Here is a 144,179-nt window from a genome sequence, read left to right as displayed (position 1 = left end):
GAATATATAGGTGCATGCATAGGGTAATATATGTAATGATAGTAGCATGTATTATAGGGACGAATATATAAATGGTATGAATATATAGGTACATGCATAGGGTAATATATGTAATGATAGTGGCATGTATTATAGGGACGAATATATAAATGGTGTGAATATATAGGTGCATGCATAGGGTAATATATGTAATGATAGTAGCATGTATTATAGGGACGAATATATAAATGGTATGAATATATAGGTACATGCATAGGGTAATATATGTAATGATAGTAGCATGTATTATAGGGACGAATATATAAATGGTATGAATATATAGGTACATGCATAGGGTAATATATGTAATGATAGTAGCATGTATTATAGGGACGAATATATAAATGGTATGAATATATAGGTGCATGCATAGGGTAATATATGTAATGATAGTAGCATGTATTATAGGGACGAATATATAAATGGTATGAATATATAGGTACATGCATAGGGTAATATATGTAATGATAGTAGCATGTATTATAGGGACGAATATATAAATGGTATGAATATATAGGTGCATGCATAGGGTAATATATGTAATGATAGTAGCATGTATTATAGGGACGAATATATAAATGGTATGAATATATAGGTACATGCATAGGGTAATATATGTAATGATAGTAGCATGTATTATAGGGACGAATATATAAATGGTATGAATATATAGGTACATGCATAGGGTAATATATGTAATGATAGTAGCATGTATTATAGGGACGAATATATAAATGGTATGAATATATAGGTACATGCATAGGGATATATGTAATGATAGTAGCATGTATTATAGGGACGAATATATAAATGGTATGAATATATAGGTGCATGCATTGGGTAATATATGTAATGATAGTAGCATGCATTATAGGGACGAATATATAAATGGTGTGAATATATAGGTGCATGCATTGGGTAATATATGTAAAGATAGTAGCATGTATTATAGGGACGAATATATAAATGGTATGAATATATAGGTACATGCATAGGGTAATATATGTAATGATAGTAGCATGTATTATAGGGACGAATATATAAATGGTATGAATATATAGGTACATGCATAGGGCAATATATGTAATGATAGTAGCATGTATTATAGGGACGAATATATAAATGGTATGAATACATAGGTGCATGCATAGGGTAATATATGTAATGATAGTAGCATGTATTATAGGGATGAATATATAAATGGTGTGAATATATAGGTACATGCATAGGGTAATATATGTAATGATAGTAGCATGTATTATAGGGACGAATATATAAATGGTATGAATATATAGGTGCATGCATAGGGTAATATATGTAATGATAGTAGCATGTATTATAGGGACGAATATATAAATGGTATGAATATATAGGTACATGCATAGGGTAATATATGTAATGATAGTAGCATGTATTATAGGGACGAATATATAAATGGTATGAATATATAGGTACATGCATAGGGTAATATATGTAATGATAGTAGCATGTATTATAGGGACGAATATATAAATGGTATGAATATATAGGTACATGCATAGGGTAATATATGTAATGATAGTAGCATGTATTATAGGGACGAATATATAAATGGTATGAATATATAGGTACATGCATAGGGTAATATATGTAATGATAGTAGCATGTATTATAGGGACGAATATATAAATGGTATGAATATATAGGTGCATGCATAGGGTAATATATGTAATGATAGTAGCATGTATTATAGGGACGAATGTATAAATGGTGTGAATATATAGGTGCATGCATAGGGTAATATATGTAATGATAGTAGCATGTATTATAGGGACGAATATATAAATGGTATGAATATATAGGTACATGCATAGGGTAATATATGTAATGATAGTAGCATGTATTATAGGGACGAATACATCAATGGTGTGAATATATAGGTGCATGCATAGGGTAATATATGTAATGATAGTAGCATGTATTATAGGGACGAATATATAAATGGTATGAATATATAGGTGCATGCATAGGGTAATATATGTAATGATAGTAGCATGTATTATAGGGACGAATATATAAATGGTATGAATATATAGGTGCATGCATAGGGTAATATATGTAATGATAGTAGCATGTATTATAGGGACGAATATATAAATGGTATGAATATATAGGTGCATGCATAGGGTAATATATGTAATGATAGTAGCATGTATTATAGGGACGAATGTATAAATGGTGTGAATATATTGGTGCATGCATAGGGTAATATATGTAATGATAGTAGCATGTATTATAGGGACGAATATATAAATGGTATGAATATATAGGTGCATGCATAGGGTAATATATGTAATGATAGTAGCATGTATTATAGGGACGAATATATAAATGGTATGAATATATAGGTGCATGCATAGGGTAATATATGTAATGATAGTAGCATGTATTATAGGGACGAATATATAAATGGTATGAATATATAGGTACATGCATAGGGTAATATATGTAATGATAGAAGCATGTATAGAGACAAATGTATAAATGTTGTAAATATATAGGTGGTTAATAATCCATCATTTTTTTTAACGTCATCCTCCTGTTTGCACATGCGCTCGTCCACAAAAAAGCCGCCATCTTTGTAGAAAACGATTGTCATTCTCTTGATTAATAGTATTTTTTGGTGTTGTTTTGATACTAAAATAAAAAATTTGCAAACAAAAGCATTGTTTGCAATATTTAATTGCAGAAGCTTCGTGTTTTTAATGATAATAGTTGTCCATAAAGATGGCAGACAACGGTAAAATGACGTCACAAAAAACGAAGGATAATACACAAGCCGTAAATCCAAGAATAAATGAGGGAATGAGTAAAATAATAATTGATAAATTTTTTATAGTTAATCTAAAGCTTCTGAGCTTTCCAATCATATCAATGGAATGAATTTACAAAATATGATTTTTGCCCCAGCAACCTTTTAGCAAATGATATGTAACGACTTGACAAATTCTTTGGCCAAAATTGAATTTTCAAATGCTTTTCTAATAGAAGAATGGAATTTTTCAGACGATCTGGCTTATAGCTGTATTTATTGGATACCAGATGTTGCTGTTATTACTGAGGTCTCTGAAGCCTGATTCAGACCAACATTTTTTGATTATTGGTGCGAGGTCACAGGACAATGCTTCAAGAGAGCATTGTTCTGCGGCGTTGCACGCTAAATTTAGTTGTGTCATGTTGCGATTTCATAACTATTTAGTTCACATCAATCGCGCCCCTGTCAATGTTTTACAAAAGAACTTAGTTTTTAGCTGTCAGTCAATATGACTTTTCATACTCTGTGTTTCCATGAATCGAATGAGTTCGGAGTTGTCTAGTGTCAAGGATTTTGCACCCTTCTATGTCAACGATTTGAAGCTGCACTATATAAATCTTCCCATGATTTGCGACGTATCTCTGAAAACAAAGTTTGTTAAAAAAGACTTTTTTTCGGGTCACGATCACTTTTTGTTCTATTAGTCAACTTGCACTAACTCAGGAAATCTGATTGCAATTTTAGTTTTTGTGCCAAGGTTTGCTGAAATTTTCTTCCTATATTGGGAAGAGCTTAGCAGAGTATTATAGATGATGACGGTTATTGAAGTACCGGCACAGAAAATGTCTACGCACAAATTTAACGAAGTGAAATGGCCTCTAATGAAATTAGATTATACAGTTTCCATGGTTTGGAGTGGAAGCAACTCCAAACTCTTCAAAGTATAGAAACACAGTGATAGTAGGCTGCATTCTGACTCGCCAAAATACTGTTGCAGTTAACTTAGTTTTTAGTTAGCAGTCTGTATTCTGACTTGCCAAAATACTGTTGCAGTTAATTTAGTTTGTAGTTTGCAGGCTGTATTCTGACTTGCCAAAATATTGTTGCAGTTAATTTAATTTGTAGTTAGCAGTCTGTATTCTGACTTGCCAAAATACTTTTGCAGTTAATTTGACCTTGTAATCGGTCAGTCTTAGGTTACAGCTTTCTTCTGCACTGAAGCAGCTGCAATTGTTTCTGTCATGTCGCAGTTGCAGATAGACATCATGCTGTAGCTATTACAACTGGACATGATACTGTTGTCATTGCAGCTGGACGGAGTACTGCTGATGTTGCAGTCTTGTGAAAATACTTGCTAAAAAGTGGTGTTTATAGTTGTGTGTCTACACTTACCAAGCACTAACTCGGTTGGCTGTATACCCAAAACTGTTAAAATGGTGTATTCTGAAAACATGAAGAAACTTCATTCGGTTGTCAATATGCATGAGCGAAAAATAACTGATGCGCTGAACAATCTGATTGTGAGTGGGCGTGGCTTCTGATCGCTTAAGTCAATAGGGCGTATTATCTGTTTGATGCGTGACGCACTTCAGTAACCGCGTAGTAGTTAGTGGGCAGCTGAGATACTATCGTCGATTAAGACTAAGCCTTGCCGTAAGTGTTACTTTCTATATTTAACTATCAGAGAGTGCAGTCGAGTGGAATCAAGAGGCATTCCACACTATATTGACAATATAACTATGATTAAATGCTTACTGTGGTCTGTAGAACCTTTGCAAAGTTACAGACTGTTCATGTTGTTTTGTCTCACCTATGATATACAGTCCCCCTGAGGGGCTGTATATCATTAGTCTCACTCTCCACTCCTGCACTCCATCCATCATAATATACGTATGTATTAGTAGCAGCTGAACGACTCTGATGTTTGTGAGTATCATATATGAACTACGAGTGATCTTTCTGGAGCTTTTAAAAAGTATCTTAAACTGTGAATTCAAATGTTGAATATCCCAAAGACCAAAGCTAAGTTATAATTTACAGTTTTTGCATAGTTGACAATGGGTTGATTAAACCCCTGTCATAAGAAGTAGATAAAAAAATTCTTTGTAATGCACTCAACACGCCCTTGGCGTCAAAAAGGAATTTCAGCTAGGTGCTGCAGTTACTATTTTAAACAGATATACTTAACAGCTTTTTTCTTTAGGTTTCCAAAAGCTATGGTCAGGCCAATCGATGATCTCGATTATCAGCATACTCAAAGCTAAGTTACTTAGCAAGGAATGGGTTGTGATTGTTTGAATGTAATCTTTCTTTAGATGACAGACAACGTGAAGTGCAACCTTCCTCCGCATCCCTTATCTGGTTCAATCACCGGCGAGTATTGGCAGAATGATGATGGGTCAGTTCGAGTTCCTGCTATTCTCAAGCACCCAGACCGCTACAGCATTGTCAAAAGAGACATCCTTAACTATAAATGGAACCCAGAAGATTTTCTTTTACTTTCCTATCCTAAGACTGGTAAGTTTCACTTTCTCGTTTAGTTTCCTATCCTAAGACAGGTAAGTTTCACTTTCACTTTTCTATCCTAAGACAGGCAGGTTTTACTTTCGCTTTAATTTCTTATTCTAAGACAGGCAAGTTTCACTTTATCTTTTAATTTCCTGTCGTAAGACAGGCAAGTTTCACTTTATCTTTTAATTTCCTGTCGTAAGACAGGCAAGTTTCACTTTATCTTTTATTTTCCTATTCTAAGACAAGCAAGTTCCACTTTCTCTTTTAATTTCCTGTCGTAAGACAGGCAAGTTTCACTTTATCTTTTACTTTCCTATCCTAAGACAAGCAAGTTCCACTTTCTCTTTTAATTTCCTATCGTAAGACAGGGAAGGTTTGCTTTCCCTTAGCTCTGTATTTTAATACGGAACCATTGAGATGATATCACCAGCCAAAACTTCTACAGCTGGACCGGAAGGTTTTTTATATGTAATTACGCTCAAGTCATGACATATGAAGTTAATTGAAGTTTGCATTTGCTTCATAGATCAAACCATTGTGTGCTGCAGCAAATATCCTTATACGAATGTGTCGAATTCATAAAAGCACATTCATGTTCTTCATATTCATATATTTATATAAATACTCATTGGGTAGCCGCAGCAGGTTTATCATTATTTGTCTGGCACCAGAATTATGTGAAGATGGACTTATACAGAGTTTTAGTAGATTTTATCTGATAGTATCAGCGTTTTTCTATCATTTGTGATTATTTTTTAGGTTTGAGATGATCTGACTACCAGGATGTTTCAAGATTAAAATCGACAAACTTGACCGTAGTTAAAATGCTCAGAAGAAAAAGATGTACAAAATGACATCACTAGTTGCTATCATCGCTATAGTTGATATCAGCTATTGTGTTCAAGTTGCAGCGTTATGCATCTCTATTCTGTCAGTCTCTTTGCAACTATAGACGTCATAATCGCACTTTCGTGTTAACCGAGTGTTTAACCGCGATAAAATTTTGTTGATTTTAATCTTGAAACATCCTGGCAGTCAGATTACCTCAAACATCAAAAACAATCACAAATGATAAAAAAATACCGATACTTTCTGATAAAATCTACTAGCAGTTTCTGTAAGATCATCTTCAAGGTTGGATTCCCTTCCAGTTATTGCCTATAGTCTATCTATCAGATGGTCGAACATTTGTTTTATCAGTTGCTCCAGACCACTTGGCTATGGCTGCCTCGTTATACAAAACCTTGTACAAACTTAGATACAAAACATGGAGTATATATATAAAAGACCAGATTAATAAAATAATAATCATTAAAAGGAGGTTTTATATTTTCTTTTTTTTAGAGACACTCAAACTAAAATGGACGATTAACACTGCGCAGGCTCGGTGGTAGAGTGAGTGCAATGATGTGGTAAAACTTACTTTAGCTTGCACTATATATACCATAAAATCTTCACTTGAGCGCCACCTCTAATAGAACACTACTAAAGGGAAAGGTTTGAAAATACAACGCTGCCTTTACATTGAACACCATTAAAACTGACATCCATTATGTTTGATTTCTATGAACCCACATTAGAAAGTGATCAGTAGAAAATTCTCCACCTAATGGTACTAGTTATGACTCGATTACTTCTATAACAATTAATTCATTTGTTGTTGCTGTAGTGGTTACCATGATTTTAGTGAAAGTGTACCTGAGAAAATCGATCGTCACAATCATCCGAACTGCACTCTGCTTCCAAGTCCCTAAGGCCTAAATCCGACCTACTGTCTTCAGATTCAGCTATAAGGTGGTTTAAAACTTGATTTGAAAACTTGTAAACGTTTTGACGAACGGTGAGAATAGTTTTTAGGAACAATGTACAACGTAATAGCAGGCATTAGAGAGGTGTATCAAAATCGGTTTTTCTAACCCAAAAATGTTCGATCTGTTTCTCTACAACTTTGAAAGTATCACCATCGAAATAAGTAATAATTCTATCTGTCGAATACTTTTTACTCGAAGTAGTCCCTTGTTTAACTCGGTTTGATAATTCGACATATAAGAAAAATTGCTTAGCAAATATGCTGATGTCAATGACCTTGATGTTGCAATGCTAATAAAGCGACATTAGCATCGCTTGTAAAAATGGCCAAAGTTGCTTTCCCAAAATCCTAACCAGGTAGTCAAAAAATGATGTACCATCCTTTATTTGAACGTCACCTTTAATAGAACACCTCTACAAGGGAAAGGTTGAAAAATAGAACGCGATGGCGCTCAGATAGTAGCTTTACGTTAGTTTAAAGATTTTTATTGTTTTATGGTTTTATTTTTCATTTTGATTAGCTTTTTCTTAGCTACAAAACTGTAATATTTAGAAAGGTTTTGGATGCCGCAAGATGGATATTACTTTGCATGTCAAGACAAACATTCGATCAAGATGTGGCTTGTATGTCAAAAAGACTTGCATGTAGAATTTCATTGTCCGACTGTATTTTCCGGTTGTACTGTCCAGTTGTACTCTCCGGCTGTGCTGTCCGGCTTTATTGTTCGTCTGTACCGTTCGGCTGTTCACTTCCAGTTAACGACATTGATTCACAAAAATATGAAAGCGACATGGCTGTTTCCAATCATAACAATGGGCTCATCGCTAAGAACAACTTTTCAAACACGAAAAGAGTAATGGTCTCTAAAGCCTGGTTCCCATATACACCGCTAGCAGTGGCGACAGCACTGCAGGGCTATCAGCAGTGGAATGTGAACCTACGCACCGAGTATCAGCCGGTAGCTGCCAGTGGTCAACACAAGTGTTCAGCATTGTTCAACTTCCGCAAAGAGCCACGGGCAAAACCTTCCTGAAATGCACTGTGCAGGTGAAGGTCAGAATTTTTGAAACGGCATGGCGAGAGAACATTTTTATGCGATTATTAACGATGCAGCTTTATGTGAACAGAAGCTGCCGAGCCTAGAGCCGCAAGTGTTTTGCTGCGCAAGATTACCGCGTGGGTCTCGCAGCCAACATGGGAACCAGGCTTAAGAGAACTAATCAATCAGATGGGAGCGATACAAAGACAGCCTCAAACAAGCAGTGAAGTGCTGAAGATAGTCGTGATAATATTGAAAGAATGCCTCACACACATGACCCATTGACCTTTCGCAAAAATGCCTAACATCAGCTTACTTAGCCACTCTTAGTGCGTCTAGCCGTTTCACACCTGTTAGTGTCAGTCATTATGAACTAACGAAGAACTACATGTAGATATCTACGACCTGATTAGTTCAAACAATAAAATACTCTAAATACTAATTGCTATTAGTCAAGGTAAAACTCTTAGCCAGTGTACCATACAGTAGTCAAATTCAATAGAAAGTTATATAGTGTTTATAAAGTACAGTGGAACCTCGGTCCTCGAACGTATTCCATTTCAGAAGGTTGTTCCAAAACCGAGTTGTTGGAGATCCAAAACAATTTTTCCATTAGAATTAATATATGTAAATTTTAATGCGTTCCAAGTCGGGAAAACAACTTCGGTAAAGTATTTTTAAACATTTTACACCATAAAACTACTGTATACTATAAATAAAAACGGGTAGATATATATTGTGTATAACTTTAATAAAATATTTTCTATCTATGACTATGAAAAAAGAAAACAAAAAGTAAACATTTTGTATGTTTTGCTCTTAAAACACCGAAAACATGAAAGGTTAAGATACTATACTAAAAATTGCAGAAATTGATAATGAAACAGCAAAAAGTGCAACAGATCAGCTACGTCAATAATCATGTGAAAAAAATATAAACAGCAATGGCACATTTGCTTCACATCTTGGAAGGAGAATCCTCCTCCAAAACAATTTAGGGTAACTCGACTGAAGGAGTTTTTTTCCTCAAAAATCTCTTCGGTAGAGGAGACGTCGTTCCAGATAGTTTCTTCCTTTTTGTAAAGAATTTATGAAGCGTAACTTGCTTAGAACTCCCTCCGTTAACAAATGTTTCCATGCTGTGTTTGGAGCTGTTACGAGCGTTAAATTCTAATGTGCATGCTCCGGTTTGGTTGAGAACTGAATTTATGTTCGAGATCCGAGATGAAGAAATCCCAAATGTTTTGGTCGAAAATTGAGTTGGTTGAGAACCGAAGCGTTTGAGAACCGACGTTTTACTGTAGTTCAAATCACAGGCAATAAATCTATTGATATATAAATTTTTTCAAATCAATTAAAAACGATTTTTGACATTCTAGCAAACTGTGATAACATTACTTGATAAATTTAAATCTCTTACTTTATATTATATTGTGCTCTATGAAATTATAGCACAATTATAAATATAGAATCAGAAATTATATTAAGTTATATTATTCTATTGTGTTAAAATATATTGTACTATTTTATATTATTTATATTTCATAGTATTTATATTATAATATAGTTTAGTTTGATATAAATATCAAAATAGATAATGTTATATTATATTGTATTATAATAAATGTTTTATGTCTGTATCATATTGCAAAACTTTAAATGCCCAAAGTTACAGAGTAATGTTTCAATGAGAAATCTCAATAATAATAGTCTTTTTACCTCATCCAGAGTCAAACCAATCAAATGCAAAGCTGAAGCATCTTCTAGCATTCTCTAAGAACTTGGTTTTTGATGCTTTGGTTCTGTTAGAAGAGCTTAGATTGTATTTTGTTTCAGTTCATCAATTGATTTATAGATGGCAGCTGAGTGATTGTAGTATATTGTTGCGATTACAATATTGTACTAATATTGTATTGTTAGCAATATTGTACTATGAAGTGCATATCGTTTAGAGTTTTGAAGGAGATTTCCTCCATTACAATTGCTTTTCTATTATTTGTAATATCTACATCCTCTAATTTAAATCAAAAACTTGAAGAAGTCAGGATTATTTGGGAAAGTTGTGGTTATACCAGATTGTAACAGAGATATAAAATTATGTTTGTAAAGTTTACCGAATTATCAGTATAAAAAGATGGTTGTGTAAACTCAAGCGCACTGATTTGATGATGCAGTCCTGACTGTTATTGTTAAATACATGTATTCATCTACAGAGATTTACAGGTGTAATAAATAACTGCACAATTATTTTGACAAGCAGCAAGGCGGTCGATTGACACAGGTGGTAGCGCATAGTCATACTAAGGCAAAAGTTGAGAAATCAAATCCAGTAGGTGGCAGTCCTTTTTCTAACCTCTAGGTGTGGCTTCAGACAGGGATACCGCTCTTATTATTACGGTAGATTCCATGAACCAGCCAAAAAGTTCTTAAACAGCAAATCATAACATTTTCGTCTGAATGAGCATCAAAAAAATGGTATTGAATGCTTAGCCAGTGGTGTATTTTTCTCTGATTGAGAATCGTCCTGCATGCATCTTCAAAAGCTGCATCTTCATCAACAATGTAAGATATTTGGGCAAATTAAAAACCAGCCACTTCATATATTACTTTAAAGGTACCCACTTTACATGGGAGGTGATGAACATGCTGCTGAAAGGGACAGCAGAATACAGCAAACAACCTAAGGAAGCATTAATGATGGACTTGTTTGCTCTTAGCGAAAGCAGCAAATATTTCCCTTCACCACGAACCATCAACACTCACTACAGACCTGATGTTCTGCCAGAAGAATTCAGAAAAGCCAAAACTGTAATAGGTAGGCTTTTCTTGAGTAGCTAGTACATACTGATGGACTAGGTTCTCCCCAGCTGGGGCGGTGGGCAGACTGCCCTAACCATTTTTCCATACCAGCCTCGAACATTTCTCCCTAGATCACAATTCTTGGGGAGAACCCTGCTCCTGAATAGCATTTAATGTCCTTCTAACATTGTAAGGTAACCTCTCTATGAGAGAGTTTGACGATGATCTGAGAGAAATGTATTATTAAAAGATGAATTTATGGTGCATGTTTAAGGCTGGTTTATACCAAGGTCATCATACATGTATGTCACTGTTGTCCTCTCGGCTATTATTCGTTAATTATGCGCGCTGTAAACCGATGGCATCCTAACGACTCAGATACTTCCGGAATGTTTATAGCTGTTTCATTCATGACAGTTGCTGTGGGTCTAGTATTTCATCGTTTTGATGACAGCATCGTATAATAAGGGTGCTATGCAGTGGGCTATCCACTGAAGTAAACTCGCAGGGGTTTGTGATAGTGAATGTTAAAGGTCATCTAATCTAAACCAGACCGTTGAATGCTGTTAAATGCCGAGATACAGTGATAAAGTGTAAACCAGCCTTTAGGAGTTGCCTTTTCAACAGGCCTATCACATCTCATCTAATAAAACTTTGAGATCCCTGCTCTTTGTACAACTCTGCTCTTTGTCAGGGCTGATCTTTGTGTTGAGGGCTCTTTGAGGGCTGCTCTACTCTTTGCTCTTTGTGTACTGCTCTTTGTCAGGGCACAGCAAATGCATTTACAGTGTACTTACTGAGGCTGCTACTACCACTGGCCATTGCATGCTTCACACCACTAGCTCACCCAATATAATTTCTGACATTTGACAGTGTAGTTTCTAAAATTCTAGGTCAAAAGCCTGTATAACCCATTAATATTTGACATCATGCCAAGAATTTTAGAAAGAGACTGGATTTGCAATGCATATTTTAATTAAGACAACACCAGTGGGTGCTGATACTGCCCAAACATACTGTACTAGATGTGCTCTAGTGATAAGTGAAGCTGTTATCAGATAAGCCAGGGGTCTAGTGTAGATTAGATGGCGTTTAACGCCGAAGGTTTCATATGAGGTGCACAATATACTCGCTGTTAGCGCAAATGTGGTAGAATAGAAAGTACCTGATTGGACCACTCAGCTGTCATTTGTTATCACATTTTCAGTTTTTAAAACCGTAAAGGCTGGTTCAGACTATATCGCCGTTTGTCGTCGTTCATCATCGATTATGTGAAATGTCAACTGATGGCATCGGCGGAGCAGCGTGGATACGTTGAGGAAGTTTGCATCTGTCAAACTTTCCTAATATTTCGCCGAACATCAATGAAGGCCTTTTCAATGCGGACCATTTTGGCAATAGTAATTCGCGGACGCGGATAGCCGGTTGCGGATAGCGGATGTATTTATTTCAGTTTATGATAGTTGCTGCGAGACTAGTATTTGATTAAAGTGCGCGAAAAAAAGAGGTTTCTTCGAGAAAAATTAAAAAGAAAATGAGAACACTACGTCGCGGAGTATTTGTTGATGCAAACGTGGATGGGTCTGTGAACATCGTTATAGTGGATAGTGTGATGTGTAACGTGGATAATGTGAACATTGTTATCATCGACAATCACCAGTGTATTGGGACACGAATGCTGAGTGAACCAGCCTTTAGGTAGGACTGGAAATAAAGAACTGTGACCAGTTGTGATAAGCTGTGACAAGTTGCAATTCATTATGGCACATTGCGACCAGTTAATGACACATTGCGACAGGTTGTGACAATCTGTGACATGTGCTTGTGAAGAGAATTTATTTATTTTTTTCCACATGCTTTTGTGGCGCTCAGAAGTACCACTTTTTTAGCTTTTTTTAATATTTAAAGTTTTTATCTTCCTAATAGTCTTTAAAATTGACTTAATTTTCACTATTTAGTTGCCTTAAGTTTAAAATTGTTTGAAGGTCATCGTTTGCTCAGCAACTAAAAAGGCATCAATGTTGTTTGTCTTTGCCTGATGCTGGTCTTTGTAGCTAACAGCTGATGAGCCTGGTTAGCATTATTTTTGTTACAAAACTATTTTATTATTACATAAAATAATAACTATTGAGAAAATTCTGGGCCTGTTTTAAGCAATATTATAGATGAATATTCGTACTCATTGTAAACGCCTTTTCAAACACCCAACCATTTGATGACAATGCTCAATTCTTCAATGCATTTATAGTAAAAACTATTGTGTTGAAAAACTTCAATATACAGTAGACGCCCCTACAACATAAACCTCCCTTTACGTTAATTCTACTGAACGTAAAAGATTTATTTACAGTTTTGGTTTCGTATTCCATAAGAAGTTCCATACAATGTGGAGCGTCAAGCGGTGCCACTTCTCAAAATCTATTTGAATAACGAGAGTACAGTTACAGTAGTTGGCCTTGAAAATATCACTTTCTCTTTTGCCGCATTTGGGATAGCAAATGACAGATAAGGCATTTATTATATTTTTCACTTTATTTTTGGCATCTGTTCTATTTTCTCTTCTTTTCCTTTGCAGAATAGATCTTGCTGTGGGGAAAAAGTAGAAAGGATTGGTTTAAATTGACATTAAAGATGTGCACTCCCCTTAACGAAATGTGAAATTACTGTGATCCTTGACCCTAAGCTAATTTGAGCGATAAGAAAAACTGGGAAAAGATGTCAATACAAACCAATAATACCAAAGTTACTGTGCAGATGTTATAAATATATATATATATATATATTAGTTATATATATAAATATAAATTAAGATGTTAAGTTTAGTTTTTTTTCATTTTGCCGCACCAGACGGGTGGGTTTGAGAAGATATTGGAATGGATTAGGCAATTTACGTGTATTTTACTGTTTGTTTAATGTAAAAGCCCTATAATGTAGACAATCTCAGAACTATTCTCAGAACAATCTCAGATTATTTATGTTGTAGAAGTGTCTACTGTATGGGCATAGACGAGTGAGTAGTAGGGCGTCTACTGTATGGGCATAGGCGAGTGAGTAGTAGGGCGTCTACTGTATGGGCATAGGCGAGTGAGAATATGTACATTTACATATGGCACCTTCAAGTCTGCTATAGCGGGGACCAGACCTGCATACATATGGACAGTATATGTGGGGTACTCTCATTTTGGTTTTAGCAACAGGAATTTGGTAAACATAAACCGGTATTCCTTTTAAAACACTAAATAGGGAGGCTTATGTGGAACAAGAAACTCATACTTCATGTGCAGTCAGGTAGTTAGGGACTGCTAGTTGTGATCAGCTGATCAAGTGATTCTCATGTTTGCTTTTAGTTTTGAGGAATCCCAAGGATGCATGCGTCTCTTGGCATTACCATGAAGTGAACATTGTAAGTTTTTCTATATTACAGTGTTTCTGGTCTCAACCAGAATAGTATCTATTTCAAACTCAAAGTCTTTGTAGATATGGCGACATCTGCATATCACTTTCTCCTCACTTTTGCTATTACTAAACTAGTTTTTTGCTAGGACCTTGATTGTATGAGTGGGGATTCTGAATGCTGGTTGTGAGTTATGGGGAGAAAACTCTGTTGTTCATTACTATTGTGAAAGACTAGTGTAAAAGTAAACGATTTTTTGGCTGGATTTAGCCCAGGATACATCATTTGGGTTCCTCTTGATGCTCAAATCATACCAGTCTGCAACCAGCCAATCACATAACTAATGTAATTTCTCTGGTCATTATGTTGCCCTGGGTACTATCCAGTCTGCTCATGGTTTACCTGCATTTGAGCAGTTGCTTGTTTACTTGAGGAATCATAAGTGTTGCAGATACAGTAGAGCTTCTATAACGTATAATATAAAAGAGTCCAAAAATAATTTACTTTTTTTTTTCATTTTGTCGGGCCAAAGGGCTGAGTTTGGAAAGATGTTGAAACAGATTAAGCAATTCGCATGTAGTTTCCTGTTCTTATAACGTGAGTTCCCTAAAACGTAAACGTTCCTCAAATGAATTATTGACGTTGTAGAGGTGTCTACTGTATAAGTTATAGTATGGTTTCATGCAATACATAGATGCAGGGCAGAAAACAGTAACTCTTCAAAACATATTTTGAAGCCATTCAAAAGGTTCATGAGCGATGGCAGTTACGAACAAAAAGGCATCCTGTAAGGTCGCCTTGTTAGAACTCGAAAATTGCACTTTTCACGTGAAGGCAGTGAAACATGTCTATTAATTGATATGTTAGTTAAGGTTACAATATTTTTTATTTAATTGGTTATATAAAGTAATGTATATATTATCTGATTTATCTATATAAATCTCAGTACATCTGTCATTCGTTTGTTGATAAAGTTTTATCAACGAAAAATCACCTTTATACTAGATTTGAACTCAACAATCAAATCGCAAGTCTACTAACAAGCACACGTAGCCACAAGGCTTATCACACTAATAGCTTCTATCATATACTGCATATCCTTTTCCGGATTGCGCAAGCTAAATGTGTACTTTTTTATTAACTCATACAGTGTGCCCTTGGATTACGATGACCCTGTTATAAGATTTTTTGCCTTACTTCATGAAACAATATGCTTTTTCCTCGCCACACAAGGATGAAATTTTGACTTTTTCCCCGCCATACGATATCAACAAAAATTTCTCTCAAATTTAAAGTTTGTCGCTCGCTGTATTGATAACGTCAAAATAACGAAAATGTCGATATGATAGTTGCCAAAATCCCTCCCACAACACTTGAAAAAGATATACTAAGCTTGCTATCTCAGTTCAGCATTATTTCTTATATGTTATAGTGAAAACGAATGCAAAAACACAAGTAATAAAATTTTAGCCTATGACTAAGTTGAAGCTTAGTAAAATACATATTAAAACTTAGCTTTAAGTAAGCTAAGTTCATTTAAGTTAAACACAACATTTATGTTATACATCTGTCTACACGTAGCACATTGTAATGTTGCATTTTTCTTGCGTATCATAACCACTAAATATACTAAAGTTATTGTAGGTAACTCTATAGTTCCTAAGATTAAAGGTTGATTTGCAACAAAATTCACATTACAGTTATTTGATATCAAAAGTTTCACCATGTCTTACTCTGTTGTGTTGTAGGTGCAAAATATGTGGGAATGTGATTACAAGCTCTTAAAAGCTCAAAAGCGAACATTTAATCGCAGCCACACGAGACCGCCGTAGTTTGGATTCTCTTTCCAAAATGGCTCAAATGCGATGTAGCTGTGGTAGATGGTTTCTGTTTACACTTTCATGCAACCTTATTCGTCGAAATATTTTCACAAATATACTTCACGCATTCAATAAAACCATGTCTATTGTTCTTACGCATCTATTTTTATCGTCATTGTAATGCTGTTTGTTTTAGCAGCGATATCTTATAACTTACCGTAAAAATTTGTTAAACTTTTTAACCTTAGCTCGAAGGAGTGCATATCATTGTCTGATAGTCATGACAAGCCTGTTGGTCACCTGTGATAGTCGAAAAGTGCTGCGAAAATTATTTTCGAAGTATTGGGTCACATGATCAGAATACGACTTGACCATTAGTTCAAGCCGAAACAAAACTGTAAAGTAGCGAGCATCTATATTTGATATGGTGCCTTCGGTAAAACCCGAAGTGTTTGTCATAAACTAGTGTTACAATTAGTTTTATATTGAGCTTTTTATTGGCCTTTCAATTCACGTGAGAACATCACGTGACAAGACAATAACCAGACTATCATGACTACGTCAGAGAAATAAAGAGATTCCAATCTACTGCGGCTTTTCGTTTTTGAGCTTTTAAGAGCTTGTAATCACATTTCCACATATTTGGCACATACAACACAACAGAGTAAGACATGGTGAATCTTTTGATACCAAATAACTGTAATGAGAATTTTGTTGCAAGTCAACCTTTACCATATATATGTTTATTTACATGTATGAAATATATAAATTTCCTAAGATTATACAGATATCATTATTTTCATCTAGTTTCACTTCTTTCTTACAAGCATGTATTAGAATGTGAATATCTATAAATAAAGGAATATCACAGACAAACTGTTCATAAAATAAAAATTTCTAAAATGGCTGCTTGAAAGATTGTCATAGTGTTTTCTACTTTTAGTCTGCCAATATAGACCCAGCAAGACGTGGCTCTCTCAGCTCTCTGTCTTTATCTGACTCCATTCATAGATTTCTCTATGACAAAGATGTGCCTTATGGAAGCTACTTTGACTTGACAGAGTACATGTGGTCCTTAAGAGATCAACCTAACATACTTCTGATTTTCTATGAAGACTTGAAACTGGTAAGGAGAAAAGAGAGGATAACTCATAGGGTTTAAAAAATAGCGCTATGCTATAGTTTCTATTTTATTCCTGATGCTTCTATAGACAGTTTTAATTACCTGGACGAGATTATTTTGTAGCAACTTTGGACAAGCTAGCTTTTAAGCTTCACTTGTACCACAGTTATTTTCAGTCCAAGTTTACATATATCTTTTTGAACAAAAGTGTGTCCAAGGATTTCGAAATAAAGACCGGCATTGTATCCCCACACTACTTGGTGTGATCACTGGCCTGCTTGGGTAGTATGATAACTCTGATGCTCCGACCCTGGTAGTTTAAACCCGTGTTATAGTTGACTACTTCTGTGTATATTTCCTCTACTTGGTACAATCAGGCAGTGTAGTGTTCAAGGAGTTGCCCTCACAATGTTGAGGCAACTCCCTTTCTAGCCCTGTGTTTCACAATATGAGTTTAAATGTTGACTTGCAACAAAATTCACATTACAGTTATTTGGTATCAAGATATTCACCATGTCTTACTCTGTTGTGTTGTAGGTGCCAAATATGTGGAAATGTGATTACAAGCTCTTAAAAGCTCAAAAACTAAAAGCCGCCGTAGATTGGAATCAGTTTATTTCTCCGACGTAGTCATGAAATTTATTTATTGTCTTGTTCACGTGATGTTCTCGCGTGAATAGAAAAGCCAATAAAAAGCTTAATATAAAACTTATCGTAACACTAGTTTGTGACAAACACTTCGGGTTTTACCGAAGACCCCGTATCAAATATAGATGCTTGCTACTTTACAGTTTTGTTTCGGTTTGGTCTAATCGGCAAATCGTAATTTGATCATGTGATGCAATACTTTGCAAATAACTTTTGCAGCACTTTTCGATTATCACAGGTGACCAACATGCTCGTCATGATTATCAGACAATGATATGTACTGCTTCGAGGTAAGGCTAAAAGTTTAAACGAATTTTTACGGTAAGTTATAAGATATCACTGCTAAAAGTAGCAGCATTACAATGACGATAAAATAGACGCATAAGAACAATAGACATGGTTTTATTGAATGCGTAAAGTATATTTGTGAAAATATTTTGACGAATAAGGTTGCATGAAAGTGTAAACAGAAACCATCTTGTACACCTATGTCCCATTTGAGCCGTTTTGGAAAGAGAATCCAAACTACGGCGGTCTCGTGTGGCTGCGATTAACTGTTCGTTTTTTAGCTTTTAAGAGCTTGTAATCACATTCCCACATATTTGGCACTTACAACACAACAGAGTAAAACATTTTGAATCTTTTGATATCAAATAACTGTAATGTGAATTTTGTTGCAAGTCAACCTTTAAAGAAATAGCACTGTTCTGCGCTGATGTACTGTAAGTGAGTCACTAACTACATTTTCAATCTAAAGGTATTCTAAACTAACTACAATTATCTTTTTTCGGCCACCATTGCTATAGAGTTTGTTCACAGCTAACTGAAGCAATTTTTAAAAATTATAACTATGATAAACTTAATGCGTTACTTACCAAAAATCCCTGGTTTTCAGTTGTTGTACTAGCAAGCAACACAAGTCTGCATTTTGAGTGGCAAAATAATTGAAATGTGTTTTTAATAGCATAGGTGAATAGATGAGATTCTACGCTTCATTGTAATATGTAATAGGTGCAACTTCAACACATCGGCTAATATCTATGACAACCTATTTAGAGGGGTTAGTCTCAATCCTAGGGTGGTCCACTTATTTTTTACACTACTGTATATGTGCATACAGGATGCCTAGCTCTATAGTTAAGATACCTTTGGATCTAGACTTGCTCCTAAAGTGCAACAGATACAGTAATGAATATTTATACGACGTTGTCTATGCCCAGCTGCAATATTTTTACGAATTTGATCTGATTAGTTTACTCATTTTAACAGAGCCCAGTAGACACAATCCAAAAGTTGAATGAGTTTATGGGCACAGACCTGCCTCCCGAGATGATACAGCAGATTGCTGATGCTACAGAATTTAACAAAATGCGAAATGCCAAGCTGAACTTTGCACCGAGTGAAGATGCACTGAAGCTGGTAGGTGACTGTATGTTGACATGCTTGAGTAAATCATAATTTTAGTAAAACATTTGTTATATGGAAACCTTGTAATACATTAAAACTATTCAGGAAAACGGGCTGGTCTGGTATATTTGCTCTACTGTTAACCTTTATATTTATATTAATGATATGAAAATAATCCATTTAAAAATAGCAAGACAACTTCTACGTTATGTCGAGCTTAGAGATATATTGTCAAATTAAATTTTTTTTGGAGAAATTGTCTTTTTCACTCATATAGCCTACTTTTTCAGCCATAATATGTTCAAATGCTGGTGTGCCTACAAAATGGGCCCATATAACCACATACAGAGGAAAACTGCAAAGTTAGCCTGGCTTAACTGCACACTTTCGATGTCAATTTAAATCAGTTATTTTTTCTAGACAGCAAGGTCTATTCTGCCAAGGAAAAGTATTGCAAAACTAAAATACATCATGCTATGTGTATTAGGAGGTGTGTCTGTCAGTCGTTTCATTTTTCCAAAACCAGGGTTGAAGGTCAGGATAAATAGTTGATTCCAACAAATTTCTAGTCCATAACACTCGGCTTGGTTAACACTCTAACACCTGCAACAATCGACCACCTTTGGGTATTTCTGCATAATTGTGCACCTACTTATTCTCTTTGTTTTATTGGCACTCCTGACGATCTCTCACCGCACACTAGACCGCCAGGGTACTAGTATATATAATGAAAATATCCCTATATATCATTTTCTCTCCCAAGTATGACAAAAGGGAAAACGATATTCTTAGTCATAACTATTGAACTCTCGTTACTCAAATCGAAATTGAGAGGTTGCACCGACCTGTTGCTTTATGTTATATGGAAATTCTTATATAATACGAAGCAAAAATTGACGAAATTTTTCAAGTTAAGTGGAATTTACGCTGTAAGGTGTTAATTTTATAGGAATGGCTACTGCACTATAATGATCAATAATGGATATTGATCATTATAGATCAATAATCCATAATGATCAATATCAATAATGATCACTAATAATAAATCAAGCAAAGATCTAACAGCTTTTGCCCGACCAAGGTCAATTCTCATAGTCGATCTATTCTGTTCAGGCAGCGCATCATTGAATTATGTCAGCATGTCCAACTATAGCTTAAGCCTATGGCTATACACATTGCTAGTCTAGGTACTTCCACACAAGCTGAATGCTTCAGCCGCAATCACAAAATGTACAACATTATTTTGAAACACCAAAATATTCACGAAGCTCATAGAATTGTCAAACCTGTGAATGCACACTGAAATCGTCGATAAAACGCTCGCAATTGGCTGAGCAAATTATTAGTGAGTGTAATTTTAGCAACTTGTAACTTGTATAGTTTGAGACACATATAACGACGCACAAGGAAAATACCAACGCAATTCAACATAGTAAATATGATGCAGCTGATTAGAAAGAATTGCCATCTCTACCGCAATTCTTGTATGTTGTTATATGTGTCTCAGACTATACCAATCGCAAAAGTTGCTAAAATTGCGCTCGCTAATAATTTGCTCCGCCAATTGAAAGCATTTCGTCAACGATTTCGATGCGCATGCACAGCTCTGACAATTCTGTGAGCTTTGACCAAATATTATTGTGTTTCCGAATATTTTTGTATATTTTATGATTTTGGGTGAAATATTCGACATATGCGGCCGTATCAAAAGTCTTTACTAGGCGTTGGCCATATATTTTTATGCAGACTACCCTAGCACTAGTGACAAATTGTCTAGAGTTGCTTATATTTACCAATGTTGTACCAAAAGGATTAAACCAAGTAACAACGTGCTCCTTGAGGTACTAATGTTTCCTCTGTTCCAGTTAGCAATGTCGCAAAGTGTGCCCAGAGAATATTTTTACCGCCATAATAGTATGTACATTCATATCGTATTCATATTTGTCTCATTTTAAGGGTGACTTATTCCACTATGTTTCTTTTATTCAGATGAAAGCCCAACAAAGGGATCCACAACTCGCTAAAAAAATCACTGATAAGATGTACAGAAAAGGTAAACAGTTATTGAATGACTTTCAAATTAACTGGTGTAACACAGAACCGTCGTTCTGTTTAGCAGTTTTTTTACCCTAAGTTTTTATGGAACGCTATTACAACCCCTAACATAAGATATGTCCTGAGATTGTGTTAGTGTATTGGCAATTAGCATTTAGCCATTATTTAGTTATTCAATATTTATAAACAAGAAATTAACAACATTAACATTAGAAATTAGCAACATATAATATCTATTTATGCTACAGGAAAGATTGGAGATTGGAGGAACCATATCACTGTGGCCGACAATGAAATATTTGACAGATTTTTGGCTGAATGGAGTGGTGGCAAAGACATTCCTTTCAAATATTGAATTACAATATTTAAATGATTTTTGTCAAAAATTGGTGAGCTAACAGTACACCTTTTTTAACCAGTTGCCATTAGATACTAACTTTCGATCTTCAGGTTATTGTTCAAATTCATCGCAAGGTGATTACTCCAATATGGGTTTCTCTATTACGCAATAAACATTTACTAGCAAGATTAGGAATTATCTTCTTCTGTTCTTACTGTTGATTATAAACAAATATGTGATGTAAAACCTTGGTTTTTCATTGTTTTAATTAATAACGAATGCATGGATGAATGTCACATCGGTATTTCTATGCTTATCACTTCAATGTGCTAAAGTTATAATGTTACACAGTCCAGTAAAATACAGCATGTTATCTTATGCTCCTATTAGCCTGTTGTGAGACATCGTCAGGTGTGCTGATAATGCACAGAGAAACAACATTATTTCGAAATGCCCTGGGGCAAAGGCTAGTACCTTGGTAGTCCAGTTTACTGTGAGAGACCATCAGGTGGGCTGATAAAGCATCAAGTATAAATATGTGCAAAATTGTTTGCAAATGTTGGAATGTGATAGATTGTTTCAACTGTTGGAGTGTTTGTCTAAGTGAAAGTCTAGAGTTCGAATCCTGTGCTATACAATCTTTTTTCTAACCTCAGACAGTGGTTCGGAACAGATGGATCAAAACGACACTTATTGCATTAAATATTGTAACATAATATAACATAGCATAACATATAAGGTAAAATAGCATAATATAGAATACAATAATATAGAACAACAAAAAAGTAATATACTCTGCTGTGCTGTAACTAGGCTGATGTAACTTAACATACATAGTGTAATCTAAGGAGGAACTCGGTTGACTAACCACAAGATTTAAGTTGCTATTCGTTCATTTTATAGCAGACAATCTTCCATATTCTATGCTCATCCGTAAACAGCAATAGTCTTATAAAATATACTGGGCAACATGAAACATGAACAGATAAATGCGGCAATAAATGACGCAAAGCGACTCCAGCTTTTGGGTACACAGGTTAAGTCTTCCTTGATTAATAGTACCTTTGTGATACAGTATATTAAATAATTTATGATTTGCCGCCACGCTTCTTTATGACTATTCCTGTGCTTTTTATGATGCGCTAGTGAAGTAGCGAAATGATTCTGAGAGAGCTTGAGCTTTACACAACGACAACTTCTTTAAGTGTAACTTGGCTAAGATACATCGCTTGTAATACTAATATATTAATTACCAACAAATTTTAAACTTAAAAATTGGATAAAAATACAAAAATTAAATGATGTATAACGATTTGAAAACTTACATCAGCGCAATTTATTATCTAATGTAGTTGTACAGCACTACGTAAACTAGAATCAGTATTGTAATGGTATTCCTTTACCACCTTTCCAATCAGCTAAGAAGCCATCAAAGCGTTCATTTTGAGGAACAGTAAGATGGTTCTTCCAGTCTCCAATGCCACCTAAAGTATTTAAACTTGAAATTATCTCTTTTGAAATTAAAACATTAGATATGAACATTAAAAAAGGAGAGACTGGCAGGAAATAGTCTTTATCGAGGTGTACATTTTGTAAGGAGTAAAACATTGACAAGGCGTGCTCTCCATACTCATGACATAGCCTATGGATCTGTTAGAATTCACCCCGTCTTTCACAAAAGTTTTATAGTAATACTAAATTATTCAATCTACAACTATAGATAGCCCTAGTCACCTTGACTTACTGCAAGAAAGAACCATGTACAAAACTTGTTATATCATACAAAACTAGGGTTATTACCCTCACAGAAGCCTGTGTCACCACATACACTTTATTAAGGATGGCAGGTAGTAAAATAATCTAACGTATTGACATTAGTATTTCATGTCAGGCTACTACATCTAAACAACTTATGATGAAATATCATTGTAGGTATTTTGTGTTCATTTACAGATATCTAACTGAAACCTTGACTCACACATTAATGATTTGAAAATGGCTCCGCCAATTTGTTTTGTAAAGGCTAAGACTACAATTTAACTCAGTTACGCTGTTCTGCAACGCCTTATGAGGGTAATTTGGATTGACTAATGAAAATTGTCTTTCTGAAATTCACGCCTCACTTTTCAACTTACCTTCTCATTCATTCTTAGCTGGCCTTTTTAAACTTCAAACTGATTTGAGGAAAAATACAGAGCGATGCTTATTTTGTAAGCAGCCTCTCGCATGTTCAGCCACCTAGCTGCTGCATCAAGACGAGGCTTATATACCGGTATCTCAAATTAATCTCATATTTCAAAGCAAAATTTGCCCGGAGTTTTTCTTCTATCTCAAATTTATCATATTTTTTGATACCTGTATGTCAAGGTATTGCTGTATTCTAAAACCATAAAAAAATTTCATTCATTTGTCTGTCAATATGCATGAGCGAAAAATTACCCAATTTCAAATTGTCAGCTGAACTATCAGATATTGAGTAGGCGCAGTTTGTGACTGCTTGTCAGTACTGCTTATTATCGGTTTGATGCGTGACGCACTTCAGTAACCGCGTAGTAGTTAGTAGTTAGTGGGCAGCTGAGATACTATCGCTGGTTAAGACTAAGCCTTGCCGTAAGTGTTACGTTCTATATTTAACTATCAGAGAGTGCAGTCGAATGGAATCAAGAGGCATTCCACACTATATTGACAATATAACTATGATTAAATGCTTACTATGGTTTGTAGAACCTTTGCAAATTTAGGGATTGTTCATGTTGTTTTGTCTCACTCTCTACTCTTGCACTCCATCTATCATATACGTATGTATTAGTAGCAGCTGAACGACTCTGATGTTTGTGAGTACCATATACAAACTACGAGGGATCTTTCTGGAGCTTTTCAAAAGGTTGTGAATTCAAATATTGGAAATCCCAAAAAACCAAAGCTAAGTTAGGATTTACAGCGCTTGCGTCATTGAAGGTGGGTTGATCAACACCCCTATTATAAGAAGTGGATAGAGAAAAGTAAGTTTTTTAATGCGTTAAAACGCCTTTGCCACTAGCTGAAATGCCTTTTTTGTGTACTAACTACTACGCGATCAGGGGTTTCTGCAGTTATTTTTTTAAACAGATTTACTCGAACATCTCTTTCATCATTAGGCTTTCAAAAGCCATGGTCAGGCCAATCTATGATCTGTATTATCAGTGTACTCAAAGCTAAGTTACTTAGCAAGGAATGAGGTAGGATTGTTTGACTGTAATCTTTGTTTAGATGACAGACAGGCATCACCTTCCTCCGCATCCCTTATCTGGTTCAATCACAGGCGAGTATTGGCAGAGCGATGATGGGTCAGTCCGAGTTCCTGCCAATCTCACAATAGACCCAGACCGGTACAGTGATGTCAAAAGAGACATCCTCAACTATAAATGGAACCCATCAGATTTTCTTTTAGTTTCTTATCCTAAAACAGGCAAGTTTCACCTCTTTCAGTTTCTATTCTAAGACAGGCAAGTTTCACCTCTTTCAGTTTGTATTCTAAGACAGGCAAGTTTCACTTTCTCTTTCAGTTTGTATTCTAAGACAGGCAAGTTTCAGCTTCTCTTTTAGTTTCATATTCTAAGACAGGCAAGTTATAATTTATCTTTAGTTTCCTACTTTAAGACAGGCAAGTTTTGCTTTCTTTTGGTCTTGTATCCTAAGACAATGCCATTGAGATGATATCACCAGCCCAAAATTTCTACAGCTGGACCTGAAGTTTTTATATGTAATCACATTAAAGTCATGTCATATGAAGGTAACTAGCGGAACGCCTGGCGGCGTTTAACGTGTATTAAAAGGCGGCTTATTAGCTGTGGCAGGTGATGTACAGTAGTGGCTTGCCACTTAATATTATCCTGGCATATTGCCAATGGCTAATTTGAGCAAGCTAGTATCCGTATTGCTAAACTTACTAATAAGAGCCGAAAAACCAAGCATAAAATGACGTTGCGCCGTAACACAAAGCGGTATGCGTATTTTCACCCACATAGCATCATATATCACCCATAATGTACACCAATCTTGTGTAGCTCAATGGTTTAGCATATTGCCTGAGGAACGGGAGGTTCAGAGATCAAACCTTGTGTGATATAGATTCTTCATTCAAAAACTCTAATAGCTATAATTGGAAAAAAGTTAGAAATAGAAAGTTATATAGTGTTTTAAAAGTAGCTCAAATCACAGGCAATAAAACTAGTGACATTTTTTGTTCAAAACAATTAAAAATGATTTTTGACATTTTAGCAAACTGTGATAACATTACTTGATAAATTTAAATATCCTACTTTATATTGCATCGCGCTATATGAAATTATAGCACATTTACAAATAAAAATATAGATATTATATTAAATTATAGTATTATATTAAAATATACCTTGCTATTTTATATTATTTATATTTTACTGTAATTGTATTATATCGAAATAGCTTATGTTATATAATATTATGTTATATTATATTGCATTATATTATAATAACTATTTTATGTCTGCATGTTACCAAAATTTTGAATGCCCAAAGTTACAGAGTAATGTTTCAATAAGAAATCTCAATAATAATCATCTTTTAACCTCATTCAGAATTAACCAATCAAATGCAAAGCTGGAGCCTCTTGCAATGTCTAATCGCTTGATTTTTGGATATCTGGCTCTGTTAGTAGAGCTTAGACTATACTTTGTTGTAGTTAATCAATCTTCTATATATATGAATCTCAAAGTTTGTAGTTGTCTGTCATCATCCATTCCGCTGTCTCTCTGTCCAGTTATAGATATTAAATTCTTGGAATGAGAAGCTCGCTGAATGCTAGAGTTGAACTCACTGTGATTGCAACCACAAGTTTTAAACCACACATTTTAACCACTGAGCTATGCTGTCTCTGGTGTTCAACCACCCTTATCATATACTGTATATCAATGTATATCATATACTGTATATATACATGTGCATACGGTATACGATGCAAACGCGCATGACAAATGTGCACTAATGATTATTAACTAATATTACCTTTTGCATTTGCTATTTTTTGAAATTGCTCAAAACTAGCTTTTGCTACTATTGCCTATATTTTTAATTGGTAACTTTCAACTTTACCATTTCAATTTCAATTGTGCATTACACTTCTATTTCTGGTTTTTCGTAAGGCCCGATCGCTAAATCAGTGAAGACTAATACTTTTCACATAGACAATTGTATTTTCTCAATAGGAATAGCCTCCACATTCTCTCTTCGCCCGGTCAGACAAAGTACCAGATGAACACAGTATGATATCTCATTTTTACATTTGCACCAGTACTGAGAGATATCAGTATCGTCGTCTTCAATGTTTTGAAGGATAGCTTCCGCTGGAACAATAACCTTTTTATACACACACACACACACACACACACACACACACACACACACACACACAGTCTTGTAAACGCATGCAATTGGGGACGCGATATTTTTACCATCACTTTGAGGACAATTTTCATCTGTCATTAAGAGCTTTAAAAAATAACATGTTGCAATATTTTTTGTTGGGTTTACGAATGCACTGATTTTGGGAGCTGTCACTTTATTCGTTTTTCAGTTATAGCCCATGAGAATTTAACACTAACTTTGGGGACTTCACTTCACACACATGTATGAATTTTTTATCTAATAAACGGGGACTTTTGCATGGAGAAGATAACTCTGGCTAATTTTCGTTTTTTTCAACTATTTTGGAGTTGTCGGTATGTGATACTTTTCTCACACTTTCATAAATTTGCTTATAAAAGTTATCCATGACTTCGTTTTTCCTAAAATATCAACTTAGAAGTTTAATAGTTTTTATTAAATTTATGTAGAGTACTAAATCCACACATGTATGACGTGTAAAGGTTAAATTGACATTAGACTTTTGTGTTTGGTAATAATTTCAGTGTAACCAATTGCTTCACAGAAATTAAGGCAATCTGTTAAAGTTAAGGTTTTGAATTGCAAACAGCCAGCCCAAGGTTGTAGACTGATGTCTTATCTAGATTTACAACTTTTAAACACTTAACGCGATTATCTTCAAGGTAAACATTTTAACATAGTTTTCTTAGAACTCTTAAACCCTGAATAGGCAACAAATATAATTACTATAATCGATTAGGTATTTTTCAATATCTCATTTTTATCACTACCGAGGGCAGCCATCAGAAGATTTACATTGCGTAATCATGAGTTAACTTTTGCAAACAAAAGTAAAATGAACCAGGCCAGCAATTGCGAATAGATTTTTTAAAATCAGGCAGCAAAATAAATTTGAATATAGTTAATTTTAATTGTACCTTTCATTTTGGTTGCACACAATGATTACAGCATTTGATTTAAATCTTTGCGCAATTCCTTTGTTTGTGAGTCATGCATGAAAAGCCAAGCATAGGCGCAGACATATTAGAATCAAGCATTGGAAATGAAACATTTGTATCTCCAATATGCCTGATGTAAGCCCGAAAAACATTTACCTTATAGAAATATCATTATGTTTAATAAAATGTGCTAACCGTACCAAAAAATTGGCCTTCTATTACATTTTCTTAAAGAGCACATTGACCAATTATAACAAATGAACACAGTCAGTCATAGAATTTGTCAACACCATTGCAACAATATGTCCCCAATTTGATGGTAAAATTATTCTCACAGGTGTGTATAATATTTTAACCATTAATTTGGGGACATTGACTGATGTTTTTATTTAAAATAACAGTCAAGGTCATTCATAACACCATCGCTGCAAGATGTTCCAAATTTAATGTCAAAGTATCAACCCCCAATGAATATGCTTCTTAAAAAGTTTTCTGAGCACATTGACCAATTATAACAAAAGAACACAGTCAGTCATAGACAATGTCAACACCATTGCAACTATATGTCCCCAATTTGATGGTAAAATTATTCTCACAGGTGTGTATAATATTTTAACCATTAATTTGGGGACATTGACTGATTATTTTATTTGAAATAACAGTCAAGGTCATTCATAACACCATTGCTGCAAGATGTTCCAAATTTAATGCTAAAATATGAACCCCCCAATGAATATGCTTCTTAAGAAGTTTTCTGAGCAAATTGACCAATTATAACAAAAGAACACAGTCAGTCATAGAATATGTCAACACCATTGCAACAATATGTCCCCAATTTGATGGTAAAATTATTCTCACAGGTGTGTATAATATTTTAACCATTGATTTGGGGACATTGACTGATTGTTTTATTTGAAATCACAGTCATGATCATTCATAACACCATCGCTGCAAGATGTTCCAAATTTAATGCCAAAATATGAACCTCCAATGAATATGCTTCTTAGGAAGTTTTCTGAGCACATTGACCAATTATAACAAAATAACACAGTCAGTCATAGAATATGTCAACACCATTGCAACAATATGTCCCCAATTTGATGGTAAAATTATTCTCACAGGTGTTTATAATATTTTAACCATTGATTTGGGGACATTGACTGATTGTTTTATTTGAAATCGCAGTCATGATCATTCATAACACCATCGCTGCAAGATGTTCCAAATTTAATGCTAAAATATCAACCCCCCAATGAATATGCTTCTTAACAAGTTTTCTGAGCACATTGACCAATTATAACAAAAGAACACAGTCAGTCATAGAATATGTCAACACCATTGCAACAATATGTCCCCAATTTGATGGTAAAATTATTCTCACAGGTGTGTATAATATTTTAACCATTGATTTGGGGACATTGACTGATTGTTTTATTTGAAATCGCAGTCATGATCATTCATAACACCATCGCTGCAAGATGTTCCAAATTTACTGTCAAAATATGAACCCCCAATGAATATGCTTTTTAAGAAGTTTTCTGAGCACATTGACCAATTATAACAAAAGAACACAGTCAGTCATAGAATATGTCAACACCATTGCAACAATATGTCCCCAATTTGATGGTAAAATTATTCTCACAGGTGTGTATAATATTTTAACCATTGATTTGGGGACATTGACTGATTGTTTTATTTGAAATCACAGTCATGATCATTCATAACACCATCGCTGCAAGATGTTCCAAATTTAATGCCAAAATATGAACCTCCAATGAATATGCTTCTTAGGAAGTTTTCTGAGCACATTGACCAATTATAACAAAATAACACAGTCAGTCATAGAATATGTCAACACCATTGCAACAATATGTCCCCAATTTGATGGTAAAATTATTCTCACAGGTGTGTATAATATTTTAACCATTGATTTGGGGACATTGACTGATTGTTTTATTTGAAATCGCAGTCATGATCATTCATAACACCATCGCTGCAAGATGTTCCAAATTTAATGCTAAAATATCAACCCCCCAATGAATATGCTTCTTAACAAGTTTTCTGAGCACATTGACCAATTATAACAAAAGAACACAGTCAGTCATAGAATATGTCAACACCATTGCAACAATATGTCCCCAATTTGATGGTAAAATTATTCTCACAGGTGTGTATAATATTTTAACCATTAATTTGGGGACATTGACTGATTGTTTTATTTGAAATCGCAGTCATGATCATTCATAACACCATCGCTGCAAGATGTTCCAAATTTAATGTCAAAATATGAACCCCCAATGAATATGCTTTTTAAGAAGTTTTCTGAGCACATTGACCAATTATAACAAAAGAACACAGTCAGTCATAGAATATGTCAACACCATTGCAACAATATGTCCCCAATTTGATGGTAAAATTATTCTCACAGGTGTGTATAATATTTTAACCATTGATTTGGGGACATTGACTAATTCTTATAAGCGCTCAATTTGATGACAGAACTGTTATCACATGTGCATACCACATCACAAATTGTTTTAAGTTCACTCACAGTCACTAATAATTTTAAAGCATTTGGGCTGTCGTAAACTCTCTCTAGTTTGATGGCACAAATATCAAAGCAAGTGTGTGTTATATTTGAATGATGAGCTTAAAAATTGATCAACTGTTGTAAGTGCACACTTATTTGTCAACCATCTTAAAGCGGATGTGTGCCAATATTTCACCAATTTGATTGCAAAAATACTACTACAACTGTGAATGATAATGCATTCATTAGTTTGAATTTTCGATTCAAGATGCATGGCACAACCCTATGGCAACTGTGCAGTAATTTGATGCATTGTGAAAGCTGTTTAGATATCCAGATATGTACGTATTTCATTATCAAGATGGGCATAGTGGAAACCATGTGATCGAAAATGAATGTGAGCATAACTATCGTTAATGCAAAACAATTATAATATTTGCTGTTTGAGGCTAACCGGGTGATGTTGCAAATAAAGTTTAAAATCTTGTGCCACGGGAGATTTTTGACAAATTATTTGCAGTGTCTTTGATATTTACAAGCTACGATTTTATTAAGAGCATGCCTCACTCACTAAATCTGTTTGGTTTTTAGCTGACTACAAAGCCTTGCGCAGAAAAGAATCCTATAGAACGGAGTGGACAAAAAATAATAAATTTATGGAATATTTATAAATTTTATACGCTATTGAGCGCATATTTTAGGAGAGTAAGCATCTTAGTTGTCTTTGATTTGGTGTACAAGCTGAAAATTTTATAATCTTGTTTTTGCACATGACCAGTACTGAATTTTACCGATTGAAGTATTGAATAAGTTTTTTTGTTCTTTAAGTTTACTTGATGCTTCTTCAATATTACATAATCAGCAGAACACGACATGCTCAATGTATGACAGGCAAAGTGGCAACAATTATAAACAGGTTGGCTCAGAAATATCGCAGACAGCGCCGAAAGTTTACCAATGCTGCAAGACTTTTTCAAAGGAATTATTAATAAAAATGAGTGGCTATGAGTTACGCAAAGTAAAGTGAGATGAGTTTTCCAATCATTAAAACTTGAGGTCACTTTCCAACAAAATTAGTCAACGGCCAGCTATAGAGTAAATCTCCAAAAAAATTTTAAGTTCAAATTAGCAATAACAATAGAACAATAAGTAGGTTATTGCACTATTGCTATTGATATCTAAAATTATTTTGTTAGGAGGCAATTTCCAAAAAATGCTTGTGTAGTTTTTTAAACAAAATTAAAAATTGACAAAACAGAAATTTTGGCTTGCGACCTTCCTTGAGTAAAAGAGCAAAAGTAATAACTTTGTCAGCAGTAATAAAAAACAGTTAACAAGGATCTGCTGGAAATTTTGCAAGTGTGCTTTGGCGAATTTTCAAAAATTCACCTATCAGTTGGTCGTTATTGGTGCTCAACAGAAGTTTTTGTTTAATTTTGTGTCTAAATTATTAGAAATATTTTTGCAAATTGAGATCATTCTTTCAGACTTTTTATTATTGTGAATTTTATAAACAATTATCAGCCTCTCCTGCTTTATATAAAATTAGCATTGTAATTAAAATCACTAAATATCTTTCAATTTTGTATGTTATGGAGTGCACAAAATTCTTCTCTGTATGAGAGACTGTGTAAAAGTCGCAAACCATATAATCTTATTATTGCCTGCAAGTAACAGTATTGCATAATTTCCTTTGTTCTATTAATTGACCTTGTGGCTGTTTGATTTTGCATCATGATTACCTGTACCCTTGCTGCTGAACATTTAGCAGAAAATAAGTAGAAAGTAATAATATCTACTTGGTTCAGGAGATTCTCTAACAACACTGAAGGTATACCAAAACGACGAATATTAAAAATAATTATTAGAAAAACAACAGCACTAGAAAATAACTTTGCAATAATTACTCACTCACTATTAGAGTTCTTACTGTGCAAGCCGGTTCATCAACCAAACTATCTAATGTGATGCGAAAGAAAAAAAAAAACTTTGTGAGTGTGATAGTCAAACAATCAACTTTGAGAATCAGGCAATTTGGGTTTACAAGATTTTTCCAATTGCAATTTAAATTAAAAACTAGAGCAAATCAGTAAATACATGTCTTCAAACCTGCCATGGTTAGGGGTGATATAATTCTACTGTCTATCATAATATTCTTCAGGGTTAAGTTGTTCATGGTTGAATTACATATAAATGGTCAAAATACTAAATTTTTCTTGAGAAATTGAAAAAATTTCATAAGAAAGACCGGTAATATTTGTTTTAAAATATAACTGTTAAACTCTTTGTAAATTCGATAGTTTGATTAAAGAATTAATTTGTGTTCCATATTACCCGTGTTGTTTTCATAATATTTTCAAATAAAATATTTGACAATATTGCCCTATGTCAGTATAGCGTCTGATAATAGTAGTTTATGGGAACAACCTCAATTTAGATGAAATGTTTTAAAAATATGATTTGTCTTGATCATTAGCTTTTGTTTATTTAATTTTTTTTATTTAAGATACATGTGATAACTCTTTGGCAACTGTGCAGTGATTTGATGCATTTTGAAAGCTGTTTAGATAGGCAAATATGTACGCATTTCCTTAAAAATATGGGCATAGTGGATTAATCTGAAATGAACGTGAGCATGACTATCATTAATCCAAAACAAATGTAATATTTCCTGTTTGAGGCTAACTAGGTGATGTTGCAAATAAAGTTTAAAACTTGGTATCTGGGTAGATTCTTGAAAATTATTTGCAGTGTATGGGGCATTTTGAAGCCACCATAATGTTTACAACATGTCTCGCTTGGTAAATCTGCTTACATTTTAGCTAACCCTAAAGCTTTGCGCAGAATAGAATACTGGAGAGCGGAGTGGGCAGAAAATAATAAATTCATTGAATATTTGTAAATTGTATATGCTACCGAGCGCAAACTTTATTTGGAGTAAACATTGGGCTTTGGTTTGGTGTATAAAGCATCAAATGTTATAATCTTGTTTTTGTAGGTGACCAGCAGTACTGAATAATTTTCTTTGTTGTCTATATTTAACTCCTGCTTCTTCGATATGCAAAACAAATATAATATTTCCTGTTTGAGGCTAATTACGTGATGTTGCAAATAAAGTTTAAAACCTGGCACCTGGGTAGGTTCTTGACAAACTGTTTGCAGTGTCTGTGAGATTCAGTAACTACCATCATATTAACAAATTTTGTAAATTGTATATGCTACTGAGCTCAAACTTCATGGAAGTAAACATCTTATTTGTCTTTCATTTGGGGTATAAGCAGCAAATGTTATAATCTTGTTAATGCAGATGAGGAGCAGTATTGAACGAGTTTCTTTGTTCTCTAAATTTAACTTGGGGTTCTTCGATATTACATAATTGTAAGCAAGACACTACATGCTCAATGTATGTCAGGCAAATAGTGAGAAGTGATAACACGTTGGCTCAGACAAATATCAGCCGGCACTTACTATTTACCAATGTTGTGAGACTTTCTCAAAGTAATTATTAAGCAAAAAAGTGACTATGAGCAACAAAAAGTTAAATGAGATGGTTTTTTCGAACACTAAACTGTAGGTAATTGTTCCAACAAAAGTAGTCAATGGCCGGCTATAGAATTTTTCTCGAAAACTGTTCAGTTCAAATTAGCGATGACAATAACAATAGCACCATAGGTAAATTATTGCACTATTTGTATTGAAATCTAAAATTAGTTTGTTATAATGCAATCTATAAAAAATACTTGCGAAGTTTTTCAAACAAAGTTAAAAATAGACAAAAACAAAGACTTTGGCCTGAGAACTTTCTTTATAAAAAGGCTCATGTAATAACCTTGCAACTTTGTATATATATATATTTTTTTTAATTATATATTATATATATATTTAAGTTTTATGAATGAATTTGCAGTCATCAACAATCCTAATAGAAATGGTATGAGATGTTTCAAGTTTAATGACAAAATATCACCACAGGTGCAAATGATATTTCAAACAGTTGTTTAGGCACACTAATCAGTCATTTAAAGAGAGCACATAGTCATAAACTATGTGAAAGCCAGTTCGGGCAATATGTCAAACAGATGGTAGAAATCTCATCACAAGCTTGTGATATTTGAAACAATTGATTCGGGGAATTGGCCAATTATTGTAAGATAACGCACAGTCATATACCATATCAGAGCTGTTGTGATCAGATGCCTAAAATCTGAATGAAAAAAATAACCTCTCAACTGTGGGTGAACCCAAAGTGGGACCCATTAACCAAATAATAGAAATAGCATTGTGATAATATATCCTCATTTCGGTTTTGGAATTATTAGCATGGGTGTGTATGACATTTAACCTATTAGTTTGGGATTTTTACCAATTCTTGTACGAAAATTATTAGGTGTATTAAAATATATTTATTTTCTTTCAAATATTTGCATGATAGAAACTATTGAGCCTATAATTGGCACACATACACAAGACAACAACACTAATGCAATACAAATATAATATAATTTGTGTACAGCTAAAAGACAATATTGCAACTAAAGGTGATTTGCTGTCCGCTAAGTAGGTATTTGCCAGATTATCTTCAGAATATGTAAAACGGAATACAACCTTTCAAACACATTTCACTTGCTATGCCTGTTTGGCTTTTAATTCATATTGAAGTTTGTAAAAGTAAAAATAGACAGTAACAATCCAATTCTTTAAGTATTTAATAAAATTTTAAGTATAACATTTCAACGTGAAACCTTCGGCAATATTTTACTAAGACAGTATTGTTTATGATAATAATCATCTATGTGACCAACATCCAATAATATGAAATATTTTGAAAAGGTGATTCGTCTTTACCGTTAACTGTTGTTCACTTTACTTTTTCGATTCGAAACGCATTGCATAACTCTTTGGCAACTGTGCAGTAAGTTGATGGATTGTGAAAGCTGTTTAGATTGGCAAATATGTATGCATGTCTTTAAAAAAATGGGCATAGTGGAAACCATGTGATATAAAATAAAAGTGAGCATGACTATCTGATGTTGCAAATAAAGTTTTAAATCTTGTGCCTAGGTAGATTTTCGACAAATTATTTGCAGGGTCTGTGAGATTTACAAGCTACCATTTCATTAACAACATGTCTCACTCACTGAATCTGCTTGGTTTTTAGCTAACCATAAAGCCGCGCACAGAATAGAATATTATAGAACTGCGTAAACAGAAAATGATAAGTTCATTTAATATTTGTAAAGTGTATATGCTATTGAGCACAAACTTTATAAGAATTTAGGATCTTATTTGTCTTTGATTTAGTGTACAAGCAGAAACTGTTATAATCTTGTCATTGTGCATGAGCAGTGCTGAATTTTACTGATTGCAGTATTGAATAAGTTTCTTTGTTCCCAAAGTTTAATTGATCCTTCTTCAATATTACATAATCATAAGCAGAACAAGACATGTTCAATGTATGACAGGCAAAGTTTCAACAGTGATAAACATGTTGGCTCAGAAAACTCTCAAACAGCGCAGAAAGTTTATCAATGCTGTGAGACTTTTTCAAAGCATTTATTAATAAAAAAAGGGGTGGCTATATACATGTATGAGCTACGCAAAGTAAAGTGAGATGAGTTTTCCAATCTTTAAAACTATAGGTAAGCTTTCCAACAAAGGTAGTCAATGGCCAGCTATAGAATAATTCAAAAAAAGATGTTTAGTTCAAATTAGCGATCACAATAGAACAATAAGTAGGTTTTTGCACTATTGCTATTGATATCTAAAATTATTTTGTTACAATGCAATTTCTAAAAAGACTTGTGAAGTTTTTTAAACAAAATTACAAATTGACAAAACAGGAATTTTGGCTCGTGACCTTCCTTGAGTAAAAGACCAAAAGTAATAACTTCGTCAGCAGTAATAAAAAACAGTTGACAAGGATCTTCAGGCAATTTTGCAAGTGTGCTTTTGCGAATTTTCAACAAGGGATCTACCAGTTGGTAATTATTGGTGCTCAACACAAGTTTTTGTTTAACTTCGTGTCTAAATTATCAGAAATATTTTTGCAAATTGGTATCAATCCTGCAGACTTTTTATTATTGTGAATTTTATAAGCAATTATCAGCCTCTCTTGCTTCATATAAATTTAGCAATGTAATTAAAACCGTTAAATATTTTTCAGTGTAGTATGTTATGGAGAGCATATCTTAAGAGAAAAAATTTCTTCTTTGGATGAGAGACTGTGTAAAAGTCGCAAACCATATAATCTTATTATTGCCTGCAAGTAACCGTATTGCATAATTTCCTTTGTTCTATTAATAGATCTTGTTGCTGTTTGATGTTGCATAATGATTACCTGGACCCTTGCTGCTTAATGTTTAGCAGAAAATAAGTGGAAAGTAATAATATTTACTTGGTTCAGGAGATTCTTTACCAACACTGAAAGTATACCAAAACGACGGATATTAAACAAAAATTATTAGAAAAACAACGGCACTAGAAAACAACTTTGCAATAATCACTCACTATTAGAGTTCTTGCTGTGCAAGCCAGTACATCAATCAAACTATCTAATGTGGTGCAAAAGAAAAAAACTTTGTGAGTGTGATATTCCAACAATCAACTTTGAGAATCATGCATTTTGGCATTTTGGGATTTTTCCAATTGCAATTTAAATTAAAAACTAAAGCAAATAAGTAAATACATGACTTCAAACCTTCCATAGTTGGGGGTGATATAATTCTATTGTCTATCATAATTTTCTTCTGGTATAAGTTGCTCATGGTTAAATTGCATATAAATTGTCAAAATACTAAATTTCTCTTGAGAAATTGAAGGAGGTTTCATAAGAAATACCCTTCATATTTGTTTTAAAATATAACTGTTCAACTCTTTGTAAATTCGATAGTCCAATTAAAGAATTAATTTGTGTTCCATATTACGTTTTGTTTTTCATAATGTTATCAAATAAATCATTTGACAATATTGCCCTATGTCAGTATAGCGTATGATCATAGTAGTCTATGGGAACAACATCAATTTAGATGAAATTTTTTAAAAATATGATTTGCCTTGATCGTTAGCTTTTGTTCATTTTATTTTTTCTATTTAAGATGCATGTGATAACTCTTTGGAAACTATGCAGTGATTTGATGCACTGCGGAAGCTGTTTAGATAGGCAAATATGTACGCATTTCCTTAAAAAAATGGGCTTAGTGAAAATCATGTGATCTGAAATGAACGTGAGCATGACTATCATTAATCCAAAAAAAATGTAATATTTCCTGTTTGAGGCTAGCTAGGTGATGTTGCAAATAAAGTTTAAAACCTGGCACCTGGGTAGATTCTTAAAAACTATTTGCAGTGTCTGGGGATTTTGAAGCCACCATAGTATTTACAACATGTCTCACTTGCTGAGTCTGCTTGCATTTTAGCTAACCATAAAACTTTGCGCGGAATAGAATACTGTAGAGCAAAGTAGACAGAAAATACTAAATTCATCTAATATTTGTAAATTGTATATGTTACCAAGGGCAAACTTCATGAGAGTAAACATTTGATTTGTCTTTGATTGGTGTATAAAGCATCAAATGTTATAATCTTGTTATTGTATATGACCAGCAGTACTGAATAAGTTTCTTTGTTCTATTTATTTAACTTGTGGTTCTGCGATGTTACATAATCCTAAGCAAGACACTACAGGCTAAATGTATGACAGGCAAAGATTGAGAAGCGATAACATGTTGGGTCAGACAAATCGCAAACAGCATCAAAATTTCACTAATGCCGTGAGACTTTTTCAAAGTAATTATTGAAAAAAAGAGCAACTATCAGTAACACAGAATACAATTAGATGGGTTTTCCAAACATTGAAACTGTAGATAAAATTTACAATCGAAGTTGTCAATGACCAGTTATAAAATAATTCTCATAAAACTGATTAGCTCAAATTAGCAATCACAATAACAATAGAACAATAAGTAAATTATTGCACTATCGCTATTGATATCTAAAATTAGTTTGCTACAATGCAATCTATAAAAAATACTTGCGAATGTCAAATAGGATGTTTCCATGTGAAATATTTGACAACATGGATCTACATCTGTATAGTTTATGATAACAGTGATCTTGGTGTGCAACGTCAATACAGATGTAATATTTTGAAAATATTATCCGGCTTGATTATTACAGGTGGTTCACTTTATTTTCTCCATTTAAAACATATGACATTACTCTTTGGCGCCTGAGCAGTAAGTTGATGCATTTTGAAAGCTATTTAGACTGGCAAATAAGTACGCATTTTCTTAAAAAGATTGGCATAGTAAAAACAATGTGATTTAAAATGAACGTGAGCATGAGTATCATTAATACAAAACAAATACAATTTGTTCTGTTTGAGGCTAACTGGGTGATATTGCAAATGAAGTTCAAAATCTCGCGCCTAGGTAAATTATTGACAAATTATTTGCAGTGTCTGTGAAATTTACAAGCTACTAGTTTATTAAAAACATGTCTCACTCACTGCATCTGCTTGGTTTTTAGTTATTAATAAAGCCTTGTGCCAATAGACTATTATAGAATGGAGTAAATGGAAAATAATAAACTCATTGAATATTTGCAAATTGTATATGCTATTGAGCACAAATTTTATGGAAGTAAACATCTTATTTGTCTTTGATTTGGTGTGTAAAGCATCCAATGTTATAATCTTGTTATTACAGATGACCAGCAGTACTGAATAAGTTTCTTTGTTCTATTTATTTAACTTGTGGTTCTGCGATGTTACATAATCATAAGCAAGACACTACAGGCTAAATGTATGACAGGCAAAGGTTGAGAAGCGATAACACGTTGGCTCAAACAAATCTCAGATAGCACGAAAATTTTACCAATGCTGTGAGAGTTTTTAAAAGTAACTATTAAAAAAAACAAGCAACTATGACCAACAAAAAGTAAAATGAGTCGGTTTTCCAAACATTAAAACTGTAGTTAAGCTTTCCAACAGAAGTAGTCAATGGCCAGCTATAGAATAATTCTTATAAAACTGTTTACTTCAAATTAGGAATCACAATAACAATAGCACTATAATTAAATTATTGCCCTATCGCTATTGATATCTAAAATTAGTTTGTTACAATGCAATCTATAAAAAATAATTGCAAAGTTTTTTGAACAAAATTAAAAATAGCAAAAAAACAAACGTTTACCTGTGAACTTTTTTAATTAAAACAGCGCAAGTAATAACTTTGTCAAGAATAATTAAAAAAACAGTTAACAAGAAATTGCTAGCAGTTTTGCCTGTGTGATTTTGAAAATCTTTGACCAGGGATCTACTATTTGGTATTTTTTAGTGATCAACAGAAGTTTTGGTTTTATTTTGTGTTTTAATTATAAAAAATGTTTTTTTTATATTGGACTAACTTCTTTAGATTTTTTGTTGTTGCGAGTTTTTACAAATAGGTAGCAGCCTCTCTTGCTTTATATAAAACAAGCAGATTGCCCGACTTTGCACGGGTAATAAAAATGACGGTTTTAAATGAAGGTGTTTTTTATTTTTGCGTACTGCATTTATTTCTGTGTACTGTTTATATATTTGTGTAATTCATACGGTGCCTGTTTCAGTCCTACTACAGCTCTCTACTGATTGCAATATTCTTGCTTATCATATCAATCAAGCTAATGCGAGAGTCATGTAAGTTATGCATTGTTATGTTAAAACAATGCATACTTGTTATAAATGAACATACAATAGAAGACAAAAAGACACTGATATTTATATATAGATTTTCAGTATGCATTGCTTATTTGCTGAGACGTTAGCTAAGCGCATTTGGCTTTGTATCGTATAACAAACAAAGTTTCATGCATTCATTGAACCGTATTAGGCTCTTACATATATACACTACTGAAATCCAGCTAAAATTATATATGATGAATACTACAATAAAATTAAAAAAATTTTAATCTATTGCATTCCCATGAACCAAGTAGTAATAAACATTAAAAAAATCATTCATGTTGACGATTATTTGCGTTCAGTATTTCACACCCATTTAAAACCTCAAAAAATATTTTTATTGTTTGCGAGTATGCAAAAACACTTTGCTTTTTTGTATACCTAATTTTTTGCCGATTTCATGTGCTCGGTGGCCAATTTCATGTGCAATCTCATGTGCACACTTTCATAATTATGCTAGTAAAAGTTATGCATGACTTCATTTCTACTTCAAACTCAGTTCAAAAGTTCCATAGTTGTCTATGAAATCTTTGTTGAGTAATAAATATACATATTATGACACTTTTTTAATTTACTTTTAGGAACTATTAATTCTACACATGTATGATGTACAAAGGATAACTCAGCGTTAGGCTATTCTATTTGGATATAAATTCAATAGAACCAATTGCTTCTCAGGATCAATGCTGATCTTTGCGAGTTTAGTTTGTAAGTAGTAAACAGCAGGAGTAGCAAACTGATGTCTTATCTACATTTTTGATTTTACAATTATTAATGCTTTTATCAAGGCAAAAATTTCAACAGAGTTTTCTATTAACTCTCAAGTCCTTCCACTTTGCAGAACCGAGAAGACAGCAGAATGCAAGGATGTTTTACACTCATGCCAAGCGATTGGCATAAACAGACAACAAATTTAATTACGTTACTGAATTAATTTTGTTGCGGAATCTCGTTTTATACTGCTAGCAATGCCAGTCATCAACATATTTACAATGCGTCAGCATGAGTTAACTATTATCAACAAAAGTAAAAAAACAAGTGAGGTGATGACAAGCACTTTTTCAAAAATCCAAAAGCCAAAAAGAATTAAATATATTCATTAAGTGTTGACACTGCTGCTTAGTTTTACACATTGATAACCGCAATTGATTAAACTAGAAACTTGTATAATTCCATTGTTTTCAAGCCATACATGAAAAGCAAGCATAGGGACATAGGAGTTAAATTACGATCAAGCTTTAGATAAAAAGATTGGTATTGTCAACATACTCAATATAAACTTGATGAAATATATATATTTTCTAAAACAACTATAAGTATTTTCAATGAGGAGCGATAAATGTATGGCAGAATTTTCCATCTAGCTATTTCATTCTCTAAAGATATACTACCTTGTCAATCTTTGTAATTGACTCTGATCTTTTAGTAGTAACGAATGTTTTTAGTGGAGCTGATAAAAGAATACTACATAGTAAAAAAGTTCAATGATGGACCATTGGTCTGAGAAAGAAAAAACAGAAGATTTGATTGAATTCTAACAATACACAGATCTCAGATTAGAAATTTGCAGAGACACTTGAAATTGGTTTAATAATGTTTGTTTTACAGTAAATGTTTTGAACCAAAATTATCAGACATTTAAGTTAACTTTTAAAACATATTTTAAATCAGAATTTTGACCATTATTATTCATAGATATAGGAAAAATGTAAACGAGTTAGAGAAAGCATTGGAGGCTACATGTTTTATTTTAATATTTTATTCAGTCTAAAAATATCAAGGAAGGATGATGTAGTAAAGTTCTTGCAAAGACATACAATGGATCAATATTTGAAGTCAATAAAGTACATGTACAGAGATCTTATGCTTAAGACTATGTGAAATTAAAATGAGATTTTATGCAGCTATAACTTATGTAAGAAATGTACGTAATGAATTCAAACAACTCTTTTGAATAATAAAGCGCAAATTTTTTTAATTGCGTATAAACTACAACCATACTAAAAATAATAGCTAGTAAGTAAAGAAGGATGCATATGTGAGAATATTTGAAAAAGTACAAGAGCTCTCAAAGATTATTAAAGGCCTGAACTATTGAAGGAAGCAAACGAGACACACTTTCAAATTTCTGCTGAGCGTGTATAACTGCTGACCAAATACATTATATTGTAAAAAAAACTTTGCGATGCTAAACTACAAAATACATTTGTAATGCAGAAGAGCAAATATAGCCTTTAGCTAAACATAAGTTTAAAAATAGTGTAAACTCTCAATTTGCTTCCAAAGCTACATTTTAGATAAAAACTCACAAATATTGTGACTTTTCACTCACAAATATTGTGAGTTTTCATCTCTTGTAATTTCATTCTTGTAGAAACTCGCAAATATTGTGAGTTTTTACAAGATAGAAATTAGCTCCCCAATAAAATATATGTCCCCAATTGTTAGGTAAAAAGATTCTATGAGAAGAAAACTCCGCAAATATTTGCTTACTAACAAATAAAAACAGGTCAAATGTGTGTGAGAATTTAGCAAACTTTATGGGGACTTACATATTTTTTCACACACCCACACTCACAGATGTTCTCGTACAAATGCAGGCAATTGGGGACAGTGCTCAGATTTTGTCGGGAGTTGGATTAAACTATATATTTTTTAGTTTTTTATAAGAAAAAAGGGTTTAAAAGATTGGGGACGTCCCCAATTTCCGAACGTCCCCAATTTGTCTGTTAAATTCTGGTGTGAGTCCCCAATTGCATGCATTTACAAGTTCACACACACACACACACACACACACACACACACACACACACACACACACACTTCTATGCAAGAATTGTTGTTATCAATTCAACATATTCAAGAATTTTATTTTGTTTTCTCAATTCGTATTAATTGTATCATTGTAATCAAACCATTTTTTATTGTAATCGTAGCAAAATCGACTTAATTTAGCTGTAATTTGCTAATTATTTCACATTTACATTGAAAACCTTTAATTGTTTTATTTTGTTTCTTAAGTTATTTAAACTGCACAAAACATTTTCCTCATGATATGAAGTTTGAAAGTTAAAATGGTAACTGCTGTTATATGTTAAATAAAAATAAATTTTATGTGCAAAGACTTTTGTTACCCAGGCAACTCCAAGCATTCAGGTAGTTGATTCATAGATGGCAGCTGAGTGATTGTAGTATATTGTTGCGATTACAATATTGTACTAGTATTGTATTGTTAGCAATATCGTATTATGAAGTGCATATCGTTTAGAGTTTTGAAGGAGATTTCCTCCCTTATAATTGCTTTTCATTTATTTATAATATCTACATCATCTAATTGAAATCAAAAACCTGAAGATGTCAGGATTATTTGGGAAAGTTGTGGTTGCACCAGATTGTAACAGAGTTATAAAATTATGTTTGTAAAGTTTACCGAATTATCAGTATAAAAAGGTGGCTGTATAAACCGAAGCACACTGATTTAGTGTTGCAGCCTTTTTAATGAAATATTTTCTACCAAGAATTAATGATAAAATTAACATGACTAGTACCCCAGCAGCCCAGTGCGCCATGAGAGGTTGTGAGGTGTAATAAACATGTGCACAATTATTCTAAAATGCAGCAAGGCAGTCGATTGATGCTGGCTGCAGTATGTTACTCTATCAAACTGACAGCCGGAGACTGAATCTAGCTGACGACAATTTGTTTTCTTAACTTCTGAGAGTGGCTTCAGACAGGGGGACATGGCTTTTAGTGTAGTAGTGACTAGTGATGTATTGGCAGAGCATCATGTGTAATCATTGTCTGCTCAATCATTGTTGAATGTGTAAGAGGGATTGTGTGGTGCAAATAGTAGTGTGCTTGGCTGTGGAGCCAAACATGTGAGTTTGATTCCCATGTGGTGCTTTCTTTCTTCTCAATGCGCTTAGCATGACTTCGGGCTGATAGTCATGAATCTTATTACGGTGAAGAATCCAACCAGCCAAAAATTTGGTAAACAGAAAATAACAACATTTTCTTCTGAATGAGCAGCAAAAAATAAAACCTTATTGAATGTTTAGCCAGTAGTATATATTTTTTGAATAATTATAGGCTATATTTATTATTAATAACTCTCGAATAGCCTGCCGATATACATACTCAAAAGCTCGATCAAGCACTTCATCAACACAGTAATTCAAAACCAGCCACTTGATATATTACTTTCAAGGTACCAATTTCACATGGGAGGTGATGAACATGCTGCTTAAAGGGTCGGCAGAGTACAGTAAGCATCCTAAGGTATCGATAATGATGGACATGTTTGCTCTCAGCGAAAGCAGCAAATATTTCCCTTCACCGCGAACTATCAACACTCACTACAGACCTGACGTTTTGCCAGAGGAATTCAGAAAAGCCAAAACTGTAGTAGGTAAGCTTTCTTTGAGTAGCTAGTACATACTGATCCATGCATTGAATATCCTTCCAGCATTTGTAAGGTAAATCTATCTCTGAGAGATTTTGATGATGATCTGAGAGAAATGTATTATTAAGAGATGAATTTATGGTGCACGTTAAAGGCTGGTTCACACTAAGGTCACCATATGTCAGTGTTGTCCTCTCGGCTATTATTCGTTGATTATATGCACTGTCAACCGATAGCATCATTGAGGCAACGCAGATACTTCTGGAAAGTTTGAAGCTGTCAAACTTCCAATAGTTCATAGAGCATCCTCGACAGCAATGTGCACCACGTTGATGATGGCGATTGGCAATCGCAAGTTTTTGATCCAGTTTTTGTGACAGTTTCTGAGAGACTAGTATTTCGTCCTTTCCGTGACTGCATCGCATAAGGCGAATAGTATGCCACTGACATTTTTCTGATGCAGTTAGGAATGGGTTGTTGATAGTGTGAACATTGTTATTACAGACGATTGCCGAAGTATTGTGGGATTAACCCCGATGCATGTCGATATAGTGTGGACCAGCCTTTAGGTAGGAAAACCTTAATATTTCATTGAGCTATGAGAATGTTAATCAATGCTTTGAGGGATCATTTTAAATGTTTCTAGTTTAACTCATAGTATTCCATGATGCTTTATAATAAATAAATTGAAATTACCATCACGCACTAGCAAAGAGAACAAAAAAGCTAATTTCACTCTCACGACAAGTTTATCAAGGCTTTTCTACCATATAACTTCTTCTTACCTGTATTATCCTAACCGAATGCATTTAAAACTATCTTTAAGTTATTCATAAACAATTTAAACACAATTGTATTATTGTTGCAGATATTATGATTAAGTGATAGGGCCAGAAACCAAATTTATAAATTTCTAATAAATTTTTTAAAACGGAAACGCTTTTGCTTTGCAACGCAGCTGTTTAAAAAGCAAGAAACAGATTTCAATATTATCTATAGAATAATGTATATACTACTGCATAGCAGAAAATCTTACATTAAATGAATGAGTGATGTACTTGAAAGGAACAAAGGGGATTGGCTGTTTCAACTTTCTTGATCTATATTCGCTGTCATGATAGTTACTGCAGGCCTAGTATTTCATCATCTCTGCGACCGCTTTGTGTCATGAGAACACCAACTTATGCTTGCGGTCTATTTGCTGATGTAAACACAAATAAGATTGTGATAATGTGAACACTGTTATCGCCGACGATCACCAAAGTACTGTGGGGTTAAAAACCCGCTTACAGCAATTATGTTACAAACTAGCCTTTAGGAGTTGCTTTTAACACAAACTTATCACATCTCATTATCTAATAAAACTTTGAGGTGCCTGCTCTTTGCTCAACTAAGTTAAAGTGTCTGGGCACAGCAAATGCATCTACTTCCTGAGGCTGCTACTGCCACTGGCCATTGCATGCTTCACACCAAGTTCACCCAATATAATTTCTGACATTTGACAGTGTAATTTCTAGCATTCTGGCTCAAAAGCTGGTACAACCCATTAATATTTGACATCATGCCAAGAATTTTAGAAAGAAACTATGGACTTGCAATGAATATTTTATGATAACATCAGTGGGTGCTGATAATGTTAAGACATACTGGATGTGCTCTAGTGATAAGTGAAGCTGATATCAGATGAGCCAGGGGTCTAGTGTAGATTAGATGCCGGCTTCATGTGAGGTGTGCAATATACTCGCTGTTAGCTCAAATGTGTTAGAATAGAAAGTACCTGATTGGGCCACTCAGCTCTCCTTTATTGACACACTTTCAGTTTTTAAAAGCTTTAGGTGAGTGAAAATTGAGAATTGTGACGCATTGTGACAGGCGGTGGTAAACTGTGACAAGTTGTGACAGGTCGTGACATACTGTGACAAGTTGTGACATGTGCTATTGAAGAAGATTTATTTGCGGTTTCCACATGCTTTTGTGGCTGCTCAGTGTAGCCATTTTTTAGCTTTTCTGTTATTCAAAATTTTTATCTTCTGAAATGTCTTTTTATAGTTGACTTAATTTTTACTAATGAGTTGCCTTAAGTTTATAATTGGTTGAAGTTCATTGTTTACTCATCAACGGAAAAGGCAGCAATGTTGTTTGTTTTTGGCATTTGCTGGTCTTTGTAGCTAAAAGCAGAAAAACTTGGTTAGCATTAAGTTTGTTACAAAACTATTTTACTATTACATGAAATAAAAAATGTTAAAAAAGCTCTGAGACTGTATTTTAAGCAACATTATAGATGAATATTTGTGTTCATTATAAAAAAATTTCAAATAATTTTTAAATACTCAAGGTTTGGTTTCAATGCTCCATCTTTATTAAACTTCTTTTATTGAAAACTATTGAATATTGTTTCAATACACAGTGGACTTCCCTACAATTTAAACCTCAATTTTTAAATTTTACTGAACAAAGAATTTATGCAATTCTTGTAAATTTTATATAACATGAAGTGTCAAGTCAATGCAAGTCCCAAAACTCGTATTAAAAAGTCCTATATAGTTAGCCTTAAAGGAAATGGTTTTTTTCTTGCCGCAGTTGGCTGAGAAAAAACTAATAGGGAGATTTATCGGATTTTTGACATTATTTTTGGCACATACTATATTTTTGTTAGCAGCATAGACCTTGCCATGGATAAAAAAGTAATAAGGATTGGTTTAAATTAATACTAGAGTTGTGCGCTCTCCTTAACTTTACGTAAAATCATTGTAATCACGGACCTTAAACTGAGTGTAAGTGATAAGAAAAAGGATAAAGATGTCAATACAAATCAATAATACCAAAGTTACTGTACAATCATTACATTAAAAAGTTAAGTTTAGTTTTGTTTTTATTTTGACAGGCCAAAGGGGTGGGTTTGAGAAGATATTGGAATGGATTAGGCAATTTACGTGTATTTTATTGTTTGTTTAATGTAAAAGCTCTATAACGTAGCCAATCTCGGAACAGATTATTTACGTAGTAGGGCGTCTACTGTATGGGCATAGGCGAGTGAGAATATGTACATTTACATATGGTACCTTTAAGTCTGCTATAGGGGGGACCAGACCAGCATATATATGGACAGTATATGTGGGGTACTCTCATTTTGGTTTTAGTAACAGGAATTTGGTAAACATAAACCGGTATTCCTTTTAACATGCCTTTTAGAACACTAAATAGGAAGGCTTATGTGGGACAAGAAACTCGTACTCCATGTGCAGTCAGGTAGTTAAGGACTGCTAGTTGTGATCAGCTGCTCAAGTGATTCTCATGTTTGTTTTTAGTTTTGAGGAATCCTAAAGATGCGTGCGTCTCTTGGCATCACCATGAAGTGAACATTGTAAGTTTTTCTATATTACAATGTTTCTTGTCTCAGAACAGTATCTAATTTAAACTCAAAGTTTCTGTAGATATGGTGACATCTGTACTTTCTCATCATTTTGCTTAATAAATTTTCTGCATTGGCTTTAGTTGTAAGAGTGGGTATTCTGAATGTTGGTTGTGAGTTATGAGGAGATAACTCCATTGTTTATAACTATATTAATATTACATGGAATATATATAAAAATTCCCAAGATTATACAGATATCATTATTTTCATCTAGTTTCACTTCTTTCTTACAAGCATGTATTAGAATGTAAAATAACTATAAATAAACGAATATCACAGACAAACTGTTCATAAAATAAGAACTTCGAAAATAGCTGATTGAAAGATTGCCATCATGTTTTCTACTTTCAGTCTGCCAATATAGACCCAGCACGACGTGGTTCTCTCAGCTCTCTAACTTTAACTGACTCCATCCATAGATTTCTTTATGACAAAGATGTGCCTTATGGAAGCTACTTTGACTTGACAGAGTACATGTGGTCCTTAAGAGATGAACCAAACATACTTCTGATTTTCTATGAAGACTTGAAACTGGTAAGGATAAACAAGAGGATAACTCATAGGGTTTACAAAATAGCTCTATGGAATAGTTTGTATTTTATTCCTGGTGCCTGTGAGACCAGGCTGTCACTAAAGTCATACAATCGAAGCAGCCAGAGTCAGCCTATCTTGCAATGTACCGCATCTCTTAGCAGTCATTTGTTCAACCTTTTCTATGAGCTGTCTTTTAAACAAGAATGAATTTCATGTCCACACAGTTCATTAGCACACGATTTATTGTGTTATTTCATTTGAAGACAAAAAGAGCAGAGTTTTCTCTCTGTAATCACCAATCTACAGTCAAACCACTACCTACAGTTGCCTTAACATGTGACCTTTTTAACCTACATATAAAACTACATGTATATGTACATACAGGATGCCTAACTCTATGGCTAAGATACCTTAGGATCTAGACTTGCTCTTAAAATGCAACAGATACAGTAATGAATATTTATACAACCTTGTCTATGCCCAGCTGCAATCTAAGCTCGTTATGAGTTTGATCTGGTTAGTTCACTTCTTTTAACAGAGCCCAGTAGACACAATCCAAAAGTTGAATGAGTTTATGGGCACAGACCTGCCTCCTGAGATGATACAGCAGATTGCTGATGCTACAGAATTTAACAAAATGCGAAATGCCAAGTTGAACTTTGTACCGAGTGAAGCTGCACTGAAGCTGGTATGCTACTGCTAATATATTGACATATTTGCGTACATCATAATTTTAATTTAATATTCAATATGTGGAAACCTTGTAATACATTGAAAATTTAAAAGTATTCAATAAAAGGTGCCGATCTGATATATTTATACTATTGTTCATCTTTTTAGTAATATTATAAAAACAATACATCAAAAATAACTAGATAACTTGTATATTATGTCGACCTTCTTATTAGTTAATCTATTTGGTTGAGGCAGCCCATCACTGAGTTATGTCAGCGTGTCTAATCATAGCATAGCCTGTGTATTTTTGTGCAGACTATCATATCGATATTTACTATAATAAGAGCTGTGTGCGTCTGTCTGTCTGTCCAAAGCCATGCTAAAAGTGTTATGAAAAAAGATTGCACTCAACGGGAATCAAACCCAGATATTCAGATTTCCAACCACGCGTGCTACCCAACTGTGAGCCCAACTGTGCTACTCAACCACATTGCTGTATAGCGGAGTGAGTGTGATTTTACTTATTGCCATTGACGGCATAGTGTCAGGCAGTATATTACTGAGTTATGTCAGCGTGTCTAACTATGGCATAGACTTGCTCTAGGTATCGGCTATGTATTTCCATGCTGACCCCGTATTACGTTTACCAATGTTGTAGTGAAAGGATGAAACTAACAAACAACTTGCTCCTTGAAGTACTAACATTTTCCCTGTACAGGTTAACAAGATGGAAAATGTGCCCGAAGAATATTCTTACCGTTATAATGGAGTGTAAATTCATATCATATCCCTATTTCCTATTCCTAAAAAAGGTTAACTTTACTATGTTTTTTTATTCAGATGAAAGCCCAGAGAAGGGATCCACAACGATCTAAAAATGTCACGGATAAGTTGTACAGAAGAGGTAAAATGTTATTGACTCTCAAATTAACTGGTGTAACACAGAATTGTCTTTGTTTAGAGGTTTTTCTACCCTTAGTTTTTATGGGACGTAATCACAACCCTACTAACATAATATATGTCTCGAGATTGTGTTAGTGTATTGGCAATTAGCAATTTCAATAAAGAATAAATTAATGCATTAGAATTAGCAACATATAATATTTATTTGTGCTACAGGAAAGATTGGAGATTGGAGGAACCATATCACTGTGGCTGACAATGAAATATTTGACAGATTCTTAGCTCAATGGAGTGGTGGCAAAGACATTCCTTTCAAATATTGAATTACAATATTTAAACGATCTTTGTCAAAAACTGGTGAGCTAACAGTATACCTTTTTTAACCAGTGGCCATTAGATACTAACCTTTGATCTTCAGGTTATTGTCCAAATTCATCGCAAGGTGATTACTCCAATATGGGTTCCTCTATTACTCAATTAAACATTTACTGGCAAGATTAGGAATTATCTTCTTCTGTTGTTTTTGTTAGTTGCCGATCATAACCAGATAAATTATTTAAACAAATATGTGATTTGAAACTTTGGTTTTTAATTGTTTTGATTAGTAACTAACAAACAACATGTATGAATGTCACATCAGTATTTCTATGCTTATCACTTCAATGTGCTAAAGCTATACTGTAAGTCCTCATGCTCAAGCCGCGCGGCTTGTGCTCGCAAACAGATGACTCACGAAGGAAAAAATAATCCTCCAACAAGCCGCCTGTGGTATCTAGCCGCCCTTACCAACAAGCCGCATATGCCCACAGACCGCGGCTAATGACTGAGGTTTTGTCGTCCTTGACCCCTTTGGAAGTGAGAGTGTTGAGACAGGTTTTGCTAGACCCCGTCTTCTTAAATAAGAACACAGGCTACATCGGTACATGTGAAAAGAATTTTCTTTTACTTCCAAGTTCGAATTAAAATTCCTGAATCCTTGCATCAAGAACTTACTTGCCATGTCTCAGCTAGATTTTTATCGGGCTGTTAGAGGGCTTATAGGCTACACTAGGTTTTTCGTGAAGGTTTAGCACTAGTGGACATGGTTGTATCAAGTTAATGAGTTCAGTCTTGCTGCTGCTAACTATGTGAAATAACTGAAGCTTGCTGTGAACTGTGTATGATGTGAACGATGTGAAATAACTGTGGCTTGCTGCAATTTGTTTGATGTGGTGAGTTTTGCACTCAGTTTAGTCCATAGTTTCTGCTTCGATATCAGCAGGTATTAACACCCTCCCAACCACTTGTCTCTCAATCGTGTGTCACAAATTCATTTCGACTTAGAGCGATAAATTCTTCTTTAGTCTAAAGTATTCCATAAACATGACCTTGAAAATAAATGAGTAGGTCGCCAAAGCAACCCCCCCCCCCCCCCGTACATAAAAGTTTATCAAGAATGCGATTCTATGGTTATGGTGCGGAAGCTGAGCCAGAGACCCCATTTATCGAAAAGCCGCCCTGAGCCCCACGTAAGTTTTAAAAGTTTGGCCTTTAGCCGCGGTCTATGACCTTGAACCAGAAACCGCGCCTAACGACAAGCCGCACAGCTTGAGCACGAGGACTTACGGTAATTTTACACAGTCCAGTATAATACAGCATATTATCATTTACTAGTACTAACTAGCCTACTATCGGCGTCGTTGGGTGAGCGGATTAAGCGCAGAGGATAAATATGTGCACAAGTGTTTAGGATTGTTGAGATGCAATGGATTGGCGCAGCCATTGGAGTGTGAGTTTGAGTGTGAGTTGTGGGAGTTTGAGTGTGAGTTGTTGGAGTGTGAGTTTGAGTGGAAGTTGTGGAAGTCTGAGTTTCAGTGTGAGTTGCTGGAGTGTGAATTTGAGTGTGAGTTGTTGGAGTTCGAGTGTGAGTTTTTGGAGTGTGAGTTTGAGTGTGAGTTGTTGGAGTGTGAGTTTGAGTGTGAGTTGTTGGAGTGTGAGTTTGAGTGTGAGTTGTTGGAGTTTGAGTGTGAGTTGTTGGAGTTTGAGTGTGAGTTGTTGGAGTCTGAGTTTGAGGGTGAGTTGTTGGAGTGTGAGTTTGAGTGTAAGTTGTTGGAGTGTGAGTTTGCCGTGCTGAGCGGTGGCTTTCGATGGACGAACACGGCTCTCATTATGGCAAAAATGGTAACATATTACAATGTATATATATATATTTCTCAATCATAATCTATAATGCAAAATAGTGTAATATAGAATAAAATAATTCAATATAAAACAACAAAAAAGTAATATAATTTACTGTGTTGTAACTAGAGTGATATAACTTGACATACTGTAATCAATGAGGAACATGGTTGACTAACCATACGACGTAAGTTGCTTTTCTTGGATTATTGTAGAGGACAATCTTCTATATTTTATAGTCAACCGTAAACAGCTAGTCTTATAAAATAACCTGAGCAACATAAAACATCAACGGATAAATGTGGCAAAGCAACTCCATCTTTTGGGTATGCAGGTTAAGTCCACCTAATAGTACTAATAGTACCATTGCTATACGGTATATTATTTATTTGCAGCCATGTGTTTTTACGGCTGGTTCACGCTATATTGCCGTATGTCGGTGTTAATAACCTATATTTCGGTGATTTTCTACGATAACAATGCTCACACCATCCCAAACCCATTTGCCTTTACATCAGCTAAATTTTCGCGACATCGCATTCTCATTATACAATTCATGATGAAATACTAGTCTCACAGCATCTGTCATAAAATAAAATATTAATTGAGCAATATGTGATGGCCAATCACCATCGCCGAAGTAGTGCTCATTGCACAGCTGTCGCAATGCTCGGCAAACTATTAGGAATGTTTGACAGCTGCCAAGTCTCCTGATGGTTTCCCAAAGTATCTGCGTTGCCTTGACAGTGCCTTCAGTTTAGACAAAATGACAAATAATGCCAAGAAGACAATCCTGACATTTAGCGACATCGTGTGAACCAGCCTTTAGGGCCATTCTTCAATTTCTATGAAGCCCAAGTGCCGTTGCGCAATAGTCAATGCAGTAATATTTTGGTTTTAAATGCTAGTCGAGGTTACTCAGTTTTAGATTTTTAGTCAGTAATATTCAATTTTCAATTCAGTCATATATCAACGTACATATATGAAAACATGCCGCACATTATGGAATCAATCATTGTCTCACATCAATAGAGCAAATCTTCAATAGATCACTGCAACATGTTCTCTAGTAGAGAAACACCCTACCAGAACTAGTTTTTTTATAAGCTAAATTGGGTGGTCTTAACACTTGTCAAGGGCTTCTTCTAGAACTATCTGATTAACTCAAAGGGATGCATTTTGCAATACATCCAGTCTGACAGAGCCAGGTAGCCATTTCAGTTGGTGGGTCTTTTGTATGCCCACATTGTCAGTGTGGTACACAGGGCCTTTAAGTTATGGTCTAGATTCGAAAGACCCGGAAATTTGGGGTTGAAAGCTTGCTGAGAGCTTTTTATCAGATCAGCATTAAGCAGGACTCGCACCCCCAACCCCATGAGTGATAGTCAAAGGTGCTACCACTAAGCCACCCTGACACCCTGACACCCTACACACCGGTGAATAAACTCATTTAACTATGGCACTATAACTTGGATAGAAGTAAACAATATTAATGCTGTAACAAACTGCTACTATATTATGTGTACAGTTACTTTAGTTTATTAAATGTGTAAATCTATGTTTTTCATAAATGTAACTTATATAACTACAATCATTATAATAAATACTGGCATAAAAACTTTTTAATGCTGTAAAATAACATCACAAAGTTATAAAGCTATTTTAATTTTTGCTGTGAAAATTTATCGCTTTGCAACTATTGGTTGATATTCAATAGACATGGTCAATAGACACATTCAATCGGCATATTCTGAAACTGTACATTTCTCATGATCTTTTGGCATGAAGGTTTGAGATTGACAAATTCGAGAATGACAAAAAGTGCTTCTGCTTCCCCTGAGAATAGGAAGTATTCATTATATTTATACTGTAGTTTGCTCTCGCCTCAAGAGATGCATACTTTAGAGCAGCTTTCACACTATTGACAATGTCATTATTCCAATTGTTGAACGTATCTGCAAAATGACAACACTTAATAAGTTTTTGAACTCCCTCAGATGTTTGTATCTTTAGATGCAAGTTAATCATTTGCTAAAGAATTCTTTACACTTGACCATAAAAACAGACTGGAGGTTTGTTTTTTCATGGTTCTTGTTATTTAGATCCCAGACCCTTTTATTTTGGTGTCTATGAGTTTAGACTAACTTCATTTGATAGCAAAGATAGCTCAGATATATAAATAGCAATTCCTGCCAACTACTTTAAGGAATGGTACTGACTGGATCAATTAAACTTTTATAAGATGTTTCCTGAGAAGAGTAAAGCCAAGCATAAAATGTCCAAAATTGGAAGATTTCAAGCCAGATATTTCTTTAGCCACAGAAAAAGCAAAATATTTTGTCACACAGAAGGGCATTAGCATGAGCAAGCTTGAGCTCTGCTCACTAATGACTTTATTAAGCATAACCAGACTAGGAGACATTATGTGTAAGACTAATATCAATTACCAACAGATAGCAAATTCAAAAATCAAACGAAAATACAAAACTTATATAATATACAGTGATTTGAAAACTTGCATAAATGCAATTTCTTATCCGATATGGCTGTACAGCACCATGTAACCAGCATCAGTATTGAAATGGTATATGTTTACCACCTTCCCAATCAGCTAAGAAGGCATCAAATTGTTCATTTTGAGCAACAGAGAGATGGTTTTTCCAGTCTCCAACGCCACCTAAAATGTTTAAACTTGAGATAAACATCAAATATGAACATTATAAAAGCTAGCCACTAGTAACAGAAGTCTATCAATGAAATCATTTCCTCAGTGTCGAATGTGTATCAGTGCAGTTATCTGTAGTAGTAGTTCAGTTGGACTGACATATCTGGAGACTATAAAACGGGACAGATAAAAATATAGTTTTTCATCGGACTTACAAAGTTGTTTTGTCAGTAAAAAATTATGTAAGTTTTATCAAGCAGTACTGTTCTAATTGCCGTTCATATTCTAACTGTTGCATTCTAAGAAACCATGTGTTGTTTTACATCTCGTCTGCAGACTGGTTGTCATAGTAACATAAATGTGTTTAAAATAAGAACACAGGACACTCAGGAGCAAAACATTGAGAAAGCAAGTTCTCTAAACTCATAACACAGCCTGTGGATCTGTTAAAACGCACCTTCAACTTATACAGTAGCTTAAAATTTAATTTCGACAAATGTCATCAAGTAGAATAACAAACAAATTAAATAGATAGCGCGACCCCTGGCAGCAATAAGGTCTGGGGTAATCCTGATACCGCGATACCTCCTTTTCTGTTGTATTAATGTATGGCAAGACTAACCATAATGACTTTGAATCGTTATAAGCTATAATACCAAAATATTAAAAAAGATCATTAATAAAAGTGTCTCTAATATTAAGGATTGTATTTTTAAGATTAGTTTCCATAAACCTATATTCCTTAGAGAGCTTCAAAGTAAGGCACCAAACGGTAAAAGGTTGCTGAATCAAATGGTTCATGTACCTAATAACACAGTAGTACAGATATCTTCTTATATGTAACACAGTAGTACATATATGATCTTATATGTAACACGGTAGTACATATATATTTTCATGTGTAACACAGTAGTACATATATCTTCTTATATGTAACACAGTAGTACATATATCTTCTTATATGTAACACAGTAGTACAGATGTCTTCTTATTTGTAACACAGTAGTACAGATATTCTCTTATGTGTAACGCAGTAGTACAGATGTCTTTTTATATGTAACACAGTAGTACATATATCCTCTTATATGTAACACAGCAGTACATATATCCTCTTATGTGTAACACAGTAGTACATATATCCTCTTATATGTAACACAGTAGTACATATATCTTCTTATGTGTAACACAGCAGTACATATATCTTCTTATATGTAACACAGTAGTACATATATCCTCTTATATGTAACACAGTAGTACATATATCCTCTTATGTGTAACACAGTAGTACAGATATCCTCTTATGTGTAACGCAGTAGTACAGATATGTTCTGATATGTAACACAGTAGAACAAATATCTTATACTATATAACACACTAGTACAGACATATTCTAAGTAACGCAGTGGTACAGATATATTTTTATATGTAACCCAGCAGTACAGATATATTCTTATATGTAACACATTAATACATATATCTTCTTATATGTATACAGTAGTACAGATAGCTTTTTGTATGTGACACAGTAGTACAGATAGCTTCTTATGTGCAACATAATAGTACAGATATTTTCTTATATAGAATCCTAATAGTACAGATATTTTCTTCTCGGTAACACAGCAGTACAGATATCTTGTTACATGTGACACACAAATACAGATACCCTTTTTAAGCAACACACTAGTACAAATATCTTCTAAGAAATTTTAAAACTATTTTTCATCTAATTATATGCATTACTCTAACATATTAATTTCACATTTCAATCTAAGTTGTTGACCAAGTTTGGGAACTGATGCAATTAGTTTAGTTAGCATGATATTACATGATAACTAAAGATATGGAATGTCTTGAGCACAGTATACCTAAGATCTCTGAAGGTCACTGGTTTCATGGTTACCAAATCTTACACGCTAACCTCATGAAACAGCTCCTTCCAATTGGTTAAAGTTGTATGTTACTTGATACATTTATTACTAAGCGTTGAACACCACTCAAACATCTAAATATGAAACGATATAAGTGGTTACCTTTTCTATACATCCGCTCTGTAATCTTCTGTCTGTTTTCTTTGTGACTAGGATTGACAGCAAACTATAAACAGATCTCACCAGCAAATTTCCTTGTTCCAGCTTTCTGACAAACATGCAAAAACGGTTGTTCATTAAAAATAAATTTTTAATCTCAGCCAATTTACTTGCAAACTTGTCCCAGTTCCTAAAAGATCAGATAAAAAATTATCTTTAAGGAAGGTCGCGCAGCTGTTTTATGGCACAAAAATTATTTTACTGTATATACAAAATTCACCAAGTTCAAAGCCATGGCAGCATTGAAACCCATTTAACTTCATCACTCAGTGTGGCTTTTTTCCTCATTACAATTTTTTTAAGTTTTTCTATGTTATGTAATTTGTCATCATCATCATTATTATTATTTTATTATCGTTGTTATTGTTATGACTATTATTATTACTATTATTATCGTTGTTATTATTAATATTATTTTCTTTCAAGCTTACAGAGAGGCTATTAGTACCTCAAGATATTTAGGCTGAGCGGTTGCAAACATTCCATAATGTTCTCGAAAATACTCACCACTTCCTCCACTGACTCACTAGGTTTTGCTTCCATCTTTGCTTGTTTCATTTTCTTGAAATCAGTAGCTTCAGCGATCCGTTGAACCAGCTCAGGAGATCTGTTCATACCCATAAACTCATTTATCTTATGGATCGTAGCGGCAGAATGCTATAAAATACTTTTGAAAATATATTCTTGTCTGAAAGAAAAACAAATATAAAAACAGTACCTATCAAGATCTAAAAGTTGCCATCTGAATATCCTGAAACAATGAATAGTTTAGCAGAGTTCGCTTACTAGCTTCAGATCTTCATAAAAGATGACAAGTACGTTGGGCTCCGCTCTCCGAGACCACATATATTCCGTGTAGGTAAAATAACTCCCGTAGTCAATATCCTTGTTGTACAAAAATATTTGTAGGAAATCTTCAAGTTTCAAGGAAGCTAGTGCTGTAGACTTATCAGGGTTAAAGAGTGGATTCTAAAAATCAAACAAGTGCATACACTACCTCTCTTAACAATTATTATGCTACTTATCAAGGGTTCTGTCCCTTCACCGAGTAAACAACTTCTTTAGAGAAACTATGAAGTACATTATATAAGTATAAAGGAAAGAGTTTTACATTTATAAAACTCTTTCCTGTTAAGGAAAGAGTTTGAAGGCTTGAAGGTTGAGTTTTCTGTTATATGTATGTATATGGTTCTGTAACATACATACATACAGGACTATACATACATAGGGCCTATAGTTCTGTATGTATGTTACAGAATGATACATAGTTTCAACACTATCTGAGAGTTTAACATGCATATATAATTACAGATCTTCTATATTTTGATTTGTCTACTCCAAACCATATCTGTTATTGGTTACCTTGTTTGTATGGGATCATGGTAGACTTAAAGGGTCATTCACATCCAAATTTAAAACATCTTATCAGAAAGTATAGATATTTCTCTACCATTTGTGCACTTTTGACCATATTTTAACTTTGAAAGATGAAGATTGCTAAAGCTGAACTTATATCTTACTAGATGAATGCTCGGCGGGCATTGCACGAGTAATAAAAAAAGTTCTTGCACAGAAGAAATATTTTTAATTAACATATACAACGTTTACCATTATAACTTTTAAATGAGGGTTTCTGTTGATTTCTGTTTGTGTCCGGCCAATGCATAACTCAAATATTTTCAAGTTCGAGTCACAGATAAAACAGTTTGTTAAAAAACATTTTTTACTTCTTTTGCTACACATTCGCACAATATTTAAAACAGCTTGTAAAGAGTAGCAGGTAGTGCAGTTGCCAATGGCTAAGTTTCTTTACCCAATGAATTTGAGTAACTTAAGCTAGTCTAAATCTTTACTATAATAAGAGCCATGTTTGTCCTTGCATCTGGGCATTAAAAAACAATCTTCACCGTTTGGAAATCGAAGCTGCACATTCATCTGCAGCATGTTAAGCCAAATGCATTACCACTAAACCATGCAGCCACCTTCACAGGGCTTGGAATAATTTTGCTTATAATTGTTACACATCGTGCCCTCTTGCAACGCATCAAACTGCAAGCTTTGCTAGGATCCAAATATCCAGGTATAATTCCTGTGCGATGCCATCTTTTTCCAAACACTCTCAGCGTGGCTTCGGACAGACAGACGAACATACACGGCTCTTACTATAGTAAAGATTAACTCTCAACTCACACTCACTGTAGGGAGAGCAAGAAGTTGGCATCTAAGCATATGGTATAAAGTGGGTAAGACTAGAACTAGAAAAAAGTTAGTGGTTATATATGCTTACTAGGAACTTGTTATGGAAGTATAATGAGACGAAAGTGTCCTTTGGGTTCCTCAGCACTAAAATATAAAACTAAGAATAAAAAAGGAAGAAAAATAGAGATATGAGTAATTCAATTTTTGGTTGGTTTAGGCAAGTATCTGCTGTAGCCAAAATACAAAGGTAAAACATGTGATATAGAGTAACCCAACAGGTGTTGTCACATGGGAAACATGTGATCATCTCAAGCATGAAGCAGGAACTCCATCTACTGGCAGAGTAATTTTGGCACTAATGGCAGCCTTTTCAGTAATGAAAAACTGATTTGTAGTTTGCAGTTGGCATTCTCGGCTATTAGACCGAGGCTGCTTCTCTAGATAAGTGCGATGTGATAAAATACATATCATCATTTGTTAACTTGCTTGAGGATAAAGATTGAAAATGGCAATCCCAAATTATTAAAGAACTTTCAGCATCAGATTTTAATCTAAGATCAAAAGAGTGAAATAATTACAATATTGCAGCAAAAGACAACTAGTTAAGAACTCTGTAAATTTATCTTTTTGTAGTGTTACAAAAAATTTACTAATTAGTTTTATACAACATTGTGTAGTTTTTACTTCCTGTAACTTATATTATGTTCTGACAATGTTATGAAGTATTTTCATAGAATATTCTAACAGTGATAAGAAGCAGAGAGCAGGGTGCATTATGCCAAAATCAGCTTTTTTACATTAAGTGGACAATTATGAAGCTAGTTTTGTAATAATTACAAAACATTTTATAATTTTGTTTAAAATATTTTGCTGCTATGGAGGTTTTGCATAAAGGTGTGCAACATATGCTACTTCACTATGATAAAGAATAATTCTTTGTCATAAAAAATAACATAAGCTGCACACCTTTACACAAACCCTCCATAGCAGCAAAATATTTTTAACCAAATTATGAGAAGTCTTGGCAGTGCAATATTTTTGTCCCAGTCTGCCCTAGTCAAGGGGTGTGTTGGGTACATGTAGTGGGTCTGATTGAAACTATCTAAACAAAAGGCAAATGTAATGTGTACTAAAAACCTGACAAGGGGCGGAGGTGCTCTTCTGCGAGCCAATGGCCAGCTAGCTAGAGATGGTGTTTCAATAAAAACACCAAACAGAAGGCAATGGCAAACCACTGTTGACCCCTGCCAAGAAAAGTCATGGTTATTGTAAGTGGGGAGAACCATGAACTCTAATGTCTTCACAGGACATGGTACTTAGAGAGAGAATGCGTACTAATACCCATTTATTTTTAGTGATTAAGACATATTTGCAGACTGTTTTACATGTACAATATAACGACTAAATGGTGTTTAAACTTACGCATCCCAATGCACCTTACTCTCCCCTACTTTATTCAACCTATACTGACCCATAAAAGCACGACTAGTACAACAATAGCTTTTCGCCATATTCTGTTGAAATGCAAAGACTAGGGGCGTCACTTTCACTACCTAAACGCAACTGAGGTACATGTATGTACTGAACAGAAGCTTGCTTAACGTACACGCATACCTATCACTGTTTTGGCTTTTCTAAATTCTGCTGGAAGTACATCCGTCCTGTAGTGAGTGTTGAGAACTCGAGGGGAGGGAAAATCTTTCTCACTTCTGCTGACAGGAAACAAATCGATCATAAGGACTTCTTTAGGATGTGTGATGTAATCCGCGGACCCTTGGAGCAGCATGGTCATCACCTCCCATGCAAAGTGGGTACCTAAAACATTAAACGTATTGTAGAATTAAAAATAAACAAAAAATATTTTTTTGAATTTTTCAAGTTTTTGCCAGAACATTTAGGTTTTAAAAATATGGTGGCATTAAAACGTTGGCATTAAAACTGTATAAAAATTAAACCATTCATTTTCATTCATGTCTGTTTTACCACACATTTTAGCATGACATGTTATATATGGCATGAGGTAGAAACTGTCAACCAATGAGCAAACAAGCTGTTGTAGATCCTGCAGCTATTATGAAATTTCCTCACTTATCCTAAACAAGAGCAATGGTGATTTTCACAATTTAGCTGCTCCACAAGCCAATCGAAGAGTGACTTACCTTTACAGTTACTTATATTTACCATTAGCCTTAATTCAGAGCCATGGCTTCTAAAGTTATTTCATCGAACCCAAATAATTGTAAAGAAAAAGCGCTGAATTGAGACATCCAACATATTTATTTGATAAAATAAATGCAGTTCACACTATGTTGCTGTATGTCGGAGATGTCCTCTCTGGGATTATTCGTCCACAGTGGACGGAGTAAAGCGATGGCATAGTCGAGGCAATGCAAATACATCGAAAAATATTGCAGCTGTCAAACTTTCCCGATAGTTCGTCAAGCATACCTTTAGCCTGCGCAATGTGCACCATGTCAGCAATGGTGTTTGGCTGTACCTATATTTTCTTTCGTGACAGTTGTCGTCGGACTGGTATTTCATCGTTACAGCAACAGACCCCATTGTATAAGGAGAACAATGTATCACAGACTATTTGCTGATGTAAATGCCGATGGGTTTGTGACAGTGATATATGTGAGTTATGTCTGTAAAAACTCACAAACATCACTGTCTGTGATAACTCACAAACATCACTGTGATAACTCACAGACTGATGTTTGCGAGTTATCACAGACACCACTGTCTGTGAATTAACACAGACAACACTGTCTGTGATAATTCACAGACAGTGTTGTCTGTGAATTATCACAGACAATCACTGAAATATTGTGCTATTAAGTCTGACATACTGTGCTATAGTGCGAACCGACCGTGAAGCCTGTTTGTGTAGATAGCCTTGTTTGTTCAATTTTGTACCAGGTTATTCTGAGGCTATAAGAGTCAAAAGGTTTCCTCTACCACATGAAGTAACTGATGAGTGTGACACGAAGTAACTGATGAGTGTAACATGAAGTAACTGACGACTCTGACATGAAGTAACTGATGACTGTGACATGAAGTAACACATGACTGTGACATGAAGTAACTGATGACTGTAATATGAACTAACTGATGACTGTCACATGAAATAACTGATGATTGTCACATGAAGTAACTGACGACTCTGACATGAAGTAACTGATGACTGTAATATGAACTAACTGATGACTGTCACATGAAGTAACTGACGACTGTGACATGAAGTAACTGACGACTGTGACATGAAGTAGCTGACGACTGTCACATGAAGTAACTGATGACTGTCACATTAAGTAACTGATGACTGTGACATGAAGTAACTGATAACTGTAACATAAAACAGGTTTTATTTCTGAAGCTCAGTAGTCAACAAAGCTAATAGTTCTTTATGGCAGTTTATTTTGCCAAAACTCGTAGGCTAGAAGGCATTTGAATAAATTCCAACTACATACAGATTACATTGTTCTAATAAAACTTTCAACTCAGAATTTTCAAAAATTAGTATAGCATTTTGTCACAGTCCAACTCAGTTTGAAGCAACCTCAATGCGTGTGCAATAAAAATACAAAAATTTTCTGTCCACCTTTTATGAAAGTGTGGCTAATAAGAATATTCAAAAGTTTGCTGAATTATATTTGTACTTACCATTTGTAGGGTATGTATTATATTTGTACTTACCATTTGTTGGATATGTGGCGAGCAAATAGTCTGAATCATTCCACTTATATTTGTTTATATCTGCTTTCACTCTCTCGTAAACGTCTCGCCCAGAAATGCATGCAGCAACTTTAACCTTTCCATCGTCACTACATCGATACTCTACGTTGGAGGATTCAATCTCAACACATTCGGAGTTGTCTTCTTTCATTCTGTTCCTGCGTAAGTATGTGGTGGGGTCGCCTTGGGGTTTTTATAAAAAGAGCAGATAGTGGCTTTTCTGAGATGAGCTACAGCCAACTGTTTGCATACTAAAATGGGCTTATTTTAAAAACTATGTTAAAACCAACCATCGCATGTTTGAATGAATGTTACTATAAGAATGCATAGCAACTCATTCGTTCAACAAATTGAAAGCCTATAAAAAGCCTTAATTAGGTACTGAAGGCAATTACACATTGTGGCGGACCCCAGTCCAGAAACTTACTTCTGATATTATACTCTCATAATATCCGCATATAATCACCCTTATATATTTTGCATTACTTTTTATATATTGTTTCTGTCTCTATTATACGTTTATATTGCTAACACTTTTTAACGCTTATAGTTTGGCTGTAACTAAGCCAACATATTAGCGATCACATTTCTTATACGGTTTTCTGTCGGTTCCATTATATGGTATGGCAGGAAATACATATGTATATACATATATATATATATATATATATATATATATATATATATATATATATATATAATGCTGGAATGTAAGGACAACTGTAATCCCAGTAGTCATTGGGGCACTGGGCGCAATAACACCGGCGCATAAAATGTGGCTTGCCCAAATACCAACAGCAATCAACTCAGGTGAGTTGCAGAAAAGTGCGCTATTGGGAACAGCTAAGATCTTGAGGCGAGTGCTCAAACTCCCAGGTCTCTGGTAGGAGACCCAAGTTAGAGCAGAATTTATCACCCATACGGGGTATGCGGGGTGAGGAAACAATTATATATATATATATATATATATATATATATATATATATATATATATATATATATATATATATATATATAGAGAGCGCTCTTGCTAGGAGAAAAAGTAGTCATGGCTATGCCACTAATGAGAATTATTTTGAATAAAACGAACGAAACCATTCTCACTTCTCTTGCATTTTATGCAGCCATTCTTGTACTCTAGATTGTGTCCGAGTAAAGGCCGGCAAAATCCTGTACAACATAACATTATAACAAATGCATTATACAAAACTATATAAAATAACTAAATTACGAATAAAACGCCAAAGAAATAAAGTAATAATCAATAAAAAATAATTTTCTATTGTTATTTTACTTTAAAGATATGTAAATGGAAATGCAAGCTCAGCTTATTGATTTAGAAGTAGCAGTGATGACAGTTAAAAATTAGACACAGTATAATCTAACTTAGGTGTTGTATTTTTTAACATTTATGTATTTATTTACGATTTATTTTTATTTTTTACCAGCCCACTTGCTTTCAGTCACTGCAATGCTTTAAAGACTAGAGAATTTTGTGTATAAAGAAAAATACTTGTTGAAATTTTGTGTATTCATAAGTTGTTAAACTTTTACTTTAAGGCTAACGTAAGCACAGATGTGACTGAATGAGTAACATTAAATTAAATAATATGAACATTTTTAACAGAATTGTACGCTATATTACAATAAGGGGTTGTAATTTATCTAAGACTTTCTGCCAGGCTGTACCTAACAAAGACGTTATACTTACATGTAGAGCCGGAGGATAGGATGAAAGCTGAACTAGTAGTGTTACTAGTAGCCGTAAGGGGTAGTTGCTGACAGGTCCTGCTATATAAACACTAGGCTAGCCGCAGACTCGCAGGGTCAATGAGCGTGACTGGCTATCTTGTTACAACTAGAGAAACATGATCAATGTTTGGTTAGCCACACATTGAGCAACGCCATGATAGAGAACTTAGAGAACTACAAACAAAGTATCGCATACTTGGCTACAAGAGTTGTCACAATGTGTTACAAGTTATTATAAAAGGTTTGTAACAACCTTTTCTAGTTTCGTCATTTCCTGTTCAGTTGTGTAATTCCTATTCAGCTGTTTCCTGTTCAGCTGTTTCCTGTTCAGCTGTTTTCTGTTCAGCTGTTCCTGTTCAGCAGTGTTCAGTGAGTGACTCACAAACCATTTTAAATTTTTTGTATTCCACACAATCAAGTTGCATTAGTGAATAAAACAGTCAATATGAAGCAAAAGCAAGCATCTGACTACTCTTAAATGATAAACAAGGAAGTACAAAACCCAGTCACACAATGCTAAGGGTGTTCAGTAATCAACCTTATTTTAGATCAATTCATAGCCTTAAAACTTAAACTAAAAATTAGGTTTCACTTAATTTATCTGAGTAGAATGTAATCTGGAGAGAACTGTAGGAACTTGAGAGCAAAAAAGTAAATTCAGCTAAAAAGACCTGATCAAATGATTATACAATTATAATTAATCACAGGTGCTATATGTTACATAACTTATAGTATATGTGATTGATAATTTATTACCTTATAGCTCAGGTTTAGTTAAACGGCTGTTTCTATTGAACAATTACCTCAAAGGAGTTTCATTCTTAACCAATTATGAGGCATGATTACCTAATCATGTTTTTTGATTAGTCAAATATTTTATTTGTCACTACATCAAAATAATCATCCGCAGGTTAAATTCTGTGCTAAGAAACTTTCGTGTGGGAATGAAACCTCATTTTTCACAGCAGCTGTTTGAATCGATAGTATCTGTTAGACACCTAATGCCTTTATAGACTTCAATCGATATTTCATGCCTTCTCTATATGTGTGAACTCAGTAGGCGTAATAACAAGGCGATGTAGTTGAGGTGTGTGCAAGTGTACTTTATCTATGTAAGGAACTCCACTAAAGAAAAGTGAGTATAATACAAACTGAAGCTAGGAACTGCCAGCTCCTAACAAAACTTAGCTGGTTATAATCCTATATCCGAGAAATCAAAACGCTTTCATAAATTGCGAGCTTGTTTCTATTACCATCAAACTCATCTATAAGCTTTCATGTAGCCTGTGAAGCAGTGCATCAGGTAATTTATATGCATGTACATATACTGTTGGAACAGTTAATACTACTTTGAAATTGTTTTTATATACTTTCCAAGTTGTGATATTTTTCCTCTGCAATGCTGTTGCTCTGTCACAAGTTTTACAGAGACGTGAGATGAGGGGCTTTGTGGGCTAAACGAAGTATTTGTATTACTTTAATTATATGGTAGTATTTAGGTGGTGTGAGCCACTTTGGCCTAATGATCCAGAGTGCTTGCTACTTGAACAGAGGATGGAGTTCAACTCACAGAAAAGGTTATTGAAAGAGACAGCAGAGGCGTTCAACCTTGAACTGCTGTCTTCATCAAATCAACTCATGCAAACTCAAATCAACTCATTCAGATTAGACCACATTCCAAAAGTAATCACCTAGCTGGGGTTTGTTGAGAACAAATCTTTTTAGTGATATAGGCAAGGGAATCTCACATACGCCTAAAGGATGACCATTGTCGTTTTGTAGCTTATTGATCTAGTAAATTCTAGTTGAATCCATTACACTATTTAGTGGTCACGGTCTGTCTACTGTGACAATAACCAATCAATGACTACACAATAAGTAATCGCTTTGATGTAACAGCGTTCTAAATAGTTACACTCACTATCATACTGACAAGCGACTCGACTCACTGCCATTCTTTCCCAAAACAGTTTCGTTTATTAGGCTTACTAGTAGTGAACATTGCTAACTGGATTAAACACAGCTGTTCGTCTGGAGTCTATAGCTGTAAGTAGAATGTATTACTGGATATACGTAGCTAACTATCGATATCATTATTTAGGGAAACCAAACAGGAATCCTTGAAAAAGTCTTAACAAGTTATTTATCACAGGTATTCGGAAAGTACCTTCCCTGAAGTCAAACTTATCATATTTATTTTCATTTGTTTAATTTATGTGTGCTTTGGCACGCTATTTTTAGAGATGAAATCACTTTTGCTACTGTACTTAACTACAGACATGACATTGATGCCAAATAAATTTAAAAGAAAGTTGTTATTACGCTGTTTACAATTCTTGTGGAAATATTCAAATAAGCTAATAGTACATCAAATCTGGAAAGCAACTCTGTAGTGTGTCCAATGAAGAATGGCGAGTTACTGGATTTTTCTACTTGCATAGAAACAAGATGGAAGAAGGAACTTCAGCTTTTTCGGAGAGTCAGTCCTCAAGCATCGAATACCGAGTTAGTGATGATGGGAAAGTTAAAGTCACTGCATTTGTTTTTCGACCAGAGGTTTACAAGAAAATCAAAGCAGAGTTAGAGGAGTACAAATGGATCGACTTAGATTATTTGCTCGCCACCTACCCTAAAAATGGTAAGTACAACTGAAGCTCTTTAGAGAGGTTTCACTCTTAAATATGTCATACGAAATTATTTTTATACTAATGTTATGTAGCAGTTGCCGTAGAAACTCAAAATATTCAGTCGGTTTCATGAATGGTTTGTGCTTGATCACAAAACAATGTTCGACAAACAAGCTAATTTTTCTGATGCTGTAGTTTGACAATGTTGTGTTTTTTTCTCCTCTGAAAAATTTAACTAACTGTTAACCAGGGCTCAGTGCCATGACTAGCTATGCTACTGCACATATGTGGGTCCTCATTGCACTTACCTTTTCTTATTTGCTACTGTTCTGTACGTCTTTCAGTGAAATAAAACAAACAAGCAACAACAAACAAAAACTGTAAATGCATCTAAAATATTGACATTGTAATAGGGGTGTATGCAGGTGCTCATCGAGATGTTACAATGTGTTTAAAGACATATCAGCAGCCTAATAGCTAACCAGTGTCTGTATATTACACCATTTCTATTCAGTTCTATTAAATTTATTGTAGAAGTACATATCAATGAAAACTGGTTAAAGTTTGAAACTATCTTAGTGAAGTCATTATTCTACACCTAAACTTTTTCACTAAAACTAACAAAAGTAATCTATTAAATTCAAGGTTTTCATTTTCTAAAAGTTTTAAAGTTTTTTTAGAAAAACTGGTTTTTAATATTTTAGGAACCCACTTTGCATGGGAGGTGATGACCATGCTGATTCAAGGGTCAGCAGATTGTATTAAGCAACCTAAGCAAGCCTTAATGATTGATTTGGTTCCCATCAACGAAAGCAAAGAATGCTTTCCTTCTCCACGTGTCCTCAACACCCACTACAGAACTGATGTTCTTCCAGCTGAGTTTAGAAAAGCAAAAACTGTAGTAGGTAAGAAAAAGACCAAAGGCTTTTTTAATCTATAGTTGTAGTATGACTCATTTACGCTGCTCAATTTATAGAGGTTGTATTATAGGTACCTACACAGAAGTGGGTACAGTTATACTCTTTGTTTGCGTCATCTACACCGGTCAAGTTGAACTTATGCTACATTACATACTTATAGTTAAATACACATATCAGTTTGATGAACTGCTTGAAATCTTAACTGTGAATCCAAGTGATAAATTTTATAAAAGCAATCAGCTGTCTATCTTCCACCATAAGCTGAGGTAGAAACATATGATAGCAAAATCAACTGTCGCTAGAGGGTTAAAGATGAACTTGCTCAAGATTTTAGTAAATTTTATCAGAAAGTATCAGTATTTTTTCCTCATTTGCGATTGTTTTTGATGTTTGAAGTGATCTGACAGCCAGGATGTTACATGATTAAAATCGACAAAACTTGGTCGCGCTAAAAACACTCAGATCAAGCGAACACTTGATTATGACTTCTATTGCTGCAAAAAGACCGACAGAATAGAGACGTGTAACGCTACAACTTGAGCTTCACAGCAGATATCAACTATAGCAACGAGTGATGTCATTTTGCGCATATCTTTCTTCTGAGAGCTTTCTCCTGAAAATGTTTATCTGTTCGTTTAACGGATGGTTCTAATTTTTGCATTCTGTCTTTTTATTTTTAGTGATGAGAAACCCGAAGGATGCCTTCATCTCAGCATACTGCCATGAGAAACGCCTAGTAAGTAAATACTATTACTATGTTTATCTTGCTTTAAATTTCACCTGCTCCAATTTGTTTTCAGACTGCTATACTCTCTGTCAACTCTAGCTCTTTTGAACTCATTCATGCATCTGAATTTATGTGATTTAGATTTAAAACTGAAGCGTTGAACTAAATTCATATAAGTTCCGAAATGATTTGTATATAACTGCTGTCTAAGTTTCATTCACTGAATCTCAAGATAAGAGTATTTCACGTCTTATGACAAAATAGAAGTTTGATACTTGCACCATAGCATTCCATGAGTTTAGAACTCACTTTGTAATTGAGTAGCATCAAGTTGGAGTGTCATACAAACTGTGACAGATCCACAAAATTGGCTAATAAGTCTGCCAAGATGTCAAATAAGTAAGACAACTCCTGGCAGATAATTATATGCGCAGAAAAGCAAAAGTATTGAAGTGTTGTAAAGTTTAGTTAACTTACTAAATAGCTGTAAATCTGTGTCCGCTGTTATGGCCTATTTAAGAGCCTACTAGGTCGCTTTAAAACTGTGTTCAGTACTAGGACCTTGTTTGAACTTTTGTATCTCATGAACTCTAGCATGCTATTAGTGGCGTACAATGACACACGTTGTTTGTTTTCAGAGCTCTCTCTTTGATTCTGTTAAACGGGCAGAATTAAATGCTTTGAAACTTGAAGATTTCCTACAAAAGTTTTTGTACAATAAGGGTATTGACTATGGAAATTACTTTACCTACACGGAATATATGTGGTCTCGGCGAGCGGAGCCCAATGTACTTGTCATCTTTTATGAGGATCTGAAGCTAGTAAGTAAATGAGAAACTATTAAAATCTGTGAACTCTATTAACGATGCTAGGTCTTTCATGTTGTCTCATTTTTAGGATTTAAATGGTTGCCTTTGGACTTGATTGACTCGCTACTTGCTATTTCCTGGTTCATGAAAGTACTGTAAAAATATTTTATAGCATGCTGCTGCTACGATCCAGAAGATAAATGAATTTATGGGTACAAACAGATCTCCTGAGCTGGTTCAACAAATCGCTGAAGCTACGGATTTTAAGAGAATGAAACAAGCCAAGGTAGAAGCAAAGCCTAGCGAGTCAGTAACAAAAATGGTGCGTATACTCAAGGATATGCCATAATGGGAGTAACTAGAAATTCCGCTGTCATACAGCCCACGACCAAAGTGATAATGGAAAAAAGAAAGGGTACTGTTCATTGTTGAAAAAGTAGTTGTCAGCAGGAATTGACAGAGTATAGTGTAAATGAGACTTGTTTGAGATGATATAAAATAAATTTGAGGGAGCACGACTCTAAAAAGGTGCAACTAACAATTTATTTTTGAGGTAAAGTTGGGTTGAAACCAGGTATACAAGTAATTGGTTAATTGTTGATATTACAATATCTGTTATAAGTAGGCTATACAATATCTGTTAAATGTCGCGCAGTCTAGTCTCCTCCTCTCTTTTGCGTTTTAAGATTTGGTCATTGATAGCTAATCGAGTGATACTCTCCCTAGCGAAGTTGTTAACAGGTAAGTCATTGATGTTTCGAACTCGAGAGAGCGAGCAACAACGATATTCCAGCGGTCATTTCGTGGTGGCCTATATCAATGACAGCTTTAGCGGTGGTAGGACCTTGACTCTTGTGTATTGTCAAACCCCATGCTAGATCGAGAGGAATGCCTCATCATAAAGGGGCATTGTAGTTCGGCCCTAGCTTGTACATCCATGTAAGTTGTAAAAAATTTTGGCTAACGTTTTAAATAGTTCAATGAAACCTTTGGTGATTGGACAAAAAAAACATAGGCTAATAAACTGTGTACCACAATTTCGTACCGGTAAATCGGTCTACGCCTCAAACGGTCTACGTTTATTACAGAAACCTTCGAATAAATTCGATTTCAAGTAAACAAGGCTATAGACTGGTGAAATTAGCAAGGTTTTCTCGTGAAATGCGCACTGCTAAATAGTTCTACTATCTGTGGCACGGCTTTATTGGCGTTTCAATTTTCGGTCTTAACTTTTATTAAACCGAGCTTTTCAAGCGTTTTGTGGCAATTTTCGTCCAAATAAATCTGTCTATTTGTGTATAATCCGATCAGATGGGTAAGTTTTAAGATAATAACGACGGTTAACATATTATATATAACATATAATATGTTATATATAATTTGTTAACATATAACAAAGACTTAGTAACATATTTAAATAGGTTTGTATGTGTTTTATATCGTTATTATACTTTAACGACTCTACAAAACGATGGTTAAATTTGTTGATGAAATTTTGATACAAGAGTTCGTCTCATTGTTGATGAATAATTTTCGGGAGTTGTGTGCGCATGTGCATTTATCATAAATCTCCCAACCAATCGCTTCGCTCTGTTTGGTCGTGGGACTAGTCATATCGCAGAAATTGTGAAAGTTACATTAATTTATGTGGGTAAGATTTTTTATTATCAGATTTTGCTTAGAATTTAGTGAATGTTCAGTTTTCAAACTTTTCCAAATTTCTAATATTTGTTATATTGTACAGTTTGTGATAGAATAAAATGTTGAAATTATGAAAATAAAGAGCTTGTTTATAAAATTATAAGTTAAAGTACATTTTCAGTCAAATTTTAGTAGCATGTTCCAAAATCGGGTGATTATCATAATAAGAATCTTACCCATATACAGTCAAACCCCATTTACAGCTACCTCTCTGCAAATATTTCAACATACAACATCTAAAATCACTTGCAACATTAAAGCTTTGAACATAAAAGTAAAACCCCTAGTAAAAACTAAAAGTAACTAATAAAATAGATAAAATAGAATAATTTAAATCATGTCTATGTTAAGTTTATCAAAGCTGCTTTAAATACCTCTATGATTCCCTCTATTACATTATCTACATATTGTTAGATACTGTGTCTCTAAGGTGACAATAAACCCATTTACCCATTATTTATGCTTTTACGTTTATTTTTAGCCCAATGTTATACAATACATTTGTTAGTGCTTTTCGTGATTATTTCAAGTGTTTTTCATCACTTGTGAGCTTTAGAATGAATTAATCAAAATGAGATGTATTCTTATAAAACCATTTGCTTCAACATACAAATGTTTGAGCATATGAAGCAAACATTGGAGTAGATTAATTTCGCATTTCGAGGTTTTACTTTATATAATAATGTCAGCTATTTATTATAAAAATAAATTTAAGTTTTATATAAAAATTATTTATTTATTATTATTTATTTTATTAAAAAATAAATTCCTTTTCTATCTTTGTTAAATCATTAAATATGCTGCATGTTTAGAAACTTTCTAATTCACTTGACAAAAAAAAGGGTCTTTTGCATTTCGAAGTCTTTTTTGGGGAAGAATTTTGTAAGTGAAGTACTTTGTGACCGTCGAGCTAAGACAAATAAACATGCTGATGATGTCTATTCACAGCTGGCTGCCAATCTTGTTGATCAGGAAGGCCAACAACTGATGATAGAGCAGATGTATAGAAAAGGTAAGCACATAGAGATGTGATTTCGTGACATTCTACTAGATTTTACCAGAAAATAAAGATACTTTTCTATGATTAGAGATTTTGTTGGTAGTTTTAGATAATCTGACTGCCAGGATGTTTCAGATTAAAAGTAAACAAAACTTAAGTGCAGTTAAACAATGCAGAAGAAAAAAACATTCCCATACTTTCTCAACAATGGGGTCAATAGTTGCACTTCCTGTTTATAAGTAATAAACATATGGTCTCTTCAGCATCCGGTACTCATGTGTTTACACAGCATTTAGAGGAAAACAACAAGCAAATTTTAACCAACCTATCTTTAAATTATTTAAAACATCTATAGCAATGCACAGTGTACCTGAGGCTACATTTGAAGTTTTATTCCATTAATCATAAGCAAATACAAAATACAATATTTGTCAATAGAGACGTTTAGCACTGCAACTTCAACGCAATAGCCAATGTCAAAACAAACAGGACAAACAGGAAGTGCGACTATTGACATGATTTATCAAGAAGCCTTTTTCTCTTGAATGTTTTAACTGCAATCAAGTTTTTTCAATTTTAATCTCAAAACATCCTGGCAGTCAGGTCACCTAAAACATCAAAAATAACCGCAAATGATAGAAAAATATCTATACATTCTGATAAAATCTAGTAAATTTTGATGTGATCACCTCTTTAAAGTACTATCACACCTACTGTAGATAGTTAAGTAGTGTTCAAAGCTTACTTAGTAATTGGTGTATCAATTAGGTTATAACTTTAGCCAATAGGAATGAGCCATTTGCTGAGGTTGGCATGTAAGATCTGGTAACTATGAAATCTGTTGTCTTGAGAAACTTCAGATGCCATGTGTGTAGGTACTGAGCTGAGGACATTGCATAGTGTTTATTTCTATCGTAATATCTCACCAACTAGTTGTATATCATAAGTTAGAAACATAGGTTAGCTACTTAAAAAGCAAACTTGAAATTAGTTTAATTTATGCAATGATTTTCAAAAGACATTCGCTTGCGATAGCAGTAAAGTTTTATACAACTGCGGGAGGTTTATGGATTGTTGAGAATCTATAGCAATGGTTTGATGACATAACTTGATAATTTGGTGCTTGAAGCTGTCCCTACACATACCAGACACTATACATGGCTTCTTTAAACACTGCTCAAGTCTGGTTTTCATATACGCCGCAAGCACATGTGGCTGTATCACAGAGCTATTGACGATGAAATGGGAGCCTACGCGTCAAGTACTGTCGGTATCTACTGGCAGATCTCTTGCATTGACCGCTGGTAGATATCGGCGGTCAACGCAAGAGATCAGCGCTGTTCAACTTTCAAAAGGAGTGGCAAGCAAAACCTTCCCAAAATGCACTGTACATGTGAAGGTCAACACTTTCAAAACAGCATGGCGAGCAGTCTTTTTATGCAATAATCAGTGTCGCAGCTATAAGTGAATATAGGCTGCCGAGCCTGGCGTTACAAGTGTTTTGCTGCGCGAGATTAGCGTCAGGTCTCGCAGACAGTTTGTGAAACACACGTAACTGCCATGTAGCGCTTAAAGTAGTATGTCAAAATTGATTAAGGGTGTAGTAACCTACTTTGTGATTGGTCAGCTCCCATTACACAGAATTCCTGATTAGATGATAAGCAAAATACAACAGACAACATTTAAATCCTTACCAAAGTTTTCAAATAAAAACAGACAAATTTTCGTGTCAATTTTGGACAGCCAATTTTATTAGGGTATCTAAATTACCAGCACATTGCAGAGCAGCTGTCAAATGGTTTATAACCTTAGCAGGCTTTTATAAAGCTAAGTGGCCTCTGCCAATTTGCTTTATAAATGCCTGCTAAGGATCATCTGCTGTTCACCGATGCGTGAATCGAAGTTTGAATTAGATATCTGCAATAGAACATAAATTACACACAAGGATATTTTGTCATAAGTTGTTTAGATGTAGTAACCTGATATGAAACACCATTGTCAACGTGTTATATTATTTCACTGCGTGTCATCCTTAATAAAGTGTATGTGTTCACACAGGCATCTGTGAGGGTAATAACCCTAGTTTTGTAAGATAGAACAAGTTTTGTAGATGGTTTCTTCTTGCAGTAAGTCGAGGTGATTAGGATCGTCTATGGTTGTAGCCTTTTGTATCAATTTCATATATTAATATTATTCTTTTGTGAAAGACGGGGTGAATTCTAACAGATCCACAGGCTATGTCCTAAAAATGGAGAGCATGCTTTGTCAATGACCCACCCCTGAGAAAATGAATATGTTGATAAAGACTATTTCCTGCTAGTGTCTACTTGTTGTAATGTTCATACCTGATGTTTTACTTTCAAAAGAAACAATCTCAAGTTTAAACATTTTAGGTGGCATTGGAGACTGGAAGAACCATCTCACTGTTGCTCAAAATGAACAATTTGACGCCTTCTTGGCTAATTGGGAAGGCGGTAAAGGAATACCATTTCAATACTGATTCTGGTTTACATGGTGCTGTACAACCACGTTAGACAATAAGTTGCATTATATAAATTTTCATACATTTATATATTATGTATTTTGTTTTTATTTTATTTTTGAAAGTCTGAAATTTTGTCTTATTTTGTTTACACGAAGATTTACCAGCAACTTGATCAATAAATAATATTATCGTATTATGCTAATTTTATTTCTGAGATATTTAAACCTGTTTACAGCTGGTGTCAGCTTTACAAATTACCTAATAGCTTGTTGATACTGTTATTCATAGATGAAGGAATCTCACACACGCCTGAATCAGAACTATTACTGTTATTCATAGAGTGTTCATATGTCGTGCTATAGATCTTTTTATATGATTAACTACTATTCTGATATGAACTTGTTTATAATTTTAAAAATGACCAAACAATTTCCTTGTTTGTCAACAGACAGGTTAAAATGATAAGTGATTGAACAGTTTATGATTAGCTTTTTACATGATGAAATACTTAATGCTAAGTTGACTGGCAGCACAAAACATGTGATAGACTCCAAATAGTTCAGCAATACATTTTACTTCTGATGGGTGAAGGGCACTGTAACGCAAATATTACCAAAGCTAGTTCCGAATGAATTGTATGATTTCTTTAATATGGTTTCATTGTTGTTTTCTAGCCATAATAAAAACATGGCAGAACTTATTTTAAAATTAAATTATTATGATATTATCATTACCAAGCTGCTTTGAACTTGAATGGGCTCATTTTATATTACAACAGGTTTAAATCCTACAAGGAAACTATTTTCACTGATACACACTATGCTACTGTCAGTAATATCAGAGCTGCTAGGATATTAATGCTGTTTAACTAGAAAGTGAAAGCATATCCTAAATAACTGCAAAGATGGTTATATAGAGGGTTACTCTTACCTGCGAGGCACTCAACTGTAACTTTGGGCAAAAACTAGCTAAGACCACATTTGATAATAGTAGCAGAAGCTGAAGTTAGTGTTCTGGATAGGCCTTCTTATCTCCAAAATATGAGGAACTAACATCAGCTTCCTCTTTTTTTCTTTGTGATCTTCTTAAACCATATCTGGCATATCTAATAGGAAATACAAAAGTTTGATGGATGAGAATGAATAACGTTAGTTCAGGAGTTGTCTCTCCTTGCCCAAGTGATGCTACAAAATAGCTATAAATCAGTTGTTCGACTGACCAGCTTATTGCTATTGCACTAAAATAACAAATGAGAAAAACATAACAAATAGTTACAAATACAGTGCAGGTAGAGTAAGATGATTTTACATAAAGATGGTATACACTCTTTCAGTGTATGCATATATTATATGTACGATGTAAATAATATGTATGTACTAGTATTACAATATTTAAAGGGTTATACATACATGTTTTAGATAACATATATATGTACATCCATCACATCATTCAAAGGATTGGTCTCACACCATGCCTGAATGCATAAATAAAATGTTTGTAGTCATTCTTTTCAGTTTGGTTGTATCCTGTTCAGCAGTGTCCAGCGACCCTAACGCCTTTTTTCAAACTTTTAGTTTTCCATACAATCAAGTTTCTCTAGTGAATAAAACGGTCAAAATTAAGCAAAAACAAGCATCTAATTTCAGTCTTTTTGAATTACTAAACAAGGAAGTACACAAACCAGTCACACAATGCTAAGGATGTTTAGTAATCAACCCCATTTTAAATCAATTCAAACCCTTAAAACTAAACTTAAAATTAGGTTTCACTTACTCTAAGTAAGATGTAATCAACAAAAGACTGTAGGAATTTGGGAGCAGAAAAGTAAATTCAACCAACTAATAAGACCTGATCACATGATTATACATTTATAATTAATCACATGTACTATATGCTACATAATACTCTAGAGCAGGGTTTCCCAACTTTTTTCATTCGATTCTCCCCCTTTTGCTTTTTTATAAATTTGATTCCCCCTGCACTTTTAACTCACATGACTAAAAACAATCAATACAAATTATAATTCCATTCTAATGTACATATCTAACAATATAACAACACAATGTAAAACTTTATACAGCACACACACAACACAAAATAATACACGACCTTCGGCATGGCGGTGAATTGGTTTATGACTAGCTTAGCTTACCATCCAATCAAAATCTAGATAGATGTGTTTATATATATTTGGGTTCTGACTATAGTAGCTCATTATTAGCAACTAGTGTAATAGATAAAACCAAAAAAAAACAAATTGTTAAATGATGAAACCCAAACTCCTATGGTGCTGCAGGACATGAATTAAAAATTTATTCAATCAGACACTTCTCTGTTTCCCCCCTTGTATATTCAAAATTCCCTCCTAGGGGGAATTCCTCCCTGATTGGGAACCCCTGCTCTAGAGATGGTATCTTATTATCAAATAATTAACTTATAGCTCAGGTTCTTGGTTAGTTAAAGGTCTGCCTCCATTGAACTGTTATCATTTAAATGAGTTAAACTCTTAACCAATAATGAGACATGATTACCTAGTCATGCCTTTTTATTGGTCAAGCATTTTATTTGTTGCTACATCAACTAATGTTTTGAAGGTTAAACTCTATGGTATGAATATTTTGTAAGCAAATGAAGCCTCATTTTCTAATAACAGATATTTGAATAAATAAAAGATTTGTTCAGCCCTGGAATGCCTTTAAAGGTTTGCATCAACCTTTTCTAAAGATTTTTATAATATTTGCTTCATAATATTTTTTTCTCCTAAATGCTGTTAGTTCAGTCATATTATCACCATAAAAGCAGGATTAGGTGTTATGGATGGCTGAACAAAGCATTTGTATTGTTTATATATCTGAGTGTTATTTTCTTTGTTAGTAGCTGTTGTTGTCTACTAGTCTGGAGTGCTTGACCTGAAAATAGAAAGTCAGAGTACAATTCCTACTAATGTCACTGATGATGACATCGAACCTTGAATTTCTGCACTCTTAGCTGGGGTCTGGTAAGAAAAAGGTTTATTGACTGATGGAGGGAAGTGAATCTCACATACTCTTCAAGGAGGACTACGCTAAACTATTAGTTGCTATAGTCTACAGTGTTAGTTTTTAGAAAGAAATCAAAGATATTACGACGAAGGATTTTACATGTATTTTGCTTCTAAATAGCGCGAATGCCAGAAAAAGATGAAGAGACTACACCTAAACACAAACGGGTGTTTGTAACAATTAACGCATAGACATGAATATTTCTATAAACATAAATAATATCTGTAACACACAAGGTGACATATACCAATGTCTATAAGCTTCATGAAAGAATAGAGTGGAGTACTGCAGTTGCGGACTAAACAAATACAAATAAGTGGGCAAACAACTCCAAAATCTATGGTTGTATATCTCTTTTGTAACAAATCAACCCAGTTGAAGCCACATTTTTGCGGTCACGGTCACGGTCTGACTACTGCAGTCAGACCTTGTCAGTGGCTAAACAAATAATCATGTTGATGTAGTAGCATCTCAGTTAGTATCACTTGCTGTCTACTAGCAAGCAACTCGCTTTCATCTCTCCCAAAAACAGGGCCTTGTAAGAGGCTTACATGTACTGTTAGTAGTATTGAACACTACTAACTGGATTAACCACAGTTGTCCAGTCTGCCATTGCTATTTGTAAGTAGAATGTGTTGCTTACAGCCAACTATGGCTATCACTATTTAGTGAAGACAAACTGGAATCCTTGAAAAAATTATAGCAAGTTATTTATGAGAGGTATTTTTATTTTTATGATGAAGTACTTTCCTTAAAGTCAACTATCATTACTTGAGGAGAGACAACCCCCTACTTTGTACTTTTCAATCTTACTGAAGCACTTAGAGTAATATAGATGTATTTACTATATAATAACATTTATAATACTATACAGTATTATAATATTGTATAATATATTATATAATATATAATATAATACTATTACCATTACATTAAACTTGCTGGTGAAATATTTAAGAATTATTCGACAAGTGCCTTCCCTAAAGTCAAACTTATTGTTACATTTTTTTCTTGTATTCAAATTGTGTTTTTAATGGCACTTTATGAAAAACATTTCTTTTTGCATAGTGTGCTGGAAATTTTTGACACTAATCTCCATTGATGTATTCCATTCAACGATGCCACAATCATTCTAAGCTCAGTTGTTAAACTTCCTGAACAACCAACGGCCAAGAGTACACAAACAAGTAAATACATTGCCGGCTTTGTGACCAATAAGAGTGTTGCATAACAAATATGTAAAATATAAAAATAAAAACCACAAACAAGATGTACCAATTAAGGCAACTGCAAATTACAATGTATTTTGTGTGAATGCACACTTGGATGAATTATAAAACATAAATAGCTAACTACGTACGTACCTATTAGCTCCTCAAAAAACTAACTCACCAATATCGATTCTATCTGTCATGCTTTATATATTTATGATCCTTTGTTCAAAATAATTACTGAACCAGCAACCAAATAGTAAAAGCCACAGTATATGCTCAGATGATAAAATGTTGTGTCCAACGCAAAGCCGACCATTGCAATTTGTCACCACACGATTGTAGTACAAGTTAGGCATGATTACTTGTACTATTGTATTTTACGACATAAATGATATTGAAGTGTAATAAATTATGAAAAAAAATTGTAAATGTATTATTTACAACTCTTGTGGAAGTGCTCAAATAAGCTAAACAGTATACCAGCTCAAAAAAGCCACTATTTTATGTGTTCAACAGGAATGGCGATTTACCTATTCTTTATGCTTTCATAGAAAGAGAATGGAAGAAGGCACTGCATCAGCTCTTTCTGAGAGTCAGTCCTCAAGCGTAGTATACCGAGTTAGTGATGATGGGAAAATTAAAGTTCCAGCATTTATTTTCCGACCAGAGGTTTACACGAAAGTCAAAGCAGAGTTAGATAAACATAAGTGGATTGATTCAGACTATTTGCTTGCCACGTACCCTAAAAATGGTAAGTACAACTAAAATAAAGCTCTTCAGAGAGGTTTCACTTGTAGATAAGTCGTACGTAGTTTTACATTTTAAAGTTATGTCACTGTTTCCAAAGAAGCGTTGAAAATGTTGTGGAAGAAGCTATCCAGCTCAAAATGCTTGATCACAAAATAATATTTGATAAAAAAGCTTAATTTTTTACTGATGCTGCCTCGTAACAAAAACTGTCAATGCATCTAAAATGGTAACCCTGTAATAAACGTGTATGCAGGTGACTCTCGAGATGTTAAAATGTGTTTAAAGATTTAACAGCCTAGTAGCTATAACCACTGTCTGTGTTTTACACCATTTTTATTCAGTTCTACTAAGTTAATTAGAAAAGTACAGGTCAATGAAAACTGGTTAAAGTTTGGAACTGTCTCACTGAACTAGTTCTTGTGAACCTAAAACTTTCTCACTAAAACTATTAAAAGTACTTTATTAAATTTCAAGGTTTTTGTTTGCTGTTATTTAAAAAAAACTGCTGTTTAATATTTAAGGTACTCACTTTGCATGGGAGATGATGACCATGCTGCTCCAAGGGTCGGCAGAGGTTATCCAGCAACCTAAGCAGCTCCTAATGATTGACTTGGTTCCCATCAGCGAAAGCGAAGAGTGCTTTCCTTCTCCACGTGTATTCAACACCCACTACAGAACTGATGTTCTTCCAGCTGAGTTTAGAAAGGCAAAAACTGTAGTAGGTAAGAACAAGGCTGAAGGCCTTTTTAATCTTTAGTTGTAGTATGACTCATTTACACTGCTCAACTTATAGAGGTTGTATTATAGGTACTGGTACAGAAGTGGGTATAGTTATACTCTTTGTTTGCCTCATTTACTCTTGTCAAGTTAAACTTAGGCTCCACCACATACTTATAGTTAAATATACCTACCAGTTTGATGAACTGGTAGAAATTGTAACTGTGAATCTAAGTGATACATTTTACAAAGACAATCAGCTGTCTATCTTCCTCAGTAAGCTGAGGTAGAAACATACGAGAGTGACAACTACTGCTACAGTAAGCTGAGGTAGAAACATACGAGAGTGACAACTACTGCTACAGTAAGCTGAGGTAGAAACATACGAGAGTGACAACTACTGCTACAGTAAGCTGAGGTAGAAACATACGAGAGTGACAACTACTGCTACAGTAAGCTGAGGTAGAAACATACGAGAGTGACAACTACTGCTCGGGTTAATTGAATACCCAAGGTCTTTGTAGAAAAACTTTTACCTTTTGTTAACTTTTAGGTTTATAAATTTATTTCCCCTTTTGGTACACTGAGTTAACATCTCAAAGAGAAAGCATTTTAATTGTTAGTTTAATTTTTGTCTGAAATGGATTAAAAAATGAGAGAACTGTTACCTGGTCGTGTAAGAGATGCTTCTATTTTCAGCATTTGTCTTTTACATTATTTAGTGATGAGGAACCCGAAGGATGCCTTTGTTTCATCATACTTCCATGAGAAACGCCTAGTAAGTAAAACCTATCACTATGTTTATTTTGCATCAAATTTCACCTGCTCCCATATGTTTTCAGACTACATTGATTTCTGTCAACTCAGCTCTTTTGAACTCATTCAAAGATCTGAATTCATGTAAATTAGATACAAAATTGAAAAGTCAGGCTAAAACTTCATTGCTTCTGAGTTGACTTTTACATCACTAGCGTGTATGTTTCATTTACTGAATCTTATAAGACGGAGATACTCCGTGTCGTAAGACAAAATAGAAACCTGCTAAGTAGCTGTTGAAATGTGGCTGCTATGACCTAATTAAGTAATCTACTAGATGGCTGTAAAGCTGCGTTCATTACTATGACCTATTTAGTTAACCTTCGAGTTGGCTAAGAAACTGTGTTTATTGCTATGACCTAGTTGAGGAATCTACTAGGTTGCTGTAAAACTGTGTCTAGTACCATGACCTTTCTTGAATTGTTATATCTAATGAACTCTAACACATTCCACTAGCTCAGCATCGTAATTGCATTTTTTGTTTGTTTTAGAGCCCTCTCTTTGATCCTGTTAATCGTTCAGTACTAGCTTCTTTGAAACTTGAAGATTTCCTACAAACATTTTTGTACAACAAGGATACTGACTACGGGAGTTACTTTACCTACACGGAATATATGTGGTCTCGGAGAGCTGAGCCCAATGTACTCGTCATATTTTATGAGGATTTGAAGCTAGTAAGTAAATGATAAAGTGTTAAAATCTGTGAACTCCATTTACGATGCTAATAGGCCGTGCATTGGCCAAGGCAGTTTAGTTTGCATTTCCGTTGGCAACCCTTTTCAGTGGAAATTTTTTGCACTTAATAGATAGATTTAATGGTGTAAAGTTCATATCCAATGAGCTGCCATGCCTACCTTTCCCACTAGTGAGAGAATTTTCCGACTTTAGGTTTGGTAGATTTTAAGGAGCTGCCTCCTTTCACACTTAAATGTAATTGGCACTTTACAGAGTGAGTCAAGGTTTGTCCATTTATTACAAAAGTCAAGGTCAAACCATTGTTCGTTGTAATTTATTTTCTTGTCATGCATTCATGGTTCAAGCTTTGACATAGCTTGTGTAGCCAACATAAATGGTTCTCAAGAAATACAGTCAAAAATGTTGAAAAACAAGTCAAACACTTAGTCGCTATCTAGAAAGCTGGAAAAAACACGTTTTAAAAAGCCTAAAAGGTCTGTTTCCAATGGTGTATGCCTTCAACTTGTCTGCAAGGGCTTCCAGATTTACAGAACATGCTATCAGAGACTGACTAACAACAGCAAGATTGAGGTTGTTAGGAAAAAGTGCAGTGAGGTGAGTACTTTTTAGACTTGTGATACTTTACCACTCAAAAATTTAAGATGAGATAACGTGACTTACAATTACTCAATAAAATAATTATTTTGTAATTTAATTACATAATTAATAATTGTTATTAAGTTGGAAGGAATGCTGACATTGTAATCTGTAGGGCCTACAAACCAGTAGTAGTAGCTACTGATCAAGATGCTTGTATTCAGTTTGAAAAATAATTAAATTTTGATACAGCATGGCATTAATCATTAGTCTTGCCCTTGTTTATCAAATGGACAAATCATGCCTGTATTCACTCTGGTTTTTTAATGTAAGCTAACTAAGTGATTGTGATTTCCCCAGTCAATGTTGTCCTATCATTCGTTTAGCCACATGACGAGACTCCTACTCTCTTTGAGTGGGTACTACGCACACAAATCAACTACTCGCAAAGCGCAAAGCTCTCCTTCATATGGCCAAAACTGTGCCTGCTGGTATGTCCATCTATTCTGTAAATTAACTTGCAATATGATTTCGTCAGTTGCTTTGACTATGATTAAGTAATTGTTAATCAGTGCCCTGTGTTGTTTTGCAGTCCAACTTGTACTGGTACGGCACCAATGATTGGCATCACATCACCCTACAAGCAGCTATGGCCCCAACAACTGATTTAAACTCCTATCTACATCTTCAAGCATGATTTCGCATAAACAACTTGCTAATTTTGTGAGCGGTGCACCTGCCTACATATGCAGATAGATTGAAGAATGCTGGAACCATCAAACAGGAAGAATGTATACTTCAACGAACTTTGATCTAGACGCAGTTTCATTAAAGATGGCCTATCATAACGAGTGTTGTGACGAGTATATATGCGTCATAATCGATACACAATTGCGTAAATGGTGAAAATGTTGATCAATTCTGCCTCAACAGAATCAATTAGAAAGATTGTTCACCATGTACCTATGGTACCTTGTAACTTTTTATGTAAAGGGACAAGCAGAGAGCTGTGCCTCTAACTGTTGTAGTTTTTGGATACTACATTCCAGGTTCCCAAAGGGCAACTGAGTTAGAAACCTTCTCAGAGCACCAGTTCATATCTATGGCAGACATAATCAAACTACCATAAATACAGTGACTCCAAGCTATTGAGGATGTGAGGCCATCCTTGCCGATGCCATGACCCTTATCCAAGCTCTACCTGCCCAAGCCATTCCTTCAACATTCCGTAAACTTGCTGCTACCATTCTTGATGTGCTTATCGCTTATGCACATCAAAAATCGTGTCAGAGGCTGCTTGTGCAGATTTTGTGATTGACAATTATTGCAAGAATAGAATCACGGGGAGTGAGTGAAGCAGAAGGTAATAAGAAACTACAAAGCATTCTTCATTTTAATAATAAAGCTGTGAAGATATCAGACTGACAAGCCTCTGTAAAGTCTGGAAGCAACAAAGAAGTGAGGTTTGCATTCATCGCTTCACACTGGAAGACTACAGTCAAGCATGATACCTTGATACTCTACACTGCAACAACAAGATCATGCTACCAGCATAATATTAACCCTTATGCTCAACCAACCTCTATTATAGAGGACACGTGTCGAGGCAGACTCAAACCACCAAACCCAGACCACCAAGCTTAGCTTCCCAGTAGTTGGATTACAAGAGTGCACCACCACTCCCAGACACGTGTCGAGGCAGACACGTGTCGAGGCAGACACGTGTCGAGGCAGACACGTGTCGAGGCAGACACGTGTCTCGTGCTGCATGCATTTCATGCTGTTGATGACTATTCACAGGTGGTGATCGAATCTTTTGACATAGACTTTGCTATCATGGCACTTGCCCATGGTAAGAATATTAATTGCGGACTCTGTTTTTTTTATCAGACAGAGAGACAAGAAGTGGCTATTATATGTCATTGCAATGGTTTCTAAGTTTGGAGATAACCTACCAATGTGAAAATCTCATAGGTTTACACAGTTTCTCTGGCTGTGATGCAATTTCATCCTTTGCAGGCAAAGAGTAAATGAGTCATAGGAAACTCATCAAAACAGATGTCGACCTTTAGCAGGCAATGAAAGGACTCGGAGAATCATTTAAGTTTCGAAGCAATTGTATTCTCTCTGTGAGTCTTACACAGTCATGCAAACTTTATGGCCAAAAAAGATAGCATCTAGAAAATTGGCACAGACTTCAACTGACTATGGTACAGGTTTTTTTTGTTCAGGCCTGGGGCAAGTCAGTCCTTCCCTCCCTACCATCAATCGCTAAAAGAACATGTGCATTGTGTCAATTATGTAGCAGCTACCTACATGTACATGTATATGGAAGGAGGCAACAACACAACTTGCCAATGCACCATTTCCTCCTTTACATGGGTGGATAATAGATAAGGAAACCGATGAGTATGCACTAAAGTGTCATACCAGAATCATAATCTCACCTGATATTCTACAAGCAGTTCTATGTGAGTGTCGAAAGTCCAGCTGCCAAGAAAACTGATGCGCCGGTATCATGACAAAGCTGCCTTACACAGAGCTTTGCACATGCTCGCAGCATCCTTATTATTTTATATGATTCATCAGTGTTAGGTTATAAAACATAGTGTAATTATAGTGTTTTGATTTTTTGTTTTAAAATAAAGCTACTTAACCATTTATATATATATGTATATAGTTTACATGTGGGTGTAACTATCGTAGGATATGGAATGTTAGAAAATAGATAGAAGATGAATTTTGACTTTACCATTGACATCCTAAATCACTGCAAAATAATTATGAGAAAAAGTTGCAAATCTGATGCTTCTTTGGAAGGAATCTTATTTTCAGGGGAGATAAGTCTTAAAAAAATCATTTTTGTCAAATTTCTCATAGAAGTGGGAATGGCAGTTGCGGCAACTTTTCAGTTTTGAATTCTCCATACCAAAATTAGTCTAAATCACTGCAGAAATTGCCAATGAAAAGGGGTGCCAACGGAACATCATTGTTAGCTCTTTTGCCTGCTCGGCCCATAGCCTATAAGTATTTCGCGTTGTCTCATCTCTAAGATTTAAATAGTTGCCTTTAGACTTGGTTGAATTGCTACTTGCTGTTTCCTGGTTCATGAAAGTACTGTAGAAATATATTATAGCATGCTGCCGCTACGATCCAGAAGGTAAATGAGTTTATGGGTACGAGCAGATCTCCTGAGCTGGTTCAACAAATTGCTGAAGCTATTGATTTTAAGAGAATGAAACAAGCCAAGGTAGAAGCAAAGCCTAGCGAGACAGTGACCAACGTGGTAAGTTTACTCTTGGGATGCCTTAATGGACACAACTAATCATATTGCAAAAGTTGTGGAAGTAACATTAATTAACTGTAATGTAATACAGTCAAGCCCCCATTTAACACTACCTCTACACAAATCTTTCAACATACAACATCCGACATTACTAGCTTCAAAGTTTTGTAAAGAAAAGTAAAAACATTGGTAAAAATTAAAAGTAAATGATAAAATCAACACAACACATTCATTTTAACCGTGTCTATAGTAAGTTAATTAAAGCTGCCTTAAATACCTCTATTACCTCTATTACCTCTATTGCCAATTCTATACTTGAGATACTGTGTTTTTGAGGTAAGAATTAAAACATTTCTGATTTGTATTATTTCATTAATTTTGTGTTTATCCATTATTATGGCTTTCAAATCTACGTTTAGCTCAATTTTGTATAATAAATTTAAGTTAATGCTATCCGCTACTATTTGAACTATTTATGATTGCTTGTTGGGCTCTACAATGAATTCACAAACATAAGATAGGGTATACAGTAGACGCTTCTATAAGAAAAACCTCCCATAATGTAAATTCTTCTGAATGTGAAGAATTTATTTAAAGTTTTTGCTTCGTATTAGATTAGAAATTAAAAGCGAGTGATCCATCTCGATTTGAATAACAAGAGTGCCATACTTAGTCTTAAAGGTACAGTTTTTTCTCTCCGCACTTCGTAGAGAAAATTACTTTTGTTGATGTAATGGCCTATCTTGATGATGCTTATTCACAGCTGACAGCCAATCTTGTTGATCGCGAAGACCAACAGAAGATGTTCGAGAGGATGTATAGAAAAGGTGAGCGCTGAAAGTTCTTTCATATTTACATGTAGATAGTTCAGTAGTGGTCAAGGCTTACTTAGTAATTGGTGTATCAATTTGGTTATAACTTTAGCCAATGAGGAGGAGTGGTTTGCTGAGGTTGGCATGTAAGATCTGGTAACTATGAAGCCAGTTACTGTACCTTCAAAGAGCTTAGGTATACTTGAGGCACTCCTACAATGTATAGCTCCTATAACGTAAATTCCAGATAACGTAAAAAGTTTATGCAAAGTTTATGCTTCGTACTACGTAAAAAAGTCCATTTAACATAAGATGTCAAGTAGGGGCAACTTCTCAAACTCGATTTGAATGATAACATATTCCGCCGCACTTGTGAGAAACCCAGTGTACGTATAGCGTTATATCTATTATATATACAACTTGCATGACATTTTAGGTCATTCTTATAGACCGTCAGATCTGTCGACAAAACAGAAAATAGGTAGCTGCACAATCGTTGATAAATACTTAAAAGTGATCGACCGGTGCAGGCGCACCAGCGTTCGTTTACCAACCTATCAATAATGTCATGAGCTGTCAGTATCACCAAAAGCTATCTTTTATTTTAACCTTCACCCTTGGATACAGTTAGACGGCAAACAGGTAGACAAAATGGGCTGTAAATCGTTGTAAATAGGCGTCGATATGTGCATTTCTTATTAATTTGTTGTAAAATTACTACAATCATAGTCTATAAAACCAGTGAAATTGATCAGCAGAAGAAGATAAGTTGTCAATGCAAACTAATGATATTACCATAGACCTGATAACTATATATTAGTATAGTTAATAGGTTCATGGATATAGTTACAATGCAGCCAACAAGTTAAAAAGGTAAATCTAATTTTTTTCTTTTTATGGACAGTGATTCGAGTTCAGAAAGATCTTGGAACGAATTAGGTAATTTACATGTACTTTACTGTTCGTATAACGTAAATACTAAATTTTCTATAACGTAGACGTTCCTGGAACAAATTATTTACGTTGTAAAAGCGTCCACTGCACTGAGTTCAGGACCTTACAAAACACCATTGTCAACATGTTATATTTTTTTTCTACCTATTATGTTTAATGAGTGTATATGTTGACACAGACTTCTGTGAGGGTAACAAACCTAGTTTTGTATGATATAACAAGTTTTGTAGATGGTTCTTTTTTGCAGTAAGTCAAGATGATTAGGACTGTCTATGGTTGTAGCCTTTTGTATCAATTTCATAAATTACTATTAAACTTTTGTGAAAGATGGGGTGAATTCTAACAGATCCACAGGCTATGCCATGAGTGTGGAGAGTATGCCTTTTCAATCTTTTACTCCTTACAAAATGTACCCGTTGATTTGTACACCAAGATTATTTGTTGCTTGTGCCTACTTTTTTAATGTTCGTTTTTGTTGTATTACTTTTAAACAGATAATCTCAGGTTTAAACATTTTAGGTGGCATCGGAGACTGGAAGAACCATCTCACTGTTTCTCAAAATGAACAATTCGACGCCTTCTTAGCTGAATGGGAAGGTGGTAAAGGAATACCATTCCAATACTGATTGTAGTTTATGTAGTGCTATAAAACCATGTTAGATAATAAGTTGCATTTATATAAGTTTTCATGCAACTTTATGTTGTATGTCTTGTTTTAATTTTAGTTCTGAAAGACTGAAATTTTGTCTAATTTTGGTTTAAATGATGCTGTACTAACAACTTGATTAATAAATAACAGTTGTGTTATTTTATCTCTGAGAGATTTAAATATTTTTACCACTGACATCTGCTTTATAAATTATACCTAATAGCTAGTTGATATTGTTATTTATAGAGTTGTCTAAGTATTTGCTCATCAACTACAATTCTGATATGACCTTGTGTATAATTTTATAAACAAAAAATAATTTACTTGCTTGTCATCAGACAGGTTAAAATCGTAAATGTTTAAACGGCTTAAGATTGGCTTTGTACACAATGAAATATTAGCGGAATACCCAGCATTGCATGGGTATTAACAATCAGCTTATAAACAGTGAGAGGTAATATACTTGCCTGCCATTTGCAATTAGCCTGGCATATTGCCAATGGCTAATTTGACTAAGCTTACCAATAAGAGCTGTGAGAACAAGCATAAAATTATGTTGCGTCGTAATGGAAAGAGGTAGCATATCTTCACCCGCATAGTGACATACATATACTGCTCAACAAATTCATGGATCTTGTGTAGCCTAATTGGTAAGGTATTTGCCTGGCGAACGAAAAGTTTTGAAATAAAATCTTCTGCGATACGGATTCTCCGCAGCTAAATTTTAAAAATGTGCAAACTTTGATGGTTCTATAGACCGCGACTGTTACTGAGAGATACACACCTGTGACTCTGAGATAATAAGGTCAGAAGTGAGTTTTAGCTTGTTTCTTGCTCTACACTGGCTCCATAGCTTTAGCTCTGGTTAATGTTCTGGATAGGCCTTCCTATCTGCATAACGTGAGAAACTACCATCAGCTCCCTCTTCTCTTCTTTGTGATGTTCTTGAACCACATCTAACAGGAAATATGAAAGGTTGATGGATGAGAAGGAATGACGCTAGTTCAGGAGTTGTCTCTCCTTGCCTAAGTGATGTTACAAAATAGTTATAAATCAGTTATTCGACTAACCAGCCTATTGCTGTTGGACTAAAATAAGAAATGAGAAAAACATAAGAAATAGTTACAAATAAAGTGCAGGTAGAGTAATATGATTTTGCTTACAGGTTGACTTGCAAGAAAAGTCACATTACAGTTATTTGGTATCAAAAGATTCACCATGTCTTACTCTGTTGTGTTGTAGGTGCCAAATATGTGGAAATGTGATTACAAGCTCTTAAAAGCTCAAAAACGGAAAGCCGCCGTAGATTTAAATCTCTTTATTTCGATGACGTAGTCATGAAATTTAGTTATTGTCTTGTCACTTGATGTTCTCACGTGAATTGAAAGGCCAATAAACAGCTCAATATAAAACTTATCGTAACACTAGTTTATGACAAACACTTCGGGTTTTACCGAAGACCCCGTATCAAATATAGATACTCGCTACTTTACAGTTTTGTTTCGGCCTGGTCTAATTGGCAAGTCGTAATCTGATCATGTGACCCAATACTTCGCAAATAATTTTTGCAGCACTTTTTGATTATCACAGGTGACCAACAGGCTCGTCATGATTATCAGACAATGATATGTACTCCTTCGTGGTAACGCTAAAAAATTAAATTAATTTTTACGGTAAGTTATAAAATATCATTGTGAAAAGTGACAGCATCTACAATGACGATAAAACAGACGCGTAAGAACAATAGACATGGTTTTATTGAATGCGTGAAGTATATTTGTGAAAATATTTCGACGAATAAGGTTGCATGAAAGTGTAAACAGAAACCACCTCTCACAGCTACGTCACATTTGAGCTATTTTGGAAAGAGAATCCAAACTACGGCGGTCTCGTGTGGCTGCGATTAACTGTTCGTTTTTTAGCTTTTAAGAGCTTGTAATCACATTCCCACATATTTGGCACCTACAACACAACAGAGTAAGACATGGTGAATCTTATGATACCAAATAACTGTTATCTGAATTTTGTTGCGAGTCAACCTTTAAAGTTGGTGTACACTCAGAAGAGTGTAAACATATATATATTATATGATAAAATTATATACTTACATTAGATAATATATGTACTTCCATCACAAAATTCAAAGGATTTGTTTCACACCATGCCTAAATGCCTGTCGTCACTTTTTTCAAGTTCAGCTGTTTCCTGTTCACAGTGTCCAGTGACCTAAAGACCTTTTTTCATATTTATGGAGTTCCACACAATCAAGTGTCTCTAGGGAATAAAATGATCAAAATGAAGTAAAAATAAGCGTCTAACTTACCTCTCACTGAAGTACTAATCAAGGAAGTACACAAGCTAGTCACAGAATGCTAAGGCTGTTCAGTAACGAACCCTGTTTTAGATCTATTCATACCTTTAAAACTTAAAGTAAAAATCAGGTTTTGCTTACTCTATCTGAGTAGGATGTAATCTGCAAAGAACTGTAGGAGTTTGGGAGCAGAAAAGTAAATTCATGCCTTTTTATTGGTCAAATATTTTATTTGTCGCTACATAAAAATAATCTTTTTCTGGTTAAATTCGATCTTAAGAATCTTTTGCATGCAAATGTCTCATTTTCTCACAATAGCAGTTTAAATGAAACCTTTTCCGCTACGAGATGTCTTTAAAACTTTGAATCAACCTTTTTTAAATATTTTATAACCTCTGCTCTGTGATATATTTCTCTTAAATGCTGTAAGTTGTGTCATGTTATCAACAAGAAGGGAGGAGTAGGGGTTATGGAGGGATAAGCGAAGAGGGTGTATTGTTTTATAATATCTGAGTGTCATTTACTTGTGACCTAGTAGTCCAGGTGCTCGACCTTCAAATAGCAGGCTGGAGTACAATTCCTAAAAAGGTTACTGTTGATGACAGCAAAAGGCATTTGACCTCAAATTCAGTCTTTATCAAATTAACTTATTCAGTTTGGTTGACACTCTGAAAGCAATCACCTAGCTGGAGTTTGGTTACAAACAAGCTTACTAAGTGATGTAGACCAGTGAATCTCATTTACATTTGATGTATTACATTATTTAGTGGTCACGGTCAGCTAACTGCAATATGAGAATCAGCGGCTAAGCCAATCAGTGTCTAAAAAACAAGAAATCATTTTGGTGTAGAAAAGTCCTAGATATTAACACTCACTATCTTGCCGTACTAGTGTCAAGCTTTACTAACTGAACTAACGTCAGCTTTTTCTCTGCAGTATCCATCTGTAAGTAGAATGGGTTCCTTACAACTAACTACGGCTGTCACTATCTAGTGAAAGCCAGGCAAGAATCTAGAAAAATTACAACCAGTTGTTATTAGCAACTCTTGTGAAAGAGCTCAAATAAGCTAAACAGTATACCACCTCAGGAAAGTCACCATCTAATGTGTCCAAAGAAGAATGGTGAGTCACCTGATCTTTATACTTTTATAGAAGGAAAATGGAAGAAGGCACTGCATCAGCTCTTTCTGAGAGTCAGTCCTCGAGCATCGAATACCGAGTTAGTGATGATGGGAAAGTTAAGGTTCCTGCGTACATTCCCCGACCAGAGGTTTACAAGAAAGCGAAAGCAGAATTGGAGGATTATAAATGGATTGATTCAGATTATTTTCTCGCGACCTACCCTAAAAATGGTAAGTACAACTAAAACACTTCACTGAAGTTACATTCTAAGATATGCCGTTGTTTCACATAATAAACTCGTGTCAGCAGTTGCCGACGAGGCATTCACAAAAGGTGGTCTCAAGGCTGCTTTACCTCAAAACAATATATGATAGAAAGACATAACTTGTGGCGATGTGGTAGTTTAACAAAGACTGCAAATACATCTAAAATATTGACATTGTAATAAAGGTGTATGCAGGTGCTTATTGGGATGTTAAAATGTGTTTAAAGACCTATCAGCAACCTAACAGCTAACCAGTTTCTATTTTACACTATTTCTATTCGGTTCCACTGTAAGTTTATTGTAAAAGTACAGATAAATGAAAAACTGGTTAAAGTTTGGAACTATCTTATTGAAGAAATTATTCTACACCTAAACTTCTTCACTAAAACTATTATAAGTAATTTAATAAATTTCAAGGTTTTCGTTTGTTATTATTTATAACCAAATTTGTGTTTAATATTTTAGGTACCCACTTTGCATGGGAGATGATGACCATGCTGCTTCAAGAGTCAGCAGAGGTTATCCAGCAACCTAAAGAAGTTCTTCTTGTTGACGTGGTTCCCATCAGCGAAAGTGGAAAGTGCTTTCCTTCTCCGCGTGTCTTCAACACTCACTACAGAACTGATGTTCTTCCAGCTGAGTTTAGAAAGGCAAAAACTGTAGTGGGTAAGAACAAGAACATAGGCCTTTTAATCTTTAGTTGCAGTATGAGTCATTTACACTGCTCAACTTATACAGGTTGTGTTATAGGTACTGGTACAGAAGTGGTTATAGTTATACTCTGTGTTTGCGTCATCTACACCGGTCAAGTTAAACTTATGCTACATAGCATACTTATAGTTAATCATACATACCAGTTTAATAAACTCATGGGAATCTTGACTGGAAATTTAAATGATACGTTTTTAAAGACAATCAGCTAGCTGTCAAACTCTCAGAGTAAGCTGAGGCAGAAACACATGACAGCAACATTAACTATTGCTAGGGTAAATCAAATACTCAGTGCATTTGTGGAAAAACCTTTAGTTTTACTCAACTTTTAGGTTTATGAATTGTTTTCTCTTTTTTATACCTTGAGTTCAGATATCAAAGAGTTCAAATATCAAAGAGTTCAGATATCAAAGAGTTCATATATCAAAGAAAAAGCATTTTAGTTGTTAGTTTAATTTTTTCTCTGAAATGGATTAAAAAGTGAAACAATTGTTATCTGGTCATGTAACAGATGCTTCTTTTTTCAGTATTTGGCTTTTTCACTTTTTAGTGCTGAGGAACCCGAAGGATGTCTTCGTTTCATCATACTTCCATTATAGGCGTCTAGTAAGTAAAACCTATTACTATGTTTATCTTGCTTCAAGTTTCACCTGCTTCCATATGTTTTCAGACTGCATGGATTTCTGCCAACTCAGCTCTTTTGAACTCATTCAAAGGTCTGAATCTAGACAATTTAGTTACAAAATTAAAAAGTTAGGCTAACACTGCATTGCTTCTGAGTTGACTTGTACATCACTACTGTCCATGTTTCATTCACTGAATCTCGTGAGGAGAGAGTATTCCATGCCTTATGAAAAAATAGAAACATTTTAGGTAGCTATGGTGTGTCTGCTGTTATGACCTAATTAAGTAACCTACTAGATGGCTGTGAAGCTGCATTCAGTACTATGACCTATTTAGTTAATCTTCGAATTGGGTGTAAAATTGTATCCAGTGCTATGCATGACCTAGTTCAAAAACCTACTAAGTAGTTCTAAGACTGTGTCCAGTGCTATGACCTAGTTAAGGAGCCTACTAGGTTCCTAACCTAGGTCATACCACTGGACATAACTAGGTCGCTGTAAAACTGTGTCCATTACTATAGCTTTTCTGTAACTGTTGTATCTAGCACGCTCTTTGTGGCATACGATGCCCTACAAGATGAAATTATTCGCGGAGTTAAATTTCGTGAAAATTGTTTTTTTATGCATATTCGTGGACTAAATTATTCGCTGATAAACGCATTTGCAAATAAATTAATCTGTGAAAGCAGATAGCAATAGAGTAAAACCTTCGGTTGCGTATACCACGTGTTTAGGTTTCTATTTAGCTGAGAAATTTATGTTGATCATGCCAAGCTATAGATTTTTGGCTGCAACCCGAAGTATTCATAAATATTCATGAATTGGAAAGCCTTTGGTGAACCAACAAATTGTGGTAAGTTATGAGTTTTTTCAACGTAAAGAACTGCAGAAGAGATTATTGCAAAGATGATGCGGTGCCGAATTCCGAATAACTTGTGACCAATTTGAATAATTTTGTAAAAGAAGTGTGATGCATTGGCAATGGTCTTAACTCAAAGTTCCAGCCATTATTTTAAAAGAGTTTAGAACTCAACTACCTTTACTAACTCTGCCTAGCGGCTAGTTTTTAAATTGGGGTAGTAGTTATTCTTCCTTGTGTTAAAAATAAAACTAATTATTGAGTAACTATTCTTAGATTTTAATAATTCGTGGAACTGACTGTATGCAAATTTGCAAATTTTTAAATCCATCGAATAATCTCATCATGTAGGGTTAATTGACATAAGTTCAGCATTATAACTGCTGCTTGTTTGTATATCATTTGTTTGTTTTAGAGCCCTCTCTTTGATGCTGGTGATCATTCAGTAGTAACTTCTTTAAAACTAGAAGATTTCCTACAAAAGTTTTTGTACAAAGATATTGACTACGGGAATTACTTTACCTATACAGAATATATGTGGTCTCGGAGAGCAGAGCCCAATGTACTCGTCATCTTTTATGAGGATCTGAAGCTAGTAAGTAAATGAGAAACTGTTAGAACCTGTGAACTCCATTTACGATGATAAGTCTTTCATGTAGTCTCATTTTTAAGATCTAAATGGTTGCCTTTAGACTTGGTCAACTTGCTACTTGCTATTTCCTGGTTCAGTAAAGTACTGTAGAAGTATTTTATAGCATGCAGCCGCTACGATTCAGAAGGTAAATGAGTTTATGGGTACGAGCAGATCTCCTGAGCTGGTTCAACAAATTGCTGAAGCTATTGATTTTAAGAAAATGAAACAAGCGAAGATAGAAGCAAAGCCTAGCGAGACAGTGACAAACGTGGTAAGTTTACTCACGGAGATTGCAAAAATTGTAAAAGCAACATTAATTTATGTACAGTTATACCACATTTTGCAACTACCTCTACATAAATCTTTCAACATACAAAATCCATCCTTACTAGCCCCATTATAAACTTGTTAATAAATGTAAAAGCATTGGTAGAAGTTAAAAGTAAATGATGAAATAAATAAAATACATTAATGTTAAGCGTGTCTATGGTAGGTTAATTAAAGTTGCCTTAAAAATCACTATCACTCTATTACCAAACCAAAATATTGCCAACCCTACACTTCAGATATTGTGTCTCTGAGGAGAAAATAAAAAACATTTCTTACTTTTATTATTTTACTACCTGAATGCCTGCCTTTGCACGGATAATAAAAAAAGTTGTTGTAAAGACAATTCAATGTTCGAATAAAAGTGTTTTGTGTATTTCTGTGAAGCCTACTGTGTTTATTTCTGTGTACTGTGTTTATTTCTGTGTAATTCATACTGTACCGGCTGATGTGCCTACTACAGCTTTAAATTGATTACAATTGTCTTGTTTGACTTGTGAGTTTAACCACTTTCTTTCACGTCGTGTACAGTCAGGCATTTTTCTTCTGGTATGGCTTTGTGCATAATACTAGCCGCAATGTTGAGCGTGAAGCCAAGAAAGATTAGCATTTATAATAAGTACATGCCCAATTTATTCTATGGCGCAGCAAGTTAGACAGCGCATTGGATCAATGCCCGTCTACACAACTGGAGGGTGTGAATTCAAATCTGGTGCGCAGCGGAGTTCTCATTCCTAAAACTTTATCGCTATAGCTAGACAGATAGACAGACAGACACCTAGTGCAATTTACATAGATTAATTTTGTCTTGACTCATTATTCTGGCTTTTACATTTATTTTGGTACATTTTCGTTTAATAAATTTAATTTAATGCTATCTGGTATTATTCAAACTATTTATAATTGCATTTTGGTCTCCGGAATTAATTAACAGAAATAATATATACAGTAGATGCTCCTTTAATGTAAATTTTAAAGAACTGTAAAGAAAGCATAAACTTTTAATAATGAACATTTATTTAAAGTTTATGCTTCGTATTAGGTAAGAAATTAAAAGCAAGTTTTCAATTTCAATTTGAATAGCGAGAGTTCCATACTTGGCTCTAAAGGCACCGTTTTCTATTTTTGCATCTCAGAGAGAAAATGACATTATTATTATACGCCGTCTATTTTTTTTTTTTGTTAGCCATATGTGTGATCTTTTTCTTTGCAGCATAGACCTTACTGTAAACAAAAAATGGAAACAATCAATTCAAATTGACATTAAAGGTGTGCGCCCCTTAACTTCACGTGAAATTATTGTGATCGTTGACCCTAAGCTAAGTGTGAGTGATAAGAAAAACTGAGAAAAGATGTCAATACAAACTAATAACACCACAGTTACTGTACAGTCATTACATTAAGATGTTAAGTTTAGTTTTTTTTCTTTCTAAAGTGTTATAGAGGAGAGTTTGGGAAGATTTAGGAATAGATTAGGCTATTCAAAATGTATACATGTATATAACATATAATGTTTACATAAATTATAATGTAAACCAATCCCTATAATGTAATGTTGTCTTAATGGATTATTTACATTGTAGGGACGTTTTTGCTAAATCATTAAATTTGCTTCATGCTAGTCAGTTGAGAAATTTTCTTATTCACTTGTTGACAAAAAACAGCATATTCTTTACTTTTCTGAAAGATCCATACATTTGATGCAAGAATTTCGTAACTGATGTACTTGTGTGACCAGTTAGCTGGGACAAATAAACATGCTGATGATGTCTATTCACAGCTCGCTGCCAATCTTGTTGATCGCGAGGACCAGCAGAAGGTGATAGAGTGTATGTATAGGAAAGGTAAGCGCTGAACATTTTTTCATATCTAGATAGTTAAGTGTTGTCCAAGACTTACTTAGTAATTTGTGTATTAACTAGTTTATAACTTTAGCCGATTGGAAGGAGTGGTTTGCTGAGGTTGGCATGTAAGATCGGGCAACTATGAAACCAGTTACTGTACCTTCGAAAAACTTAGATATACAGTAGACGCTCTTATAACAACAAACCTTCAATACAGTAAATTTCAGATACCGTAAAAAATTTATGCAAAGTTTTTGCTTCATATTATATAAAAAAATTCCACATAACGTAATGTGTCAAGTAAGGGCATCTTCTCAAATTTGATTTGCATGGTAGCATGTTTCACCGCACTTGTGAAAAAAACGACGTACGTATAGCATTATATCTATTATATACAACTTCCATGACATTTTAGTTCGTCGTGATAGATCGTTAGACGTGTTGTCAAAACAGAGAATAGGTAGCTGCGCAATTGCTCATAAGTACTTGAAGGCAATCGATTGGTGCAGGTGTTACAGCGTCGGTCTACCAGTCTAAACGTCACGAGTTGAAAGTATCACCAAAAGTTTATCTTTGATCCTAACCTTCACCCCTGGATACAGACAGACGCTGAACAAGTGAACACTGCTCTTTTTATAGTAAAATATATTTTTGTTTTGCGTATATATATACACAATGATACAATGTATACAATAATATATATATGATTTATATATATATATATATTATATATATATTAACCATACCATATATTATTTATATATGGTTAGGATATAAGATCACTTTAGATGATACTCCAACTCGTGACGTTCAGATTGGTAGACTGAGGCTGTAGCACCTGCACCAATCGATTGCCTTTGTATTTATGAACATTTTTTGTCGACACATTTAATGATCTATTACGATAAACTAGAATGTCACGAAAGTTATATATAATGTTATACGGGCAGCAATTGTTCTTTCGCAAGTGCGGCAAGATAAACTAACATTAAAATCGAATATGAAAACTCGCCCGACTTGACACTTTACGTTATATGGAAGTTTGTTTTGCAGTAGGAAGCAAAAACTTCACATAAATTTTTTACGTTATTTGGAAATTACATTATAAGAGGTATACGTTATAGGAGCATCTACTGTATTTATATTGTAGGAGCGCCTGCTGCAGTGAGTTCAGGACCTTATGAAATAATATTTTCAACATGTTATATCATTTTACTACCTATCTTGTATAATGAGTGTGTGTGTTCACACAGATTTCTGTGAAGATAACAAACCTAGTTTTGTATGATGTAACAAGTTTTGTACTCAGTTCTTTCTTGCAGTAAGTCAAGGAGACTAGGATTGTCTATGGTTGAAGCCTTTTGTATCAATTTCATATATTAATATTAAACTTTTGTGTACGGCGGGGATGCATTTTAGCAGATCCGCAAGTTATGTCATGATTATGGAGAGCTTTCTTGTCAATGTTTTGCTTCTTGCAAAATGAACACTCTGATGAAGACTATTTGTTGCTAATGTTTTTTTTACAATATTGATTTTTATGGTTTTACTTTTAAAACAGATAATCTCAAGTTTAAATATTTTAGGTAGCATTGGAGACTGGAAGAACCATCTCACCGTTGCTCAAAATGAACAATTCGATGCTTTCTTGGCTGATTGGGAAGGTGGTAAAGAAATACCATTCCATTACTGACTCTGGTTTACATGGTGCTGTACAACATATTAAATAATAAACTGTGTATATTTAAGCTTTCATACATTTATATATTATTTGTCTTGTTTTCATTAGCTTTCTGAGAGTTTAAAATTTTGTTTAATTGTGGTTCAAATGATGCTGTATCAACCACTTAATTAATAATTACAATTATGTTATTTTATCTCTGATAGATTTGAATATTTTTTCTACTAACACCAGCTTTATAAATTATACTTAATAGCTAGTTAATATTGTTATTTATAGGATTGTCTGTATAATTGCTTATCAACTACTATTCTCATATGAACAGATGTTACTCGCTATAATAGTAGCAGAAGCAAGTTTCCGCTTGCTTCTTGCTCCACCTAGGAGCAAGGCTAAGGCTTCATAGCCGTTGGCTAAGGCTTCAGCCTTAGCCAAGGTTACTGTTCTGGATGATCTAATAATAAATACAAAAGGTTGATGGATGAGAATGAATAATGTTATTTTAGAAGTTGTCCTCTTTTACCTACATATGAGCTGCTACAGAATAGTTATAGGTCAGTTATTCAAAAAAGCTGCCTATTGTCATAAGACTAAAATAAGAAATGAGAAAAATATGACAAATGATTAACCATTCAGTGCAGATAGAGTAAGATGATTTTGCATAAAGATGGTATACACTCTGAAGAGTATATGCATATATTATATGTATGTACTAGCATTACAATATTTAAAGGGTTATACATACATGTACATGTATTAGATAATATATGTACTCCCATCGCAACAAAGGATTTGTCTTACGCTGTGCCTAAATGCATAAATAATATGTTTGTAGTCATTTTTTTTAGTTCAGCCGTTTCCTGTTCAGCAGTGTTCAGTGCCTCAAAGACCTTTTTCCTATTTTTAGAATTCAACACAATCAAGGGTCTCTAGTGAATAAAATGATCAAAAAGATGCAAAAATAAGCATCTAACTTCACTTTTAAGTGCTAAACAAGGAAGTAAACAAACCAGTGACACAATGCTAAGAAATTTGAATTTGAAATTCACACTCCATTTGAAATTTATTCATACCCTTAAAACTTATTGTATCTTATTATCAAATAATTACCTTACAGTTCAGGTTCTTGTTTAAAGGGCTGTCTCTATTGAACCATTATCACAAAGGATTTGAATTGCTAACCACTTATGAGCTATGATTACCTAATTATGCCGTTTTATTGGTCACAGGTTTTATTTGTCGCTACATCAAAATAATAATTTCCTGGTTAAATTCTATCTTAAGAAGAATCTTTTACACGCAAATGTTTCATTTTTCAACAACCGCAATTTGAATAAATACGAAATTTTCTTAGCTGTGGAATGCCTTTACAGCTTTGAATCAACCCTTTCTAAATGTTTTTATAATCTCTGGTTCATGATTTTGTTTCCTAAATGCCGTAAGTTCTGTCATGTTATGAACCGAAAGAGAGGAGTACGGGTTATGGAGGGCTAAACGAAATATTTGTATTGGTTTAAAATATCCGAGTCTCATTTACTTTAGTAGGGGCTGTTGTTGCCTAGTAGTCCAGGTGCTTGACTTTGAAATAGTAGGTTGAAGTACAATTCCTACAAATGCCACTGTTGATGACAGCAAAAGGCATCTGACCTTCAATTGTTCTCTCTACCAAATTAAGTCATGCAGTTTAGTCAACATTCTGAATGCAATCACTTAGCTAGGGTGACAAAAAACTTACCAAGTGATGTAGACAAATAAATCTTATTTACATTTGAAGGAAGACCATCATTCTATTGTATCAAATTAATCCAGTTACAGCCCTTACATCAGTTAGTCGTCACGGTCAATTAACTACAGCATTAACCAATCAGTGGCTAAATAACAAGGAATCGTTTCGATCTAGAAAAGTCGTAGATATTAACACTCACTATCTTGCCGTACTAGTAGTAAGCCTTACTAACTGGACTAACTTCAGCTGTTCATCTGCAGTCTCTGTTTGCAAGTATGATGTGTTGCTCATAGCTAAGTATGATTGTCAGTATTTAGTGGAAGCCAGGCAAGAATCTGGAAAAATTAAGACAAATTGTTCTTGTGTTGTTTACAACTCTTGTGGAAGTGTCAATATTTAATGTATACAACAAAAAAACAGCGAGTCCACTGATCTCTTCTCTTGCATAGAAAGAGAATGGAAGAAGGCACTTCAGCTCTTTCTGAGAGCCAGTCCTCGAACATCGAATATCGAGTTAGTGACGATGGGAAAGTTAAGGTTCCAGCGTACATTACCCGACCAGAAGTTTACAAGAAAGTCAAAGCAGAGTTAGATGAGTATAAATGGATTGATTCAGATTATCTCCTCGCCACGTACCCTAAAAATGGTTAGTACAACTAAAGTACTTCATGGAAGTTACATTCTAGAATATGCCGTTGTTTTATATAATAAACTCATGACAGCAGTTGCCGACGAGGCATTCACAAAAACGATCTCAAGGCTGCTTTATCGCAAGACAATATATGATAGAAAGACATAACTTGTAGTGGTACTGGTAGTTTAACTAAAACTGCAAATACATTTAAAATATTGCCATTGTAATAAAAGTGTATGCATGGGCTTATTGAGATGTTAAAATGTGTTTAAAGACCTATCAGCAGCCTATTCGCTGACCAGTGTCTATATATTCCACAATTTCTATTCAGTTCTACTAAGTTTGTTGTAGAGGTACAGATCAATAAAAACTAGCTAAAGTTTGGAACTATCTCAGTGAAGTCATTATTCTACACCTAAACTTTCTCACTAAAACTAACAGAAGTAATCTATCACATTTCAAGGATTTTGTTTATTATTGCTATATAGTGAAAAAGTACTGACACTTGTTTATATCTATATTGAAGATCAAACTGCTTGACTTATTTTATTCAACTGTGTCCTTGCACAAGTTTATTTATTAAATAGAACAGTCTCCATAACCTGGAGTATAACTATAATAATCAGATCTTAATCTCTGACTGCCTCTAGTACTGATCCTTGAGTACTGATCCTCCAGTACTGAACCTCCAGTACTGAACCTTTAGAATCTCTAGTACTGAGTTTCTAATAGTGAATCTCTACTTACTGAACCTCTAGTACTGATTTTCTAGTAGTGATCCTCTAGTACCAAACCTGTCTTGCTTTAAAATAGGGGTTTTCTTATATATGATACAGCCAGCAGATGTGGTCAATAATGGTAGATGCTGGCCAGTATTGTTGATATAGCTGAATTGACCAATATGGCTGATTTGGCAGATATTAGGAATCCAAAAAATGACTCATAGCACTCACTGAAGATTTATTAATAAATAGGAAAGCCCAATTAAAACACTAAAAATGACTAACTAAAAAATCTGGACAGTAGCAATTAATATCTGCCAAACAAAATGAGTTTTAAATACATAAATACATAAAATAAATAGTCAGACTTTATATACCTCTTGACTAGCATAAAATTAGTTTCTGTATTCCAGACCTTTGAGTTGCAAACAAAAAATAAAGCAAACAATACAAAAAACAATTATAAAATGTCTGTTTAACGCACTATCACCTTCAAAATTTCTTACTAGTGTCTTCTAGATAGACTAGTTGATCATCGATGGATAAGTCATCAAGGCCATAACTGGCTTCCCGAGAATCAGTAATTAAGTTTGCACCATAGTCTTCATAGACACTGCCATCGAGGTTGACACCAGAGTTGTAATCGGGTACTTAATCTTTCAACCAGAAATTAAGTAATCTGTATGCGTTGACTTGCCGATCGTAATTACGGTCTTTAGAGCTTTCACTACCACAGAGCCAGAGCCCATTGGTTTTTATGTTCAAACTGACAGCAGAGGTAGCACTTGTTGTCTCTTTAACTGGGCTGGACTAGTGTTGACTGATACACATCTTGAAAGTCCATGTTGCTTGTTGTGATAATTTCTCGTGCCACTAGGCATTGTAAAGAGTTGGGGGCACAGATGGCCTATGTAAGCCAGTGTATGCCACTTCTCATGTTTTTTTGAACTCTTTAGCCCACAGTATTTACAAGAATAATATATCGATTATACTATGTTTTTAGGTTTCTTTTTCACTATCTTTAGTCTGCTGGTCTCTCAGTCTCTTCCCTGCCTCTTTCATTTGGATTTGTAGTTCTCAGACACATGCTTTTTCCTTCTGGTCTGTTCCTGTCTGGCAATTTGATGTTGTCCGGCACTCATACTTCCCTTTCTAGCATTAGGCAATTGGCCACTTCTTTTGTAGTATTATGTGAAGTAGCCCACAGTTTTCTCATGATGTGAGGCAACAACACATCCTATTCCTAATCTGTCTGCTGTCTGCCAATAATGACGGCTTTTAGCAATGCACCTAGAGTTCTATTCAATCTCTTGACCACTGAGTCTGCTTTAAGTTGGTAAGGGCTAGTTCCCATCTCTTCCATATTCCATATCTTGCATAATTCCTTGATTACTCCTAGTTTAAACTGCTTCCTCTGATTGCTATGTATCTCTTAAAGCACATCAATTGCATAAGTACTGTTTTAGCTTACTCAGGTTCTTCAATATCTTAGCTTTCAAAGGAGCCATTGTTTGTCATGGTGAGACAGACATTGGTTGATGTTTATAAGAATTCCCCAGAGCTCTACTGCAAAAATCTTCAATGATATAGGATCGAAAATTGTGATGTCGAAAATTATGACGTCACAATTTTCATATTCAATGTTGTGTGCTCTTACCGCTTATTTTATTGTTTACCGCTTATACTTATCAACTACGACAATGACGCTAGCGGCAGGCGAAGGTAGGACAACTCCAGAGAACCAATGAAGATGACAAAAGAATCAGTGTCATTAGCTCTTCATGTACAGATTATTTCTATAATAAAGAAGTCAGATTCCAAGCACCATACTATGTTTTTCCGATGATATTATGCCCTAGCCGTCTCTTTTTATCGTGATGTTGAAGGGCACGACTGAGACTAATTAATTTCAAGCATTGCGTGATCTCGCGAAAGTGCAATTGACATATAGTCCTATGGCCACGCCACTGCAGGTCACAATTTAATTGATGTGATTTCATTAACTTTATCAACGACAGTATATTTATTGAAGCATAATTAATTTACCCAGAACATGTGTTTGTGTTGGTCGGGCGTTATCGCGATCCCCGGGCATTGTTGATTATCTAAAATCCTAGTTTATTAGTAGCGCTCTCTGAGTTTAACAGCACCGATTGTCACAGAAAAGCTCAGCCTCAATGGCAGCAAAAGGGATCGACGACCTAAGGCTAAATAATAATTATGATATCACATTTTGGGGACCACAACCAAGGGTTTTTCATTGCAGGACGTACTTTTGACACCCTGTTTTTCATAGTTCTATTATTCTTTGGGTGTTGAATTTAGGCTCATTTGAAAGCCAAGACTCTGATGTATTGAAATAATTATATGATAAAAAATTATGTAATTTATGTGCTTTAAGGGTTGTCAAAGTAACTGAATACTTTTTCGTCTAGTGTCATAGCTATTGTTTCTGCTTTCCCCATCAACCAGAGGTATAGCATCACTCCATCTGGTAGGGTTATCTACCATCACTAGTATCTGCGTATCTCCTTTCGGTATCTTTGAAAAGGATCTGCATAAATCGATCGCTAACGGTTGCCATGGTCGGCCAGCATACAAATGTGGTGTTTCTCCTGCAGAAAGGTGTATTGCTTTCTTAGTTTGCTGGCATTTCTCACAAGCAGCCACATATCGTTGTGTATCAGAGTGCTTCCGGGCCAATAGCAGTCGATCATCATTTGTGCATCAGTTTTTTTCATCCCTACATGCACTTGTTGGTGTTTTTTCTCAATTATCTGTCTCCTGAATGCTGTTGGGCAGACTAGTAATTTTTTCCTTTTTTACCAACTGATTGTCGTACTGTTATGACACTGTTTTTTTAGTTGAATGTGCTCTATTATCTGTACCCATTTTTTAGTCTGCCAAGAGGCTTCACTGATGTCAGGTGGTACTTTTTGCTGTTGTCTTTGTTGAACCAAATGTACATAATCTTGAGATTTCTATCCTCTTTTTGAGCTGCTACTAATGTCTGCTGAATTTCAATTGTTCTAATGTCTGCTGAGTTCATTCGTGGATCTCTACTGAACGCATCGCCATATCTCCTCAGTAATTGCTATACAAGTACTATTTTTTGTTCCTGGTATCTAAGCCCTCTGCCCATTGTTCTAGAACAATGGGTCTGAATGTTTGCTGTTTATCACGTTGGTTCTTCTGCCGGTACTCTCCTTATTCTCATCATTATTCTTTGTATTATGTCTTTTCTCCACCGCATTTCCATCAATCTAGTTGGGTTTCAAGTAAGCTCCACATGGGTCTTGCTCTGAGAAGGTTCCTGTCTGTACTGCATACTGATGATAGGTCAGATTGCAGCTTTGACTCCTTGGTCTGTATTCGACATTACCTTATCCATGAGTACATATCCCTGTTCCTTCTTTTAACTTTATTTCTGTCGCTGTTGGATTCATCATTTTAACACCAAACGTTTCTCATTGCATATATGCAACATTGCTACTACCATTTGCCCTTGCCCTTTCTTGATTACTTCTACTAACCCTTTCTTTTGAGTGGGTTCTGTCGTTAACTCTGCTTCCACCATCTTCGCATAAGTGGGTAATAATGTTGGTTCAATAAAGCAAACTCCAATCTAAATTAGAGTACATCCCGGTTGCAGCATAGTACTGTATTCCCATTCACCGTTGTTGTAGTCTCTTCCACATTTAGTGTACATTTGTGCTGTTTAAGAAAGTTCAGTCCTAGTAGGATATCCTCATTCACTTTTGCTAGCTGTAACCATGATTGCATGACCTGTCTTCCGATGTTCGTCTGCATGTCTCCTACTCTATGCATTGTTACTGTACTACCGTCTGCAAGTCTTCCGCTATTAGCTGCGAGCCTCATTAAATGGCTGCATTTCTCTGCAAGTTATCCAAAGCGTTTCCAAGACATAACAGAATACGAGCATCTGGAATCTATTATTGTCACACTTTCAGTTTGTTCAAAGTTGCCTTTTGCATAGAGTGTATCATTACCCACTGGAGCCATTTGTACAGTTATTTCTATTTCTTGCTTCTCTTTCTTTCATGCAATGACTTGCTTCTCTTTCTACTTTCTTACTATTTTCTACGAGAAGCGCACTTAATTCTCCACTACTTTCTCATCTTTATAGCTCACCATTGGATGACTCAGAGTGACCAGCTTCCAAAGTTTTTTGTGCATGATCTGCTCGCAAAGAAAGTATGTATAGAGGCCTTAGGTTTTAGTTCCGTATTACTGTTGGAATTTATTTCCTCTCCACCTTGTCTTTCAGGCTGTAGAGAGGGTCTTAGGCATTGCTTCTGCGAATCTTTGTGGTTGTCTGGTGTTCTCGTCCTTTCATGTGAATTTCTGTTTGGTCATGATCATTGCTACTGCATTTTTCTTTGAATGTTTGCTGTCCTCATCTTGTCTCCTCGACTGACCGTGCTGAAGTTGAGTCATTTGGTTGTCTTCTTTAGCTAGTTATTCTTTGCGCTTCACAGCCAAGTTTACATCTGTACCCCTTTATTGTTGTCAGGGTTCTCAAGCACAACGCCGACTTACTCAGTACACTTGTAGTTTCTCTGTCTTCTAGGTCTTCTCTGTTGCTTGGGACACTCTCTACCAAAGTGCCCTCTTTCATGGCAGTTTTAAAATACTGAATGTAACCAAACAGAGGTGTCTGGCATCTGTTTATTGGGAATCCTATCATATGCTATATTTGTTTGGTTGAATGTACATTGAGCCTGGTTTTTTCTTGTTTTTTTTTATCTCAGGGCTGTGTCTGCCTGGTTGAACAGCTAATTGGCTTCTACTAAATCTTTAAAAACATTGAGCCCTATTCTCTGAGCTCTCTATTGTTTTTCATAGCATTTCTTCATTTTTTGCTTCTAGTTACCAATTGTTTTTACTAACTTTAGAGAGATCAGGGCTACTGCATTTTCTAGCAGCACAACTCTCCTTTCAGTTGTTATCAATCTCTTCTTTGCCTCCTCATCTTTTTTATCTCCTTACTCGATTCGCCCATTTTTAATCTTCTTCATGTGAATGTTGTACTGTTGTACTTTTCTTAGGGCATTGTTGAAATCTACAGGTTTTCGTAGACAGAATTGTCTTGTCAAGTTTCTGTCTCCTATAGCTTCTACGAGCTCTGATGCAGCTTTCTTGTTTCTAGCTTCCTCTCTCAGATCAGGTTCAGCTACTATTAATAGTTTCATTACCTGCTCACCAAAAGCAAAAATGTCCTTGTCCTAGCCTGTCTCAAATGTTTGCGTTCTCTTTGCTTCTGCTCTTAATATCTCAAACATTGCTCAAATCAATGCTTCTACAAGCTCTTGATAGTTTAATCCATGTCCATGTCTAGCAGCCTTGCCTTGTAGGGCTAATCGTAGTGTAAGTGTTGTCTTTTTATTGTCTCGATCGTTTACTTGTGATACATTATGAAAATTTCTCAGGAAGGTTTACATCTTCATGTCCATCAAATTTAGGTGCTGTTATCGGCTTTCCTTCTGTTCTCAATCCACTTAATAGTCCTAACCATTCGGGTATGTCTTTTGTCATTGCTGTTGTGCCATCTTAATTATTTTACCTTCTTTACTCACAGGTTTTCTTGTACCTTTTCCACATGTTTCTTGTTTTTGTGGGTTATTGTGTTGTAACAGATAATGTCCTATGGTTGTATGGCTGCCACCAATATAGTGAAAACTATATTGGTGGCAGCCAAATTCTACGTAAAATGTAGTATTTAGCTGCCAATGTACTGGCACGTACAGTGGCAGCACAGTGGCAGATCTTAAACTCTGACTACTTCTCGTACTGAACCTATATTACTAAACCTGTGTTGGTCTAAAATCGGGTCTTGCTTATATCTAGTAAAGGTGGCAGATGCTGGTCGATATTGGCAGATGCTGGTCAATATTGGCAAATGCTGTCCGATACGGCTGACTCGGCCGATACAGCCGGTTTGGCAGCTATTACGGAATTCAAAATATAACTCATAGCACTTACTATATAGCTATATATATTTTTCAAAGTATGTCCACCTGTCTTCCATCGTCGTATGTAGATCTGTACGCGCTCCGGCTATAGATCTTAAAATCTTAGAATAAAGAATCCGTACCAAAGAAGATTTGATTTCAGACTCCACCATTTGACAGTTCGACACCCTATCCAATAGGCCTCTGAGATTGATAGACTAGTTACGCCATATATGTCGCAATATTGGAGCAAATACTCAACGGCTTTGCATACGACGCAGGGTCATAGCATAACGTCACGAGAAGCTGTTGGCTCACATTATTAAGCGCACTCAAATTTTCCATTGGCATTGTGCCAGGCTAATAGCAAGCAACTCTCATTACTTCTCATTGTTTATAAGACAAGACATTTTTTTCTCATGATATGTAGTTTGAAAGTTAGAATGGCAAATGTTGTTATATGCTAAATACAATTCAATTTTCTGTCCAAAGACGTTTCTATTACCCGAGCAACACCGGGTAGAACAGCTAGTTAATTAATAAATAAGAAGCCCAATTACAATACTAAAGATGACTAACTAATATTTTGGACAGTAGTTATAACGATTTGCCAAACAAAAATGATTGTTAAAAACATTAATATATATTAATCTCAGTGTTTGTTGTTTGTCATATCGTGTGTCCAGTTATAACGATGAAGTTTTGAGAACAAGAAATTTGCTTCACAATAGATTTGAACTTGGCCTTCTTGCAATACAATTGAATAATTGTGCACATATTTATTACATCGGTTAAAATTTTCACCTTTGAAGCCCTTAGAAAAATACTATTGATTAATACCAGTTTAGCTTGTTAGCTACTAAATACGTAGAGATCATTACGCCTAACATAAGGATTATTGTGCCCGCTTCAGACACGGCTCTTATTATAGTAAATATTTAGGTTAGTTTAAGTTACTAGTTTAAGTTACTCAAATTCATTAGGTAATTGTTTTATTACTTGTGCAACGCCGGGGCATTCTGCTAAGAAATATATAAAATAAATAGTCGAGCACTATATTACTTTTAGAAAAACTGATGTTTAATATTTTAGGTACCCATTTTGCGTGGGAGATGATGAGCATGCTGCTCCAAGGGTCAGCAGATTACATAAAGCAACCTAAGGTAATCCTAATGGTAGACATTTTTCCTATCAGTGGCAGTGAAGAGTGCTTTCCTTCTCCGCGCGTCCTCAACACTCACTACAGAACTGATGTTCTTCCAGCTGAGTTTAGAAAGGCAAAAACTGTAGTAGGTAAGAATAAGAACATAGGCTATTTTAATCTTTAGTTGTACTATGACTTATTTACACTGCTCAACTTAAAGAGATTACATTCAAAAGAGTTGGAGCGGACAAAGGTACACCCCCACTCTTTGTTCGCCTCATCTATAAGGGTCAAGTTGAACTTGTGCTACATAGCATACTTATAGTTAATCATACATACCAGTTTAATGAGCTGGTAGAAATCTTAATTGTGAATCTAAGTGATACATTTTAGAAGAAAATCAGCTGTCTATCTTTCACAGTAAGCTGAGGTAGAAACATATATGATAATGGCATTAACTATTGCTAGAATTAATCGGACACCCAAGGCCTTTGTAGAAAAAATTTAAGTTTCACTCAATTTTTAGGTTTATTAATTATTTGCTCCCTGTGGTACACTGACACCAGATCTCAAGGGTAAAAGTTTTTTATTGGATCCTTTTAACTGTCCTGCTAAACGAATAAAAAAGTGAAAATCTCTCTCTGGTTGTTTAACAAAGGCTTCTATTTTTAGATTCTTTCGTTACTATGTTTTAGTGATGAGAAACCCTAAGGATACTTTTGTCTCCTCGTACTACCACGAGAAGTGCCTAGTAAGTAAATAATGTATGATCACTATCTTCATTTTAGTCCTAGTGTTATCGGCTCCAACTGTTTTCAAATTGCAATGTTCTGTGCCAACCGCAGCTCTTTTGAAGGCGTTCATGCATCCGAGTCTAAATCATGTATATTCTAAATTAATGAGTTGAATTAGAATCGTACCAGTTTTGAGTTGACTTTTATGTAGCTGCTATCACTGTTTTATGTAATCTCATAATGAGAGTACTCCATATCCAGTGACAAAATAAAAATTGGTTCTTTACGCTAGAACATATCATGACATTAGATCTAGTTAACCAACTAGATAGTCATAAATTTGTGACCACTGATATGACCTAATTAGTTTACCTATTAGATAACTGTAAATCTGTGTCCACTGCCATGACCTAATTAGTTTACATACTAAATAGATGTAAATCTGTGTTCATTGTTATGACCTAATTATTTACTTACTAGATAGCTGTAAATTTGTGTTCACTCTTATGACCTAAGTAGTTTACCTACTAGATAGTGAAACTGTGTCCAGTACCATGACCTAGTTAGTGAATATACTATCGCTGCATCACTATGAACAGTACTATGATCTATCTGCTACTGCTGCATTTACCGTAAAACTTTTATTTAAACGCGATGGTGCTCTATTTTTCAAACCTTCTCCTATAGTGGCGTTTAATTTGAAACGGAATTCAATTTAAGGGTAGCGCTCTATTTTTCAACTAGTTCATCAGAATTTTGGAAACATAGATTTAACCTTTTACAGGCAAAGCGATGCTAATGTCGACTATATTTTATACTCCTCTTTGGACGGATCAACATCAATGCCGTCGGCCTAAGAATTTTTGCTTGACCGTTTTTATATATATCAAAGTATCAGACTGAGCTAAATCAGAAACTATTCTGATTATAAGATGTTAGCATAGTGCTGTAATTAAGTATTTTGACGATGTCACTTTCAAAGTTTTAAAAAAAACCATAAAACTTTTGAGTTAGAAAACGGGCATTAAGTTTTTAATTTTTAAGGCTTTTTTTAACGCCTTAAAGTTAGAGTATGCTATAATAATGGTTGCTAGTGCGTCGTACGGTATCCCTGAAGAGTATTTTCAATGTTCATCAAAACACGTTAAAGTCTTCAGGTACGATTATGAACCATATTATCAACGAATCTGAAAACAATAGATATGATTTAAACCTTAGTGACTTTGAATCAGATTGTAGTTTTGGTGAGAAATACCTGAATAGTGGCGGTGTACCTGAGATAAATCTCAGGTACACCATCACTAAAATCATGGCAACCACTGCAGCACCAGCGGAAAAATCAGTTGTTATTGGTGTAACCAAGTCATTATTAGTACTGCTTTGTGAACACATTTCTACTGATCACATCCTAGTACTGGCTCGTAACGATCAAAAAATGTGAAAGTGGCAGGAAACTAGAGGTGGTGTTCATTTAAAACGGGACGTTGTGTTTTTCAACTCATTTTCATAGTGGCGTTTTATTACAGGTGGCGTTCAAATAAAGGTAGCGTTCGAATAAAGGTTTTACAGTAATTAAATTTAACTCGCTCATTGTGGCATACAATTACACAATTTAACCATATAGTTGCTTTGTGTTTATATTTTCAGTTTGATTTTAGAACCCGCTTTTCAATCCTGTTAAACATGCAGCACTCGCTTCTTTAAAACTCGAAGATTTCCTACAGAAGTTTTTGTACAACAAGGATATTGACTATGGGAGTTACTTTACCTATACGGAATATATGTGGTCTCGGAGAGCCGAGCCCAATGTACTTGTCATCTTTTATGAAGACCTGAAGCTAGTAAGTAAATGAAACAAATGTGGTTGACTCTGAAAACCCCATTTTTGTGCTAAGTTTTTGAAGCTTTCTGATTTTTAGTGTGAATGGCTGCCTATAGGCATAAATGACACTAATTGGGTCTTTCCTGTTAATATTGACCATATTTTAGAGGTATTTTATAGAATGCTGCTGCTACAATCCAGAAGGTGAATGAATTTATGGGTACAAACAGATCTCCTGAGCTGGTTCAACAGATAGCTGAAGCTACTGATTTTACAAGAATGAAACAAGCCAAAGTGGAAACTAAGACAACTGACTCAGTGAAAAAAGTGGTATGTGCGCTTAAAGCTACACCTGACTGAGTTCAACTATTCAAGATAAAGTTTATGAAAGTAACATTAATTTATGTACAGTCAAACCACAATTCACAAGTACCTCGACAAAAATCTCTCAACATACGACATCCGAAATTACTTGCAACGTTGCAGTTTTGTAAATATAAATGAAATCACAGGTAGAAATAAAAACAACATGAAAAAAACAAAAATATAGTAATGAAGCGTAAGTTGCATTGAATATTTTTGCTAGCTCTACACTTTAGATATCGTGTCTCTATATGATAGCGCTTCTACTTAAAACCCACTTCTTACTTTTATTACTTCATCAATTTGCTTTTTACGTATTGTTTTTACAATGAAGTTTTTGACGCACATTAAAACATATAATACAATATTTTTAATGTTTATTTGAATCACTAATTATTATTTTTCACATCTGGAATGATTTTAATAAAATATGATAAATTTTTATGAAAGAATTTGCTTCAACAAAGAAAAGTTTTGCTTTGCTAAGCAAATATTGGAGTCTCTTAACTTCATATGTCAAGGTTTGACTTTATATAAACTTGTTAGCTATTTACTTGAAAAATAAATCTATCTTTTATATTTGTTAAATCAATAAATATGCTGCATGTTAGCCTGTTGAAAAATTTTTTAGTTCACTTGTTGATGACAAAAGGAAGCTTTTTTTACTTCTCTAAAAGACCCATACTTTTGGTGCAAGAAGTTCGTAACTGATGTACTTGTTTCACCGGTGGGCTGGGAGAAATAAACTTGCTAGTCATGTTTATTCATAGCTGGCTGCCAATCCTGTTACTCAAGGAAACAGACAGAAGGTTATTCAGCAGATGTATAGAAAAGGTAAGCACTGAGCGTCCTTTAATATCTGGATAGCTAATAGGTGTCTAAGACTTACTTAGTAATTGGTGTATCAACTAGGTTAGAGCTTTAACCAATCGGAAGTTGCTACTTGTTTGTTTTTTGTTCAAGTTTTTGTAGTCTTTGCAGGTTTTTACCAGACAAGTTGGCAAAGCCATTTTTAGTTCATCAAAATGTAAATCAAGGCGTCAGTTAGATATCTGTAAATGAACATAAAATACACACAATGATACTTCATCATAAATTGTTTAAATGTGTTAACCTGATATGAAATACTATTTTCAACAAGTTAGATTATTTTACGGCGTGTCATCCTTAATAAAATGTATGTGGTGACACAGGCTTCTGTGAGAGTAATAAACTTAGTTTCACACGGTATAACAAGTTTTGTACATGTTAAAATCTGGTGAATGTTTCTTGTATCAACTTCATATCTTAATGTTACAGTAAATCGCTGTGTAAGGTGATGGTATATTTTAGCACATTTGCACTCTATGTCAATAGTATGGAAAGCTTATTCTATCAGTATCTTCCTAAGGAAGTTTATGAGTTGATAAATACCATTTGTTGCTGTTACCTAGTTTCTATAAGATTTGTTTATGATTTTTTACTTTTTAAAAAGTTGTTGTAACACCTCTAATTGAATGCCACCTCTATTTGAATGCCACCTCCAATTGACCGCCACCTTAAGAGAATGGTAGAAAAATAGAGCGCCACTCGCTAGTTTAACGCCACCTCTATTTGAACGTTACTTTGACATTATCTGATCTTTTCGAGCCCATAATATCAATTTATCAGTAGAAAAGTGTCCACAAAATCGTATTAATAATAAATCATTTATATCAATAACAATTAATTCTCCCGTTGTCCAATTCTAAAGCTTTATGCTTTTTTTGCTGAAAATTTGAAAGCGGCACCAGAGAATTAGTCAATAACTGCCTAAGGTTAACAGTAGTTCCATGTTTAAGCGGTATTGATACTTCTAGGTACATGTATATAAAAAAATTTTTACATTTCCGAAGGCATATGAACGACTAATTTTAGGGTGATGGTTGCGTTTAGCGAGCAAAACTTTTACGCATTGTATTTGTGCTAAATGCAACGTTTAAAAGTATTGCTGTGCCACAAAATTGTTTGGACGCTAATATCGACTAGTTCAGCAGTGCAGAAAAGTAGTTGAGACCAAAAGATATTGTGGAAGGTATTGGACAACTAAAAGATGTTCGTCCATCAAAAGCAACAAAAAGAACGCAGCTATCTTAGCAAACGATGCAAACAATTTTGTTTTAAAAACAATAATTTTGTTTCTGCATGTAATATAAGTATTGTTTCTTTATGTCACTTGTTCATGAGTACACCTTTTATACCATATGATCGATTATCATTACATAACTTATAAGTATGCAGATTTATAGCATATTATTTAGTAGCACCCTTGCGGTAATCTTAACACGGCTTATACTGGATTGACGCTCATATCTCCTCCTCTATAGCACATAAAAAGCTAGTTTTGGCTGCAAACGGTAAAAAACATGTTAATGAGTGCAATGAGCTGTTTGTCAACATTGTTAAATATACAAGTGTTAATACAAAACAAAAACATGCCTTCAAATTTAGAATAAAATAAAAAATTTAAAACTAACAAATTGCAAAGCTAGGCACAGACTATAATATCATCACAGATTAATTGCAAACAATAGATAACAACTGGTAGAGATATTTCTTGGCAATGCATATTTTATTTAGAGATCTTTGACAAATTAGAGGTACGTTAGCAGATTTATTGCATCCAAAAGGTTTAACATCACTCCATCAAAAAAAAGAGGGCAACATATAGGCAACATTCGCTTTACCCAAAATAGAGTTAAATTTATTTTCCCAAATTTTTGAAGAGCCATTTAAAAAATACAATGTCAGCCTCTAATTGAGCACTGCCTCCAATTAACCGCCATTAGAGGAGAAGTTCAGAAAAATAGAGTGCCATGGCATTTAATTAGACGTTTCGTGGTAATTTTAAATTTTTTATATTTTAGGTGGCATTGGAGACTGGAAGAACCATCTAACTGTTGCTCAAAATGAACACTTTGATGCTTTCTTGGCTAATTGGAAAAGTGGTAAAGGAATACCTTTTAAATACTGATTCTGGTTTGCATGGTGTTGCTCCAGCCGCATTGAAAAATAAACTGCATTTGTTTAAGTTGCTATATCATTATATAATATATAAGTTTTGTTTTCATGTTATTTCTGAAAGTTTGTCTAATTTTGGTTCACATGAAACTGTACCAGCAACTTGATCAATAAATAATATTATCGTAATGTGTTATATTATCTCTGAAAGATTTTAGCTTATTTCCAACTGGCATTAGCTTTACAAATCATGCCAAACAGCTAGTTGATGTTATTATTTACAGTGTTGCTTATGTGATGGTGAGATTATGGGGTGAAATGATGATGTGATGGTGTGGTGATGTGATGATGTGGTGATGTGATGATGTGGTGATGTGATGATGTGGTGATGTGATGATGTGGTGATGTAATTATGTGATGATGTGAAAACGCTATGATGTGGTCATGTTGTGTTGTGGCGGTGTAGTGATGTGATTATGTAGTGATGTGGTGTTGTGGCGGTGTAGTGATTTCATTATGTGATGACATGGTGATGTGATGACTGATGATGTGGTGGTGTGATGATGTGGTGATGTGTGGATGTGGTGATGTAATGATGTGATGATGTGGCAACTTGCACAGCAAACTTAGTCAGGATGATGTCCAACCAAAGTCAGCAATCATTTGCATAACAGATTTTTGAGTTTAAAACACTTTGAGCAGCAGCCCATTTTGAAGCAAAAGGCTTTCATTGATGCTATGAACTGTATCAATATTTTCCTGGTGCAAGGATTTTTTTTGCCTCTGACCACTAATGCTTTGCCAATATACTAGTGTTTGGCTGCCATAACAGTACATTAAAGAATCCATGGTATGCAGAAAGGCCACTATTTAACCCAATGACCCGTTTACTTATGTCAATGAGCCAAGTTGTTAACATGAAAGTACTTCATTAAACTAGTGAATACAGCAAGCTCTGTTTTGCTTCTAGTTTTTAGCAAATCTTTTTGGGATAACTATACTCAGCCTCGTTCCTTGTACAGGTATTTTATCAGTTATGTCGTAACACCAGGGATTTGTTTATATTTATTCAGATATCCTGCAGGTGAGTGTTTAAGAGGCTGGTTCTCAGAAACCAGACAGAGTTTTGAAACCAAATATTTTAATCACCTGGTGGAGGGCACTAGGCTTACACAGAACTTGGATGAAATTATCTAAAGGAATGTGAGAATGCAGAGTACGCAGATTAACAGACATACACACTCACACTACATCGTCATGCTGCACACAAATAAACAGGTGGAGACAACATCTAACATGTGCGAGAATTTACCAAATTTGGGGCTAAACTTTTTTGCACCTTCGCACCCGCTGACAGGGGGTGTCAGCTGACACTCGCTGACACTCCGGTTCAAATGCAGGTAATTGGGACAGGATCAGATTCCAGCAGGGATAGACTCAACATTATAACTTTTAGTTTTTTTATAAGATAGAGTTTAAAAGTTAAGGTCATTCCCAACCTTCGAAGATCCCCAATCTGTATGTTGAATACTGATTTGATTGCCCAATTGCACCCATTTACAAGTTTAATGACTCACACACATACTAACACGCAAAAGTGCACACACATGCATGCGCACACACGCGCGCACATACATGCATGCACTAGCGTGCACACGTACACATGAACACAAACATATACCACACACGCTCATGCAAACACACATGTACACACACATGCATGTACACCACGCACAATAATTATAATGCGGGATTTATTAACATAGATGGTTTCAATCTTTTTCTTAGGTTTCTTTTGAGATCATAAGAGCCTTGAATTAAACCTTACATTTTGCTGTGACAGTATTATTAGCAAATGGTTTATGTTCATTCATTTGCAATCTTTTAGCTATGAATTTTCAGCATCAGAAGTAGACAATTTCAAAAACTTGTTGAGTGTCTCTGCCAAAATCATGACTAAAGAGGTGCTATATGCTGGCAAAATAAAAAGAATCAAGTTGTCTAATGCAAAATAAATACAGCAAATTTTCCCACAGAATTTGACTACTATAAAACTAATTTAGTTATTGTTTCATCTTTAATGCTTGAGCATACAGCCTGAAAAACTACTTCGCAACAACTCATTTAGACTGTCAAACTATTTAAGGGGGCATCTTTAGCTTATGCATCAAAAAGTCAATAGGTAATGTAAACAGTATTTTTGAGAAAACCTCATTTACTAATGCTAAATCTCACAAACATCTGACGCGCTAGTCTCCCCTCTTTCTTCTCTCCCTCTCTCTGTCATCTTACCTTCTCCTTATACATGTTCTCTCTCTCCTCACTACTTGTTGTCAACACTTTATAAGGACATTTCAAAACTACTTCTAAGAAGTTCTCATGCAATACCTTTGAAGCATATATATAATATTAACTTTAACCCATCGACAAAAAAACACATTGAGAATAGACCAGATTATAATAGGAAAAAGTTACCACTTTGATTGCCTGCTGGCTGCAACTCAATAATACGGCTGCAAGATCAGAAAAGTAAACCTAACCAACCAAAAGGCCCTGATCAAATGATTATACAATTATAATTAATCGCATGTACTATAGGCTTTGTTACAAAATCCTCTAAAAATTGTATCTGATCATCAAATAATTAACTTATAGATCATGTTCCTGTTTAGTTAAAGGGCTGTCTCCTTTGAACGTTTATCATTTAAATGAGGTAAATTCTTAACCAATTATAACCATTTTTTCCATTTTAACCCTATCACTGCCATCTATGTACAAATTTAGCATCGGCCTACAGCCAGCCATTTTACCGAATATTGCCAATTTTGCTTCATGATATGTATAAATCTTTTTTTCAAATTCAAACTTTATCTACAACATTTTTGATATATATTTTATTTTGCCAACATATTAACAAACAATGCTATACAATAAATTCAAAGTATCTATGCTTTGTGCATTGCTAAAGCTATGTGGAGCTACGATCGCTATGAAGCTAAAACAATCCCCTACAATGTTACTTACTCTTACAAAACTCTTATTTTCACCACCATCAGAGTCAGTGCTTCCACTTTCATTATCTGTGTAATCACTAAAATCTGAAACTAAATTGACTATAATGTCAGCTGTTAAATATTTGCACTCCCCAAATAATCCACAAGGGCAAAGCCTCATCTGCAACTCGTCACATGCTTCTATAGCTCCGTAGCATCCACATGGCCACCTCCTATAGGTCCACATATTTTGGGTGTGACCTCTCAATACCAGACTGGCATACATAACCTAAGTTTTTGCGCTACTAACGGGCACGAGGCAGACACACGCATATACAACATCATCAACATAAGTAATCCTTCGTTTTCGAACTTAGGAAGTAATGACCACTTTACTACCTGAATGCCTGGCTTTGCACGGATAATAAAAAAAGTTTTTTGAAAGAAAATTCAACTTTTGAATAAATGTCTTTAGTGTATTTCTGTGTACAGTGTTTATTTCTGTGTAATTCGTGCTGTACCGGCTGATGTGCCTACTGCAGCTTTAAATTAACTACAATAGTATTGTCGAACTTATGAGTTTAACCATATTCTTTCACGTCATGTACGGTCACACATTTTTCTTCTGGTATGGCTTTGTGCATAATGTTAGCTGCAATGTTGAGCGTGGAGCCAAAAAATATTGGCATGTGTAATAAGTACATGCCCAATTTGTTCCATGGCGCAGCAAGTAGGACAGCGCAGTGTATCGGATCAATGCCTGTCTGCACAACTGGAGTCTGTGAGTTCAAATCCAGCGCCCAGCGAAGTTCTCTTACCTAAAACTTTATCGCTATAGCTGGAAAGATGGACAGACACATAGTGAAATTTATTTAGATTAATTTCGTCATTACTCATTATTCTGTCTTTTGCATTTATTTTAGCACATTTTCGTTTAATACATTTAAGTTAATGCTTTCTGGTATTATTCAAACTATTTATGATTGCTTGTTGGGCTCTAGAATGAATGAATGAATGAATGAATGAATGAATGAATGAATGAAAACAGGATACACAGTAGATACTCTAAACTAAAATCTAAAATTTAAAGAAATGTTACATAAGAAAGCTTAAACTTTCAATAGCGAGCATTTATGTAGCCAATAATACCACAGTTAATGTACAGTCATTAATGTAAGGAGTTGAGTTTAGTTTTTTCTAAAGGGTCATAGGGGTGAGTTTGGGAAGATTTCAGAATGAATTAAGCTATTTAAAATGTATATATAATTTATAATGTTTATATAAATTATAATGTAAAACCTTTATAATGTGACATTGTCTTAACGGACTATTTACACCGTAGGGGCATTTTTGCTAAAGCATTAAATTTGCTTCATGTTAGTCAGATGAGAAATTTTCTTATTCACTCGCTGGCAACGAATAGCCGCTTCTTTACTTCTCTAAAAATGCACACGTTTGATGCAAGAAGTTTGTAACTGATGTATTTGTTTGAATGGTGAGCTGGGACAAACATGCTGATAATGTCAATTCACAGCTGGCTGCCAATCTTGACGATCGCGGAGACCAAAAGATGATGATAGAGTGAATGAACATTTTTTTTATATTTAGGTAAATAAGTGTTTTCCAAGACTTACTCAGTAGTTGGTGTATTAACTAGGTTATAACTTTAGCCAATGAGAATGAGCTGTTAGCTGAGGTTGGCATGTAAGAACTAGTAACTATGAGATGAGTTACCTTCGGAAAACTTAGATATACAGTAGACGCTCTTATAACGTAAACCTCCAATACAGTAAATTCCAACTAACATAAAAGTTATTATATAACGTAAGTTCCAGATAACGTAAAAGGTTTATGCAAAGTTTATGCTTCGTACTACGTATAAAATTCCATATAATGTAAGGTGTCAAGTAGGGGCAACTTCTCAAAATTGATTTGCATGGTAACATGTCTCACTACAATTGTGAGAAAAAATGACGTACGTATAGCATTATATCTATTATATACCACTTCCATAATATTTTAGTTCGCCATGATAGATCATCAGATACGTCGACAAAACAGAGAATAGGTAGCTGCACAGTTGATAATAAGTACTTGAAGGCAATCGACTGGTGCAGGTGTTACATCGTCGGTCTACCAGTCTGAATTTCATGAGTTGTAAGTGTCACCGAAAATTATCTTTAATCTTAACCTTGACCCCTGGATACAGACAGACACCAAACAGGTGAACACAGCTCTTTTTATAGTAAAATATATTTTTGTTTTGCTTTTTTGTAGGCATATAAAATATTTTTTATTAGGTTTAATTTTCAGAATAGACTTTGCTGTCGAAAAATAAACAAATTGTTGTAGATGAACGTCAAATATGTACGTTTCTTATCAACTTATTGCAAAAATACCGCAATCAGTGTCTAGGAAAGCAAAAAAAGACATGTTGTTGAGAGCAAACTAATAATACTACAGTTACAATACTGCCAACGCATTAGAAAGGTGAATCTAATTTTTTTTATAGACAATGACGTGATTTCAAAAAGATCTTGGATTGGATTAGGTAATTTAAATGTACTTTACTGTTCGTATAATGTAAAATCCCTATAACTCAAACGCTCCTAAAACGGATTACAGTAGGCGTTCCATGACCTCTTACGTTATAGAGAATTTACTTAAAAGAACATCAAAATACATGTAATTTGCCTAGTCTATTTCAAGATCTTTCCAAACTCACCCATTTGTCCATGCAAAAGGAAAATCTTGACTTAACTCTTTTAATTTGTGGGCTATTCCGCAACTGCAGTATTATTGATTTGCATCGGCAACTTTTCTCCTTTTTATAATCAATCTTGCTCGTTTTATAGACATGATTGCAATAATTTTACAACAAGTTGATGGGGACTGCATAGCCTGGGCATGGCTCTCGTGGGGGATTGGGAGAGAGAGCTTGGGACACATAGCAACAAGCGGGGAAGACAACTCTAAAAGTCGTCTTCTGAAGTCGCTAATATCACAATCGTTATTTCCGAAGGAGTATCATGTGACGGTCTATCCCTGAGAGGCATTCTCGGAAATGGCAGGAAGTGGCAACAGAACAACATAGAACGCACAATTCTAGTAAAGAAAAGCTTCTCTAATAATCTAAGTTTTGTTTTTTTATGATCTACGCGAGTATTATGTATTATTTTTAATCTGAATTGGCAGCAAACAAACGCTGGTTATTAAGTAAGAAATGCTGGTTGCATAATAAATCAATCACGGGAGTTATATTATTTCATATGCTTAATTAATTAGATTCAAGGCTGTGCTAAACCCAGTACCCAGCTCGAAGAAAGCATGGTCTTAATTTGATGATGATTGATTAAATAACTCAGACCTACCACTGCAAAATGGTGCCATCTGATAGCAAATACTCTTTCCGAAGCCAGTGGGAAGAACTATGAATTGGTCAAAACCTGCGATAACATGTTGTGAAGCTTGAGACTGTTCTGATCTCAGTGTGACTATGCCTAGCTTTGATAGATGATCTTTGAATCGCTTCATTTTTTATCAAAGAAATGTAATGAAACTGCAAACGTTGAACTACTGCCTTTTACTAGATCGAGTCAAGTGACCGTGACGACGCTCCACGTCTAATATATTGTGAGATCTGGATCTAATGACACGCTTCCATTAGTATCAGTCTGAGCATCATATATAACATATGTCGCTAGTTTTGCAGAAGTTATCTTACCTTTTTTCGCTATGTATCCCAGGCTCTCTCTCTCTCTCTCAGTCCCCCACCAGAGCCATGCCCAGGCTAGGGACTGCACATTTTCGACGTTCATTTACGATTTTCTTATTTTTTTAAACAGCGAAGTCTATTCTGCAAAGTAAGACGAATGAGCAATATTTTGTACGTGTACAATAAGGCAGAACAACAAAATATGTTTATTATAAAAAACAGTTCTACCTGGCCACCCTCTATCTGTATCCAGGAAGTCAAGGTTAGGATATAAGATCACTTTAGACGATACTCCAACTAGTGACATTTAAATTGATAGACCGATGCTGTAACACCTGTACCAATCGATTGCTTTGTATTTATGAACATTTTTTGTCGACACATTTAACGATCTATTACGACTACCTAAAACGTCACGAAAGTTATATATAACATTATACGGGCGGCGATTTTTTTTTGCAAATGCGGCAAGATAAACTAACATTACAATCAAATATGAAAACTCGCCCGACTTGACACTTTACGTTATATGGAAGTTTTTATGTGGTAGGAAGCAAAAACTTGTCATAAACCTTTTACGTTATTTGGAATTTACATCATAGGAGGTATACGTTATAGAAGTGTCTACTGTATTTACGTTATAGGAGGGTCTACTGTATTTACGTTATAGGAGCATCTACTGTATATACATTATAGGAGCGTCTAATGTCTTTACGTTATAGGAGCGTCTACTGTATTTACGTTATAGGAGCATCTACTGTATTTACACTGTAGGAGCTCCTACTGCAGTAAGTTCAGGACCTTATGAGATACTATTTTCAACATATTATATTATTTTACTACCTATCTTGTTTAATGAGTGTGTGTGTGCGTGCATGTGCGTGTGTGTGCGGGCGTGTGCGTGTGTGTGCGTGCGCGCATGCGTGTGTGTTGACAGACTTGTGTGAGGGTAATAAACCTAGTTTTGTATAATATAACAGGTTTTGTACACAGTTCTTTCTTGCAGTAAGTCAAGGTGATTAGGGCTGTCTATGGTTGTAGCCATTTGTATCAACTTTGTATATTAATATAAAACTTTTGTGTATGGCGGGGAAGCATTTTAACAGATCCGCAGGATATGTCATGATTATGGATTGCTTTCTTTGTCAGTTTTACTTCTTGCAAAATGTACACTCTGATGAAAACTATTTGTTGCTAATGTCTTCCTTTTATAGTGTTCATTTCTAATGTTTTACTTTCAAAACAGATAGTCTCAAGTTTTAAACACTTTAGGTGGCATTAGAGACTGGAAGAACCATCTTACTGTTGCTCAAAATGAACAATTTGATGGCTTCTTGGCTGATCGGGAAGGTGGTAAAGGAATACCATTCCAATACTGACTCGGGTTTACATGGTGCTGTACAACCATATTAGATAATAAATTGCATATATATAAGTTTTCATACATTTATATATTATTTGTCTTGTTTTCATTTGCTTCTGAAAGTTTAAAATGTTGTCTAATTTTGGTTCAAATAATGCTGTATCAACCACTTAATTAATAATTACAATTATGTTATTTTATCTCTGAGAGATTTAAATATTTTTTCTACTGACATCTGCTTTATAAATTATACCTAATAGCTAGTTGATACTGTTATTTATAGAGTTGTCTGTATATTTGCTCATGAACTACTATTCTCATATGAACAAATGTTACCTGCGATAATAGTAGCAGAAGCAAGTTTCTGCTTGCTTCACCTAGGAGCAAGGCTAAGGCTTCATAGCCGTTGGCTAAGGCTTCAGCCTTAGCCAAGGTTAATGTTCTAAATGGTCTAATAAGAAATACAAAAGGTTGTTGGATGAGAATGAAGAATGTTAGTTCAGGAGTTGTTGTACCTTGCCTAAAGGATGCCACAGAATAGTTATAAATTAGTTATTCAAATAAACTGCCTATTGCCATTAGACTAAAATAAGAAATGGGAAAAATATAACAAATAATTAACCATTCAGTACAGATAGAGTAAGATGATTTGGCATAAAAATGGTATATGCTCTGAAGCGTATATGCATATATTATATGTATGTACTAGCATTACAACATTTAAATGATTATACACACATGTTTTAAGTAATATATGTACTCCCATCACAATAATCAAAGGATTTGTCTCACACTGTGCCTAAATGCATAAATGATTTGCTTGCAGTCACTTTTTTCCTGTTCAGCTGATTCCTGTTCAGCAGTATTCAGTGACCCAAAAACTTTTTCCACATCTTTAGTCATCCATACAATCAAGTTTCTCCCGTAAATAAAACGGTCCAAATGAAGCAAACACAAGCATCTATCTATACTCTTAAGTGCTAAACTAGGAAGTACACAAACCAGTCACACAATGTTAAGTGTGTTCAGTAATCAACCCCATTTTAGATCTGTTCATACCTTAAAAACTTGAACTAAAAATTAGGTTTCACTTACTCTATTTTAGTAGGATGTAATCTACCTAGAACTTGAAGAATTTGGGAGCAGAAAAGTAAATCTAACCAAAAATAAGTGATCATATGATTATACAATTATAATTAATCGCATGTCCTATATGCTACATCATCTTTTAGAGGTTGTATCTTGTTATAAAATAATTAACGTATAGCTCAGGTTCAAATTTAAAGGGCTGTCTCTATTGAACTATTATCATAAGCGAATTGAATTTTTAACCAATCATGAGACATTATTACCTAATTATGCTTTTTATTAGTCAAATATTTTATTTTTCGCTACATCAAAATAATATTTTGCAGATTAAATTCTATATCAAGAATATTTTGCATGCAAATGTCTCATTTTTCAGCAACAGCAATTTGAATAAATACAAAACTTATACAGCTGCGGAATGCCTTTGAAGGTTTGAATCAAACTTTTTTAAAGATTTTTACAATTCCTGCTGTGTGATATTATTTCTAAATGTCATAAGTTCTGTCACGTTATCACCAGGAAAAGAGGAGTAGCGTTTATGGGGGACTAAACATAGCATTTGTAGTGGTTTATAATATTGGCGTGTTATCTACTTTAGTAGGAGCTTTTTTTGCCTAGTAGTCCAGGTGGTTGACTTTAAAATAGTAGGTTGAAGTACAATTCCTACAAATTTCACTCGTGATGACAGCAACAGGCATCTGACCTTGAATTGTTCTCGCTATCAAATTAAGTCATACAGTTTAGTCCACATTATGAAAGCAATCACCTAGCTGGGGTTACAAAAAGCTTACCAAGTGATGTGGACAAATGAATCTCAATTACGTTTGAAGGAAGATCCTCACTCTATTGTATCAAATTAATCCAGTTACAGCCTTTACCTCAGTTAGTGGTCCCGATCAGTGAACTGCAGCATTAACCAATCAGTGGCTAAACAACAAGGAATTGTTTTGATCTAGAAAAGTCCCAGATATTAACACTCACTATCTTGCAGTACTAGTAGCAAGCGTTACTAACCAGACTAACTTCAGCTATTCATCTGCAGTCTCTATTTGTAAGTACATGTATCATGTGTTGCTTATAGCTAAGTATGGTTGTCACTTTATAGTGGAAGCCAGGCAGGAATCTGGAGAAATTACAACAAATTGTTATTGTGCTGTTTACAACTCTTATGGAAGTGTCGTTATCTAATGTGTACAAAGAAGAATGGGGAGTCACCTAATCTCTATACTTTCATAGAAAGAGAATGGAAGAAGGCACTTCAGCTCTTTCTGAGAGCCAGTCCTCGAACACCGAATACCGAGTTAGTGACGATGGGAAAGTTAAGGTTCCAGCATTCATTACCCGACCAGAGGTTTACAAGAAAGTCAAAGCAGACTTAGATGAGTATAAATGGATCGATTCAGATTATTTGCTTGCCACGTACCCTAAAAATGGTAAATACAACTAAAGCTTTTCAAGGAAGTTACATCCTAGAATATGCCGTTGTTTACATACTAAACTCATGTCAGCAGTTGCCGATGAGGCGTTCACAAAAGGCGGTCTCAAGGTTGCTTTACCGCAAGACAATATATGATAGAAAGACATAACTTGTAGTGATGTGGTAGTTTAACAAAAACTGCATATACATTTAAAATATTGACATTGTAATAAAGGTGTATGCAGGTGCTTATTGAGATGTTAAAATGTGTTTAAAGATCTATCAACAGCCTAACAGCTAACCAGTTTCTGTATATTACACCATTTCTATTCAGTTCTACTAAGTTTAATATAGAGGTACAGATCAATGAAAACTGGTTAAAGTTTGGAACTATCTTAGTGAAGTAATAATTCTACACCTTAACTTCCTCACTAAAACTAACAAAAGTAATCTATTAAATTCAAGGATTTTGTTTGTTATTACTATAGTGAAAGAGAACTGGCACTTGTTCATATCTATATTGAAGTTAAAACTGCTCGATTTTTTTTAGTCAACTGTGCATTTGCACAAGTTCATCTATTAAATAAAACAGTTTCTATACCCTGGAGTACAATTATAATAATCAGAACTTAAATTCTGACTGCCTTTAGTATACTGGTCCTCTAGTAGTGATCCTCTAGTGCTGATCCTCGAGTACTAATCCTCTAGTACTGAGCCTGTCTTGCACTAAAATAGAGGATTCCTTATATATGATACAGCCAGCAGATGCGGTCGATATCTCGATATTGGCAGATGCCAGCCAATATAGCTGACTCGGCTGATACGGCTGATTTGGCAGACATTAGGAATACCAAACTGAGTCATAGCACTTACTGAATATCAATTAATAAATAGGAAAACCTAGTTAAAACACTAAAGATGACTAGCTAAAAATCTGGACAGTAGCTATTAATATCCGCCAAACCAAAATGAGTGTTAAATGGATAAATATATAAAATAAATATATCCCTTGACTAGCATGAAATCAGTTTCTGCATTCCAATTGCAATAGCAAATAAAGCGAACATTACAAACCACAACTATAAAATGTCTATTTAACAAGCTATCACCTTCAAAAGTCCTTACTGGTGTGCTCTAAACAAACTAGTAGATCATCAATGGATAAGTTATCAAGGCCATAGCTGGCTTCCAGAGAATCAGTAAGTAAGTTTGCATCACAGTTTTCATAAATACTACTATCAAAGCTGACACCAGAGTTGTAATCGGGTTCTTAAGCTTTTAACCAGGAATTCTTACTAATGTCATTGTAGTGATCTGTCTGTGTTAGCTTGTTGGTTGTGATTACAGTCTTTAGAGCTTTCACTTCCACAGAGCAGGAGGTCATCCATTCTTGTGACTAAGTTGATAGTAGAGTAGCATTTTTCATGTCAAATGCTTGTTGTCCATTTAACTGGGCTGGACTAATGTTGACTAATACACATCTTAAAAGTCCATGTTGCTTGTTGTGACTATTTCTCATGCCACTAGGCCTTGTAAAGAGTTGGGGGCACAGATGGCATGTGTAAGACAGTGTGTGCCACCGCTCATGTTTCTTGAAACTCCAGTCCACAGTATTTACAAAAACTCTTCGTCTTTTGGGTAGTCATTGTAGCGTTGTCCGCTAGCATAGCTGTTTGTTTCTTTTGTAGTGCTGGGCCCTACGGCCGGATCTGAAAGATAGCCTCTTCTTACGGTATGGGTTGACTGATCCTGTTTTTCAGTTTGTAGACTGAGTTTTCTGTTGTAGTTTGAACCATCTGAATATTGCTTCGACTCTGTTTGGTGTCCAGAACTCTTTTTTAAATGTTTTGGGTAGTCCTTCAATGTTACAAACCAGCAGATGGAGGTCATTACTTGACCCTAAATTAACTCCAATAGTAATATCATTCGGTACATATTTGCCATAATTTAACTTCAGTCTTATGCTGATATTAGAATTATTGTTTGTTTCTTCTTCATCATGTCCCTTTTCATGGATAATAAAAGTTGTTTGACTTCCTTCCATTATGGTTTCTTGCTGAGGCCGCCTTCACTTGACTAAGCCTAAACCACTCCACTCATTTCTAGTAATAGCCTTTGTTCCTTATTGGTCTCATATCTGTCCAAGGAGTGGTTAGGAAATTGTCATTTGTTGTAGTAACATTCTCTTCAATGTGCAAGCATATATTAGTTTCATGTCAAATGGTGGTTTTTCTGTGCAGCCCTATTTTGTAAGTATGGTATGATAAAATTTCAGTAATGGTATTTGGTTCCATAGAGTAGAGTACCAATTAAGGATTTTCTCTTTTTGGATGAATGACTCTAGCCACACTCTATTTCCTAGAATATGTCGACTATGTTTTTAGGTTTTTTCTTCACTGACTTTAGTTTGCTGGTCTCTCAATCTTTTCCCTGCCTCTTTCATTTGGATTTGTAGTTCTTAGACATATGTTTTTTCCTTCTGGTCTTCTGTCTGGTAATTTGATGTTGTCCGACAATCATACTTCCCTTTCTAGCATTAAGTAATTGGCCACTTCTTTTGTAGTATTATGTGAAGTAGCCCTCAGTCTTCTCATGATGTGAGGTAACAACAGATCCTAATCTGTCTGCTGTCTGTCAATAATGACAGCTTATAGCAATGCTCCTAGAGTTCTACTCAATTTTTTGACCACTGAGCTTGCTTTTGGTCGGTAGGGGCTAGTTCTCATCTCTTCGATATTCCATATCTTGCATAACTCCTTGAATACTCCTAGTTCAAATTGCTTCCTCTGATTGCTATGTATCTCTTAAGGGATGCCCAAGTAACTGAATACTTTTTTTCTAGTGTCATAGCTATTGTTTTTGCCTTCCCATCAACCAGAGGAAATGCATCACTTCATCTCGTGGGGTTATCTTTCATCAATAGTATCTGTGTATTTCCTCTCGGTATTGTTGTAAAGAATCTGGATAAATCAATCCGCTAACAGTTGCCATGGTCGGCCAGCATACAAATGTGGTGTTTTTCCTGCAGAAAGATGTATTGTTTTCTTACTTTGCTGGCATTTCTCACAAGCAGCCACATATCGGTGAGAATCAGAGGGCCTCTGTGCCAATAGCAGTCGATCATTATTTTTGCGTCTATTTTTTCATCCCTACATGCACTTGTTTGTTTTTCTTCAATTATCTGTCTCCTGAATGCTGTTTGGCAGACTAGTAATTTTCTCCTTTTTTACCAACTGGTAGTCGTACTGTCATGACACTATGTTCTCTTAGTTGAAGATGCTCGATTATCCATACCCATTTCATAGTCTGCCAAGAGGCTTCACTGATAGAAGGTGATGCTTTTAGCTAGTGTATTTTTGAACCAAATGTGCATAATATTGAGATTGCTGTCTTCTTTCTGGGCTGCTACTAATGTCTGTTGAACTTCAATTGTTCAAATATCTGCTGAGTTCATTCGTGGATCTCTACTGAAGGCATCGCCATATCTCCTCAGTAATTGTTTCACTAGTACTATTTTTTTGCTCTTCGTATCTAAGCCCTTTGCCCCTGTTCTAGAACAATGGCTCTAAATGTTTGCTGTTTATTACGTCGGCTGCTCTGCCGGTACTCTCCTTATTCTCATCAATATTATTTGTATTATGTCTTTTTCCATAGCATTTTCATCAATCTGGTTGGGTTCCAAGTAAGCTCTGTGTCGAACTTGCTTTCAGGAGGTGCTTTTTGTGCTCCATACCAGTTTTTGATTGCAGCTTTGACACCTTGGTCTGTATTAGACATTGCCTTATCCATGGGTACATATCCCTGTTTTTTTGTTAATTTAATTACTGTCGCTGCTGGATCATCATTCTTAACACCAAACCTTTCTCATTGTGTATATGCAACATTGCTGCTACTGTTTGCCTTCCCCCTTTCTTGGTTACTTCTATCAATCCTTTCTTGTGAGTGGGTTCTGTCAATAACTCTGCTTCCACCATCTTTGCATAAGTGGGTAATAATGCCGCTTCAGTAAAGCAAACTCCAATCTAAACTGGAGTCCATCCCGGTTGCAGCATAATACTGTCTTCCCATTCACCGTTGTTGTAGTCTTTTCCACATTTAGTGTACATTTGTGCTATCTAAAAAAATTCAGCCCCAGTAGGATATCCTCATTCACTTTTGCTAGCTGTAGCTGTGGTTGTGCGACCTGTCTGCCGATGTTCGTCTGCATGTCTCCCACTCTATGCATTGTTACTGAACTATTGCCTGCAAGTCTTCCGCTATTAGCCGCGAGTCTCATTACATGGCTGCATTGCTCTGCAAGCTCTCTAAAGCATTCCCTAAACATCACTGAATACGAGCATCTGGTATCTATTATTATCACAATTTCAGTTTGTCCAAAGTTGCCTTTCACATACAGACTGTATCATTATCCTCTGGAGCCATTTGTACAGTTATTTCTATTTCTCGCTACTCTTTCTTTCGTGCAACCACTTGCTTCTCATTCTGATTTTTACCCTTTTCCACCAGAAGTTCACTAAATTCTCCTTTACTTTCTCATCTTTATTTAGCTCACTATTTAAGGTTAAGGTTAGACCAGCATTTAAGGTTTCTTGTGCATAATCTGCTAGCAGAAAAGTAAGTATAGAGGCACTGGGTATTGGTTCTGTGCTACTGTTGAGATTTACGTCCTCTCCATCTTGTATTTCAGGCTGTAGAGGGGTGCTAAGCATCACTTCTGCGTTTCTTTGCAGTCGCCTGGTGTTCTTGTCTTTTCATGTAGATTTCTGTTTGGTCATGAGCATCGCTACTGCATTTTTCTTTGAATGTTTGCTGTCCTCATCTTGTCTCCTCGACTGATCGTGCTGAAGTTGAGTCATTTGGTTGTCATCTCTAGCTAGTTATTTTGTGCGCTTCAGAGCCAAGTTTACATCTGTACCCCATTATTGTTGTCAGGGTTCTCAAGCGCAACGCCGACTTACTCAGTACACTTGTAGTTTCTCTGTCTTTTAGGTCTTATCTGTCGCTTGGGACACGTTCTACTAAAGTACCCTCTTTCATGGCAGTTTTAAAATACTGAATGTAACCAGACAGAGGTGTCTGGCATCTGTCTATTGGGAATCCTATCATAGGCTACATTTGCTTGGTTAAATGTACATTGAACCTGTTTTTTCTTGTTTTTTTATCTCAGGGCTGTGTCTGCCTGGTTGAACAGCTAATTGGCTGCTGCTAGGTCTTTAAAAACTTCGAGCTCTATTCTCTGAGCTTTCTATTGTTTCTTGTAGAACTTCTTCATCTTTTTTCCAAGTCACCAATTGTTTTTACTAACTTGGGAGATATCGGGGCTACTGCATATTCTAGCTGCACAACTCTCTTTTCAGTTGTTATCAATCTTTTCTTTGTAGCCTCATTTTCACCTTTTCCTCACTCAATTTGTTCATTTTCAATCTTCTTCATGTCAATGGTGTACTGTCGTATTTTTTAGGGCACTGTTGAAATCTATGAGTTTTCGTAGACAGAGTTATCTTGTCAAGTTGCTCTCTCCTATAGCTTCTACAAGTTTTGATGCAGATCTCTTGTTTCTAGCTGCCTCTCTCAAGTCAGGTTAGCAATTTTTAATAGATTCATTACCTGCTCACCAAAAGCAAAGATGTCCTTGTTCCAGCCCAAGTCTCAGATGTTTGTGTTCTCTCTTTGCTTTTTTCTTAATATCTCAAATCTTGCTATCAATGCTTCTACAAGTTCTTCATAGTCTAAGCCATGCTCATGTTTAGCCACTTTGCCTTGTAGGGCTAATCGTAGTCCAAGTTTTTTCTCTTAATTGTCTCATTTGTTTACTTGTGATACATCATAGAAATTTCTCAGGAAAGGCTCACATCTTCATGCAAATTAAATTTAGGTGCTGTTTTTGGCGTCCTTTCTGTTCTCAATCCACTTAATAGTTCTAACCATTTTGGTATGTCTTGTTATCGTTGTGGTTGTGCCATCATAATTATTTTATCTTTTCTACTCCATAATTTTTTGTAACTCTTCCACTAATGTCTCTTGTTTTTGTGGGTTATTGTGTTGCCACAGATAATGTCTTCTGGTTCCACCGTTTCCACCGATATAATGAAAACATACTGGCACTTGTTTATACCGATATTGAAGATGGAACTGCTTGTTTTACTATATTCAACCGTGCACCTACACAAGTCTCTATATTAAATAAGTCTCCATACCCTTAATTATAATTATAATAATCACATCTTAAACTCTGATTACTTCTTGTACTGAACTTCTATTACCGAACTCGTCTTGCTCTAAAATTGAGATGTATCTATATCTAGTGAAGAGGGCAGATGCCGGTTGATATCAGAAAATGCTGGTCAAAGTTGGCAAATGCCGTCTAATACAGCAGATTCGACTGATACAGCCAATTTGGCAGCTATTAGTGATTCCCAAATATAACTCATAGCACTTACTCTATATGTGTTAATAAATAGGAAGCCCAATTAAGATACTAAAGATGACTAGCTAAATTTTGGACAGTAGCTATAAAGATTTGCCAAACAAAAACGAGTGTTAAAAACATCAGTATATATAATAATCTCAGCGTCTGTTGTTTGTTGATCGTGTGTCCAGTTATAACGATGAAGTTTTAAGAACAAGAAATTGGCTTCACAATAGATTTGAACTTGGCTTTCTTGCAATACAATAAAATAGTTGTGCACATATTTACTACATCAGCTAAAATACTCATGGTTAAAGCCCTTAGAAAAATAATATTGGTTACTACTATTTTAGCTTGTTAGCTACTAAATACGTAGAAATAATTACGCATAACATAACAATTATTGAGCTGGCTTTAGACACAGCTCTTTTTATAGTAAAGATTTAGGTTAGCTGAATTTACTAGCTTAAGTTACTCAAATTCATTAGTTAATTGTTTTATTACTTGTGCAACGCCAGGGCATTCAGCTAAGAAATATATAAAATAGATAGTCGAGTACCACCATATTACTTTCAGCAAAACTGATGTTTAATATTTTAGGTACTCATTTTGCATGGGAGGTGATGACGATGCTTCTCCAAGGGTTGGCAGATAACATAAAGCAACCTAAGGAAGTCCTAATGGTAGACATTTTTCCTATCACCGGCAGCGAAGAGTGCTTTCCTTCTCCGCGTGTCCTCAACACCCACTACCGAACTGATGTTCTTCCAGCTGAGTTTAGAAAGGCAAAAACTGTAGTAGGTAAGGAAAAGAACATCAGCTGTTTTAATCTTTAGTTGTAGCAATGATATACAGCCCTCACATATATGGGAGGGCTGTATATCATTGGTTGTAGTATGACTTGTTTACACTGTTCAACTCAAAGAGATTACATTCAAAGGAGTTGGAGCAGGGCAAGGCACACTCCCACCCTTTGTTTGCCTCATCTGTAGGGGTCAAGTTGAACTTATGCTACATAGCATACTTATAGTTAATCATACATACCAGTTTGATGAACTGGTATAAATCTTTACTGTGAATCCAGGTGATACATTTTATGAAGACAATCAGCTGTCTATCTTTCACATTAAGCTGAGGTAGAAATATATGACAGTAGCATTAACTATTGCTAGAGTTAATCGGACACCCAAGGTTTTTGTGGAAATAAATTTAAGTTTTACTTAACTTTTAGGTTTATTAATTGTTTGATCCCTGTGATACACTGACGTCAGATTTCAAGGGTAGAAGTTTTTTAAATGTTAATTTAAATTTCTGTGTTAGTCAAATAAAAAAGTGAGAATCTCTATCTGGTTGTTTCACAAAGGCTTCTATTTTTAGATTTTTTCGTTTCTGTTTTAGTAATGAGAAACCCTAAAGATACTTTTGTCTCCTTGTACTACCATGAGAAGTGCCTAGTAAGTAAATAATGTTCGATCATTATCTTCATTTTAGTCTTAGTTTTACTGGCTTTTAAAAATAAAAATTGATTCTTAGCACTAGAACATACCATGAAATTAGATCTAGTTAACCAACTCAATAGCTGTAAATTTGTGACCGCTGCCATGACCTAATTAGTTTACCTACTAAATAACTGTAAATCTGTTTCCACTGCTATGATCTAATTAGCTAACATATTAACTTGTTGTAAATCTTTGTTCATTGTTATGACCTAATTAGTTTAGCTGTTACATAGCTGTAAATTTGTGTTCATTCTTATGAACGAATTAGTTTACCTACTAGATAGCTGTGAAACTGTGTCCAGTACCGTGACCAAGTTAGTGAATCTACTGCTGTAACACTATGACCAGTACTGTGGTCTATCTGCTACTGCGGTATTTACCGTAAAACCTAGATTTGAAGGCGATGGCGCCCAAGAAGTTTAAAGATGGCATTAAACTTAAGGGTAGCCCTCTATTCTCCGACTAGTTCATCAAAAAACAAGAAAACTAAAGAACTAAAAAAAAATTTAGATTTTAGTGACTTTGAATCAAATTCTAGTTCTTATTATTAATGCTTGAGTAGTGATGGTGTACCTGAGATCAATCTCGGGTACACCATCAATAAAATTATGGCAACCACTGCAGCAACAGCAAAAACATCAGTTGTTATTGGTGTAACCAAGTCATTATTAGTACTATTTTGTGAACGCCTTTCTACTGATCACTTCCTAGTATGGATTCGTAATGATCAAAAACTGTGAAAGTGGCGGGAAACTAGAGGTGGTGTTCATTTAAAAGGTGGCGTTATATTTTTCAACTCTTTTTTATAGTGGCGTTTTATTACAGATGGCGTTCAAATAAAGGTAGCATTCAAATAGAGGTTTTACCATAATTAAATTTAACTCAATATATGTGGCATACAATTACACAATTCAAACACATAATTGCTTTGTGTTTATATTTTAAGTTTTATTTTAGAACCCGCTTTTTAATCCTGTGAAACATGCAGCACTCGCTTCTTTAAAACTTGAAGATTTCCTGCAAAAGTTTTTGTACAACAAGGATATTGACTATGGGAGTTACTTTACCTATACGGAATATATGTGGTCTCGGAGAGCCGAGCCCAATGTACTCGTCATCTTTTATGAAGACCTGAAGCTAGTGAGTAATTGAAAAAATGTGGTCGACTCTGTAAACCCAACTTATTATAATAATTTTTTGAAGTTCTTTTAGTTTAAGTGTGAATGGCTGCCTTTAGACATAAATGACTCACTAATTGTGTCTTTCCTGCTACTTTTGAACATATTTTAGAGGTATTTTATAGAATACTGCTGCTACAATCCAGAAAGTAAATGAATTTATGGGTACAAACAGATCTCCTGAGCTGGTTCAACAAATAGCTGAATCTACTGATTTTAAAAGAATGAAACAAGCCAAGGTGGAAACTAAGATGATTGACTCAGTGAAAAAAGTGGTATGTGCACTTAAAGCTACACCTGAATGAGTTCAAATATTTCAACTCAAGTTTATGAAATTAACATTAATTTATGTACAGTCAAACCACAATTCACAACCACCTCTACGAAATTGTTTCAACAAAATAACGAGTGGCAGGCAACTACATTGCCTGCCACTTTTTATAAGCGGTTTTTAATACCCGTGCAACGTTGTGTATTCCGTTAGTTTATGTACAGTCAAACTACAACTCATAACTACCTCTACAAAAATCTTTTAACATATGACATCCGAAATTACTTGCAATATTGCAGTTTTGTAAATATAAGTGAAATTGCTAGCAAAAATTAAAAAAAACAAAATATAAAATATAAAATAAAATATGGTAATGTAGCGTAAGTTACTCTGAATATTTTTGCTAATTCTACGCCTTAGATATCTTGTCTCTATACTGTAGCATTTCTAATTAAAACCCACTTCTTACTTTTACTACTTCATTAATTTTTTTTATGTACAGTATTGTTTTCACAAGTAGTTTTTGAGGTACATTAAAACATATAATACGTTAGTTTTAATTTTTATTTTAATCATTTATTATCATTTTAAGGATCTGGAATAAATTTCATAAAATATGAGGTATTCTTATAAAAGTATTTGTTTCAACATAGAAAAGTTTTAATATGCGAAGCAAATATTGGAGTCTGTTAACTTTGTCAAAGTTATGTCAAAGTTATGACATACTTTGTATGTCAAAGTTTGACTTTATATAAACTTGTTAGCTATTTATTTGAAAGATAACTTTATCTTCCATTTTTGTTAAATCATTAAATATGCTGCATGTTAGCCTGTTGAGACACTTTCTAGTTCACTTGTTGATGACAAAAGGAAACTTCTTTACTTCTCTGAAAGACCCATACTTTTGGTGCAAGAAGTTCATGACTGATGTACTTGTTTCACCGGTGGGCTGAGAGAAATAAACTTGCTAGTCATGTTTATTCACAGATGGCGGGCAGTCCTGTTAGTCAAGAAAACAGACAGAAGATTATACAGCAAATGTACAGAAAAGGTGAGGACTGAGCGTCCTTTAATATCTAGAGGGTTAAAAGGTGTCTAAGACTTACTTAGTAATTGGTTTATCAACTAGGTTAGAGCTTCAACCAATTGGAAGTTGCTATTTCTTTGTTTGTTTATCAGGTTTTTGTCGTCTGGAGGTTTTTACCAAACAAGTTGGCAGAGCCATTTTTAGTTCATCAAAATGTAAATCAAGGTTTCAATTAAATTTGTGGTCTTAGCCAGTCTTCAGTAAGCAAATTGATTGCAAATCATCAAAATGTGAATCAAGGTTTTAATTAGGTATCTGTAATAGAACATAAAATATGCATAATGATATTTCATTATTAGTTGTTTAGCTGTAGTAACCTGATATGAAATACTATCGTCGACACATTAAATTATTTTATGGCACGTCATTCTTAATGCAGTGTATGTGGTGACACAGGCTTCTGTGAGAGCAATAAATCTAGTTTCACACGGTATAACAAGTTTAGTACATGTTAAAAACTGGTGAATGTTTTCGTGTATCAGCTTCATATTTTAATGTTACAGTAAATCGCTGTGTAAGGTGATGGTATATTTTAGCACATTTGCACTCTATTTCAATAATATGGAGAGCTTGCTTTATCAGTATCTTCCTCTTAAGGAGGTTTATGATTTGATAAATACCATTTTTTGCTGTTACCTAGTTTTTATAAGATTTTTTATGTTTTACCTTCTAAAAAGTTACAATAAAACCTCTAATTGATCGTCACCTCTCTTTGAATGCCACCTCCAAATGACCACCACCCTGGGAGAAGGGTTGAAAAATAGACTGTCACTCTCCAATTGAACGCCACCTCCATTTGACCACCACTTTGACATTAGTTGATCTTTACGAGCCCATGATATCAATTTATCAAGAGAAAATTGTCCACAAAATTGTATTAATAATGAATCATTTACATCAATAACAATTAATTCTCTCATTGTCCAGTTCCAAAGTTTTTCGTTTTTTTTTACTAAGAATTTGAAAGCAACACCATAGAAATAGTCAATAACTGCCTCAGGCTAATAGTAGTTCCTTATTTAATTCGATCTTGATACTTCGAAGTACGTGCATATAAAAACTGGCTTACATTTATGAAGGTATATGAACGCCTAGTTTTAGGGCGACGTTTGCGTTTAGTGAGCAAAATTTTCATGCATTGCATTTGTGCTGAATGCGACGCGTCAAAGTATTGCTGGGCCACAAAATTGTTTGGACGCTAATATTGACCAGTTCAGCAGTGTAGAAGAACAGTTGAGGTTAAAAGATATTGTGGATACGTATTGGACAGCAGAAGAAGCTCGTTCCATTGAAAGCAACAAAAAGAACGCAGCCATAAGAACAAACAATGCAAATATTTTTGTTTTAAAAGCGTTAATTTTGTTTCTGCATGCAATACAAATATGGTTCGCTGATGTCACTTGTTCATGAATACACTATTTGTAGCATTTGATCGATTATCATTACAAAATGTATAAACTTTCAGATTTATAGCATATTATTTAATAGCATCCTTGCGGTTATTTTAACACAGCTTATAATGGATCGACTCTCATAACTCACCTTCTATAGCACATAAAAAGCGAGCTTTGGCTGCAAACTGTAGCAAGCATATTAATGAGTGCAATGAGCTTTTATTCAACATTGTTAAATATAATTATAAAATAAATATAAGCCTTTAAATTTAGAAGCAAATAAAAAATTTAAAGCTCCAACAAATTGCAAAGCAGGGCACAGGGCCACAGGCTATAATATCATCGCAGCTTAATTGCAAGCAATAGATATCAACTGGTAGAGATATCTCTCGGCTTACCAATGCATATTTTATTTAGAGATATTTGGCAAGTTAGAGGTAAGTTAGCAGATTTATTGCATCCAAAAATATAAGTGACATTCGCTTCGCCGGAAAAAGGACCAAATGTATTTTTCTAAATTTCTGACGAACCATTTGAAAAATACAACGCCAGCTTCTAACTGAACCTGGCTCCAAATGACCACCACTAGAGGAGAAGGGTTGAAAAATAGAGCGCCATGGCATTCAATTAGAGGTTTCATGATAACTTCAAATTTTAATATTTTAGGCGGCATTGGAGACTGGAGGAACCATCTAACTGTTGCTCAAAATGAACAATTTGATGCCTTCTTGGCTGATTGGGAAGGTGGTAAAGGAATACCATTTAAATACTGATTCTGGTTTACATGGTGTTGTTCCAGCCATATTAGAAAATAAACTGCAATTATATAAGTTGCCATAGCATTATATATTATATAAGTTTTGTTTTCATGTTAATTTTTAAAGTTTGTCTGATTTTGGTTTGCATGAAACTGTACCAGCAACTTGATCAATAAATAATATTATCGTAATGTGTTATATTATCTTTGAAAGAGTTTAGCTTATTTCCAACTGGCATTAGCTTTACAATTCATGCCTAATAGCTAGTTGGTGTTATTATTTACCGTGTTGCTTATGTGATGGTGTGATGATGTAATGAAGTGATGATGTGTTGATGTAGTTATGTGATGATGTGGTGACGTCGTGGTGTGATGATGTGAAGATGTTATGTTGTGGTGAAGTGATGATGCAAAAATGCTATGATGGGGTGACGTGGTGATGTGGCAATGTAGTGATGTGATTATGTGATGAAGTGGTTATGTGATTATGTGATGACGTGATGATGTGATGGTGTGATTTTGTAGTGATGTGAGGATGTGGCGATGTAATGTTGTGAAGATGGGGTGGTGCAGTTATGTAGTTATGTGATGATGTGGTGATGCGATGGTGTGATGATGTGATGAGGTGATGACGTGGTAGTGTGATGATGTGAAGATGTGGTGATGTGTAGATGTTATGTTGTGGTGATGTGATGTGATTATTTGATGATGTGGCGATGTAGTGATGTGATTATGTGATGAAGTCACTATGTGGTGATGTGATGACGTGATGATGCGGTGATGTGATGTTGTGGGTGATGTGAAAATGTGGTGGCGTAATGTTGTGAAGATGTGGAGATGTAATGTTGTGATGTTGTGATGATGTGGTGATGTGATGATGTCATGATGTGATGATGTAGCAATTTGAACAGCAAACTTAACCAGTTTGCTGTGAAACTAAGGCCAGCAATCATTTGCATAACAGATTTTTGAGTTTAAAACATTTCAAGTCGCAGTCCTTTTTGAAGCAAAAGGCTTTTGTTGATCCTATAAATTGTATTAATATTTGCCGGGTGTAAGCATTTTTGCGCCTCTGATCACTAAGGCTTTGCCAATATACTATGGTGTTTGGCTGCCATAACTAGAGTACATCGAAGAATTCATGGTATCCTGAAAGCTCACTATTTAACCTAATGGCCTATGATTATATATGGTAATGAGCCAAATTATTAACATGAGAACGTTTCATTAAACTAGTGAATGCTGCCAGCTCTGTTTTGCTTCTATCTTGTAGTAAGTTTTCTTGGCATAACTATACTCAGCCTCATTCCATGTACTGCAGGTATTTTATCAGTAGTCTCGTAACACCAGGGATTTCTTTAATTTTCAATAAGATAGATTTTTAATCTAAAAGTCGCAGGCTCAGCCATTATGTTAACAATCCTCAGGAACGATTGTACTTACTAATTATATTAACTGTACCATTAATATACATGTACCTAACCTACTAAATTTTTTTTGAATTTTTTTTATCATAATCCAAAATACAAGTTGAAACTGCAATAGCCAATGTTTCCCAAGTATGTAATAGCAATAAGCCTGGCTATGCCCGGAAATCAAAAAGCCTGCAGGGGGATCTTTAAGAGGCTGGTTCTCAGGAACCAGACGGAATTTTGAAACCAAATATTTTTTAGAAACCTGGCAGAAACCTGGCGGTTGTACTGAACCGTGTAAAGCTTGGATGCAGTTAGCTAAAAGAATTCAGAGTTAGCTGTGGGAATTCAGAGGAGTTACGCGTACTAACAGACATACGCACACACTCACACACCACAACACCATCCCGCCACGCACAACTAAACAGGTGGAGACAACGTCTAACGTGTGTGAGAATTTACCAAACCTGGGACTAAACTTTTTTTGCACATTCACACCTGCAGACACTCCCATTCAAATGCAGGTAATTGAGACAGTGATCAGATTCCAGCAGGAGATGGACTCAACAATGTAACTTTTAGTTTTTTGTAAGATAGAAAGTGTTAGAGTATTGAGAACATCCTCAACCTCCAAACATCTCCAATATGTTTGTTAAATGCTGATTTGAGTGCCTAGTTGCACCCAATTACAAGTTTACTGACTCGCACACATACACATGTACACGCACACGTGCACACGTGCACACATACCACACATACCACACATGCTCATGTACCCCGTGCGCACACATACACAATAATAATAATGTGGGATTTATTAACATAGATGGTTGCAATCTGTTTTCTAGGTTTCTCTTGAGACCATAAGAGCCTTGAATTAAACCATACATTTTGCTGTGACAGTAATATTAGCAAATGGTTTATGTTCATTTGTCTTTTAGCAATGAACTTTCAGCATCAGAAGTAGAAAACTTCAAAAACTTGTTGAGTGTTTTTGCCAAAATCATGAGTAGAGAGCTACTACATATTGGCAAAATAGAGAGGATCAAATTGTCTAGTGCAAAATAAATAGAGCAAATTTTCACACAAGGAAGACTACTTGAAGCTTGAGCATATAGCCTGAGAGACTACCTCACAACGACTCATTTAGACTGTTAAAGGTTGACTTGCAACAAGATTCACATTACAGTTATTTGGTATCAAAAAATTCACCATGTCTTACTCTGTTGTGTTGTAGGTGCCAAATATGTGGAAATGTGATTACAAGCTCTTAAAAGCTCAAAAACGAAAAGCCGCCATAGATTGGAATCTATTTATTTCTTTGACGTAGTCATTACAATTTGGTTATTGTTTTGTCACGTGATGTTCTCACGTGAAGTGAAAGGCCAATAAAAGGCTCAATATAAAACTTCTCGTAGCACTAGTTTATGACAAACACTTTGGGTTTTGCCAAAGACCCCGTATCAAATACAGATACTCGCTACTTTACAGTTTTGTTTCGGCTTGGTCTAGTCGTCTAGTCGTAATCTGATCATGTGACCGATAGTTCGTGATTAATTTCTGCAGCATTTTTCGATTACCACAGGTGACCAACAGGCTCATCATGTTTATCAGACAATGATATGTACTCCTTCGAGCTAAGGTTAAAAAATTAAACAAATTTTTATGGTAGGTTATAGGATATCAGTGCTGAATGTGACAGTATTACAATGACGATAAAACAGACGCATAAGAACAATAGACATTGTTTTATTGAATGCATGAAGTATATTTGTGAAAACATTTTGACGAATGAAGTTGCTTGAAAGTGTAAACAGAAGCCATCTCCTACAACTGCGTCACATTTGAGCCGTTTTGGAAAGAGAATCCAAACTACGGCGGTCTCGTGTGAATGCGCTTAACTGTTCATTTTTTAGTTTTTGAGAGCTTGTAATCACATTTCCACATATTTTGCACCTACAATGCAACAGAGTAAGACACGGTGAATCTTTTGATACCAAATAACTGTAATGTGAATTTTGTTGCAAGTCAACCTTTAAGCTCTTCAAGGGAGACATCTTTAGCTGATGCATCAAAAAGACAATAGGTATTGTAAACGTTATTTTTGGGAAATCCTCATTTACTACTGCTAGATCTCACTAACATCCGATGCTCTAGTCTCCCCTCTTTCTTCTCGCCCTCTCTCTGTCATCTTACCTTTCCCTTATACATGTTCTCTCTCTCCTCACTATTTGTTGTCAACACTTTATAAGGACATTTCAAAATGACTCCTAAGATGTTCTCATGTAATACATTTGAGACATATAGGTATTTATAATAGATACTTTAAACCATTGACAAAAGAAGCGCATTGTAATAGACCCGATTGTAGTTGAGTGGCAAGTTACCAATTTGATTGCCTGCTGGCTGCGACACAATAATATGTCTGCAAGATGGTAGAAGAGTTAGTAAACGCATAATGGTGTAGCTGTGTGAACTTGGACTACTAGCAGACATTAAACATTATGATATTAACATTTTTTAGAGCTTGCAAATAGCATTTTTCATATGATATTTAAAACAGCAGCTAGAAGGTGAACCGAGCACTTCATGTCCATGCTTTGAATGGGCTCAGAGTTGCTTCCACTTCAAATCATAAACAAAATAAAATTCTGGGTCGACGAAATTTAAACACATTCAATGCTATTTCTCTTTGCTAAATGTGTGCAAAGGCATTCACTGTGAGAGTGCTTTGACATCACAGAACTACTCACTATTGATGAATGCGAATTAATAGTATTTGTACTTAGTTAAGCTCTCCGCAGTAGAGGTAAAAGGATTTCAGCACATAACCACGCGGGTTTCCACTACAAAATCTTTTAACTGTTACTCACTACTGTTTCTGCTTAACCTTATGCCTTGACATCAACATTAACATGCCAAAGAGGCATTGCTGTACAAAGTAATTATTTTTTAATGCAACTAGCTGACTACGCAAGCATTGAAAACTGACCACGAACCGAAAGGGAGTCTATTTTATCAAGTTTGTTTTGAGGAAAACATCGCGAACTTTTTGAAAAACTACATGTGTAGTATGACAAGGAATCGTTGAAATGGTAGGGTGCAAATTGGTCAACAGCGGGCAACTCTGTGAAAACTCCATGGAAACACAGCGAAGATAAAGAAAATGCAGCAAAAGGGAAGAGAAAACCCATAATTTGTGCTGATTCTTTAAAGCATACAAGTGAATCAGTTAATACTCCATGTGGTTGATTGTCTTGTTAGTGTTCTTGTAGGTTAGGTGTATTTCAACATGGATGTATATGCATTTAGTACAAAGCAATGCAAGAAAATGTACAGAGAGGTATGTGAATATTTGGAGTGTTTGCTAACTGGGCTGCGAATAAAAACATGCTTTAATACTCTGATCGCATCTCCAATCTGCCAGACCTTCCATTACATTTCTACTTTCCAAAAAATTCACTACATTTTATACCAAACACTAACATTTTGCCATCCACATTGTAGAAAACCATTATGCAAACAGAGTTTTTTTTCCAATACGCATAATTTAGTTTACTATTTTGTTTTGTCTCATGGTATAATTTGCTATGAGCGGCATTTGCCAATGTAAATAAGCCTAATATCTATCTAGCTAACTAAAAGAATCTACCATTTCGCAGTGTCATCAAGTGGGGTTAAAATTCATATAAATCTATCATATTACCATTAATTCTTATTCACATGTCATTGTGGAATGTTCAGAAATTGAATATTGGGGACCAGTATTTACATACCGTAGCCAGACATGATTAACGACTGATGCTAGGTTAACGATGACAAAAAGATAATATCGTCTCAGGGTGAAGGCTGGTCAACACCCACCAATGATGACAAGGCATTTCTGATATTTTCTCAAATCGGATGATTTGTGTATGCTAAACTGACAATGCTTTTGGCAGCGTCATTTGTATCCAGCATGGCAAGCTCGGTAAGTAAAACTTGTGAGACGCTATGAGATTTTTTTAAATAAATTAGTATGATTTAATAGGTCAGAGCTTAAAAAAGAAAGCATGAAGGTACAAGTAAACTCATTAAACCTTCCTTGAACCAACAGCTGCTACTAGGAAGTAATACCTACTACGCGTCTCTCCTTACTAGTACTACCAAGGAGAGGCGCGTTGGGTTTGAGTTTGAAAACAAAAAAATTAAAATCCCATCACAATTTCTAATTATACTTTTAAAGGAATCTTTACAATCAAGCATAATTTTTAAAATTACTAAGTAGAAATAAACTTGTTTACTAAACTAAGGTGTAGCAAATGGATAATGAAAAATACATACGTTTTTACAAGTTGAATTTATGAGAACTGCATTCATAATATTTCTACAAAAAACTACCTTCGAATTGCTTCAAGCTTAGCAGTTTAAAGAATGTTCAATTAATTGTAGCTTATATGCAAAA

The 144,179-nt window shown here is 34.8% G+C and overlaps 8 protein-coding genes across 11 annotated transcripts; 7 read left to right on the top strand and 1 right to left on the bottom strand.

Moving 5' to 3' along the window:
• The first annotated feature begins 4,421 nt into the window (after positions 1 to 4,421).
• On the top strand, positions 4,422 to 22,005 carry LOC137404207 (sulfotransferase 1E1-like). The gene is made up of 8 exons (XM_068090368.1): positions 4,422 to 4,486; positions 5,149 to 5,350; positions 10,808 to 11,008; positions 14,340 to 14,395; positions 17,150 to 17,332; positions 19,247 to 19,396; positions 21,374 to 21,437; positions 21,688 to 22,005. The coding sequence occupies exons 2-8, from the start codon at positions 5,149 to 5,151 to the stop codon at positions 21,792 to 21,794; spliced, it is 963 nt and encodes a 320-aa protein (XP_067946469.1). The 5' UTR covers positions 4,422 to 4,486; the 3' UTR covers positions 21,795 to 22,005.
• Positions 22,006 to 44,634: 22,629 nt separating this feature from the next.
• LOC137404550 (sulfotransferase 1C2A-like) lies at positions 44,635 to 50,827 on the top strand. The gene is made up of 6 exons (XM_068090779.1): positions 44,635 to 44,779; positions 48,082 to 48,137; positions 48,540 to 48,722; positions 49,261 to 49,410; positions 50,238 to 50,301; positions 50,517 to 50,827. Exons 1-6 carry the CDS (start codon positions 44,659 to 44,661, stop codon positions 50,621 to 50,623), a joined length of 681 nt encoding a protein of 226 aa, XP_067946880.1. The 5' UTR covers positions 44,635 to 44,658; the 3' UTR covers positions 50,624 to 50,827.
• A 3,856-nt stretch (positions 50,828 to 54,683) lies between these two features.
• Positions 54,684 to 65,172, bottom strand: LOC137403677 (sulfotransferase 1E1-like). 3 transcript variants are annotated; one of them, XM_068089677.1, is made up of 9 exons: positions 65,152 to 65,172; positions 64,858 to 65,004; positions 63,108 to 63,304; positions 61,026 to 61,226; positions 59,500 to 59,555; positions 57,999 to 58,181; positions 57,720 to 57,869; positions 57,156 to 57,257; positions 54,684 to 55,137 (listed from the first exon to the last, which is right to left on the bottom strand). In XM_068089677.1, coding segments are annotated over exons 2-9 (957 nt in total). In that variant the 5' UTR covers positions 64,860 to 65,004; positions 65,152 to 65,172; the 3' UTR covers positions 54,684 to 55,071. The 3 variants fall into 3 exon arrangements, 2 of the variants coding, with proteins under 2 accessions (XP_067945778.1, XP_067945777.1); XM_068089676.1 differs by having other exon boundaries at positions 57,156 to 57,219; XR_010979607.1 differs by having other exon boundaries at positions 55,059 to 55,137; positions 57,156 to 57,261.
• Positions 65,173 to 66,830: 1,658 nt separating this feature from the next.
• LOC137403681 (sulfotransferase 1E1-like) lies at positions 66,831 to 75,741 on the top strand. The gene is made up of 8 exons (XM_068089682.1): positions 66,831 to 66,944; positions 67,340 to 67,536; positions 68,230 to 68,430; positions 69,126 to 69,181; positions 69,811 to 69,993; positions 70,154 to 70,303; positions 72,631 to 72,694; positions 75,076 to 75,741. Exons 2-8 carry the CDS (start codon positions 67,347 to 67,349, stop codon positions 75,180 to 75,182), a joined length of 951 nt encoding a protein of 316 aa, XP_067945783.1. The 5' UTR covers positions 66,831 to 66,944; positions 67,340 to 67,346; the 3' UTR covers positions 75,183 to 75,741.
• On the top strand, positions 75,097 to 99,610 carry LOC137403680 (sulfotransferase 1E1-like). 2 transcript variants are annotated; one of them, XM_068089680.1, is made up of 8 exons: positions 75,097 to 75,156; positions 92,142 to 92,341; positions 92,842 to 93,042; positions 93,638 to 93,693; positions 94,985 to 95,164; positions 95,325 to 95,474; positions 97,311 to 97,374; positions 98,961 to 99,610. In XM_068089680.1, exons 2-8 carry the CDS (start codon positions 92,149 to 92,151, stop codon positions 99,065 to 99,067), a joined length of 951 nt encoding a protein of 316 aa, XP_067945781.1. In that variant the 5' UTR covers positions 75,097 to 75,156; positions 92,142 to 92,148; the 3' UTR covers positions 99,068 to 99,610. The 2 variants fall into 2 exon arrangements, with proteins under 2 accessions (XP_067945781.1, XP_067945780.1); XM_068089679.1 differs by lacking the exon at positions 75,097 to 75,156 and adding an exon at positions 91,840 to 91,934 and having other exon boundaries at positions 98,961 to 99,609.
• Positions 79,979 to 88,876, top strand: LOC137403679 (sulfotransferase 2A1-like). Its single transcript, XM_068089678.1, has 7 exons — positions 79,979 to 80,173; positions 80,694 to 80,894; positions 81,612 to 81,667; positions 82,197 to 82,379; positions 86,114 to 86,263; positions 87,027 to 87,090; positions 88,549 to 88,876. The coding sequence occupies exons 1-7, from the start codon at positions 79,981 to 79,983 to the stop codon at positions 88,653 to 88,655; spliced, it is 954 nt and encodes a 317-aa protein (XP_067945779.1). The 5' UTR covers positions 79,979 to 79,980; the 3' UTR covers positions 88,656 to 88,876.
• A 1,351-nt stretch (positions 99,611 to 100,961) lies between the features above and the next one.
• On the top strand, positions 100,962 to 115,340 carry LOC137404265 (sulfotransferase 1B1-like). Its single transcript, XM_068090443.1, has 8 exons — positions 100,962 to 101,054; positions 101,231 to 101,427; positions 109,202 to 109,402; positions 109,949 to 110,004; positions 111,646 to 111,828; positions 111,990 to 112,139; positions 112,943 to 113,006; positions 115,058 to 115,340. Exons 2-8 carry the CDS (start codon positions 101,238 to 101,240, stop codon positions 115,162 to 115,164), a joined length of 951 nt encoding a protein of 316 aa, XP_067946544.1. The 5' UTR covers positions 100,962 to 101,054; positions 101,231 to 101,237; the 3' UTR covers positions 115,165 to 115,340.
• Positions 115,341 to 125,291: 9,951 nt separating this feature from the next.
• Positions 125,292 to 139,583, top strand: LOC137404657 (sulfotransferase 1E1-like). The gene is made up of 8 exons (XM_068090882.1): positions 125,292 to 125,362; positions 125,548 to 125,744; positions 132,738 to 132,938; positions 133,536 to 133,591; positions 134,594 to 134,776; positions 134,940 to 135,089; positions 136,073 to 136,136; positions 138,233 to 139,583. Exons 2-8 carry the CDS (start codon positions 125,555 to 125,557, stop codon positions 138,337 to 138,339), a joined length of 951 nt encoding a protein of 316 aa, XP_067946983.1. The 5' UTR covers positions 125,292 to 125,362; positions 125,548 to 125,554; the 3' UTR covers positions 138,340 to 139,583.
• Positions 139,584 to 144,179: the final 4,596 nt, after the last annotated feature.

Source organism: Watersipora subatra, chromosome 9 (assembly GCF_963576615.1).
Source record: "Watersipora subatra chromosome 9, tzWatSuba1.1, whole genome shotgun sequence".
In the NCBI taxonomy this organism is placed as follows: Eukaryota; Metazoa; Bryozoa; class Gymnolaemata; order Cheilostomatida; family Watersiporidae; genus Watersipora; species Watersipora subatra.
The sequence above is the reverse complement of the archived record's forward strand: the minus strand, read 5'-3'. Positions and strand labels throughout refer to the sequence as shown.

Bases quoted from the DNA above. Each gene is read 5' to 3' on its own strand.
- LOC137404207 (XM_068090368.1), top strand. From the start codon at position 5,149: ATGACAGACAACGTGAAGTGCAACCTTCCTCCGCATCCCTTATCTGGT. The intron at 17,333-19,246 runs GTAAGGAGAAAA...TCATTTTAACAG, and splicing joins TCTATGAAGACTTGAAACTG to AGCCCAGTAGACACAATCCA. The intron at 21,438-21,687 runs GTAAACAGTTAT...TTTATGCTACAG, and splicing joins TGATAAGATGTACAGAAAAG to GAAAGATTGGAGATTGGAGG.
- LOC137404550 (XM_068090779.1), top strand. From the start codon at position 44,659: ATGATGGACATGTTTGCTCTCAGCGAAAGCAGCAAATATTTCCCTTCA. The intron at 44,780-48,081 runs GTAAGCTTTCTT...GTTTGTTTTTAG, and splicing joins AAAAGCCAAAACTGTAGTAG to TTTTGAGGAATCCTAAAGAT. The intron at 48,723-49,260 runs GTAAGGATAAAC...TTCTTTTAACAG, and splicing joins TCTATGAAGACTTGAAACTG to AGCCCAGTAGACACAATCCA.
- LOC137403677 (XM_068089676.1), bottom strand. The intron at 58,182-59,499 runs GTAAGCATATAT...TTTGATTTTTAG, and splicing joins ACTTCCATAACAAGTTCCTA to AATCCACTCTTTAACCCTGA. The intron at 57,220-57,719 runs GTGAGTATTTTC...ATCTGTTTATAG, and splicing joins GTGAGTCAGTGGAGGAAGTG to TTTGCTGTCAATCCTAGTCA.
- LOC137403681 (XM_068089682.1), top strand. From the start codon at position 67,347: ATGGAAGAAGGAACTTCAGCTTTTTCGGAGAGTCAGTCCTCAAGCATC. The intron at 68,431-69,125 runs GTAAGAAAAAGA...TTTTATTTTTAG, and splicing joins AAAAGCAAAAACTGTAGTAG to TGATGAGAAACCCGAAGGAT. The intron at 72,695-75,075 runs GTAAGCACATAG...TAAACATTTTAG, and splicing joins AGAGCAGATGTATAGAAAAG to GTGGCATTGGAGACTGGAAG.
- LOC137403679 (XM_068089678.1), top strand. From the start codon at position 79,981: ATGGAAGAAGGCACTGCATCAGCTCTTTCTGAGAGTCAGTCCTCAAGC. The intron at 81,668-82,196 runs GTAAGTAAAACC...TGTTTGTTTTAG, and splicing joins ACTTCCATGAGAAACGCCTA to AGCCCTCTCTTTGATCCTGT. The intron at 86,264-87,026 runs GTAAGTTTACTC...GCTTATTCACAG, and splicing joins GCGAGACAGTGACCAACGTG to CTGACAGCCAATCTTGTTGA.
- LOC137403680 (XM_068089680.1), top strand. From the start codon at position 92,149: ATGGAAGAAGGCACTGCATCAGCTCTTTCTGAGAGTCAGTCCTCGAGC. The intron at 93,694-94,984 runs GTAAGTAAAACC...TGTTTGTTTTAG, and splicing joins ACTTCCATTATAGGCGTCTA to AGCCCTCTCTTTGATGCTGG. The intron at 97,375-98,960 runs GTAAGCGCTGAA...TAAATATTTTAG, and splicing joins AGAGTGTATGTATAGGAAAG to GTAGCATTGGAGACTGGAAG.
- LOC137404265 (XM_068090443.1), top strand. From the start codon at position 101,238: ATGGAAGAAGGCACTTCAGCTCTTTCTGAGAGCCAGTCCTCGAACATC. The intron at 101,428-109,201 runs GTTAGTACAACT...TTAATATTTTAG, and splicing joins CGCCACGTACCCTAAAAATG to GTACCCATTTTGCGTGGGAG. The intron at 113,007-115,057 runs GTAAGCACTGAG...TTTATATTTTAG, and splicing joins TCAGCAGATGTATAGAAAAG to GTGGCATTGGAGACTGGAAG.
- LOC137404657 (XM_068090882.1), top strand. From the start codon at position 125,555: ATGGAAGAAGGCACTTCAGCTCTTTCTGAGAGCCAGTCCTCGAACACC. The intron at 132,939-133,535 runs GTAAGGAAAAGA...TTTCTGTTTTAG, and splicing joins AAAGGCAAAAACTGTAGTAG to TAATGAGAAACCCTAAAGAT. The intron at 133,592-134,593 runs GTAAGTAAATAA...GTTTTATTTTAG, and splicing joins ACTACCATGAGAAGTGCCTA to AACCCGCTTTTTAATCCTGT.